Source organism: Somniosus microcephalus, chromosome 4 (assembly GCF_052327205.1).
Source record: "Somniosus microcephalus isolate GS21.2 chromosome 4, FLI_Smic_1.0, whole genome shotgun sequence".
NCBI lineage: Eukaryota > Metazoa > Chordata > Chondrichthyes > Squaliformes > Somniosidae > Somniosus > Somniosus microcephalus.
The window spans coordinates 73,304,604-73,429,139 of NC_140990.1; the positions used below are offsets into that span (position 1 = coordinate 73,304,604).

Here is a 124,536-nt window from a genome sequence, read left to right on the forward strand (position 1 = left end):
CCGTTCAGCTTTCATCTCTGCGGGAAGAGGTTCAGGAGATTATCTCACCTGCTGACACACCAGCGAGTTCACACCGGGGAGAGGCCGTTTACCTGCTCCGAGTGTGGGAAGGGATTCACTCAGTCATCCCACCTTCTGACACACCAGCGAGTTCACATGTGACTGCAGGGGTTGGATTCTGTTGTTATTGCTGCTGTTAATCAGATCCAGGACTGAACCATGCTCATTCTGACAGTTGGGGTTTGTTTCTGCTGGTGTTAATAACCCCTATAACTGGGCTGGTGTTCAATATTCTGGATGCCTGTCAAATAAATCAGCTTTGTTTTAAACACATTGTTGTAGATTTTCTCTTTCCCACCTGAGTGTTTAGCATCACCTGGCTGGAGCTCAGAAAGGACAATCTGGGGGAGGATCGTACGGGGGGAACAGAACTTCAGCCTGGACACAGTCCTTCAGGGCCACACTGAGAGGGGCAAACGGCACTTTGGTCTTTCTCGTCTCTCTTCACTGACAGCAAAGTGTGGGTTAATCTTGAGGCCTGTAAGAAATATGTCCCAGCCGCTCTCTTCCATGGTTCAGAGCTCCTAGGCACGGAACAGAAGGCTCCTTTACAACTGTGTTTAGAGTCAGGAAGAATAACGGTGAATGCTGGAAACGTGCTGTCAAATCAGAGATTGGTGTCAAATGGCGATCTGTTCCTGACTGAAAGTGAAACAGGTTTAAGTTTCCAGTCTAAAAATGACTGGTAATTATTCCACGAAGATTTAACGTGTTTGTGGGACAGTCCTGAGTCTACCATTTTAAGGCAGGCATTAACTCATTTAAAATAAACACATTTAAAATAAATTGGTTAAAGTCTGCATTAAAATAGCAGATGGAGGAGATCACACCTATTAACTGCTGGTACAATTATACAACAGACATTTGATCTCCAGATAAAGAAGGACCTGCAGCGTGTTTCCAGGAATTCCCTGTTTTATTGACATACCCATAACATCCACGGGGGAGTGATCCCGACAGTTACTCTGGGATCACTCCTGCTGTGGAACTCCACCACTGACCCTGCTGAAGGTTGTAGGCTCAGTGAGTGGGGCCTCCAGGAGTGGACTTTAAGAAAGCTGGGTTTCGGTATCCTGACAAATATATGCCAAAGAACCAGAGGAATCCTTATTAAGGAACCATCTGGGCTCTTACCTGACTGCGTAGGTCTCGGGGTGAATGATGCCTGACTTGCCGAAATTTGAACCCAGCTTGTAACAAGACGAATTCAGTTTACAGAAGAATAGGAACAAATATCACCCACAATTGAGGGAGACAAAAGCAGCCATTAGAGAAGCTCAGAGGCCTTTGGAAAAGAAAATGGTGCAGAATTGTGGTAAGAATAGCAAAAGCTTTTCTGAAGACATAGTTACACAGAGTTAGAGTCTACAGAGAGTCTACAGCACAGGAACAGGCCACTCGGCCCAACTGGTCTCTGGTGGTGTATGCTCCACACGAGTCTCCTCCCACCCTCTTCATCTAAACCTATTAGCATAACCTTCTATTCCTTGCATCTGTGCTATTCACCTCAACTACTCCTTGTGGTTGCACGTTCCACATTCTTACCTCTCTTTGGGTAAAGAAGTTTCCCCTGAATTCCTTATTGGATTTATTAGTGACTATCTTATAATTATGACTTCTAGTTTTGGACTCCTGCAGTGGAAACATTTTCTCCAGGTCCACCCTATATAACCTTTTCATAACTTTAAAGACCTCTATCAGGTCACCCATTGGCCTTCTCTTTATTCTGGAGAAAAGAGCTGCAGCCTGTTCAGCCTTTCCTGATAAATATATCCTCTCAGTTCTAGGATCATCCTTGCAAATACTTTTTGTACTTTCTCCAGTGCCTCTGTATCCTTTTTATAATATGGAGACCAGAACTGTTCACAGTACTCCAAGTGTAGTCCAAGCAAGGTTCTATACAAGTTTAACATAACTTTTCTGCTTTTCAATTCTATCCCTCTAGAAATGAACCCCAGTGCTTGGATTGCTTCTTTTATGGCCTTAATCTGCGTCCCTACTTTTAGTGATTTGTGTATCTGTACCCCTACTGCCCTTTCCTGCTCTACCCCATTGAGTCCAAATAATTTCCAAGTAGTGTGTGGCCTCCTTATTCTTCCTACCAAAATGCACTACCTCACACTTATCTACATTGAAATTCATTTGCTAATTACACATCCATTCTGCAAATTTATTCATGTCTTCTTGCATTTTCTCAGTCTTCCTCAGTATTATCTACACATCCCAATTTGGTGTCATCGACAAATTTTGAAATTGTACTTCCGATTCCCGAGTCCAAATCATTTATGTAAATGTGAACAACAATGGTCCCAGCACCAATCCCTGTGGAACACCACTTTTCACCTTTTGCCAGTCTGAGCAGCTACTCCTGACCCCTACTCTCTGTTTCCTGTTTTGTAACCAGCTTGCTATCCATCCATCCATAACAATATCTAAGATCTAGAAGATGAGTAAGGTGCGAAGTGAAGGGCCAGGCAGCAGAATGGATTGAAAGACAGCTACAAGATAGAAATCAGAGGGTTGGAGTTCAGGGAAGTTTGCAGCCATCTTTCCATCGTATTTGTGTGTGTCGCTGTACACTACATAGTTATTATTGTTTGTTTCATATTTGTGGTGCACTAGGGCTCTTGCCTAAATGGTTTTTGTTCCCGTCCGGTGACACTGAGACTACTTAGTGTCGCCCCTACCGGTAGTCAAATAAGGCCCACTCTCAATCGGATGAGAAAAAATAAATGTTTGTTCAATTGGGGATTTCAATGGCAGTGCAGTAACCCAGAATCCACCGCGCCCTATCAATGACGACAGGAGCCCAGTGCGCCGGCGCGGGGGGGCCCCCCCACATGTACAATGCGCATGCGCAGTCCGGGAGCCGGCGATGGATTGAGCGGAACAAGCGGATCAGAAGCGGGAGGAGATTGTGGACGCAGGGGATGGATTCAACCCGCGGGTGGGTTTAAAAACTTTATAAACACCTGGTGTAGGCCTGAGGCCCCAGTAAGAGCCACAGGCCCCGTGTTTCCCCGGTTACAGGCCCGGTCAGTGACCGCCCGGGTGATCCGGGTCACTGGCCGCCATCTTGGACAGGGCGGGTCTCACGGCGCATGCGCGGTACTTTGAACCGGAACAAAGAGTGGGCGGGGCTTCAGGGTCTCTGTCAGTTTGATTGGTCCACATGTTTCTCCCATATTAGTGGCCCCTGAAAGGGAGCCTTGTTGGGCTGATTCTTGTTTGGTGATCCTGGGGCAACCCAGTCTCACCCTATTGGTCCATCCAAAAAGGCCCAGTGACCAGCAGAGAAAATCAGCAGCTCATTGATTTAATTCTCACTCTGCACAGAACGGGTGTGGAACTGAACCCAACCAGAGTAGAGGGAGGGGGAAAACTGGGAGTGGAGGAAAGAAATGTTGGAGATGGTGCGATGGGTTTGGATTTCAGCACAGGGAGGAGGGAGAGTGTGTGGGACGGGGATTTACAGCTTTGGGGAACAAGAGAGGAAAGAATGTTCCATAGAAACTAGAATTTTCTCTGCTGGTCACTGGGCCTTTTTGGATGGACCAATAGGGTGAGACTGGGTTGCCCCAGGATCACCAAACAAGAATCAGCCCAACAAGGCTCCCTTTCAGGGGCCACTAATATGGGAGAAACATGTGGACCAATCAAACTGACAGACAGATAGATTATGAAAGTAAATTAGCAAAAAATATAAAAACAAATAGTAAGAGTTTTTATAGTTATATAAAAAGAAAAAGGGTGGCTAAAGTAAATGTTGGTCCCTTAGAGGATGGGACTGGGAAATTAATGGTGGGAAATATGGAGATGGCAAAAACACTGAATGAATATTTTACATCAGTCTTTACAGTAGAAGACACTAAGAATATCCCAACACTGGACAAACAGGGGGCTAAAGGGGGGGAGGAGCTAAACACGATCAAAATCACTAAGGAAGTGGTACTCAGTAAAATAATGGGACTCAAGGCGGATAAATCACCTGGACCTGATGGCTTACCCACAGAAACCCCACAGTGCAGATAGAGGCCATTTCGGCCCATCGAGCCTGCACCGACACATATCCCACCCGATCCCCGTAACCCCACGTATTTAATCCCCCTAACACTAAGGGTCAATTTATCATAGCAAATCATCCTAACCTGCACATCTTTGGACTTACATCCTAGGGTCTTGAGGGAAGTGGCGGTAGGGATTGTGGATGCATTGGTAATAATTTTCCAAAACTCCCTGGACTCGGCAAAGGTCCCGGCAGACTGGAAAACTGCTAATGTAACACCCTTATTTAAAAAGGGCAGTAGACAGAAGGCTGGAAACTATAGGCCGGTTAGCCTAACATCTGTGGTAGGTAAAATTTTGGAGTCCATTATTAAGGAGACAGTAACAGGACATTTGGATAATCATAATTTAATAGGACAAAGTCAGCATGGTTTTATGAAGGGGAAGTCATGTTTGACAAATTTGCTGGAGTTCTTTGAGGAAGTAACGTATAGGGTGGATAAAGGGGAACCAGTGGACGTAGTGTATTTGGACTTCCAAAAGGCATTTGACAAGGTGCCACACAAAAGATTATTGCTTAAGATAAAAAATCACGGGATTGGGGGTAATATTCTGGCATGGATAGAGGATTGGCTATCTAACAGAAGGCAGAGAGTTGGGATAAATGGTTCATTCTCAGACTGGCAATCAGTAACTAGTGGTGTTCCGCAGGGGTCAGTGCTGGGTCCCCAACTCTTTACAATCTATATTAACGATTTGGAGGAGGGGACCGAGTGTAACATATCAAAGTTTGCAGATGATACTAAGATGGGAGGGAAAGTAGTGAGTGAGGAGGACATAAAAAACCTGCAAGGGGACATAGACAGGCTAAGTAAGTGGGCAGAGATTTGGCAGATGGAATACAATCCTGGAAAGTGTGAGGTTATGCACTTTGGCAGGAAAAGTCGTAGAGCAAGTTATTATCTTAATGGCAAGAAACTGGAAAGTACTGAAGTACAGAGGGATCTGGGGGACCTGGTGCACGAAACTCAAAAGGTTAGTATGCAGGTGCAGCAAGTGATTAAGAAGGCCAATGGAATGTTGGCTTTCATTGCTAGGGGGATAGAATATAAAAACAGGGAGGTATTGCTTCAGTTGTACAAGGTATTGGTGAGACCGCACCTGGAATACTGCATACAGTTTTGGTGTCCATACTTAAGAAAAGACATACTTGCTCTCGAGTCAGTACAAAGAAGGTTCACTCGGTTAATCCCGGGGATGAGGGGATGGACATATGAGGAGAGGTTGAGTAGATTGGGACTCTACTCATTGGAGTTCAGAAGAATGAGAGGCGATCTTATTGAAACATATAAGATTGTGAAGGGGTTGGATCGGGTGGATGCGGGGAGGATGTTCCCGATGATGGGTGAAACTAGAACTAGGGGGCATAGTCTTAGAATAAGGGGCTGCTCTTTCAAAACTGAGATGAGGAGGAACTACTTCACTCAGAGGGTGGTAGGTCCATGGAATATGCTGCCCCAAAAAGCTGTAGAAGCTACATCATTACATACATTTAAAACAGAAATAGACAGTTTCTTAGAAGCAAAGGGAATTAAGGGTTACGGGGAGCGGGCAGGAATTTGGACATGAGTCCAGGTTCGGATCGGACATGGCCCTGTGGGTAGCGGAGTGGGCCCAGGGGCCGTGTAGCCTGATCCTGCTGCTATTTCGTGTGTCTAATTCTGTTAGATTCAGGAGATGGTTCTGTGATAGTAGATTGGCGGTTAGGATCAGATCAGCCATGATCTTATTGAATGGCGGAGCAGGCTCGAGGGGCCGATTGGCCTACTCCTGCTCCTATTTCGTATGTTCGTATGTCTGTTCTGAATTTCTATCCTGTACTTACAGTGATGACTTTTGTAAACTCCTTTTACAGGGTATTAGAAGGGGAGGATTTACAGACAGGAAGCTCAAACCAAACATCATGTCAAGTTCTGACAGAGTCACTCGATTCATCAGAACCTGAATATCACTGGCCTTTGAATGTGGAAGGAGGAATGAGCGTCTGTTCTATCTGTGGGAAAAGATTTCAAACATCAGTGTGACTTGGAAAGCAGCGAGACAGACACACCCGAGTGAGAGTGTTCCAGTGCACTGACTGTGGAAAGAGCTTTAACCAGTTACACAGCCTGAAAAAACATCGCACCGTTCACTGCGGGGAGAAACTGTACACGTGTTGTGTGTGTGTGTATGGCCGAGGCTTCAACTAATTATCCAACCTGGAGAGACACAAGGACACCTGCAGCACGGAGAAACCGTGTAAATGTGGGGACTGTGGGAAGGGATTCAGTTACCCTTTCTAGCTGAAAATTAATCGACGCAGTCACACTGGGGAGAGGCCGTTCATTTGCTCTCACTGCCTGAAGACTTTCAAAGAATCATCCAACCTGTTGAAACACCAGCGAGTTCACACTGGGGAGAGGCCGTTCACCTGCTCTGTGTGTGGGAAGGGATTCTCTCAGTCCTTCCATCTACTGTCACACCATCGAATTCACAAGTGACTGCAGGGGTTGGATTCTGCTGTTGTTGCTGTTAATGACATCCAGGACTGAACCATGTTCATTCTGACAGTTGGGGTTTGTTTCTGCTGATGTTAATAACCCTATAACTGGGCTGGAGTTTAATATTCTGGATAAATGATAAATAAACCAGCTTTATTTGTCCACTCAGGAAGTGTATTTAACAGAAGCTGAACAAGGAAACACATCACGGCCCAATAATTCAGCTCTGTATTCACAAGAGAAAGACTGTTATCTAACTCCTCGAGTGGACAAGATCAAGAAAGATCCCAAATGTAAGAATTCCATTACTCTATTCTAAATACCTTTCAAATCCTGACCAGTTCCTTATTCTAGAATTCCCCATCCCTGTGGGAGTCGATATTGGTCAAAAACTACAAATTGGAAATTTTTAAATGATTTTTCTCTTTCAGGTGTTTCAAGCTGACCAGGTCCTTCACTCAGAGAATCTCCAAGGAGACTCTTTGATTTAAACACAGCTCTCCCCACTTTTATATCTGGGATTAGTTACCGGGAATTTGAATACCTGCCCACTCAAATTTAGAAGGGCCCGTCAGTGATATACAGACTGAACCAATCACACATCTCTGGGTCAGATTGAATTATTCCTCTCTCCAGCCTGTAACCGATGAAACTTGTAACACTGAGGCTGAAATTCCACTGCCGTGCGCCGGGGGTGCAGGCAGTGCTGGGCACAGAGGGAGCAGCAAACCGGGTTCAGAGTGGGCACGCTGCGTTTGCCCTTGCCCTGGGTTTTCCGATGAGCTTGTCCTGGGGCCCAGTGGGCTTTCACTGCTCTGGGGTATTTCTGGTCATGTCCTCGCTGCCCCTGGAATTCCCACACATTGCCCCCTGGGTGTGAGCCAGCGCTCTGTGCCTTTAAACACTGGAGTGAAGCCGAGTCCTGCAGGCACACAGTCACCAGGAGGAGTTTCTAACTGTCCGCACCGACCTCTTGGGGAGATTATCCCACTTTTGGGCCGGTTGTGGTTTCTTCCCATTGTCCCATTGCTTGTTCCCTTGGATTTGGATCTTTATTTGTTCCCTTTGGTTTGGGTTCAGTTTCACTGCTGGACCCACCACTCAAAGCACTTTGTCTTTGAAGGCGGCAGGACATGATTATAAGGCTGTTATAAAAAGCATTCGGGATCCTGGGCTTTATAAACAGAGGCACAGAAAGCAAGGAAGTTATGCTCAACATTAATGAATCACTGGTTAGGCCTCAGCTGGAGTATTGTGTCCAATTCTGGGCACCAGGCTTTCGAAAGGATATCCAGGCCTTGGAGAGGGTGCAGAGGAGATTTAGGGGAATGGTGACACTGCCAGGAGGGCCGGTAACAAAAGTGCACAGATTTCAGATAATTGTTGAAAGAATGAGGGGGGAGATGACAATGTTTTAATGCACAGAATGATTCTGATCTGGAAGGTGGTGGGAGCAGATTCAATAGTAACATTCAAAAGGGAATTGGAGAAATACTTGAAAAGGAGAAAATGACCAGGCTGTGGGGAGAGCGCGGGGGAGTGGGACTGATTGGAGAGCTCGGCCAAAGAGCCGGCACAGGCACGATAGGCCGAATGGCCGCCTTCTGCTCTTGATGATTCTATGAGCAAAATATTTTCTGATTATGTTTCACAGCCGGAATTCAGCCTCTGATTCTGCGGTGAATTCCAGGCCGCATTCTTCAAACAACCAAACTTTGTTTTGTTATTCATTCTCGCTGGCAAGGTCATCATTTATTGTCCATCCCTCGTTGTGAAACGTTATCATTAGAAATACAGTCAGTAACACAGGGCGCTGAGGGAGAGGTTACTGAGTGACAGTGTGAGGGAGCTGGATTAACATCAGTAGGGATACAGTCAGTAACACAGGGTGCAGGGGGAGGGGTTACTGAGTGACAGTGTGAGGGAGCTGGATCCCAGTTTGGCATAAAAATAAAACAAAAAAGGTGACTCAACCATGGCTAACAAGGGAAATTAGGGATAGCATAAGATCCAAGGAGAGGACATATAAATTGGCTAGAAAAAGCAATAATCCTGAGGATTGGGAGCAGTTTAGGAGTCAACAAAGGAGGACAAAGGGATTAATTAAGAAAGGGAAAATAGAATATGAGAGTAAGCTGGCAGGGAACATAAAAACTGACTGTAAAAGCTTTTATAGATATGTGAAGAGAAAAAGATTGGTGAAGTCAAGCGTACGTCCCTTACAGTCAGAATCAGGGGAATTTATAATGGGAAACAAGGAAATGGCAGACCAACTAAATACATACTTTGGTTCTGTCTTCACAAAGGAGGACACAATTAACCTCCCAGAGATGCCGGGGAACATAGGGTCTGATGAAAGGGTGGAACTGAAAGAAATCAGTATTTGTAGGGAAATGGTGTTAGGAAAATTGATGGGACTGAAGGCCGATAAATCCCTAGGGCCTGATGGTCTACATCCCAGGGTACTTAAAGAAGTGGCCCTAGAGATAGTAGATGCATTGCTGGTCATCTTCCAGAACTCGATAGACTCTGGAACGGTACCCATGGATTGGAGGGTAGCTAATGTTACCCCACTATTCAAAAAAGGTGGTAGAGAAAAAGCGGGGAATTATAGACCGGTAAGCCTGACATCGGTGGTGGGGAAAATGCTAGAGTCTATTATAAAAGATGTAATAGCAGAGCACTTGGAAAGCAGTGACAGGATCGGACAAAGTCAACATGGATTTACAAAAGGTAAATCATGCTTGACTAATCTACTGGAATTTTTTGAGGATGTAACTGGTAAAATAGATAAGGGAGAACCAGTGGATGTGGTGTATTTGGACTTTCAGAAGGCTTTCGATAAGGTCCCACATAAGAGATTAGTGTGCAAAATTAAGGCACATGGGATTGGGGGCAAGGTATTGACTTGGATAGAGAACTGGTTGGCCGACAGAAAGCAAAGAGTTGGAATAAACGGGTCGTTTTCCGAGTGGCAGGCAGTGACTAGTGGGGTTCAGCAAGGATCGGTCCTTGGACCCCAGCTGTTCACAATATATATTAATGATCTGGACGAGGGAATTGGATGTAATATCTCCAAATTTGCAGACGACACAAAGCTGGGTGGGAGGGTAAGCTGTGAGGAGGATGTCGTGAAACTCCAGTACGATTTGGACAGGTTGGGTGATTGGGCAGAAACATGGCAAATGCACTATAATGTGGATAAATGTGAGGTTATCCACTTTGGTGGCAAAAACAGGAAGGCAGATTATTATTTGAATGGCAATAGATTGATGGAAGGGGAAGTGCAAAGTGACCTGGATGTTCTTGTGCACTAGTCGCTGAAGGTAAGCATGCAGGTGCAGCAGGCGGTTAAGAAGGCAAATTGTATGTTGGCCTTCGTAGCAAGAGGGTTCGAGTACAGGAACAAGGATGTCTTGCTGCAGTTGTACAGGGCCTTGGTGAGACCGCACCTTGAGTATTGTGTGCAGTTTTGGTCACCTTACCTGAGGAAGGACGTTCTTGCCATGGAGGGAGTGCAGCGAAGATTCACCAGGCTGATACCTGGGATGGCAGGAATGACGTATGAGAAGAGATTGTGTCGATTGGGCTTATACTCACTGGAGTTCAGAAGATTGAGAGGGGATCTCATCGAAACCTATAAAATTCTGTCAGGTCTGGACAGACTAGATGCAGGAAGGATGTTTCTGATGGCTGGGGAGTCCAGAACCAGGGGTCATAGTCTAAGGATAAGGGGTAAGCCATTTAGGACTGAAATGAGGAGGAATTTCTTCACCCAGAAAGTGGTGAACCTGTGGAATTCTCTGCCACAGAGGGTGGTGGAGGCCAGTTCATTAAATATATTCAAGAAAGAGTTGGATATATTTCTTGAGGCTAAAGGGATCAAGGGATATGGGGAGAAGGCAGGGACAGGGTACTGAATTTGGATGATCAGCCATGATCGCCTTGAATGGCGGAGCAGGTTCGAGGGGCTGAATGGCCTACTCCTGCTCCTATCTTCTATGTTACTGTTTTCTATGTTAACATCAGTAGAGATACAGTCAGTAACACAGGGTGCTGGGGGAGGGGTTACTGAGTAACAGTGTGAGGGAGCTGGATTAACATCAGTAGAGATACAGTTAGTAACGCGGCGCTGGGGGAGGGGTTACTGAGTGACAGTGTGAGGGAGCTGGATTAACATCAGTAGAGATACAGTCAGTAACACAGTGCTGGGGGAGTGGTTACTGAGTGACAGTGTGAGGGAGCTGGATTAACATCAGTAGAGATACAGTCAATAACACAGGGTGCTGGGGGAGGGGTTACTGAGTGACAGTGTGAGGGAGCTGGATTAACATCAGTAGAGATACAGTCAGTAACACAGGGTGCTGGGGGAGTGGTTACTGAGTGACAGTGTGAGGGAGCTGGATTAACATCAGTAGAGATACAGTCAGTAACACGGTGTTGGGGGAGGGGTTACTGAGTGACAGTGTGAGGGAGCTGGATTAACATCAGTAGAGATACAGTCAGTAACACGGTGCTGGGGGAGGGGTTACTGAGGGACAGTGTGAGGGAGCTGGATTAACATCAGTAGAGATACAGTCAGTAACACGGTGCTGGGGGAGGGGTTACTGAGTGACAGTGTGAGGGAGCTGGATTAACATCAGTAGAGATACAGTCAGCAACACAGGGTGCTGGGGGAGGGGTTACTGAGTGACAGGGTGAGGGAGCTGGATTAACATCAGTAGAGATACAGTCAGTAACACGGTGCTGGGGGAGGGGTTACTGAGGGACAGTGTGAGGGAGCTGGATTAACATCCGTAGAGATACAGTCAGTAACACAGGGTGCTGGGGGAGGAGTTACTGAGTGACAGTGTGAGGGAGCTGGATTAACATCAGTAGAGATACAGTCAGTAACACAGGGTGCTGGGGGAGGGGTTACTGAGTGACCGTGTGAGGGAGCTGGATTAACATCAGTAGAGATACAGTCAGTAACACAGGGTGCTGGGGGAGGGTTACTGAGTGACAGTGTGAGGGAGCTGGATTAACATCAGTCGAGATACAGTCAGTAACAGGGTGCTGGGGGAGGGGTTACTGAGTGACAGTGTGAGGGAGCTGGATTAACATCAGTAGAGATACAGTCAGTAACACAGGGTGCTGGGGGGAGGGGTTACTGAGTGACAGTGTGAGGGAGCTGGATTAACATCAGTAGAGATACAGTCAGTAACACAGGGTGCTGGGGGAGGGGTTACTGAGGGACAGTGTGAGGGAGCTGGATTAACATCAGTAGAGATACAGTCAGTAACACAGGGAGCTGGGGGAGGGGTTACTGAGTGACAGTGTGAGGGAGCTGGATTAACATCAGGAGAGATACAGTCAGTAACACAGGGCACGGGGGGAGGGGTTACTGAGTGACTGTGAGGGAGCTGGATTAACATCAGTAGAGATACAGTCAGTAACACAGGGTGCTGGGGGAGGCGTTACTGAGTGACAGTGTGAGGGAGCTGGATTAACATCAGTAGAGATACAGTCAGTAACACAGGGTGCTGGGGGAGGGGTTACTGAGTGACAGTGTGAGGGAGCTGGATTAACATCAGTAGAGATACAGTCAGTAACACGGTGCTGGGGGAGGGGTTACTGAGTGACAGTGTGAGGGAGCTGGATTAACATCAGTAGAGATACAGTCAGTAACACAGGGTGCTGGGGGAGGGGTTACTGAGTGACAGGGTGAGGGAGCTGGATTAACATCAGTAGAGATACAGTCAGTAACACAGGGTGCTGGGGGAGGGTTACTGAGTGACAGTGTGAGGGAGCTGGATTAACATCAGTCGAGATACAGTCAGTAACAGGGTGCTGGGGGAGGGGTTACTGAGTGACAGTGTGAGGGAGCTGGATTAACATCAGTGGAGATACAGTCAGTAACACGGTGCTGGGGGAGTGGTTACTGAGTGATAGTGTGAGGGAGCTGGATTAACATCAGTAGAGATACAGTCAGTAACACAGGGTGCTGGGGGAGGGGTTAGTGAGTGACAGGGTGAGGGAGCTGGATTAACATCAGTCGAGATACAGTCAGTAACACAGTGTTGGGGGAGGGGTTACTGAGTGACAGTGTGAGGGAGCTGGATTAACATCAGTAGAGATACAGTCAGTAACACGGTGCTGGGGGAGGGGTTACTGAGTGACTGTGTGAGGGAGCTGGATTAACATCAGCAGAGATACAGTCAGTAACACAGGGTGCTGGGGGAGGGGTTACTGAGTGACAGTGTGAGGGAGCTGGATTAACATCAGTAGAGATACAGTCAGTAACACAGGGTGCTGGGGGAGTGGTTACTGAGTGACAGTGTGAGGGAGCTGGATTAACATCAGTAGAGATACAGTCAGTAACACAGGGTGTTGGGGGAGGGGTTACTGAGTGACAGTGTGAGGGAGCTGGATTAACATCAGTAGAGATACAGTCAGTAACACGGTGCTGGGGGAGGGGTTACTGAGGGACAGTGTGAGGGAGCTGGATTAACATCAGTAGAGATACAGTCAGTAACACGGTGCTGGGGGAGGGGTTACTGAGTGACAGTGTGAGGGAGCTGGATTAACATCAGTAGAGATACAGTCAGTAACACAGGGTGCTGGGGGAGGGGTTACTGAGTGACAGGGTGAGGGAGCTGGATTAACATCAGTAGAGATACAGTCAGTAACACGGTGCTGGGGGAGGGGTTACTGAGGGACAGTGTGAGGGAGCTGGATTAACATCCGTAGAGATACAGTCAGTAACACAGGGTGCTGGGGGAGGAGTTACTGAGTGACAGTGTGAGGGAGCTGGATTAACATCAGTAGAGATACAGTCAGTAACACACGGTGCTGGGGGAGGGGTTACTGAGTGACAGTGTGAGGGAGCTGGATTAACATCAGTAGAGATACAGTCAGTAACACAGGGTGCTGGGGGAGGGGTTACTGAGTGACAGTGTGAGGGAGCTGGGTTAACATCCGTAGAGACACAGTCAGTAACACAGGGTGCTGGGGGAGGGGTTACTGAGTGACAGGGTGAGGGAGCTGGATTAACATCAGTAGAGATACAGTCAGTAACACGGTGCTGGGGGAGGGGTTACTGAGTGACAGTGTGAGGGAGCTGGATTAACATCAGTAGAGATACAGTCAGTAACACAGGGTGCTGGGGGAGGGGTTACTGAGTGACCGTGTGAGGGAGCTGGATTAACATCAGTAGAGATACAGTCAGTAACACAGGGTGCTGGGGGAGGGTTACTGAGTGACAGTGTGAGGGAGCTGGATTAACATCAGTCGAGATACAATCAGTAACAGGGTGCTGGGGGAGGGGTTACTGAGTGACAGTGTGAGGGAGCTGGATTAACATCAGTAGAGATACAGTCAGTAACACAGGGTGCTGGGGGGAGGGGTTACTGAGTGACAGTGTGAGGGAGCTGGATTAACATCAGTAGAGATACAGTCAGTAACACAGGGTGCTGGGGGAGGGGTTACTGAGGGACAGTGTGAGGGAGCTGGATTAACATCAGTAGAGATACAGTCAGTAACACAGGGAGCTGGGGGAGGGGTTACTGAGTGACAGTGTGAGGGAGCTGGATTAACATCAGTAGAGATACAGTCAGTAACACAGGGCACGGGGGGAGGGGTTACTGAGTGACTGTGAGGGAGCTGGATTAACATCAGTAGAGATACAGTCAGTAACACAGGGTGCTGGGGGAGGCGTTACTGAGTGACAGTGTGAGGGAGCTGGATTAACATCAGTAGAGATACAGTCAGTAACACAGGGTGCTGGGGGAGGGGTTACTGAGTGACAGTGTGAGGGAGCTGGATTAACATCAGTAGAAATACAGTCAGTAACACGGTGCTGGGGGAGGGGTTACTGAGTGACAGTGTGAGGGAGCTGGATTAACATCAGTAGAGATACAGTCAGTAACACAGGGTGCTGGGGGAGGGGTTACTGAGTGACAGGGTGAGGGAGCTGGATTAACATCAGTAGAGATACAGTCAGTAACACAGGGTGCTGGGGGAGGGTTACTGAGTGACAGTGTGAGGGAGCTGGATTAACATCAGTCGAGATACAGTCAGTAACAGGGTGCTGGGGGAGGGGTTACTGAGTGACAGTGTGAGGGAGCTGGATTAACATCAGTAGAGATACAGTCAGTAACACGGTGCTGGGGGAGTGGTTACTGAGTGATAGTGTGAGGGAGCTGGATTAACATCAGTAGAGATACAGTCAGTAACACAGGGCGCTGGGGGAGGGGTTAGTGAGTGACAGGGTGAGGGAGCTGGATTAACATCAGTCGAGATACAGTCAGTAACACAGTGTTGGGGGAGGGGTTACTGAGTGACAGTGTGAGGGAGCTGGATTAACATCAGTAGAGATACAGTCAGTAACACAGGGTGCTGGGGGAGGGGTTACTGAGTGACAGGGTGAGGGAGCTGGATTAACATCAGTCGAGATACAGTCAGTAACACAGGGTGCTGGGGGAGGGGTTACTGAGTGACAGGGTGAGGGAGCTGGATTGACATCAGTCGAGATACAGTCAGTAACGGTGCTGGGGGAGAGGTTACTGAGTGACAGTGTGAGGGAGCTGGATTAACATCAGCAGAGATGCAGTCAGTAACACGGTGCTGGGGGAGGGGTTACTGAGTGACAGCGTGAGGGAGCTGGATTAACATCAGTAGAGATACAGTCAGTAACACAGGGTGCTGGGGGAGGGATTACTGAGTGACGGGGTGAGGGAGCTGGATTAACATCAGTAGAGATACAGTCAGTAACACAGGGCACTGGGGGGAGGGGTTACTGAGTGACAGGGTGAGGGAGCTGGATTAACATCAGTGGAGATACAGTCAGTAACACAGGGTGCTGGGGGAGGGGTTACTGAGTGACAGTGTGAGGGAGCTGGATTAACATCAGTAGAGATACAGTCAGTAACACAGGGTGCTGGGGGAGGGGTTACTGAGTGACAGTGTGAGGGAGCTGGATTAACATCAGTCGAGATACAGTCAGTAACACAGGGTGCTGGGGGAGGGGTTACTGAGTGACAGGGTGAGGGAGCTGGATTAACATCAGTAGAGATACAGTCAGTAACACAGGGAGCTGGGGGAGTGTTACTGAGTGACAATGTGAGGGAGCTGGATTAACATCAGCAGAGATACAGTCAGTAACACAGGGTGCTGGGGGAGGAGTTACTGAGTGACAGTGCGAGGGAGCTGGATTAACATCAGTAGAGATACAGTCAGTAACACAGGGTGGTGGGGGAGGGGTTACTGAGTGACAGTGTGAGGGAGCTGGATTAACATCAGTAGAGATACAGTCAGTAACACGGTGCTGGGGGAGGGGTTACTGAGTGACTGTGTGAGGGAGCTGGATTAACATCAGCAGAGATACAGTCAGTAACACAGGGTGCTGGGGGAGGGGTTACTGAGTGACAGTGTGAGGGAGCTGGATTAACATCAGCAGAGATACAGTCAGTAACACAGGGCACGGGGGGAGGGGTTACTGAGTGACAGTGTGAGGGAGCTGGATTAACATCAGTAGAGATACAGTCAGTAACACAGGGCGCTGGGGGAGGGTTACTGAGTGACAGTGCGAGGGAGCTGGATTAACATCAGTAGAGATACAGTCAGTAACACAGGGTGCTGGGGGAGGGGTTACTGAGTGACAGTGTGAGGGAGCTGGATTAACATCAGTAGAGATACAGTCAGTAACACAGGGTGCTGGGGGAGGGGTTACTGAGTGACAGTGTGAGGGAGCTGGATTAACATCAGTAGAGATACAGTCAGTAACACAGGGTGCTGGGGGAGGGGTTACTGAGTGACAGTGTGAGGGAGCTGGATTAACATCAGTAGAGATACAGTCAGTAACAGAGGGTGCTGGGGGAGGGGTTACTGAGTGACAGTGTGAGGGAGCTGGATTAACATCAGTAGAGATACAGTCAGTAACACAGGGAGCTGGGGGAGGGGTTACTGAGTGACAGTGTGAGGGAGCTGGATTAACATCAGTCGAGATACAGTCAGTAACACAGGGTGCTGGGGGAGGGGTTACTGAGTGACAGGGTGAGGGAACTGGATTAACATCAGCAGAGATACAGTCAGTAACAGGGTGCTGGGGGAGGGGTTACTGAGTGACAGTGTGAGGGAGCTGGATTAACATCAGTAGAGATACAGTCAGTAACACAGGGTGCTGGGGGAGGGGTTACTGAGTGACAGTGTGAGGGAGCTGGATTAACATCAGTAGAGATACAGTCAGTAACAGAGGGTGCTGGGGGAGGGGTTACTGAGTGACAGTGTGAGGGAGCTGGATTAACATCAGTAGAGATACAGTCAGTAACACAGGGAGCTGGGGGAGGGGTTACTGAGTGACAGTGTGAGGGAGCTGGATTAACATCAGTAGAGATACAGTCAGTAACACAGGGAGCTGGGGGAGGGGTTACTGAGTGACAATGTGAGGGAGCTGGATTAACATCAGCAGAGATACAGTCAGTAACACAGGGTGCTGGGGGAGGAGTTACTGAGTGACAGTGCGAGGGAGCTGGATTAACATCAGTAGAGATACAGTCAGTAACACAGGGTGCTGGGGGAGGGGTTACTGAGTGACAGTGTGGGGGAGCTGGATTAACATCAGTAGAGATACAGTCAGTAACACAGGGTGCTGGGGGAGGGGTTACTGAGTGACAGTGTGAGGGAGCTGGATTAACATCAGTCGAGATACAGTCAGTAACACAGGGTGCTGGGGGAGGGGTTACTGAGTGACAGGGTGAGGGAGCTGGATTAACATCTGTACAGATACAGCCAGTATTCTGGACATAATCCAGCCTGAACTGCCTCAGCCTGGTCTGATGGTCTGTCTCAGTATTTTGTGGCTGTTGGTTTGTGTGAACAAATATATCAGTGATTTGAATGAGACTCTTTCTGTGTCCCAGCTCCTGTAAACACTGGCTGTAAAGGGGCCGGACTCTCAGGAGGCTCCACACCGCTGGCTGCTCGTGTGTAAGTGATCTCCCATCAGATTAATGTGATTCTTTTTTCAATTGATTTAGTCATTCCAGGGACATGGGCATCGCCAGCATTTATTGCCCATCCCTAATTGCCCTTGAGAAGGTGGTGGTGAGCTACCTTATTGAGCTGCTGCAGTCCGTGTGGTGAAGATACTCTCTCAGTGCTGTTAAGTAGGGAGTTCCAGGATTATAACGCAGCGATGATGAAGGATCGGCGATATATTTCTAAGAATGGTGTGTGACTTGGAGGGGAGCTTGGAGGTGGTGGTGTTCCCATGCGCCCGCTGCCCTTGTCCTTCTAGGTGGTGGAGGTCGTGGGTTTGGGAGATGCTGTCGAAGAAGCCTTGGCGAGTTGCCGCAGTGCATCTTGTAGATGGTACACACTGCAGCCACAGTACGCCGGTGGTGGAGGGAGTGAATGTTGAAGGTGGTGGATGGCGTCGAGCTTCTTGAGTGTTGTTGGAGCTGCACTCATCCAGGCAAGTGGAGCGTATTCCATCACACTCCTGACTTGTGCCTTGTAGATGGTGGAAAGGCTTTGGGGAGTCAGGAGGTGAGACACTCACCGCAGAATACCTAGCTTCTGACCTGCTCTTGTAGCCACAGTATTTATGTGGCTGGTCCAGTTAAGTTTTTGGTCAATGGTGACCCTCCAGCTTGTTGATGATAAGGGATTCAACAATGGTGATGCCATTGAATGTCAAGGGTCAGTGGTTAGACTTTCTCTTGTTGGGGATGGTCATTGCCTGGCACTTGTGTGGCACAAATGTTCCTTGCCACTTATCAGACTAAGTCTGAATGTCGTTCAGGTCTCTGCATGTAGGCATGGACTGGTTCATTATCTGAGGAGTTGTGAATGGCGCTGAACACTGTGCAGTCATCAGTGAACATCCCCACTTCTGACCTTCTGATGGAGGGAAGGTCATTGATGAAGCAGCTGAAGATGGTTGGGCCGAGGACACTGCCCTGAGGAACTCCAGCAGCGATGTCCTGGGGCTCAGATGATTGGCCTTTGTGTTCGGTATGACTCCAGCCAGTGGAGAGTTTCCCCCCCGATTCCCATTGACTTCAACTGTACTCGGATTCCTTGGTGCCACACATGGTCAAAAACTGCCTTGATGTCAAGGGCAGTCACTCTCACCTGGGTTTTAAAGGAAGAAGGTGAGCACATTGCCGATGCCTTAACTATAATCTCCCAAAGTTCTCCCGATTCAGGAACCGTTCCTTTAGATTGGAAAATTACGCATGTCACTCCGCTGTTTACGAATGGCGAGAGAGGGAAACCAGGGAATTATAGACCAGTTATCCTAACATCTGTTGTTGGGAAATTCCTGGAGTCTATAATTAAGGAGAGGGTGACTGAACACCTCGGAAATTTTCAGTTGATCAGAGAGAGCCAGCATGGATTTGTGAAAGGTCGGTCATGCCTGACAAACCTGATTGATTTTTTTGAGGTGGTGACTAAAGTAGTGGACAGGGGAATGTCGATGGATGTTATTTATATGGACATCCAGAAGGCATTTGATCAAGTCCCACGTAAGAGACTGTTATCTAAGGTAGAAGCCCATGGAATTGAAGGCAAATTATTGACCTGGTTAGGAAATTGGCTGAGTGGCAGGAGACAGAGAGTGGGGGTAATGGGCAGGGACTCGAATTACATAAGAACATAAGAATTAGGAGCAGGAGTCGGCCATACAGCCCTTGGAGCCTGCTTCACAATTCAATAACAGCATGGCTGATCTTCGACCTCAACTCCACTGTCCTGCCCGATCTCCATATCCCTCGATTCCCCTAGAGTCCAAAAATCTATCTGTCTCAGCCTAGAATATACTCAACGACTCAGCTTCCACAGCCCTTGTCAATGTGATATTGTCAATGATAATAAGGAAATGGCGGACATGTTGAATAATTACTTTGCATCAGTATTTACAGTAGAGGAATTGAGGGCAAATTATTGACCTGGTTAGGAAATTGGCTGAGCGGCAGGAGACAGGCAGTGGGGATAATGGGCAGGTACTGAAATGGGCAGGAGGTGACTAGTGCTGTCCCGCAGGGATCTGTGTTGGGGCCTCAACTATTCACAGTATTTATTAACGACTTAGATGAAGGTAAAGAAAGTCATATATCCAGATTTGCCAATGACACAATGACAGGGGCATTGTAGGCAGTGTAGATGGAAGCATAAAATTACAAAGAGATATTGACAGATAAAGTGAATGGGCAAAACTGTGGCAAATGGATTTCAATGTAGGCAAATGTGAGGTCATCCACTTTGGACCTAAAAGGATAGAACAGAGTACTTTCTAAATGGTGAAAAGCTGGAAACAGTGGAGGTCCAACGAGACTTGGGGATCCAGGTACATAGATCATTAAAATGTCATAGACAGGTACAGGAAATAATCAAAAAGGCTAATGGAATGCTGGCCTTTATATCTCGAGGACTAGAATACAAGTGGGTAGAAGTTACACTACAGCTGTACAAAGCCCTGGTTAGACCACACCTGGGGTACTGAGAGCAGTTCTGGGCACCACACCTTGGGAAGGATATATTGGCCTTGGAGGGAGTGCAGCGTAGGTTTACCAGAATGATACCCGGACTTCAAGGGTTAAGTTACGGGGAGAGATTAAACACATTAGGGTTGTATTCCCTGGAATTTAGAAGGTTAAGGGGTGATCTGATCGAAGTTTTCAGGATATTAAGGGGAACAGATAGGGTAGATAGAGAGAAACTATTTCCGCTGGTTGGGGATTCTTGGACTGGGGACATAGTCTAAAAATTAGAGCCAGACCTTTCAGGAGTGAAATTAGGAAACACTTCTGCACACAAAGGGTGGTAGAAGTTTGGAACTCTCTTCCACAAACGGCAATTGATGTTAGATCAATTGTTAATTTTAAATCTGAGATTGATAAGTTTTAGTTACCCAAAGACGGGTGTATGGAGTTAGATCGCAGATCAGCCATGATTGCACTGAATGGCGGAACAGGCTCGAGGGGCTGAATGGCCTACTCCTCTTCCTATAGACTAGTCAGCTTAACATCGGTGGTAGGAAAAATAATGGAATACCTACTATAGGAGAAAATAGAAAAATATCTAGAATAATGAATAGTCAACATGGATTTCAGAAAGGAAAGTCTTGCTTGACCAACCTCATTGAATTATTTGAAGAAGTAACAGAGAGAGTAGACAAGGGTAATGCAGTAGATATAATTTATCTCGATTTCCAAAAGGCCTTCGATAAGGTCCTACATAATAGGCTAATGAATAAGGTCAGAGCCCGTGGAGTCAGGGGACAGAGGGCAGAATGGAGAGCTCCTTGGCTGTAAGGTCCCACATAATAGGCTAATGAATAAGGTCAGAGCCTGTGGAGTCAGGGGACAGATGGCAGAATGGAGAGCTCCTTGGCTGTAAGGTCCTACATAATAGGCTAATGAATAAGGTCAGAGCCTGTGGAGTCAGGGGACAGATGGCAGAATGGAGAGCTCCTTGGCTGTAAGGTCCCACATAATAGGCTAATGAATAAGGTCAGAGCCTGTGGAGTCAGGGGACAGAGGGCAGAATGGAGAGCTCCTTGGCTGTAAGGTCCCACATAATAGGCTAATGAATAAGGTCAGAGCCTGTGGAGTCAGGGGACAGAGGGCAGAATGGAGAGCTCCTTGGCTGTAAGGCCCCACATAATAGGCTAATGAATAAGGTCAGAGCCTGTGGAGTCAGGGGACAAATGGCAGAATGGAGAGCTCCTTGGCTGTAAGACAGAAAGTATTGTTGCTGTCAGCTTCAAGCACTCGGCCTGGCAGTGAGCTCCACACTCTCAACACCCTCTGAGTAAAGAAATCCCTCCTAAATTCTTTATTTGATCTGTTAGTGACGATCTTATATTGCTGCCCTCTTGTCCTGACTCACCCAGAAGTGGAAACAGTTTCTCCAGATCTACCCTATAAACCCCCTCGTATCAATCAGGACTCCTCTCAGTCTTCTCTTTTCCAGAGAAAAGAGCCCAAGCCTGCTCAATCGTGCCCGAGAGTTGCATCCTCTCAATTCAGGTAACGTTCTTGTCAATCTTTTCAGCATTTTCTCCAGTGCTTCAATATCCTTTTGTAGTGTTGAGACCGGAACTGCTCACAGTGCTCCAACTGTGGTCTCACCAAGGTTCAATATAAATTGATCATTACCTCCCTGCTCTTGCATTATATTCCTCTAGAAATGAACCGCTCACAGTGCTCCAACTGTGGTCTAACCAAGGTTCAATGGCCCAGTAATTCCTCTCTGAATGCGTGAGTACGGTCGGTGTACTCACGCGTCTGGCCGGAGGAAATGCCCGTGTTCAGCATGCACAGCGCATGCGGAGAAAACCGGCATTTCCAGTCCTCTGAACGAAGGGGTTCAGAGGCACAGCGCGTGCGACTGCACAGGCAGCGCTTGCGCAGTGAACTTCGTCGATTTCATTCATGGATTCAGTGAGGGTAAGTCCTTACAAGTTACACTTGAAAAAAGCATGTGTAAAGTTGTTCCAAGGCTGCGGAGGAAGATATATTTTATCGTGGAGCTTCTGAAAGGCAATATTTTTGTTTGGGAAAGGGAGGAAAGTTATTTTAAGAAATGCTGAGGTAAGTTTTAAAGTTTAAATTTTTTTTTTTAAGCGGGTTTTCAGTACGGTAGGTAGAAGGAGCAATTGTGGCTGTGTGAATTGAGTGTGAAAATGAGTGTTCTAAAATGAGTAATGTAACATTTCCAACACTTTTAAGAAAGAAACTTTTCATCAGTAATAAGTAATTATGTATGTATGTCCGCATATATTCCTTTACGTATATGTATGTATGTTTTATATTCCTTTACTTATGTGTATGAATGTATAATTTTAATTATGATTTTCCAATAAGTTACTTTCTCTGAAAGTCATAATTAAATACATACATTCATACACATAAGTAAAGGAATATATACATACACGCAAAGGAATATATACAGACATACATACATAATTACTTAAAAGAATATATTACTGATGAAAAGTTTCTTTCTTAAAAATGTTGGAGTCATTTTTACATTTAATAAACACAGCAAATCCAATTCACATAGCCACAATTGATCCTTCTACCTACAGTACTGAAAACCCGTTTTAAAAAACAAAAATAAACTTTAAAACTTACCTCAGCATTTCTTAAAATAACTTTCCTCCCTTTCCCAAACAAAAATATTGCCTTTCAGAAGCTCCACGATAAGAAATATCTTCCTCCGCAGCCTCTGGAGCAACTGTACTCATGCTTTTTTCATGTGTAAGTTGTAAGGACTTGACCTCACTGAAAGCATGAATGAAAGCGGCGAATTTTACTGCGCACGCGCTGCCTGTACAGTCGCACGCGTTCTGCCTCTGAACCCCTTCGTTCAGAGGACAGGAAATGCCGGTTTTCCCCGCATTCGCTGTGCATGCTGAAAACCGGCATTTCCTCTGGCCAGACGCGTAAGTACCCCGACCGTACTCGCGCGTTTGGAAGGGAATTACTGGGCCAACATTTTACATGTCAATAAAATGAAAAATTTAACAATTGCACGATTTGCCCCCTCGCATCTGCGACTGAGGGTCCAAGGAGGTGCATTGCGCAAGAGGTCATCGTCGTACGTATCCTCACACTGTTCCCTTTCGGGAACTGTATGAAGTGGTGGAAGGATTTCTGGCCACGTTAACACTCCTTCCGTGACCATAACCATCTTCATACCAGCCATTATGGTGGTTAGTCCTATGGCGTGAGGGTTTTACGGGCTCCCACAACCCATCTGAGGGGGGGGGGCCACCCACACCCGTGGACGCAAGTATCCCGCTGGATGTCCACCCAGAATTTATAGTTGGAGCTCCGACTCCACTTGCCGGGACTGTCTGGAGCGGGGTTCGAAACCCTACTCCTTCTGGCCCAGCGGCGGGGATGCTTACCGCTAGGCAAAAGGCCCACTCCGCGCAAAAGGTGACACCCATACGTTTCCTGCGCCTTTTCCCTCCCCGTGACTGGAGCCCTATGCTGCCACTTGAAAGACCAAGCTATCATCTGTCCTTTTTGCGGCGCCTTGGACTTCTCATTACCAATGATGAGCAGGCGCTGCGCCTCCACCTCGTTGAGGAGATTGCTGAGGTCATCATCAGTTCAATTGTGAGTTCTTTTAATGCCGTGAATTGTGCTCATTCCAGCCATTTCACGTTGCTAATCGGATTGGGCCTTTGGCGTAGCGGTAGGATCCCCGCCGCTGGGCCAGACGGGGTAGGGTTTCGAACCCCGCTCCACACAGTCCCGGCAAGTGGAGTCGGAGCTCCGGCTCTAAATTCTGGGTTGACATCCAGCGGGATATTTGCGTCCGTGGGTGTGGGTGGCCCCCCCTCCTTGTATAGCTTGTGGGAGCCCGTAAAACCCTCCCGCCATAGGACTAACCACCCTAATGGCTGGTTCAAAGATGGTTACGGTCACGGAATGAGCGTTAATCACGGCCATAAATCCTTCCACCACTTCATACAGTTCCCCAAAGGGAACAGTGTGAAGACACGTATGACGACGACATTGCTAAATAAATAAATGGAATAAAAAAAATTCTTTTAGGGCTTTTAAAAGTCTTTAAATTGCTTTAATTCTGTTTAAAACTACTTCAGATTCTTCAAAATAATGTAAACGTTTTTAAAATTTTATAAAAGTTCACAAAACATCCATAAAATAGCAGATAACTTACTTTCCCTGCAGCTGTGTAACTACAAAGTCCTCTGCAGCTGCTTGGAGAGATTGGGGGCGTGTCCTACTACAATGAGACCTTAAGGGGCGTGTCTCACTTGCACAGCGCGCTCCAGGCTTCGCGCTGGCTGCACTCCTGGGCGGTGTGACGTCAAACGTTGCCCGGGATTCTTCTGTTTCAAAATGGAATTCCAGGCGTCCCTGGAGGTGAACGGCAGGCGCGTCGGGTAAGTGCATATCGGGGGCTTGCACGCGCGGCAAGCCACTGACCCGAATTACTGCCCCAATATAAATTGATCATTACCTCCCTGCTCTTGTATTATATTCCTCTAGAAATGAACCGCTCACAGTGCTCCAACTGTGGTCTCACCAAGGTTCAATATAAATTGATCATTACCTCCCTGCTCTTGTATTATATTCCTCTAGAAATGAACCCCAGGCCTTTCTTTGCAATCTTTATGGCCTCATCAACTTGTGTTGCTACTTTTAGTGATTTATGTGTCTGTATTCCCAGATCGCTTTGCTCCTCTGCCCCATTTATTTTCTTACTTTCGAAGGTGTAAGTGGCTTCCTTATTCCTCCTACTAAAATGAACCAGCTGACCTTTCACTACATTGAATTTTGTTGCCCATTTACCTGCCCAGTTTCTGTCTTCCTGTATTATGGTGCAGTCCCCACATTATTAGTTACACCACCCAGTTTGGTGCCATCTTCAAATTCTGAGTCCAAATCATCACAAACAGAATTGGTCCCAGCAGCACAGACCGCTGTGGGACACCACATCTCACTCTCTGCCAGCCCGAGAAACGTTCTTCAACTTCGAGCCTCTGATTTCTGTTTTGTAGCCATCTTTCCATCCATTCTGCTACCTCGCCCTCGACTCCACCTTGGGCATCTTGTAGACCGCACATACTGCAGACACTGCACCAGTGGTGGAGAGGGAGGATATTGAGTCCTGTGGCAGGGGCACTGATGAAGTGGACTTCGCTGTCCCGTGTGGTTCGAGGCATCGCTAGTGGCTTTTTTCACATCTTTGCACCTTTAAAAAAAATGTTACCAGCTTATTTAACCCTTTAACATGTCGGACACATAAAACATGAAGCCTCATCAGTTTTTCTCAGAATAACAGGACTGAATTTGAATTAGAAAACAGTTAGGAAACATTCAGCAATTAAACCAGACTGGGCGGGGCCTGAGGTGCAAGTTAGTGTAAAGGAAAAGTGGCGGCCAGTTTACTTTGCATGATGGCGGAGAGCCCGGGCATTTGCGTTATTGAATAATTTAAAGATTAATTTTGTTTATTGCCTCTGAGGCCCCAATCTCGATGGGATGACGTTTATCCAGAATCCTCCGCGCGGCAGAATGTGCCCTATCAATGACCACTGGAGCCCAGTGCGCAGGTGCGGGACCGGGCTGTGCTCTGAGCAGTCTGTGGCGGAAGAGACGCTCCCGGGAGGCGGTAGGAGATTGTGGTCTCGGGGAGGAATTGGACCCGCGGGTGGGCTGGGAAGCTTCATAAACACCCGGTGTAGGCCTCAGGCCCCGAATAAGAGCCCACAGGCCCCGTGTTTGTCCCGCGGTGATAGGCCCAGCCGCCCGGGTCAGCGGGGTCACTGGCCGCCATCTTGGACAGGGCGGGGTCACGGCGCATGCGCAGCCATCAGCCTGGAACAAAGAGTGGGCGGGGCTTCAGGGTCCCAGTGACCAGGAGAGACAATCATTGACTCATTGATTTTATTCTCACTCTGCACACAGCAGCTGTCTCACCATTCTCAAAAAGATTTCAAACATCAGTGTGACTGGAAAAGCACCGAGACACACACACCCGAGTGAGAGTGTTCCAGTGCACTGACTGTGGAATGAGCTTTAACCAGTTACACAGCCTGAAAAAACATTGCACCATTCACAGCGGGGAGAAACCATACACGTGTTCTGTGTGTGGACGAGGCTTCAACTGATCGTCCAACCTGGAGAGACACAAGGACACCCGCACCATGGAGAAACCGTGGAAATGTGAGGACTGTGGGAAGGGATTTAATTACCCATCTGAGCTGGAAACTCATCAACGCAGTCACACTGGAGAGAAGCCATGTAAATGTGGGGACTGTGGGAAGGGATTCAATTACCCATCCCAGCTGAAAATTCATCGGCGAATTCACACCGGAGAGCGGCCGTTCTCCTGCTCCATGTGTGGCAAGGGATTCACAGAGTTATCCAAGCTTCATATGCACATGCGAATTCACACCGGGGAGAGGCCATTCCACTGCTCCGTCTGTGGGAAGGGATTCGCTCAGTTATCCACCCTACTGACACACCAGCGAGTTCATACTGAGGAGAGACCTTTTAAATGTTCTGAGTGTGAGAAGAGTTTTAAAAGCAGAAGTGAAGTTCTGACACATCAACGCACTCACACTGGGGAGAGGCCGTTCACCTGCTCCGAGTGTGGGAAGGGATTCACTCAGACATCCACCCTGCGGAAACACCAGAGAGTTCACACTGGGGAGAGGCCGTTCACCTGCTCAGTGTGTGAGAAAAGATTCACTCAGTCATCCAGCCTGGTGGAACACCAGCGAGTTCACACTGGGGAGAAGCCGTTCACCTGCTCAGTGTGTGGAAAGGGATTCACCCATTCATCCCACCTGTTGACACACCAGCGAGTTCACACCGGGGAGAGGCCATTCACCTGCTCTGTGTGTGGGAAGGGATTCACTCAAAGATCCAGCCTGCTGGCACACCAACGACTTCACACTGGGGAGAGGCCATTCACCTGCTCCGTGTGTGAGAAAGGATTCACACGTTCATCTAACCTGGTGACTCACCAGCGAGTTCACAAGTGACTGTAGGGGTTGGATTCTGCTGTTATTGCTGCTGTTAATCACATCCAAGACTGAACCATGTTCATTTCAACAGTTGGAATTTGTTTCTGCTGATGTTAATAACCCCAATAACTGGGCTGCAGTTTAAGATTCTGGATATTATCTCTTCTATATATATAAAAGGATACTTCTGTCTGTCATTCTGTCTGTCTGTCTTGAATTAACTTGAAAGTTATAGAGCGTACCTACACGTGCGTTACGTCGAAAGAAAGCTGACGATTCCAGAACCATCCTAAGTGTATTTACGTTTCGGCCGGACAAAAATTGCGCTCGCGGTATCCAAAAAACGTTCAACATTCCGCACATTATCCGCTCATTAGCATCAAGTGACATCGAGGTCGACCAATCATACGGCGGGTTCCTGGTGCGTGCGGCCGGGCCCTCCTACGGTCGAGTGACGGGACGATTGACCAATCCTACGCTTCGGTGACCTGACGGTCCACCAATCGGTGCCTGTGTGGGCGGGCCTTATCGTTCTGAACCGAGGTGAGTCGCCGCCATCTTGATTCCAAACTTTTCCTTTTTCCCGCTTTCTGCATGTTTCTTTTCAAATCGACAATTCCAGCAAAAAAAAAGTTGCTTTTAAAGGACAAATTGTTTTAAAAAAAAATTAATTAATTTGTAAATCTTTTGTCTAACCTCTATAATTTTCCTACCTTTCACCGTTTTTCCAGGCCTCAAAGCCTGGGCGTCTGTTGACCAGCCACGCCCGAGCTAGGCGCCTCCCGTCGCGATCGACAAAAGGCCAGCGATCGCCGCCATCTTTGAGAAGGCTGGAGGGGGCCGGCCTGAGCCGAGCGTCGCCACTGCCGCCATCTTAGTAAAGGCGGGCGGGGCGGGAGTCAGCGTCCGCGTCATCTTCTGCCCGGAGCGCGACTTGAGTCCGGCCGGGCCTCACGCGGTAGGTTGCGCGGCAGCGTCTCTCTGGTCTTGAAGCCGGCTCGGGCGGGGACATCGGGGGGCGGGACATCGGGAGATCGTGGGGCGGGCCATCGGGAGAGCGGGGGACGGGAGATCGGGGGGCGGGAGATCGGGGGGCGGCACATCGAGAGATCGCGGGGCGGGACATCGGGAGATCGGGGGCGGGACATTGGGAGATCGGGGGCGGGACATTTGGGAGATTGGGGGCAGGACATCAGGGGGCGGGAGATCGGGGGGCGGGGCTCGGGGACTCCTCTCCCCCCTCCCCTCCCCTTCCTCCCCCCCACCCCTTCCTCCCCCTCCCCCTCCCCCCCCTCCCCCCTCCCCTTCCTCCCCCCCTCCCCCCTCCCCTTCCTCCCCCCTCCCCTTCCTTCCCCCTCCCCTTCCCCCCCTCCCCTCCCCTCCCCCTCCCTCCCCCCCTTCCCCCCTCCCCTTCCTCCCCCCCTTCCCCCCTCCCCTTCCTCCCCCCTTCCCTCCCCCTCCCCTCCCCCCTCCCCTCCCCCCCACCCCCCTCCCCTTCTCCTCCTCCCCCCCACCCCCCCTCTCCTCCCCCTACCCTCCCCTCCCCCCTCCCCTACCCTCCCCTCCCCCCTCCCTCCCTCCCCCCCTTCCCCCCAGTCGCTGTCTCTCTTCCCCCCAGTCGCTCTCTCTCTTCCCCCCAGTCGCGCGCTCTCTCTCTCTTCCAACAACAACATGCCCTCGAAAAAGCCTCGGCACCGCCGGGCACTCCAGCTAGTGTCAAATAAATCAGCTTTGTGTTAAACACATTGTTGTAGATTTTTGTCTTTCCCACCTGAGTGTTTAGCATCACCTGGCTGGAGCTCAGAAAGGACAATCTGGGGGAGGATCGTACGGCGGGAACAGAACTTCAGCCTGGACACAGTCCTTCAGGGCCACACTGAGAGGGGCAAACGGCACTTTAGTCTTTCTCGTCTTTCTTCACTGACAGCAAAGTCCCTGTGAGGGTTAATCTTGAAGCGTGTGAGAAATGTGCCCCAGCCGCTCTCTTCCATGGTTCAGAGCTCCTAGGCACGGAACAGAAGGCTCCTTTACAACTGTGTTTAGAGTCAGGAAGAACAACGGTGAATGCTGGAAACGTGCTGTCAAATCAGAGATTGGTGTCAAACGGCGATCTGTTCCTGACTGAAAGTGAAACAGCAGGTTTAAGATTCCAGTCTAAAAATTACTGGTAATTATTTTATAAAGATTTAACATGTTTGTGGGACAGTCCTGAATCTACCATTTTAAGGCAGGTTAAAATAAATTGGTTAAAGTCTGCACTAAAATAGCAGAGGGAGGAGTTCACAGGAGCCTGTTAACTGCTGGTACAATTATACAACAGACATTTGATCTCCAGATAAAGAAGGACCTGCAGCGTGTTTCCAGGAATTCCCTGTTTTATTGATGTGAGTGTGTTAGTCACCAGGATAACTAAAAATACACGACCCGGAACATCCATGGGGGTGCGATCCTGACAGTTACTCTGGGATCACTCCCGCTGTGGAACTCCACCACTGACCCTGCTGAAGGTTGTAGGCTCAGGGAGTGGGGCCTCCAGGAGTGGACGGTAAGGAAGCTGGGTTTCGGTATCCTGACAAATATATGGCGAGGAACCAGAGGAATCCTTACTGAGGAACCGTCTGGGGTTTTACCGGCCAGCGTAGGTCTAGGGGTGAATGATGCCTGACTCCCCGAACTGTCTTACATTGAACCCAGTTCAGGTCAAGGTGAGTTCAGTTTATAGGAGAATAGGGACAAATATCACCTACAATTGAGGGAGTCAAAAGCAGCCATTAGAGAGGCTAAGAGATATTTGGAAATGAAGATGGTGTACAATTGTGGTAATAATAGTAAAAGCTTTTCCAGCTATGTCAGAAGGCAGAAGACATAGTTACATAGATTCCCAAATCCGTGCCCATCGTTCCTGCAATTCCAGGTTTGAATCCCTCCAATCAGGTTTCCGCCCTTGCCACAGTACCGAAACGGCTCTCATCAAAGTCACAAGTGACATCCTTTGTGACTGTGACAAAAGTAAACTATCCCTCCTCGTCCTTCTTGACTTGTCTGCAGCCTTTGACATGGTTGACCACTCCATCCTTCTCCAACGCCTCTCCACCGTCGTCCAGCGGGGTGGGACTGCACTCGCCTGGTTCCATTCTTATCTATATAATCGTAGCCAGAGAATCACCTGCAACGGCTTCTCTTCCCGCTCCCGCATCGTTACCTCTGGTGTCCCCCAAGGATCTATGTTTGGCCCCCTCCTATTTCTCATCTACATGTTGCCCCTTGGCGACATCATCCAAAAACACAGCGTCAGTTTCCACGTGTACGCTGATGACACCCAGCTCTGCCTCACCACCTCTTCTCTCGACCCCTCCACGGTCTCTAAATTGTCAGACTGATTGTCCGACATACAGTTCTGGATGAGCAAAACTTTTCTCCAATTAAATATTGGGAAGACCGAAGCCATTGTTTTCTGTCCCCGCCACAAACTCCGTTCCCTAGCCTCCATCCCTCTCCCTAACATCTGTCTGAGGCTGAACCACGCTGTTTGCAACCTTGGTGTCATATTTGACCCTGAAATGAGCTTCCGACCACATATCCACAGCATAACTAAGACTGCCTACTTCTACCTCCGTAACATCGCCCGTCTCGGCCCTTGCCTCAGCTCATCTGCTGCTGAAACCCTCATCCATGCCTTTGTTACCTCTAAACTTCACTATTCTAATGCAATCCTCATTCCCTCATTCTACCCTACATAAGCTTGAGGTAATCCAAAACTCGGCTGCCCGTGTCCTAACTTGCACCAAGTCCTGTTTGCCCATCACCCCTGTGCTCGCTGACCTACATTGGCTTCTGGTTAAGCAGGGCTTCAATTTCAAAATTCTCATCCTTGTTTTCAAATCCCTCCATGGCCTCGCCCCTCCCTATCTTTGTAATCTCCTTCAGCCCCACACCCTCCCCCGCCCCCGAGATATCTGCGCTCCTCTAATTCTGCCCTCTTGAGCATCCCTGATTATAATCACTCAACCATTGGTGGCCGTACCTTCTGTTGCCTAGGCTCCAAGCTCTGGAACTCCCTGCCTAAACCTGTCTGCCTCGCTACATCTCCTCCTTTAAGACGCTCCTTAAAACCTACCTCTTTGTCCAAGCTTTTGGTCACCTGCCCTAATTTATCCTTATGTGGCTCAGTGTCAAATTTTTTGTCTTATAACACTGCTGTGAAGCACCTTGGGAAGTTTTACTACGTCAAAGGTGCTATATAAATAAAACTTGTTGTTGTAGAATTACAGAGTCTACAGCACAGGAACAGGCCATTCGGCCCAACTGGTCAATGCCGGTGTTTCTGCTCCACACGAGTCTCCTCCCAGCACTCTTCATCTAACCCTATTAGCATATCCTTCTATTCCTTTCTCCCTCATGTGCTTATCTACCTTCCCCATGAATGTATCTGTGCTATTCACCTCAACTACTCCTTGTGGTAGCACGTTCCACATTCTGACCTCTCTTTGGGTAAAGAAGTTTCTCCTGAATTCCCCATTGGATTTATTAGAGACTGTGTTATATTTATGACCTGTAGTTTTGGACTCCCCCACAAGTGGAAACATTTTCTCCAGGTCCACCTTATTGTGGTAAACCACTGTTGTTCACTTCACTGTTGTTCACTGTTGTTCACTTCACTGTTGTTCACTCTTGCCCATTGTTGTACCTGTCTGTGCATGCCTCAGCTGGCTCCGCCCCTGGCTCCACCCATATGCCCTGGTATAAAGGCGGCTGCTCGGCAGTTCCCCAGGCATTCAGGACCGGTCGACCACTAGAGGCATGCCTTCGTTCTTTAGCTAATAAAAGCCTGTTTGTTACTCTCTTAACTTCCAGTCTTTCTCAGTAATTGATAGCGCATCAATTTTATTAGCTAAACTTTTTTTTCGATGGAGCAAATCCTCAAACCAGCACGCCTGGAACTAGACCCTCAAGAGGCGGATTCATCTACCAAGTTTGCACACTGGCTGCGATGCTTTGAATTTTTCCTGGAAGCCTCCGTCGAAACTGTTCAAAACGATGGCGACAAACTAAGGGTTCTGACCTCCAAGGTGAACCACCAAGCTTATTCGCTCATCCAAGATGCGACTACCTACAAGGGTGCTCTCGACCTCCTTAAAGAACAGTACGCACGCCCGGTAAATGAGGTTTACGCCAGACACCTCCTGGGGTCCCGCAAACAGCAACCCGGGGAATCGATGGAGGTATACCTACGGGTGCTGAAGGTGCTCGGCCAGGCCTGCAAATGTAAAGAGGTGTCGGCCGCGGTGTACACGGAGGAACTTGTCCGGGACGCCTTCGTCGCGGGCCTCAGGTCCAACTACACCCGGCAGAGACTGTTGGAGCAGGGCGAACTCGACCTGAAGAAGGCCACGGCCCTCGCACTCTCGCTCGACGTGGCCCACCGGAATATGGACGCCTACTCCCCTGACCGCGCGGCCGCATCGTGGATGGCGCGGGCGCCGCCATTCTGGGACACGGTAGGACCGCCACCCTGCGCCGCGCCACCCCCGTCACATCCCGCCAACGGCCCAACTTCTGCAGCGATGTCCCGGGGCCCGAAGTGTTACTTCTTTGGCCAAGCCAAACACCCCAGAGCGCGCTGCCCGACGAAAAACGCTACTTGCTCTGGTTGTGGGAAGAAAGGGCACTACGCCAGCGTCTGCAAGGCTAAACCTACCCCAAATTCCAGCAGTGCCGCGTGTGGGCCGAGCGGGCCGCCATCTTGGACGCCGCCATCTTGGACGCCATCTTGTACGACTCCAGCCGCGTGTGGATCATGGGCGCCGCCATCTTGGACACCATCTTGGACGCCTTCGACCATGGGTGATCCGTTCCGGCCGCCATTTTTGCAACGGGCCCCCGACTCACCCACCGCCTCACCTGATGACTGCAGCGACACGCCTGACCCTACGCTGGCCTCCGTTACACTGGACCAATCTAGACCTCACCAACTAGCCAGGTCCATGATGGACATTAAGGTAAACGGCCGCGCCACGACCTGCCTTTTCGACTGCGGGAGCACGGAGAGCTTTATCCACCCCGACACGGTGCGGCGTTACTCTCTCCCGGTCCTGCCAGCACGCCACCGGGTCTCTATGGCCTCCAAGTCCCATTCAGCGGACGTCGGCGGCTACTGCGTGGTGACCCTTTCGGTGAGGGGCACAGAGTACAGAAACTTTAAACTGCTTGTCCTGCCCCATCTCTGCGCTGCCGTCCTACTGGGGTTGGATTTTCAGTGCCACCTTAAGAGTGTCACGATGGCGTACGGTGGACCCCTTCCCCCACTCACAGTCTGCAACCAGCAGTTTTCAAATTGCCCGCCGCGCACCTTTTGCAGCCTCTCCACGCTTAAAGTCACCCCCCCACCCCCGTTGTTCGCTAACCTCGCCCACGACTGTAAGCCCATCGCCACCAAAAGCAGGCGATACAGCGCTGGTGACAGAGTTTTTATTAAATCTGAGGTGGAGCGGCTCCTGAAGGAGGGGATTATTGAAGCTAGCACCAGCCCCTGGCGAGCCCAGGTTGTGGTCGTCAAGACCGGCGAGAAGCAGCGCCTGGTCATTGACTACAGCCAAACAATTAATCGATATACCCAACTGGACGCATACCCCCTCCCCCGCATATCTGATATGGTCAATCAGATCGCACAATACCGCATATTCTCCACCATTGACCTTAAGTCAGCATATCACCAACTCCCTATCCGCTATGAGGACCGCCAGTATACTGCCTTCGAGGCAAACGGCCGCCTCTACCACTTCCTTCGGGTTCCCTTCGGCGTCACCAACGGGGTCTCCGTTTTCCAAAGGGAGATGGACCGGATGGTCGACCAGGATGCATTGCAGGCCACTTTTCCCTACCTGGACAATGTGACCATCTGCGGCCATGACCTGCAGGACCATGACGCCAACCTCGACAAATTCCTCCGCACTGCCCAACTCCTAAACCTTACATATAACAAGGAGAAGTGCATATTCCGCACAACCCGCCTCGCTATCCTTGGCTGTGTTGTGGAACACGGAGTCATCGGCCCCGACCCCGACCGGATGCGTCCCCTTATGGACCTTCCCCTGCCCCACTGCCTCAAGGCCCTGAAGAGATGCCTGGGGTTTTTCTCCTACTACGCCCAGTGGGTCCCTAATTATGCGGACTAAGCCCGTCCACTTATCAAGTCCACCTCTTTTCCCCTGGCGGCAGAGGCCGGCTTAGCCTTCCACCGTATCAAAGAGGACATTGCTCAAGCCACCATGCACGCGGTGGACGAGTCCATCCCTTTCCAGGTGGAGAGCGATGCGTCCGACTTTGCCCTGGCCGCTACCCTTAACCAGGCGGGAAGGCCCGTGGCCTTCTTTTCACGAAGCCTCCAAGGCTCCGAAATCAGACACTCCTCTGTCGAATAGGAGGCCCAGGCCATTGTGGAAGCTGTGCGACATTGGAGGCATTACCTGGCTGGAAAACGATTCACCCTACTCACTGACCAGCGTTCAGTTGCTTTTATGTTTAATAACAAGCAGAGGGGCAAAATCAAAAATGACAAGATTTTGAGGTGGAGAATTGAACTTTCCACCTACAATTATGATATCTTGTACCGGCCCGGGAAACTCAATGAGCCCCCGGATGCTCTATCGCGAGGTACATGTGCCAACGCACAGGTTGATAGACTGCGGGCCCTCCACAATGACCTCTGCCACCCGGGGGTCACCAGGTTCTTCCATTTCATCAAGGCCCGCAACCTGCCTTACTCCATTGAGGAGGTCAGGACCATGACCAGGAACTGCCAAGTCTGCGCTGAGTGCAAACCGCACTTTTATAGACCAGACAGGGCTCACCTGATAAAAGCCACTCGCCCCTTCGAGCGCCTGAGCGTTGATTTTAAAGGGCCTCTCCCCTCCTCCGACCGCAATGTGTACTTCCTCAACATTATTGATGTGTACTCCCGTTTCCCGTTCGCCATCCCCTGCCCGGACATGACCAGTGCCACGGTCATTAAATGTCTGAACGACCTCTTCACCCTGTTCGGTTTCCCCAGCTATATCCATAGCGACCGGGGCTCATCGTTTATGAGCGACGAACTCCGCCAGTACCTGCTCGCTAGGGGTATTGCCACAAGCAGGACCACCAGTTACAACCCCCGGGGGAACGGACAGGTGGAAAGAGAGAATGCGACAGTTTGGAAGGCCGCCCTGCTAGCCTTAAAGTCTAGGGGCCTTCCGACCTCCCACTGGCAGGATGTGCTCCCCGATGCGCTCCACTCTATTCGGTCACTGCTCTGCACTGCCACTAACGCCACCCCTCATGAGAAAATGTTTGTCTTCCCAAGGAAGTCCACATCGGGGACATTGCTACCGCCATGGCTGACATCCCCAGGGCCGGTCCTACTGAGAAGACACGTGAGGACCCATAAAACGGACCCCCTGGTCGAGAGGGTCGACCTCCTCCACGCCAACCCCCAGTATGCTTACATTGCGTACCCGGACGGGCGGGAGGACACAGTCTCCATACGAGACCTCGCACCCTCGGGGGCCCCTGAAACCAACATCACCGCTACCCACAATGCACCGGCGGCAACGGACCCATACCTAACCCCTGTAGACGGCACGCCGTGGCCCCGTGACCCGCCACTGATCACCAAACAACTCAACACCCATGAGGACGACACGCCAGTGCTCCGGCCTACGCGGGACTCGGCGTCGGAAGCTGCACCACCTCAGCCGTCGCCACGACGATCACGACGGCATACAAGACCCCCAGAAAGACTTAATTATACGAACTTTTAATACACTTCACCCCGTCGGACTCATTTTTAAGCAAGGGGTGAATGTGGTAAACCACTGTTGTTCACTGTTGTTCACTTCACTGTTGTTCACTGTTGTTCACTTCACTGTTCACTCTTGCCCATTGTTGTACCTGTCTGTGCATGCCTCAGCTGGCTCCGCCCCTGGCTCCACCCATATGCCCTGGTATAAAGGTGGCTGCTCGGCAGTTCCCCAGGCATTCAGGACCGGTCGACCACTAGAGGCATGCCTTCGTTCTTTAGCTAATAAAAGCCTGTTTGTTACTCTCTTAACTTCCAGTCTTTCTCAGTAATTGATAGCGCATCACCTATATAACCTTTTCATAATCTTAAAGACCTCGATCAGGTCACCCATCGGCCTCTTTATTCTAGAGAAAAGAGCCCCAGCCTGTTCAGCCTTTCCTGATAAGTATATCCTCTCAGTTCTAGGATCATCCTTGCAAAGCCTTTTTCCACCGTCTCCAGTGCCTCCATATCCTTTTTATAATATGGAGACCAGAACTGTTCATTGTACTCCAAGTGTGGTCCAACCAATGTCCTATACAAGTTTAACATAACTTTTCTGCTTTTCAATTCTATCCCTATAGAAATGAGCCCCAGTCCATTGTTTGCTCCTGTTATGGCCTCATTAACCTGCGTCGCTACTTTTAGTGATTTGTGTATCTGGACCCCGAGATCCCTTTGCTCCTCTACCCCATTTAGACTCTTATTTTCCAAGTAGTGTGTGGCCTCATTATTCCTACCAAAATGCACCACCTTTCTTAAAATTAATTTGCTAATTGCCCTCCCATTCTGGAAGTTTATTAATGTCTTCTTGCATGTTGTCGCAGTCTTCCTCAGTATTAACTCTACCTCCCAATTTGGTGTCATCGATAAATTTTGGAATTGTACCTCTGATTCCCAAGTCCAAATAGTTTCTGTAAATGGCGAACAACAGTGGTCCCAGCACCGATCCCTGTGGAACACCACTTCCCACCTTTTGCCAGTCTGAGTAGCTACTCCCAACCCCTACTCTCTGTTTTCTGTAACCAGCTTGCTATCCATAACAGTTTGTAAGATCGACAAGATGACCAAGGTCAGGCCGTGTGGAGTGAAGGGCCAGGCAGCAGAATGGATGGAAAGATGGCTACAAAACAGAAATCAGAGGGTTGGAGTTAAGGGAAGTTTGTTGCAATCTTTCCATCCATTCTGCTGCCTGACCTTTGACTCCACACGGCCTGACCGTGGTCATCTTGTAGACCGTACATACTGCAGACACAGTGCACCAGTGGTGGAGGGGGTGGATATTGAGTCCTGTGGCAGGGGCGCTGATGAAGTGGATTTCTCTGTCCATGAGTTTTGAGGCATCGCTAGTGGCGTTTTTCACCACTTTCCACCTTTTAAAAAAAACCTTGCTGCCAGTTTATTAAAGCCATTAACAGCCGCTCGGGTGGGACACACCAATAACTGAGGCCTTGTTTACCTCACAATGACAGGCCTGAACCCGAGTTAGAAAACATTTAGTAATTAAACCAGACTGGGCGGGGCCTGAGGTGCGAGTCAGTAACGGAAAATTGGTGGCCAGCGTACTTCACACCAGGACTGAGGACCCGGGGACTCGGGTTTCTGTATCATTTATTGATTCATTTCGTTTATTGCCCAATCTCAATCAGACTGGTGGGTCATCTTGCTGTCCGGCGGAGGCGAGGTTCCCCAATGGAGGGCTCTCTACGTGGGGGTCCTTCCCTGCACCATTGGGGATCTGGGGTGGAGACTGTTACAAGGAGCTGTCGTGTGCAACAGTTTTTAAGCTACTTTCCGGACTCCAAGCCCAGATATGTTTTTTGCGGCCCAGAGGAGTCCATGGGCCGTGTATATATTCAGTGTGAGAGGTTGCAGCCCCTGTATAGTTACCTGAAGGGGCTGCTCCTCAACTCTTGGTTACACTTTAGCCCCACGCTCCTAATCTTTGCCCGCCCGGTGCGGAGGGGGGTGGGTAAGTTGGAGGATCTTCTCCTGGACCTGCTCTTGGGCCTGGTGAAAACAGCAATTTGTAGGCCCAGGATGGGCGGGGCCCATGGGGGGTCACTCTGGCTGCCTGCCTCTCTCCCGTGGTCTTGTCCCTGCCTGGGTGACCCTGGAGAGGGAGCAGGCGGTGTCCACCGGTTCACTTGATACCTTCCTCGATCGGTGGGCACGGAAGGTTAAAGAGGCGATAATCGATCCTCACAATCACATTGTGATGTAATTATTAATTGTGTGTGTGTCACAAATACATTTCTTCAATTTTAATACAAAAGCTCGACTAGGCATGTTAAACTACTAGTTATTTAATCAGGGCTGCAGCTGCTGAAAGGTTGACTGCTGAGGTTTGTGGCCAGAGCTGGCACACGTGTTGTTCTGAAGTCTGATGTCTCACACCTGAAGAGTCTGTTTATGTTGTGTTGTAATGACCTTTTTCTGTTGCCTGGTGTCAGAAATAGAAATCAAAGGGAGATGATGCCCCACTCTGTTAATCAACTCTTTGACACATTTCCATGCATTTCCTTTCTTAATTTACAAAGATCACAACTCCATTAGTGAACAATGGATTGCCAGTCTGCCACTTTTCAGTGAGGCTTGAAAGGATTCGCTGTGAAGCTACACCTGGCCATCTGTCTGTGTGTCACTGTGTTTGGATTGTGTCAGACAACAGACCTAATATCTTGCCTACATCCATTACAATTTTTGAAATGTTAGATTGTACTTGGAAGAAGTTGAGTTTGAATCTGACAATTCTGAAATTGGAAGCTGTTAATGATTTCTGTTTTTCACGTAACTATATAGTGATGTGATCAATCAAAGCAAATTAACAGATGCTGCTATTTACTGAACACAACTGAATAATTCTACAAGGATGTTATCGCAGTCTTCCTCAGTATTAACTACATCCCCCAATTTAGTGTCATCTGCAAATTTTGAAATTGTACTTCTGATTCCCAAGTCCAAATCATTCATGTAAATGGTGAACAACAGTGGTCCCAGCACCGATCCCCGTGGAACACCACTTCCCACCTTCCGCCCGTCTGAGTAAATGCATTTAACTCATCCCGTTACTATAACTGGACTTATCTCCATTCCCGTGCCGAGGGGATTGCTGTACCAGACGAGAGGGGCAACATTTGGGGACTCTCGATTCTCCACCAATTCCTATTCCCCTTCTTTCTGGTGGATAATGGAGGTGCCACTGTGTGTAATGTGCAAGTCAGTAAGAATTGTCAGCGAGGATTAATCAGCACTTTCTAATTGGAGATGTTAATCAGTGGAACCTTTCAGACACTGAATTGTAGATTTTGTACCAAAGATCAATTTAGGATTGAAGTAAAAGTTCATAATTTTATTGTAAAATAATTCAGGGACTCTCATCAGAAATTAAGGGGAAAGATCAGACAGCGGTTCTTAAACAAACAGTGCAGCCCCGACAACTCAATCAGCTTTATATCCAGAATATTAAACTCCAGCCCAGTTATAGGGGTTATTAACATCAGCAGAAACAAACCCCAACTGTCAGAATGAACATTGTTCAGTCCCGGATGTGATTAACAGCAGCATCCAAACCCTGCAGTCACATGTGAACTCGCTGGTGTCTCAGCAAGTTGCATGAACGATTAAATCCCTTCTCACACACGGAGCAGGTGTACGACCTCTCCCCAGCGTGAACTCGCTGGTGTGTCAGCATGTTGGATGACTGAGTGAATCCCTTCCCACACACGGATCCAGTGTGACTGCGTTGATGAGTTTCCAGCTAAGCCGGGTAATGGAATCCCTTCCCACAGTCCCCACATTTTCACGGTTTCCCCGTGGTGCGGGTGTCCTTGTGTCTCTTCAGGTTGGACAATCGGTTGAAGCCTCGTCCACACACAGAACACGTGTACGGTTTCTCTCCGCTGTGAACGGTGCGATGTTTTTTCAGGCTCTGTAACTGTTTAAAGCTCTTTCCAGAGTCAGTGCACTGGAACACTCTCACTCGGGTGTGTGTGTCTCGGTGCTTTTCCAGTCACACTGATGTTTGAAATCTTTTCCCACAGACAGAACAGACAAACATTTCTCCTTCCACATTCAACGGCTGATGATATTCAGGTCCTGATGAATGGAGTGACTCTGTCAGATCTTGACGTGATGTTTGGATTGAGTTTGCGGTCTGTAAATGCTGCCCTTCTCACAGCCTGTAAAAGGAGTTTACAAAAGCCATCACTGTGAGTCCAGGATAGAAATTGACAAGATTCTCTCCTCCTGGTTCCTGGCCAAGGGGGCCGCGCATGCGCCCTGCTGCCCCCTGAGACTCTCAAGATGGCGGCCGTTAACCAGGGCCTGTCACCGGGAGAAAGCCCCGCAGCTGCCGCCCCGCTTGGGGCAAACGCCCGGCCTGGAGGCTCTTGTTCGGGGACTGAGGCCCACCCCGGGTATTTGTGAAGCGGATAATGTTGAGTGTTTTAATAATGGGGCCTAGGGCCGCACTCGGGGTGTGAGCAGCTCGCGTCCCCCCGGGGTTTATTTTTTTAAATTTAACATATTTATTTAAATATGGCAGTACTTGTTACAACTCATCAATTACATAATAAATCCATTACATTCATTAGCCGCAATAAAATAAAGCCTTAAAAACAGCTTTAGGGTTAACCGTATAAATGCAGTGATAAATTTTACAGACAAATCAACAATATTAACAGTACAGGTACCCATAGTGAAAAACAATTTTACACCAGTCCTATTGGCAATCTAGTAACTCTTTGTTTTTGCTTGGTATTACCTGTTGTCTTTTTTAAACATTCAAGTATAACAGTACTTATACAACTCATCAATTACATAGTAAATCCATTACATTCATTGACCACAATAAAAAGGATAAAGCCTCAAAAACAGCTTCATGGTCAACAATATAAATACAATAATAAATTTTTACAGGTAAATCAATCATGTTTACAGTACAAACTGCCACTATTTAATAAACCAAGAAAAGAAAGAACCCGTATACGCCAGTCCTACTGGCATCGCTCAATCATTCAGTCATTCATTCCTCCGTTTGTTCGTTCGCTCAAGCGTAAGTTCCATTGTGCATGTCTGCGTGCGTGCGTGTCATTTGTCTACCTGCGTGCATACGTGCGTTCGTTCATCCGTCCAGACAGGCCTCATGCTCACCCAATAGGATGCCGGCCTTCCTCCTGGGGAGCGAGGGCCCTTCATTCGGTCGAACGTAAGTTCCATTGTGTATGTGTGTGTGCGTGCGTATTATTTGTGTCCGCATGCGTGCGTTCACTTGAGCGTTCGTTCATTCGAATGTTCATACATTGAGGAAGGCTTTAACACTAAATAACACCACAATATACAAAGTCCCATAACCATATCAGAAATCAATTAAAACTTCAAGTAAACTACTTTTAACCAGAAACCCAAAACTTCTTCAACAAAACAAGTAAATACCAGTTCTACGCCAGTCCTAGTGGCACTCTAATAACTCCTCGTTTTCACTTGATGTTATCTAACCATATAATGTCATGATCCTTGTCCACAGTCTTCAACTTTTCCACAGAAAAAAAGCCGACCACTTTCTCAAATCCCGTAAAAGAAGAAAACAACTACTCAAATTTCCTTCTTCTTGCTGTTATCACTCACAGGACCCAGCCATCAAGACATTCATTATTCCTTGCCGATATTACTTTGTTTTGCCTTTTATTTTCCTTTTTCACTTTTATTCCGTTCTCTTTTCCCATCTTATGGCCGCTCAAGCACCATACTATAGATAGGAACAGTCTGTCTTTCCTCCACCAAAATGGCGGCGCACAAACCGGCCCCCGTCACCGAGAAAAAGCCTCACAGCTGCCACCAAACGGAGCACAGGCGGGGCCGCTGGAACTCATTCAGGCCGGAGACCGTTCTTCAACTTTAGAAACCGTGCAGCATGAGAGGTTGCAGCCCCTGTTTACACGCTCCTAATCTTTGGCCGCCCGGTGCGGAGGGGGGTGGGTAAATCAGAGGATCTTCTCCTGGACCTGCTCTTGGGCCTGGCGAAAACAGCAATTTGTAGGCCCAGGATGGGCGGGGTCCATGGGGGGGACACTCTGGCTGCCTGCCTCTCTCCCGTGGTCTTGTCCCTGCCCGGGTGGCCCTGGAGAAGGGGCAGGCGGTGTCCACTGGTTCACTTGATACCTTCCCCGACCGGTGGGCACGGCGCAGGTAAATGGCCTCTCCCCCGTGTGACTGCGTTCATGATTTTTCAGCTCAGATGGGTAATTGAATCCCTTTCCACACACGGAGCTGATGAATCGAGTGACTCTGTCAGATTTTGAAGTGATGTTTAGTTTGAGTTCCCCGTCTGCAAATCCTATTCTTCTAATACCCTGTAAAATGAGTTTAAAACAGGAAAAATGGAGCGTGAGAGAGAACCCACAAAAACACAAAGGCAGGTTGTGAAATTGAGCTCAATGAATCTGGTCATTGTGGGGCCGGCAGTAGAATTTTTTTTTTTTTTTTAATTTTTTAAAATTCATTGATGGGATGTGGGCGTCACTGGCTGGCTAGGCCTGCATTTAATGCCAATCCCTAATTGCCCTTGAGAAGATGGTGGTGAGCCGCCTTCTTGAACCACTGCAGTCCATATGGTGTAGGAACACCCACAATGCTGTTAGGAAGGGAGTTCCAGGATTTTGGCCCAGCGACAGTGAAGGAACGGCGATACAGGTCCAAGTCAGGATGGTGTGTGGCTTGGAGGGGAACTTGTAGGTGGTGATGTTCCCATGCGTCTGCTGCCCTTGTCCTTCTAAGTGGTAGAGGTCGCGGGTTTGGAAGGTGCTGTTGAAGGAGCTTTGGCGAGTTGCTGCAGTACATCTTGTAGATGTACACACTGCAGCCACAGTGCGCCGGTGGTGGAGGGAGTGAATGTTGAAGGTGGTGGATGGAGTGCCAATCAAGCGGGCTGCTTTATCCTGAATGGTGTCAAGCTTCTTGAGTGTTGTTGGAGCTGCACTCATCCACGCAAGTGGAGAGTATTCCATCACACTCCTGACTTGTGCCTTGTAGATGGTGGAAAGGCTTTGGGGAGTCAGGAGGTGAGACACTCGCCGCAGAATTCCCAGCCTCTGGCCTGCTCTTGTAGCCACAGTATTTATATGGCTGGTCCAGTTCAGTTTCTGATCAATGGTAACCCCCAGGATGTTGATAGTGGGGGATTCAGCGATGGTAATGCCATTGAATGTCAAGGGGAGATGGTTAGAGTCTCGCTTGTTGGAGATGGTCGTTGCCTGGCACTTGTGTGGTGCGAATGTTACTTGCCACTTGTCAGCCCAAGTCTGAATGTTGTCCAGGTCTTGCTGCATATGGACACGGACTGCGTCAGTATCTGACGAGTCTCGAATGGTGCTGAACAGTGTGCAATCATCAGCGAACATCCCCACTTCTGACCTTATGATGGAGGGAAGGTCATTGATGAAACAGCTGAAGATGGTTGGGCCTAGGACACTGCCCTGAGGAACTCCTGCAGTGATGTCATGTGATTGAGATGAATGACCTCCAACAACCACAGCCAACTTCCTTTGTGCTAGGTATGATTCCAACCAATGGAGAGTTTTCCCCTTGATTCCCATTGAATTCAGTTTTGCTCGGGCTCCTTGATGCCACACTCGATCAAATGCTGCCTTGATGTCAAGGGCAGTCACTCTCACCTCACCTCTTGAGTTCAGCTCTTTTGTCCATGTTTGGACCAAGGCTGTAATGAGGTCAGGAGCTGAGTGGCCCTGGCGGAACCCAAACTGGGCGTCAGTTAGCAGGTTATTGCTGAGTAAGTGCCGCTTGATAGCACTGTCGATGACACCTTCCATCACTTTGCTGATGATTGAGAGTAGACTGATGGGACGGTAATTGGCCAGGTCGGATTTGTCCTGCTTTTTGTAGACAGGACATACTTGGGCAATTTTCCACATTGCCGGGTAGATGCCAGTGTTGTAGCTGTACTGGAACAGCTTGGCTAGGGGCGCAGCTAGTTCTGGGGCACAAGTCTTCAGTACTATTGCTGGAATGTTGTCAGGGCCCATAGCCTTTGCAGTATCCAGTGTCTTCAGCCATTTCTTGACATCACGTGGAGTGAATTGAATGGGCTGAAGACTGGCATCTGTGATGCTGGGGACCTCAGGAGGAGGCCGAGATGGATCATCCACTCGGCACTTCTGGCTGAAGATAGTTGCAAATGCTTCAACCTTGTCTTTTGCACTCACGTGCTGGGCTCCACCATCATTGAGGAGAAAAATGTCAGCATGAAAGGTGCCAAATAAAAGCAGAGACACTCAATGTTTTCAAGGGGAGACTGGATAGGCACTTGGGGGAAATAAACTTGCAGGGCTACGGGGATAGAGCAGGGGAATGGGACTGACTGAATTGCTCTACAGAGAGCTGGCATGGACTCGATGGGCTGAATGGCCTCTTTCTGTGCCGTTATGACTCAATGGGATTGTCACAAAAACCCAACTGGTTCACTAAATGTCCTTCAGTAGCCTCTATGGGAGGAGAGAGAGGTGGGCGGGGGTGAAGGTGAGGGCTTTTATACATCTGCAACTCGACCAGAACTTTGACAGAACCTCCCAAACCCGCGACCTCTACCACCTTGAAGGACAAGGTGCATGGGAACAGCATCACCTCTAAGTTCCCCTCCAAGTCACACACCACCCTGACTTGGACATATATCGCCATTCCTACGTCGTCGCTGGGTGAAAATCCTGGAATTCCTTACCTGGCAGCACTGTGGGAGCACCTTCGCCACACAGACTACAGCAGTTCATGAACAAGGATCACCATCACCTTCTCACCGGGGATTTTGACAACATATGCTGGCCTTACTCGCGACGCCCACACCCCACGAATGAATTCAAAAAATCTGCATATGTAAAATGGATTAAAAGCCTCTACAGAAATACTTGTTCCTAAAACAATACTTTTTTACATTGTAGGGACAGTGTCTGTTTAACAACCTAATCTCCCCCAGAATCCACCTCCCTTGACAGTCTCACATTGGAAATTGTTGGGTCCTCCTGGGCTCAGAAGTACTGGGGGTTAAACCCAGCAGCTTCTCCTCCATCTCCACTCCAGCTCAAACTGAAGCAACAAAAAGACCTACACAGGCGGCCAGGGACCGACTTCCACATTCAGCGCCCACCCTGATACAAGCCAGCTCTGGATTGGCGGCTCTGCTGTGTCGATCCAGTTGTGGTTTCTCCTGGCTGGTCACTTCCGCGAATGCTCAGCTCACACTGCCCGGGTGATTGACGGGAGCTCCGGACCAATAGGAAGAGGGGGCGGGGCTGGAGGACCGAGCGGGTGGCAGGTCCTCCAACCAATCGGAGTGTGTGAGGGGAGGGGCTTGACCTTTGAACCTGAACAACTGAAAGCGAGCTGAGCATGCGCGGACCTTGGCAGCAGCCGTTGACACATCAGGTGAGAGAGCTCAGGGAGCGGGTTCATGAACCCCGGGGGGACGCGGGCCGCTCACACCCCGAGCTCAGGGAGCGGGTTCATGAACCCCGGGGGGACGCGGGCTGCTCACACCCCGAGTGCGGCCCCAGGCCCCATTATTAAAACACTCAACATTATCCGCCTCCCCAAAACTATCCGCCGAAAAATCCAAATTTCTATCCTGACATTTGTAAACTCCTTTTACAGGGTATTAGAAGGGGAGGATTTACAGATGAGAAAATCAAACCAAACATCACGTCAAGATCTGACAGAGTCACTCCATTTTTCAGATTTCAAACATCAGTGTGACTGGAAAAGCACCGCGACACACACACCCCAGTGAGAGTGTTCCAGTGTACTGACTGTGGAAAGAGCTTTAACCAGTTACACAGCCTGAAAAAACATCGCACCGTTCACAGCGGGGAGAAACCGTACACGTGTTCTGTGTGTGGACGAGGCTTCAGCTGATCATCCAACCTGGAGAGACACAAGGACACCTGCACCATGGAGAAACTGTGGAAATGTGAAGACTGTGGGAAGGGATTCCATTACCAGCACCAGCTGGAAGTTCATCGACGCAGTCACACCGGGGAGAGGCCATTCACCTGCTCCGTATATGGGAAAGGATTCACTCAGTCATCTCACTTGCTGACACACCAGTGAGTTCACACTGGGGAGAGGCCGTTCACCTGCCCCGTATGTGGGAAGGGATTCACTCACTCATCCCCGCTCCGAACACACCAGCTCATTCACACTGGGGAGAAACCTTTTAAATGCTCTGACTGTGAGGACAGCTTTAAAAGTTCTGCAGAGCTGGTGAGACACCAGCGAGTTCACACTGGGGAGAGGTCGTTCACCTGCTCCGTGTGTGGGAAGGGATTCACTCTGGTAGGCAACCTGCTGAGACATCAACGAGCTCACACTGGGGTGAGGCCGTTCATCTGCTCTGTGTGTGGGAAGGGATTCACTCAGCACTCCAGCCTGCTGACACACCAGCGACTTCACACTGGGGAGCGGCCGTTCATCTGCTCCATGTGTGGGAAGGGATTCACTCAGTCATCCAACCTGCTGGCACACCGAGTTCACAAGTAATGGCAGGGGTTGGATTCTGCTGTTATTGCTGCTGTTAATCACATCCAGGACTGAACCATGTTCATTCTGACAGTTGTTTCTGCTGATGTCAGTAATTCCTGTAACTGGGCTGGAGTTTAATATTCTGGATATATGTCAAATAAATCAGCTTTGTTTTAAATACATTGTTGTAGATTTTCGTCTTTCCCACCTGAGTGTTTAGCATCACCTGGCTGAAGCTCAGAAAGGACAATCTGGGGGAGGATCGTACGGCGGGAACAGAACTTCAGCCTGGACACAGCCCTTCAGGGCCACACTGAGAGGGGTAAACGGCACTTTGGTCTCTATCATCTTCTCGGGTGAATTTCTCACGTGTCCAGAATCATTTTCTGCAACAATATGTTCTAGAACCAACAAGGGGGCAGGCCATATTAGATTTAGTAATGAGCCAGATTTAGTCAACAGCCTCACGGTGCATGAACATTTATCTAACAATGATCATAACATGATCGAGTTTCACGTTATGTTTGAAAGGGAGAAACGCTAAACAGCTACTAAGATTCTAGTGTTAGATAAAAGCAATTTCAATGGGATGAGACAGAGACTGTCCACAGTAAACTGGGGAAATCTGTTAATGGGTAAAGCGACAGAAGATCAGTGGGAGGTGTTCAAAAACATAGAAACATAGAAGATAGGAGCAGGAGTAGGCCATTCGGCCCCTCGAGCCTGCTCCGCCATTCAATGTGATCATGGCTGATCGTCCAAATTCAGTACCCTGTCCCTGCCTTCTCTCCATATCCCTTGATCCCTTTAGCCTTAAGAAATATATCCAACTCCTTCTTGAATATATTTAATGAATTGGCCTCTACTGCCTTCTTTGGTAGAGAATTCCACAGGTTCACCACTCTCTGGGTGAAGAAATTCCTCCTCATCTCTGTCCTAAATGGCTTACCCCTTACCCTTAGACTGTGACCCCTGGTTCTGACTCCCCGACCATCGGGAACATCCTTCCAGCATCTAGTCTGTCTAGTCCTGTTAGAATTTTATAAGTTTCGATGAGATCCCCTCTCATTCTTCTAAACTCCAGCGAGTACAAGCCCAATCGAACCAATCTCTCCTCATACGTCATTCCTGCCAACCCAGGTATCAGCCTGGTGAATCTTCGCTGCACTCCTTCCATGGCAAGAATATCCTTCCTCAGATAAGGCAACCAAAACTGCACACAATACTCAAGATGTGGTTTCACCAAGGGCCTGTACAACTGCAGCAATACATCTTTGTTCCTGTACTCAAACCCTCTCGCTACGAAGGCCAACATACCATTTGCCTTCTTAACCGCCTGCTGCACCTGCATGCTTACCTTCAGCGACTGGTGCACAAGGACACCCAGGTCTCGTTGCACTTCCCCTTCTCCCAATCTATTGCTATTCAGATAATAATCTGCCTTCCTGTTTTTGACACCGAAGTGGATAACCTCACATTTATACACGTTATATTGCATCTGCCATGCTTCTGCCCAATCACCCAACCTGTCCAAATCATACTGGAGTTTCTCGGCATTCTCCTCACAGCACACACGCCCACCCAGCTTTGTGTCGTCTGCAAACTTGGAGATATTACATCTAGTTCCCTCATCCAGATCATTAATATATATTGTGAATAGCTGGGGTCCAAGGACCGATCCTTGCGGTACCCCACTAGTCACTGCCTGCCACTCGGAAAAAGAGCCGTTTATTCCAACTCTTTGCTTTCTGTCTGCCAACCAGTTCTCTATCCAAGTCAATACCTTGCCCCCAATCCCATGTGCCTTAATTTTACACGCTAATCTCTTATGCAGGACCTTATCGAAAGCCTTTTGAAAATCCAAATACACCACATCCACTGGTTCTCCCTTATCTATTTTACCAGATACATCCTCAAAAAATTCCAGTAGATTAGTCATGCACGATTTACCTTTTGTAAATCCATGTTGACTTTGTCCGATCCGGTCACTTTTTTCCAAGTGCTCTGCTATTACATCCTTTATAATGGACTCTAGCATTTTCCCCACTACCGATGTCAGGCTTACCGGTCTGTAATTCCCCGCTTTCTCTCTACCACCCTTTTTGAACAGTGGGGTAACATTAGCTACCCGCCAATCCGTGGATACTGTTCCAGGGTCTATTGAATTTTGGAAGATGACCAGCAATGCATCTACTATTTCTAGGGCCACTTCCTTAAGTACCCTAGGATGTAGATTATCAGGCCCTGGGGATTTATCGGCCCTCAATCCCATCAATTTCCCTAACACTATTTCCCTACAAATACTGACTTCTATCAGTTCCTCCCTTTCATTAGACCCTATGTTCCCCGACATCTTTGGGAGGTTATTTGTGTCGTCCTTTGTGAAGACAGAACCAAAGTATGTATTTAATTGGTCAGCCATTTCTTTGTTCCCCATTATTAATTCCCTGATTCTGACTGCAAGGGACCTACGCTTGACTTCAGCAATCTTTTTCTCTTCACATATCTATAAAAGCTTTTACAGTCAGTTTTTATGTTCCCTACAAGCTTACTCTCATATTCTATTTTCCCCCTCTTAATTAATCCCTTTGTCCTCCTTTGTTGAATCCTAAACTGCTCCCAATCCTCAGGTTTACTGCTTTTTCTGGCCAATTTATATGTCCTCTCCTTGGATCTTATGCTATCATTAATTTCCCTTGTTAGCCACGGTTGAGTCACCTTTTTTGTTTTATTTTTATGCCAAACTGGGATGAACAAATTCTGTAGTTCATCCATGCGATCTTTGAATGTTTGCCATTGCCCATCCACCGTCAACCCTTTGAGTGACATTCCCCAATCAATCCTACCCAACTCGCTCCTCATACCATCGTAGTCTCCTTTATTTAAATTCAGGACCCTAGTCTCTGAGTCAACTTTTTCACTCTCCATCTTAATGAAGAATTCTATCATATTATGATCGCTCTGACCCAAGGGGCCTCGCACAACAAGATTGCTAATTAATCTTTTCTCATTACATAATACCCAGTCTAAGATGGCCTGATCTCTAGTTGGTTCCTCGACATATTGGTCCAGGAAACCATCCCGTATACACTCCAGGAATTCCTCCTCCACAGTATTGTTACTAATTTGGTTAGCCCAATCTATATGTAGATTAAAGTCACCCATGATAACTGCTGTGCCCTTATTGCACGTTTCTCTAATTTCCCGTTTACTGCCATCCCCGACCTCTGCATTACTGTTTGGAGGTCTATATACAACTCCCACTAACGTTTTCTGCCCTTTGGTATTTCTCAGTTCTACCCATACAGATTCCACATCATCAGAGCTAATATCCTTCCTTTCAATTGTGTTAATCCCCTCTTTAACCAGCAATGCTACCCCACCTCCTTTTCCTTTTTGCCTGTCGTTCCTGAATATTGAATACCCCTGGATGTTGAGTTCCCAGCCTTGGTCACCCTGGAGGCATGTTTCCGTAATCCCAATCATCTCATATCCATTTACCTCTATCTGCACAGCGAATTCATCCACCTTATTACAAATGCTCTTCGCATTAAGACACAAAGCCTGCAGGCTTGTTTTTTTAACGCTCTTAGATCTTTTAGAATTATTATTTACTGTGGCCATGTTTGATTTAAACCCTTGATTTCTCTGCCTGCCACTTTTGTTTTTCTCCTTCCTGTCTTTTGCTTTTATCCTTGATTCCCTTTCCTCTGTCTCCCTGCAAAGGTTCCCAACCCCCTGCCATTTTAGTTTAAACCCTCCCCCAGAGCATTAGCAAACACTCCCCCTAGGACTTCGGTCCCGGCCCTGCCCAGGTGCAAACCATCCGTTTTGTACTGGTCCCACCTCTCCCAGAACCGGTTCCAATGTCCCAGGAATTTGAATCCCTCCCCCTTGTACCATTCCTCAAGTCACGTATTCATCAGAAATATCTTTCTATTTCTACTCTGACTAGCATGTGACACTGGTAGCAATCCTGAGATTACTACCTTTGAGGTCCTATTTTTTAATTTACGTCCTAACTCCCTATATTCAGCTTTTAGGACCTCATCCCGGTATTTACCTATATCGTTGGTACCTATATGCACCACGACAACTGGCTGTTCACCCTCCCCTTCCAAAATGTTCTGCAGCCGCTCTGAGACATCCTTGACCCTTGCACCAGGGAGGCAACACACCATCCTGGAGTCTTGTTTGCGGCCGCAGAAACGCCTATCTATTCCCCTTACAGTAGAATCCCCTATTACTATAGCTCTCCCCCTCTTTTTCCTCCCGTCCTGTGCAGCAGAACCACCCCTGGTGCCAAAAGTTGGCTGCTGCTGCCTTCCCCTGGTAAGCTATCCCCCCCATCAGTATCCAAAGCGGTACATCTGTTTGAGAGGGGGATGGCCACAGGGAACCCCTGCACTACCTGACTGCGCCTACTACTCTGCCTGTTGGTCACCCATTCCCTTTCTGCCTGTGCCACCTTTACCTGCGGTGTGACCAACTGCTTAAACGTGATATCCACGACATCCTCAGCATCGCGAATGGTCCAGTATGTATCCATTCGCAGCTCCAGTGCCAAAATGCGGTCTGTCAGTAGCTGCAGCTGGACACACTTCCTGCACACATGGTTGTCAGGGACAGAAGAAGTGTCCCTGAGTTCCCACATAGCGCAGGAGCATACCACTGCACCAGGCTGTCCTGCCATGACTTACCCTTTAATTAATTCAAATTAAATTAAACAAATCAATCCCACCAATTCAATTCAATTCAATTTTTATTTGTCATATATGCAGCAGACGTGTGTACTGCACAATGAAATGCTGATTTTTACGAGTCCTCCCAACATTGGAATAAATATGGCATAACAATGATAAAAATACTAATAGAAATACTAATAGAAAGACAGTAATAATAAATAAAACAACAGTAATAAATAATAATAAATTAATCGTTCATGAGTCTTATGGCCTGGGGGTAGAAGCTGTTTCGAAACCTGTTGGTACGAGACCGTATGCTTCGGTATCACTGGACGGGAGCAGGGCGAAGAGGTTGTGGCTGGGGTGACTCGCGTCTTTAATGATTCTCAGGGCCTTCCCCCGGCACCTCTCGGGGTAGATATCCTGCACAGCAGGTAGTTTAATTCCTATAGTGTGTTGTGCAGCTTTCACTACCATCTGTAGAGCCTTGCGGTCTGTGGCGGTGCAGTTGCCATACCAGGTAGCGATGCAGCCGGACAGGATACACTCGATGGTGCACCGGTAGAAGTTGGTGAGAATCTGGGGCTCCATTCCAAATTTCTTCAGTCTCCTGAGGAAGATCAGGCATTGGCATGCCTTCTTGGTTACAACGTCAATGTGATGGGACCACGTTAAGTCCTCCGTAATGAATACACCCAGGAATTTGAAGCTGCTGACCCTCTCCACCTCAGCCCCTTCGATGTAGATTGGGGTGTGTCCCTCCCCCTGCCGCTTCCTGTAATCCACGATCATCTCCTTTGTTTTGCTGATGTTGAGGGAGAGGTTGTTGTACTTGCACCATTCTCCTAGGGCTCTTACCTCCTCCCTGTAGCCTGTCTCGTCGCCATCTGTGATCAGGCCTACAACGGTAGTGTCATCAGCAAACTTGATGATGGAGTTGAAGTTGTGCGTGGCCACGCAGTCGTGAGTAAACAGGGAGTACAGAAGGGGGCTGAACACACAACCCTGGGGAGCTCCCTTGTTCAGGGTCAGTGTGGAGGAGGTGTTTCTGCCTATTTTCACCACCTGGGGTCTTCCCGTCAGGAAGTCCAGGATCCAGTTGCATAGGGAGGTGGTAAGTCCTAGCTCACTGAGCTTGTTGACAAGCTTGGAGGGGATAATGGTATTGAATGCTGAACTATAATCAATGAACAACATTCTCACATAGGTGTTCCTCTTATCCAGGTGTGATAAGGCAGTGTGCAGTACAGTGGCGATGGCATCATCCCTAGATCTGTTTGGGCGGTAGGCAAATTGGAGTGGGTCCAGTGTGTCAGTTAGTAAGGAGTTGATGTGGGTTTTGACCAGCCTCTCAAAGCACTTCATGATGACAGAAGTGAGTGCTATGGGGCGGTAGTCGTTTAAACAGGTTAATTTTGTTTTTTTGGGGACTGGAATAACCGATGTCATCTTGAAGCGGGTGGGGACTACAGACTGGTACAGTGAACGGTTTAATATACCCGTAAACACGGCTGCCAGCTGGTCAGCGCATGCTCTAAGGACACGCCCAGGGATTCCATCTGGACCGGGTGCTTTGTGGGTGTTCACTCTCTTAAAGGTCTTGCTCACGTCAGCCACGGAGATTGAGAAGACCCGGTCGTCCTGAGCCGCGGGCGCCCTTGTAACAGGCCAGTTGTTGTTGGCCTCAAACTGGGCGTAAAAAGTGTTAAAGCTCATCCGGGAGAGAGGCATTGCTGGGCATGACACAGTTGGGTTTCCCTTTGTAGTCTGTAATAGATTGTAGTCCACTCCACATCCTTCGCGAATCTGAGCTATGATAGTATGACTCCACTTTGTCCGTGTATTGTCTTTTTGCATTTTTGATGGTTTTTCTGAGGTCGTACCTTGATTTCTTGTACTCATCCATGTCCCCAGAGTTGAATGCGATGGACCGTGCTTTTAGCATAGCACGGATATCGCCATTTACCCATGGTTTCTGGTTGGGAAATGTTCGTACAACAATCCTCGGAACAAAGTCGTCTATGAAACTAATGACTGAATCTGTATATGTGTTGATGTCATTGTCCGAGGCTTTCCGAAACATATCCCAGTCAGTGGAATCAAAACAGTCTTGTAACATAGCGTCTGATTGATCCGACCAGCGTTGTAGAGATCTCATCACAGGCTTTTCCTGTTTCAGTTTCTGCCTATAGGTGGGTAGCAGCAGGATGGAGTCGTGATCTGATTTGCCGAAGGGAGGGCGGGGGAGGGCCTTGTATCCATCCCGGAATGTAGTGTAAACGTGATCTAGTGTGTTCTTGGCTCGCGTTGGGCAGGTGATATGCTGATGGTATTTAGGCAGTACTTTCTTCAGATTGGCTTTGTTGAAATCGCCAGCCACGATGAATGCAGCCTCTGGATGGGAAGTTTCAAGCCTGCTAATGATCCCATACAGCTCGTTTAGTGCCCTATTTGCGCCGGCCTGTGGTGGAATATACACCGCTGTAATGATCACGGATGAGAACTCTCTCGGGAGGTAGAAGGGTCGGCATTTGATCATCAGGTGTTCAAGATCAGGTGAACAAGAAGATGTAAGTAGTTCCACGTCGGAACACCAAGAATTGTTGATCATAAAGCATACTCCACCCCCTCTATTTTTCCCCGAGTCCTTTGTTCGGTCTAGCCGGTGAATGTTGAATCCCTCTGGTTGAATGGCCGAAGCTGATGTCGATGGATCAAGCCAAGTCTCAGTAAAAATCAAGACATTGCAGTTCTTAATGTCTCGCTGGAAGGTGAGCCTCCCTCTGAGTTCGTCCAGCTTATTGTCCATTGACTGCATATTCGCCAGGAGAATACTCGGAAGGGGGGCGGTGTTCACGTCGCCTCAGCTTCACTAATGCACCTCCTCGTCTGCCCCGCTTGCGCCATCGTCGCTTCCTGATCACAGGAATGAAGTCAGGTAAGCAGGTGGGAGGGTAGATGGTAGTAGCAGCAGAATCCCAGTTCGAAAAATCGGGGGTAGGTCCTATATCTCCGGACGATCTTATGTCCAGAAGTGATTGACGGTCGTAGCGGATAAGTGAAGAAACAGTACTTACAAAATTGTTTAATAATAACAATAAAATAATAAATAAAGTGGAAAGTTGTGGACGAGCTCGTAAAACAGCGGCTACCCTCATAAGCCATACAGGTCGGTTAAACAGTAGAATATTTTTTTAAAAACAACTAAACTACTAATACTAAAACTAGAATGCTAAATACTAAACAGTAGAATACTAAAAAACTAACAGTACGATATATTAAAATACAACATTAAATACATTAAATACAACATTAAAATACCAGTTGGGGAGCTCATAAAACAGCAGCCATACAGGTCGGTTAAACAGTAGAATATTTTTTTAAAAAACAACTAAATTACTAATACTAAAACTAGAGTGCTAAATACTAAACAGTAGAATACTAAAAACTAACAGTACGATATATTAAAATACAATATTAAATACATTAATACATTAAATACAAATAAATACATTAAATACAACATTAAAATACCAGTTGGGGAGGAGCTCGTAAAACAGCAGCCATACAGGTCGGCGCTGATGTCACAATTTCACTACAGTTAAATGATATAAGGGCCCTGTTTTACAAACAGTTCCCGCTACACCACAGAGAGCTTAGAAACTATAAACCACAGAGTTGAAGTTTAAAAAGAGAGAAATACTCACCAACCAATCACTTACCTGCTTTCTGGTGACGTCACACTTCGATTACTTTTTACTTCTCTCCCTCTGAGATTGGAGATCAGTACACTCTGGGGCCTACCTGCACCTCGGGCTCATCTTAAATACTTGCCGCCGCTCGGATTCCCGCCGCTGCTGCACTGAGGCCTACCCGCGCCTCGGGCTCACCTTAAATACTCACCGCCGCTGGGATTACCGCCGCTGCCGCACTGAGGCCTACCCGCACCTCGGGCTCACCTTAAATACTTGCTGCCACTCGGATTCCCACCGCTGCCGCACTGAGGCCTACCCGTGCCTCGGGCTCACCTTTTATAGCTCACCGTCACCGAGATTCCCGCCGCTGCCGCTCTGAGGCCTACCCGTGCCTCGGGCTCACCTTTTATAGCTCACCGTCACCGAGATTCCCGCCGCTGCCGCTCTGAGGCCTACCCGTGCCTCGGGCTCACCTTTTATAGCTCACCGCCACCGAGATTCCCGCCGCTGCCGCTCTGAGGCCTACCCGTACCTCGGGCTCACCTTTTATAGCTCACCGCCGCTGAGATTCCCGCCGCTGCCGCTCTGAGGCCTACCCGCGCCTCGGGCTCACCTTTTATAGCTCACCGCCGCTGAGATTCCCGCCGCTGCCGCTCTGAGGCCTACCCGCGCCTCGGGCTCACCTTTTATAGCTCACCGCCGCTGAGATTCCCGCCGCTGCCGCTCTGAGGCCTACCCGTACCTCGGGCTCACCTTTTATAGCTCACCGCCGCTGAGATTCCCGCCGCTGCCGCTCTGAAGCCTACCCGCGCCTCGGGCTCACCTTTTATAGCTCACCGCCGCCGAGATTCCCGCCGCTGCCGCTCTGAGGCCTACCCACGCCTCGGGCTCACCTTTTATACTGCCGCCGCCGCTGAGACAATCATTGGCTCATTGATTTTATTCTCACTCTGCACACAACGGGTGTGGAACTGAACCCAACCAGAGTAGAGGGAGGGGGGAAACTGGGAGTGGAGGAAAGAAATGTTGGAGATGGTGCAATGGGTTTGGATTTCAGCACAGGGAGGAGGGAGAGTGTGTGGGACGGGGATTTACAGCTTTGGGGGAACAAGAGAGGAAAGAATGTTCCATAGAAACTAGAATTGTCTGTTCTGAATTTCTATCCTGTACTTACAGTGATGACTTTTGTAAACTCCTTTTACAGGGTATTAGAAGGGGAGGATTTACAGACGGGGAACTCAAACCAAACATCATGTCAAGATCTGACACAGTCACTTCATTCATCAGGACCCGAATATCATCGGCCTTTAAATGTGGAAGGAGAAATGTTTATCTGTTCTGTCTGTGGGAAAAGATTTCAAACATCAGTTTGACTGGAAAAGCACCAAGACACACACACCCGACTGAGAGTGTTCCAGTGCACTGACTGCGGAAAGAGTTTAACCTGTTACACAGCCTGAAGAAACATTGCGCCGTTCACAGCGGGGAGAAACTGTACACGTGTTCTGTGTGTGGACGAGGCTTCAACCGATTGTCCAACCTGGAGAGACACAAGGACACTCGCACCATGGAGAAACCGTGGAAATGTGGGGACTGTGGGAAGGGATTCAATTACCCATCTGAGCTGGAAACTCATCGACGCAGTCACACTGGGGAGAGACCTTTCACCTGCTCCGAGTGTGGGAAGGGATTCAGTCAGTCATCCAACCTTCTGACACACCAGCGAATTCACACTGGGGAGAGGCCATTCACCTGTTCCGTGTGTGAGAAGACTTTCACTCACTTGTCCACCTTGCTGACACACCAGCAAGTTCACACCGATGATAGACCTTTTGAATGTACTAACTGTGGGAAGAGCTTTAAAAGCACAAAGCAACTGGTGACCCATCAACGCACTCACACTGGGGAGAGGCCTTTCACTTGCTCCATGTGTGGGAAGGGATTCAATTACCTATCTGAGCTGGAAACTCATCGACGCAGTCACACTGGGGAGAGACCATTCACCTGCTCCGAGTGTGGGAAGGGATTCAGTCAGTCATCCAACCTTCTGACACACCAGCGAATTCACACTTGGGAGAGGCCATTCACTTGTTCCGTGTGTGAGAAGACTTTCACTCACTTGTCCACCTTGCTGACACACCAGCAAGTTCACACCGATGATAGACCTTTTGAATGTACTAACTGTGGGAAGAGCTTTAAAAGCACAAAGCAACTGGTGACCCATCAACGCACTCACACTGGGGAGAGGCCTTTCACTTGCTCCGAGTGTGGGAAGGGATTCAATTGTTCGTCCACCCTGCTGACACACCAGCGAGTTCACACTGGGGAGAGGCCATTCACCTGCTCCCTGTGTGGGAAGGGATTCAATCAGTCATCCCAAATCATTGTACACCAGCGTGTTCACACTGGGGACAGACCTTTCACCTGCACTGTGTGTGGTAAGGAATTGATTGATTCATCCAACCTGCTGACACACCAGCGAGTTCACACTGGGGAGAGGCCATTCACCTGCTCCCTGTGTGGGAAGGGATTCAATCAGTCATCCCAAATCATTGTACACCAGCGTGTTCACACTGGGGACAGACCTTTCACCTGCACTGTGTGTGGTAAGGGATTCATTGATTCATCCAACCTGCTGACACACCAGCGAATTCACAAGTGACTACAGTGGTTGGATTCCACTGTTATTGCTGCTGTTAATTACATCCAGGGCTGAACCATGTTCACTCTGACAGCTGGAGTTTGTTTCTGCTGACGTTAATAATCCCTATAACTAGGCTGTAGTTTAATATTCTGAAAACTGTTGAATAAATCTACTTTGTTTCCAGCACACAGTGTGTTGAGTCCTTGATTTCTCCAAGATAAGAGGAGACTAATTGATGTCCTGTTACTGACGGCTGCATTTTTTTTGGTGCCTTTTCTCTTCTCTAACTCGAGATTATTTCAGTTCTCATACCTTCGGTTACTCTCATGGACAAGTCCCAGCTCCCCATACATTCCAGAGTGCCTCTCCTAGCCTTGGTATCCAGGGAAGGTCTCGGTAACACGCCCGGGATCACTAAATACAAACCCAGTCTGTTAATCACTTTCAGCTACTGGACTTAGCGTGTGACCCACAGCACCTCTCACCTTCGATGTGTGAATGGAGAATCATGCCTGCAAACCTCATCTTGAATTAAAATCCACTCAGCAAATGTATTTAACAAATTACGAACAAGTAAACACATCACGGCCCAAGAATCCAGCTCTATATTCACAGGAGAAAGTCTGGTATCTAAACCTCGAGTGGACAAAATAAGGAAAGATCCCAAATGGAAGATGCCCTTGAATTCTTTATTAATACCTTTCAAATCGTGATCGGTTCCTTCCTTATTCTAGAATTCCCCATCCCTGTGGGAATCGATATTGGGCAATAACTGCGAATTGGAAATTTCTAACTAGAGTTTCAAGCTGACCAGTTCCTTCCCTCAGAGAATCTCCAAGGAGACTCTTTGATTTAAACACAGCTCTCCCCTCTTTTATATCCAGGATTAGAGTTACTGGGAATTTAAAAAGGGCTCGTCAGTCTTCTACAGACTGAACCAATCACACAGCTCTGGGTCAGTTTGAATTATTCCTCTCTCCAGCCTGTAACTGATGAAACTTGTAACACTGAGACTGAAATTCACTTCTGTGCTCCAGGGGTGCAGGGAGTGCTGGGCACAGAAAGAGCAGCAAACCGGCTTCAGAGAGGGCACTCTGGGTGAAACTTACCCTGGGTTTTCCAATTAACTTGCGCAGGGGATTCTAACCCTGGGACTGTACATGGGGATTCTAACCCTGGGACTGTACATGGGGATTCTAACCCTGGGACTGTACATGGGGTTTCTAACCCTGGGACTGTAAATGGGGATTCTAACCCTGGGGCTTTACATGGGAATTCTAACCCTGGGAATGTACATGGGGATTCTAACCCTGGAATGTACATGGGGTTTCTAACCCTGGGACTGTACATGGGGATTCTAATCCTGGGTCTGTACATGGGGATTGTAACCCTGGGACTGTACATGGGGATTCTAACCCTGGGACTGTACATGGGGATTCTAACCCTGGGACACTACATGGGGATTCTAACCCTGGGACTGTACATGGGGATTCTAACCCTGGGACTGTACATGGGGATTCTAACCCTGGGACTGTACATGGGGATTCTAACCCTGGGACACTACATGGGGATTCTAACCCTGGGACTGTACATGGGGATTCTAACCCTGGGACTGTACATGGGGATTCTAACCCTGGGACTGAACATGGGGATTCTAACCCTGGGACTGTACATGGGGATTCTAACCCTGGGACAGTACATGGGGATTTTAACCCTGGGACTGTACATGGTGATTCTAACCCTGGGACTGTACATGGGGATTCTAACCCTGGGACTGCACATGGGGATTCTAACCCTGGGACTGTACATGGGGATTCTAACCCTGGGACAGTACATGGGGATTTTAACCCTGGGACTGTACATGGTGATTCTAACCCTGGGACTGTACATGGGGATTCTAACCCTGGGACAGTACATGGGGATTTTAACCCTGGGACTGTACGTGGGGATTCTAACCCTGGGACTGTACATGGGGATTCTAACCCTGGGACTGTACATGGGGATTCTAACCCTGGGACTGCACATGGGGATTCTAACCCTGGGACTGTACATGGGGATTCTAACCCTGGGACTGTACATGGGGATTCTAACCCTGGGACTGTACATGGGGATTCTAACCCTGGGACTGTACATGGGGATTCTAACCCTTGGACTGTACATGGGGATTCTAACCCTGGGACTGTACATGGGGATTCTAACCCTTGGACTGTACATGGGGTTTCTAACCCTGGGACTGTACCTGGGGATTCTGATTCCATCCCTGTGACTGTACATGATCATTCTAACCCTGGGACTGTATATGGGGATTCTAACCCTAGGTCTGTACATGGGAATTCTAACCCTGGGGCTGTAAATGGGGATTCTAACCCTGGGACAGTACATGGGGATTCTAACCCTGGGACTGTACATGGGGATTCTAACCCTGGGACTGTAAATGGGGATTCTAACCCTGGGACTGTACATGGGGATTCTAAACCTGGGACTGTAAATGGGGATTCTAACCCTGGGACTATACATGGGGATTCTAAACCTGGGTCTGTACATGGGGATTCTAACCCTGGGAATGTACATGGGGATTCTAACCCTGGGACTGTACATGGGGATTCTAACCCTGGGACTGCACATGGGGATTCTAACCCTGGGACTCCACATGGGGATTCTAACCCTGGGACTGTACATGGGGATTCTAACCCTGGGACTCTACATGGGGATTCTAACCCTGGGACTGTACATGGGGATTCTAAACCTGGGACTGTACATGGGGATTCTAACCCTGGGAATGTACATGGGGATTCTAACCCTGGGACTGTACATGGGGATTCTAACCCTGGGACAGTACATGGGGTTTCTAACCCTGGGACTGTACATGGGGATTCCAACCCTGGGACTGTACATGGGGATTCTAACCCTGAGACTGCACATGGGGATTCTAACACTGGGACTGTACAGGGGGTTTCGAACCCTGGGACTGTACATGGGGATTCTAACCCTGGGGCTGTACATGGGGATTCTAACCCTGGGGCTGTACATGGGAATTCTAACCCTGGGACTGTACATGGGGATTCTAACCCTGGGACTGTACATGGGGATTCTAACCCTGGGACTGTACATGGGGATTCTAACTTTGGGACTGTACATGGGGTATCTAACCCTGTGACTGTACATGGGGATTCTAACCCTGGGACTTATCATGGGGATTCTAACCCTGGGACTGTACATGGGGTTTCTAAACCTGGGGCTGTACATGGAGATTCTAACCCTGGGACGGTACATGGGGATCCTAATACTGGGACTGTACATGGGGATTCTAACACTGGGACTGTACATGGGGATTCTAACCCTGGGACTGTACATGGGGATTCTAACCCTGGGACTGTACATGGGGATTCTAACTTTGGGACTGTACATGGGGTATCTAACCCTGTGACTGTACATGGGGATTCTAACCCTGGGACTTATCATGGGGATTCTAACCCTGGGACTGTACATGGGGTTTCTAAACCTGGGGCTGTACATGGAGATTCTAACCCTGGGACGGTACATGGGGATCCTAATACTGGGACTGTACATGGGGATTCTAACCCTGGGGCTGTACATGGGGATTCTAACCCTGGGGCTGTACATGGGAATTCTAACCCTGGGACTGTACATGGGGATTCTAACCCTGGGACTGTACATGGGGATTCTAACCCTGGGACTGTACATGGGGATTCTAACTTTGGGACTGTACATGGGGTATCTAACCCTGTGACTGTACATGGGGATTCTAACCCTGGGACTTATCATGGGGATTCTAACCCTGGGACTGTACATGGGGTTTCTAAACCTGGGGCTGTACATGGAGATTCTAACCCTGGGACGGTACATGGGGATCCTAATACTGGGACTGTACATGGGGATTCTAACACTGGGACTGTCCATGGGGATTCTAACCCTGGGACTGTACATGGGTATTCTAAACCTGGGACTGTACATGGGGATTCTAACCCTGGGGCTGTTAATGGGGATTCTAACCCTGGGACTGTACATGGGGATTCTAACCCTGGGACTGTACATGGGGATTCTAACCCTGGGACTGTACATGGGGATTCCAACCCTGGGACTGTACATGGGTATTCTAATCCTGGGACTGGACATGGGGATTCTATCCCTGGGACTGTACATGGGGTTTCTAGCCCTGGGATTGTACACGGGTTTTCCCACCCTGGGACAGTACATGGGGATTCTAACCCTGGGACTGTACATGGGGATTTTAACACTGGGACTGTGCATGGGGATTCTAAACCTTTGACTGTACATGGGGAATCTAACCCTGGGACTGTACATGGGGATTCTAACCCTTGGACTGTACATGGGGATTCCATCCCTGGGACTGTACACGAGGATTCTAACCCTGGGACTGTACATGGGGTTTCTAACCCTGGGACTGCACATGGGGACTCTAACCCTGGGGCTGCACATGGGGATTCTAACCCTCGGACTTTACATGGGGATTCTAACCCTGGGACTGTACATGGGGATTCTAAACCTGGGACTTTACATGGGGTTTCTAACCCTGGGACTGTACATGGGAACTCTAACCCTGGGACTGTACATGGGGATTCTAACCCTGGGGCTGTACATGGGGATTCTAACCCTGGGGCTGTACATGGGGATTCTAACCCTGGGACTTTAAATGGGGATTCTAACACTGGGACTGTACATGGGGTTTCTAACCCTGGGACTGTACATGGGGATTCTAACCCTGGCGCTTTACATGGGGATTCTAACCCTTTGGCTGTACATGGGAATTCTAACCCTGGGACTGTACATGGGCATTCTAACCCTGGGAATGTACATGAGGATTCTAACCCTGGACTGTACATGGGGTTTCTAACCCTGGGACTGTACATGGGGATTCTAACCCTGGGTCTGTACATGGGGATTCTAACCCTGGGACTGTACATGGGGTTTCTAACCCTGGGACTGTACAAGGCGATTATAACCCTGGGACTGTACATGGGGATTCTAACCCTGGGACACTACATGGGGTTTCTAACGCTGGGACTGTACATGGGGTTTCTAACCCTGGGACTGAACATGGGGATTCTAACCCTGGGACTGGACATGGGGAGTCTAACCCTGGGACTGCATATGGGGATTTTAACCCTGGGACTGTACATGGTGATTCTAACCCTGGGACTGTACATGGGGATTCTAACCCTGGGACAGTACATGGGGATTCTAACCCTGGGACTGTACATGGGAATTCTAACCCTGGGACAGTACATGGGGATTCTAATCCTTGGACTGTACATGGGGATTCTAACCCTGGGACATCAGATGGGGATTCTAAACCTGGGACAGTACATGGGGATTCTAACCTGGGACTGTACATGGGGTTTCTAACCCTGGGACTGTACATGGGGATTCTAACCCTGGGACTGTACATGGGGATTCTGATTCTAACCCTGTGACTGTACATGATCATTCTAACCCTGGGACTGTATATGGGGATTCTAACCCTTGGACTGTGCATGGGGATTCTAACCCTAGGTCTGTACGTGGGGATTCTAACCCTGGGACTGTAAATGGGGATTCTAACCCTGGTGCTGTAAATGGGGATTCTAACCCTGGGACTGTACATGGGGATTCTAACCCTGGGACTGTAAATGGGGATTCTAAACCTGGGGCTGTAAATGGGGATTCTAACCCTGGGACTGTACATCGGGATTCTAACACTGGGACTGTACATGGGGATTCTAACCCTGGGACTGTACATGGGTATTCTAAACCTGGGACTGTACACGGGGATTCTAACCCTGGTGCTGTAAATGGGGATTCTAACCCTGGGACTGTACATGGGGAATCTAACCGTGGGAATGTACATGGGGATTCCAACCCTGGGACTGTACATGGGGATTCTAACACTGGGACTGTACATGGGGATTCTAACACTGGGACTGTCCATGGGGATTCTAACCCTGGGACTGTACATGGGTATTCTAAACCTGGGACTGTACACGGGGATTCTAACCCTGGGACTGTACATGGGGATTCTAACCCTGGGACTGTACATGGGGATTCTAACCCTGGGACTGTACATGGGGATTCTAACCCTGGGACTGGACATGGGGATTCCAACCCTGGGACTGTACATGGGGATTCTAACCCTGGGACTGTACATGGGGATTCTATCCCTTGGACTGTACATGGGGTTTCTAGCCCTGGGACTGTACACGAGTTTTCCAACCCTGGGACAGTGCATGGGGATTCTAACCCTGGGACTGTACATGGGGATTCTATCCCTTGGACTGTACATGGGGTTTCTAGCCCTGGGACTGTACACGAGTTTTCCAACCCTGGGACAGTGCATGGGGATTCTAACCCTGGGACTGTACATGGGGATTTTAACACTGGGACTGTGCATGGGGATTCTAAACCTTTGACTGTACATGGGGATTCTAACCCTGGGCCTTTACATGGGGATTCTAAACCTAGGACTGTACATGGGAATTCTAATTCTGGGGCTGTACATGGGGATTCCAGCCCTGGGACTGTACATGGGGATCCAACCCTGGGACTGTGCATGAGGATTCTAACCCTGGGACTGTACATGGGGATTCTAACCCTGGGACTGTACATGGCGATTCTAACCCTGGGACAGTACATGGGGATTCTAACCCTGGGACTGTACATGGGGATTCTAACCTTGGGACTCTACATGGGGATTCTAACACTGGGACTCTGCTTGGGTATTCTAACCAATTGCCTGTACATGGGGATTCTAACCCTGGGACTGTACATGGGGATTCTAACACTGGGACTGTACATGGCGATTCCGACCCTGAGACTGTACATGGGGATTCTAACCCTGGGACTGTAGATGGGGATTCTAATCCTGGGACTGTACATGGGGATTCTAACCCTGGGACTGTACATGGGAATTCTAACTCTGGGACTGCACACGGGGATTCTGACCCTGGGACTGTACATGGGGATTCCAACCCTGGGACAGTACCTGGCGATTCTCACCCTGGGACTGTACATGGGGATTCTAACCGTGGGACTGTACATGGGGATTCTAACCCTGGGACTGTACATGGGGATTCTAACCCTGGGACTGTACATGGGGTTTCTAACCCTGGGACTGAACATGGGGATTCTAACCCTGGGACAATACATGGGGATTCTAACCCTGGGACTGCAAATGGGGATTTTAACCCTGGGACTGTACATGGTGATTCTAACCCTGAGACTGTACATGGGGATTCAACCCCTGGGAATGTACATGGGGATTCTAACCCTGGGATTGTATATGGGGATTCCAGACCTGGGACTGTATATGGGGATTCTAAACCTGGGACTGTACATGGGGTTTCTAACCCTGGGACTGCACATGTGGATTCTAACCCTGGGACTGCATATGGGGATTCGAACCCTGGGTCTGTACATGGGGATTCTAACCCTGGGACTGTACATGAGAATTCTAAACCTGGGACTGTATATGGGGATTCTAACCCTTGGACTGTACATGGGGATTCTAACCCTGGGACTGTACATGGGGATTCTAACCCTGGGACTGTACATGGGGATTCTAACCCTGGGTCTGTACATGGGGATTCTAACCCTGGGACAGTACATGGGGATTCTAACCCTGGGACTGTACAAGTGGATTCTAACCCTGGGACAGTACATGGGGATTCTAACTCTTGGACTGTATATGGGGATTCTAACCCTGGGAGTGTACATGGGGATTCTAACCCTGGGACTGTACATGGGGATTCTAACCCTGGGACTGTACATGGGGATTCTAATCCTGGGACTGGAAATGGGGATTCTAACCCTGGGACAGTACATGGGGATTCTAACCCTGGGAGTGTACATGGGGATTGTAACACTGGGACCGTACATCGGGTTTCTAACCCTGGGACTGTACATGGGGATTCTAATCCTGGGACTGTATATGGGGATTCTAACCCTGGGACAGTACATGGGGATACTAACCCTGGGAGTGTACATGGGGATTGTAACACTGGGACCGTACATCGGGTTTCTAACCCTGGGACTGTACATGGGGATTCCAGCCCTGAGACTGTACATGGAATTCTAACCCTGGGACTGTAGATGGGGATTCTAACCCTGGGACTGTACATGGGGAATCTAACCCTGGGACTGTATATGGGGATTCTAACCCTGGGACTGTACATGGGGATTCTAACCCTGGGACTGTACATGAGGATTCTAACCCTGGAACTGTATATGGGGATTCTAACCCTGGGGCTGTACATGGGAATTCTAACCCTGGGACTGTACATGGGGTATCTAACCCTGTGACTGTACATGGGGATTCTAACCCTGGGACTTATCATGGGGATTCTAACCCTGGGACTGTACATGGGATTTCTAAACCTGGTGCTGTACATGGAGATTCTAACCCTGGGACTGTACATGGGGATTCTAACACTGGGACTGTACATGGGGATTCTAACCCTGGGACAGTTCATGGGGATTCTGACACTGGGACTGTACATGGCGATTCCGACCCTGAGACTGTACATGGGGATTCTAACCCTGGGACTGTACATGGGGATTCTAACCCTGGGACTGTACATGGCGATTCTAACCCTGGGACAGTACATGGGGATTCTAACCCTGGGACTGTACATGGGGATTCTAACCTTGGGACTCTACATGGGGATTCTAACACTGGGACTCTGCTTGGGTATTCTAACCAATTGCCTGTACATGGGGATTCTAACCCTGGGACTGTACATGGGGATTCTAACACTGGGACTGTACATGGCGATTCCGACCCTGAGACTGTACATGGGGATTCTAACCCTGGGACTGTAGATGGGGATTCTAATCCTGGGAGTGTACATGGGGATTCTAACCCTGGGACTGTACATGGGAATTCTAACTCTGGGACTGTACACGGGGATTCTGACCCTGGGACTCTACATGGGGATTCCAACCCTGGGACAGTACCTGGCGATTCTCACCCTGGGACTGTACATGGGGATTCTAACCGTGGGACTGCACATGGGGATTCTAACCCTGGGACTGTACATGGGGATTCTAACCCTGGGACTGTACATGGGGTTTCTAACCCTGGGACTGAACATGGGGATTCTAACCCTGGGACAATACATGGGGATTCTAGCCCTGGGACTGCATATGGGGATTTTAACCCTGGGACTGTACATGGTGATTCTAACCCTGAGACTGTACATGGGGATTCAACCCCTGGGAATGTACATGGGGATTCTAACCCTGGGATTGTATATGGGGATTCCAGACCTGGGACTGTAAATGGGGATTCTAACCCTGGGACTGTAAATGGGGATTCTAAACCTGGGACTGTACATGGGGTTTCTAACCCTGGGACTGTACATGTGGATTCTAACCCTGGGACTGCATATGGGGATTCGAACCCTGGGTCTGTACATGGGGATTCTAACCCTGGGACTGTACATGAGAATTCTAAACCTGGGACTGTATATGGGGATTCTAACCCTTGGACTGTACATGGGGATTCTAACCCTGGGACTGTACATGGGGATTCTAACCCTGGGACTGTACATGGGGATTCTAACCCTGGGTCTGTACATGGGGATTCTAACCCTGGGACAGTACATGGGGATTCTAACCCTGGGACTGTACAAGTGGATTCTAACCCTGGGACAGTACATGGGGATTCTAACTCTTGGACTGTACATGGGGATTCTAACCCTGGGACTGTACATGGGGATTCTAACCCTGGGACTGTACATGGGGATTCTAATCCTGGGACTGTATATGGGGATTCTAACCCTGGGACAGTACATGGGGATTCCAACCCTGGGAGTGTACATGGGGATTGTAACACTGGGACCGTACATCGGGTTTCTAACCCTGGGACTGTACATGGGGATTCCAGCCCTGAGACTGTACATGGGAATTCTAACCCTGGGACTGTAGATGGGGATTCTAACCCTGGGACTGTACATGGGGAATCTAACCCTGGGACTGTATATGGGGATTCTAACCCTGGGACTGTACATGGGGATTCTAACCCTGGGACTGTACATGAGGATTCTAACCCTGGAACTGTATATGGGGATTCTAACCCTGGGGCTGTACATGGGAATTCTAACCCTGGGACTGTACATGGGGTATCTAACCCTGTGACTGTACATGGGGATTCTAACCCTGGGACTTATCATGGGGATTCTAACCCTGGGACTGTACATGGGATTTCTAAACCTGGTGCTGTACATGGAGATTCTAACCCTGGGACTGTACATGGGGATTCTAACACTGGGACTGTACATGGGGATTCTAACCCTGGGACTGTACATGGGGATTTTAACCCTGGGACTGCACATGGGGATTCTAACCCTGGGACTGTACATGGTGATTCTAAACCTGTGACTGTACATGGGCATTCTAACCCTGGGACTGTACATGGGGATTCTAACCCTGGGACTGTACATGCGGATTCCAGCCCTGGGACTGGACATGGGGATTCTAACCCTGGGAATGTACATGGGGATTCTAACCCTGGGACTGTACATGGGGATTCTAACCTTGGGACTCTACATGGGGATTCTAACACTGGGACTCTGCTTGGGTATTCTAACCAATTGCCTGTACATGGGGATTCTAACCCTGGGACTGTACATGGGGATGCTAACACTGGGACTGTACATGGCGATTCCGACCCTGAGACTGTACATGGGGATTCTAACCCTGGGACTGTAGATGGGGATTCTAATCCTGGGACTGTACATGGGGATTCTAACCCTGGGACTGTCCATGGGAATTCTAACTCTGGGACTGTACACGGGGATTCTGACCCTGGGACTGTACATGGGGATTCCAACCCTGGGACAGTACCTGGCGATTCTCACCCTGGGACTGTACATGGGGATTCTATCCGTGGGACTGTACATGGGGATTCTAACCCTGGGACTGTACATGGGGATTCTAACCCTGGGACTGTACATGGGGTTTCTAACCCTGGGACTGAACATGGGGATTCTAACCCTGGGACAATACATGGGGATTCTTACCCTGGGACTGCATATGGGGATTTTAACCCTGGGACTGTACATGGTGATTCTAACCCTGAGACTGTACATGGGGATTCAACCCCTGGGAATGTACATGGGGATTCTAACCCTGGGATTGTATATGGGGATTCCAGACCTGGGACTGTATTTGGGGATTCTAACCCTGGGACTGTAAATGGGGATTCTAAACCTGGGACTGTACATGGGGTTTCTAACCCTGGGACTGTACATGGGGATTCTAACCCTGGGACTGCAGATGGGGATTCTAACCCTGGGACTGTACATGGGGAATCTAACCCTGGGACTGTATATGGGGATTCTAACCCTGGGACTGTACATGGGGATTCTAACCCTGGGACTGTAGATGGGGATTCTAACCCTGGGACTGTACATGGGGAATCTAACCCTGTGACTGTATATGGGGATTCTAACCCTGGGACTGTACATGGGGATTCTAACCGTGGGACTGTACATGAGTATTCTAACCCTGGAACTGTATATGGAGATTCTAACCCTGGGGCTGTAAATGGGAATTTTAACCCTGGGACTTATCATGGGGATTCTAACCCTGGGACTGTACATGGGATTTCTAAACCTGGTGCTGTACATGGAGATTCTAACCCTGGGACTGTCCATGGGGATTCTAACACTGGGACTGTACATGGGGATTCTAACCCTGGGACTGTACATGGGGATTTTAACCCTGGGACTGCACATGGGGATTCTAACCCTGGGACTGTACATGGTGATTCTTACCCTGGGACTGTACATGCGGTTTCCAGCCCTGGGACTGGACATGGGGATTCTAACCCTGGGAATGTACATGGGGATTCTAACCCTGGGACTGTACATGGGGATTCTAACCCTGGGACTGTACATGGTGATTCTAAACCTGGGACTGTGTATGGGGATTCTAACCTTGGGACTTTACATGGGGATTCGAACCCTTGGACTGTACATGGGGATTCCAACCCTGGAACTGTACATGGCGATTCCAACCCTGAGTCTGTAAATGGGGATTCTTATCCTGGGACTTTACAGGGGGATTCGAACACTGGGTCTGTACATGGGGATTCGAACCCTGGGACTGTACATGGGGATTCTATCCCTGGGACTGTACATGGGGATTCTAACCCTGGGACTGTACATGGGGATTCCAACCCTGGGACTGTACACGGGGATTCTAACCCTGGGACTGTACATGGGGATTCTAACCCTGGGACTGTACATGGGGATTCTAACCCTGGGACTGTGCACGGGGATTCTGACCCTGGGAATGTCGATGGGAATTCTAACCCTGGGACTGTACATGGGGATTCTGACCCTGTGATTGTACATGGAGATTCTAACCCTGGGACTGTGCATGGGGATTCTAACCCTGGGACTGTACATGGGGATTCTAACCGTGGGACTGTACATGGGGATTCCAACCCTGGGACTGTACATGGGGATTCTAACACTGGGACTGTACATGGGGATTCTAACACTGGGACTGTCCATGGGGATTCTAACCCTGGGACTGTACATGGGAATTCTAACCCTGGGAATGTAGATGGGAATTCTAACCCTGGGACTGTACATGGGGATTCTGACCCTGTGATTGTACATGGAGATTCTAACCCTGGGACTGTACATGGGGATTCTAACCCTGGGACTGCAGATGGGGATTCTAACCCTGGGACTGTACATGGGGAATCTAACCCTGGGACTGTATATGGGGATTCTAACCCTGGGACTGTACATGGGGATTCTAACCCTGGGACTGTAGATGGGGATTCTAACCCTGGGACTGTACATGGGGAATCTAACCCTGGGACTGTATATGGGGATTCTAACCCTGGGACTGTACATGGGGATTCTAACCGTGGGACTGTACATGAGGATTCTAACCCTGGAACTGTATATGGAGATTCTAACCCTGGGGCTGTAAATGGGAATTCTAACCCTGGGACTGTACATGGGGTATCTAACCCTGTGACTGTACATGGGGATTCTAACCCTGGGACTTATCATGGGGATTCCAAGCCTGGGACTGTACATGGGATTTCTAAACCTGGTGCTGTACATGGAGATTCTAACCCTGGGACTGTACATGGGGATTCTAACACTGGGACTGTACATGGGGATTCTAACCCTGGGACTGTACATGGGGATTTTAACCCTGGGACTGCACATGGGGATTCTAACCCTGGGACTGTACATGGTGATTCTAAACCTGTGACTGTACATGGGCATTCTAACCCTGGGACTGTACATGGGGATTCTAACCCTGGGACTGTACATGCGGATTCCAGCCCTGGGACTGGACATGGGGATTCTAACCCTGGGAATGTACATGGGGATTCTAACCCTGGGACTGTACATGGGGATTCTAACCCTGGGACTGTACATGGTGATTCTAAACCTGGGACTGTGTATGGGGATTCTAACCTTGGGACTTTACATGGGGATTCGAACCCTTGGACTGTACATGGGGATTCCAACCCTGGAACTGTACATGGCGATTCCAACCCTAGTCTGTAAATGGGGATTCTTACCCTGGGACTTTACAGGGGGATTCGAACACTGGGTCTGTACATGGGGATTCGAACCCTGGGACTGTACATGGGGATTCTATCCCTGGGACTGTACATGGGGATTCTAACCCTGGGACTGTACATGGGGATTCCAACCCTGGGACTGTACACGGGGATTCTAACCCTGGGACTGTACATGGGGATTCTAACCCTGGGACTGTACATGGGGATTCTAACCCTGGGACTGTACATGGGGATTCTAACCCTGGGGCTGTACATGGGGATTCTGACCCTGTGATTGTACATGGAGATTCTAACCCTGGGACTGTGCATGGGGATTCTAACCCTGGGACTGTACATGGGGATTCTAACCGTGGGACTGTACATGGAGATTCCAACCCTGGGACTGTACATGGGGATTCTAACACTGGGACTGTACATGGGGATTCTAACACTGGGACTGTCCATGGGGATTCTAACCCTGGAACTGTACATGGGTATTCTAACCCTGGGAATGTAGATGGGAATTCTAACCCTGGGACTGTACATGGGGATTCTGACCCTGTGATTGTACATGGAGATTCTAACCCTGGGACTGTACATGGGGATTCTAACCCTGGGACTGTACATGGGGATTCTAACCCTGGGACGGTACATGGGGATTCCAACCCTGGGACTGTACATGGGGATTCTAACACTGGGACTGTACATGGGGATTCTAACACTGGGACTGTCCATGGGGATTCTAACCCTGGGACTGTACATGGGTATTCTAACCCTGGGACTGTACATGGGGATTCTAACCCTGGGACTGTACATGGGGATTCTAACCCTGGGACTGTACATGGGGATTTTAACCCTGGGACTGCACATGGGGATTCTAACCCTGGGACTGTACATGGTGATTCTAAACCTGTGACTGTACATGGGCATTCTAACCCTGGGACTGTACATGGGGATTCTAACCCTGGGACTGTACATGCGGATTCCAGCCCTGGGACTGGACATGGGGATTCTAACCCTGGGAATGTACATGGGGATTCTAACCCTGGGACTGTACATGGGGATTCTAACCTTGGGACTCTACATGGGGATTCTAACACTGGGACTCTGCTTGGGTATTCTAACCAATTGCCTGTACATGGGGATTCTAACCCTGGGACTGTACATGGGGATGCTAACACTGGGACTGTACATGGCGATTCCGACCCTGAGACTGTACATGGGGATTCTAACCCTGGGACTGTAGATGGGGATTCTAATCCTGGGACTGTACATGGGGATTCTAACCCTGGGACTGTCCATGGGAATTCTAACTCTGGGACTGTACACGGGGATTCTGACCCTGGGACTGTACATGGGGATTCCAACCCTGGGACAGTACCTGGCGATTCTCACCCTGGGACTGTACATGGGGATTCTATCCGTGGGACTGTACATGGGGATTCTAACCCTGGGACTGTACATGGGGATTCTAACCCTGGGACTGTACATGGGGTTTCTAACCCTGGGACTGAACATGGGGATTCTAACCCTGGGACAATACATGGGGATTCTTACCCTGGGACTGCATATGGGGATTTTAACCCTGGGACTGTACATGGTGATTCTAACCCTGAGACTGTACATGGGGATTCAACCCCTGGGAATGTACATGGGGATTCTAACCCTGGGATTGTATATGGGGATTCCAGACCTGGGACTGTATTTGGGGATTCTAACCCTGGGACTGTAAATGGGGATTCTAAACCTGGGACTGTACATGGGGTTTCTAACCCTGGGACTGGACATGGGGATTCTAACCCTGGGACTGCAGATGGGGATTCTAACCCTGGGACTGTACATGGGGAATCTAACCCTGGGACTGTATATGGGGATTCTAACCCTGGGACTGTACATGGGGATTCTAACCCTGGGACTGTAGATGGGGATTCTAACCCTGGGACTGTACATGGGGAATCTAACCCTGTGACTGTATATGGGGATTCTAACCCTGGGACTGTACATGGGGATTCTAACCGTGGGACTGTACATGAGGATTCTAACCCTGGAACTGTATATGGAGATTCTAACCCTGGGGCTGTAAATGGGAATTTTAACCCTGGGACTTATCATGGGGATTCTAACCCTGGGACTGTACATGGGATTTCTAAACCTGGTGCTGTACATGGAGATTCTAACCCTGGGACTGTCCATGGGGATTCTAACACTGGGACTGTACATGGGGATTCTAACCCTGGGACTGTACATGGGGATTTTAACCCTGGGACTGCACATGGGGATTCTAACCCTGGGACTGTACATGGTGATTCTTACCCTGGGACTGTACATGCGGTTTCCAGCCCTGGGACTGGACATGGGGATTCTAACCCTGGGAATGTACATGGGGATTCTAACCCTGGGACTGTACATGGGGATTCTAACCCTGGGACTGTACATGGTGATTCTAAACCTGGGACTGTGTATGGGGATTCTAACCTTGGGACTTTACATGGGGATTCGAACCCTTGGACTGTACATGGGGATTCCAACCCTGGAACTGTACATGGCGATTCCAACCCTGAGTCTGTAAATGGGGATTCTTATCCTGGGACTTTACAGGGGGATTCGAACACTGGGTCTGTACATGGGGATTCGAACCCTGGGACTGTACATGGGGATTCTATCCCTGGGACTGTACATGGGGATTCTAACCCTGGGACTGTACATGGGGATTCCAACCCTGGGACTGTACACGGGGATTCTAACCCTGGGACTGTACATGGGGATTCTAACCCTGGGACTGTACATGGGGATTCTAACCCTGGGACTGTGCACGGGGATTCTGACCCTGGGAATGTCGATGGGAATTCTAACCCTGGGACTGTACATGGGGATTCTGACCCTGTGATTGTACATGGAGATTCTAACCCTGGGACTGTGCATGGGGATTCTAACCCTGGGACTGTACATGGGGATTCTAACCGTGGGACTGTACATGGGGATTCCAACCCTGGGACTGTACATGGGGATTCTAACACTGGGACTGTACATGGGGATTCTAACACTGGGACTGTCCATGGGGATTCTAACCCTGGGACTGTACATGGGAATTCTAACCCTGGGAATGTAGATGGGAATTCTAACCCTGGGACTGTACATGGGGATTCTGACCCTGTGATTGTACATGGAGATTCTAACCCTGGGACTGTACATGGGGATTCTAACCCTGGGACTGCAGATGGGGATTCTAACCCTGGGACTGTACATGGGGAATCTAACCCTGGGACTGTATATGGGGATTCTAACCCTGGGACTGTACATGGGGATTCTAACCCTGGGACTGTAGATGGGGATTCTAACCCTGGGACTGTACATGGGGAATCTAACCCTGGGACTGTATATGGGGATTCTAACCCTGGGACTGTACATGGGGATTCTAACCGTGGGACTGTACATGAGGATTCTAACCCTGGAACTGTATATGGAGATTCTAACCCTGGGGCTGTAAATGGGAATTCTAACCCTGGGACTGTACATGGGGTATCTAACCCTGTGACTGTACATGGGGATTCTAACCCTGGGACTTATCATGGGGATTCCAAGCCTGGGACTGTACATGGGATTTCTAAACCTGGTGCTGTACATGGAGATTCTAACCCTGGGACTGTACATGGGGATTCTAACACTGGGACTGTACATGGGGATTCTAACCCTGGGACTGTACATGGGGATTTTAACCCTGGGACTGCACATGGGGATTCTAACCCTGGGACTGTACATGGTGATTCTAAACCTGTGACTGTACATGGGCATTCTAACCCTGGGACTGTACATGGGGATTCTAACCCTGGGACTGTACATGCGGATTCCAGCCCTGGGACTGGACATGGGGATTCTAACCCTGGGAATGTACATGGGGATTCTAACCCTGGGACTGTACATGGGGATTCTAACCCTGGGACTGTACATGGTGATTCTAAACCTGGGACTGTGTATGGGGATTCTAACCTTGGGACTTTACATGGGGATTCGAACCCTTGGACTGTACATGGGGATTCCAACCCTGGAACTGTACATGGCGATTCCAACCCTAGTCTGTAAATGGGGATTCTTACCCTGGGACTTTACAGGGGGATTCGAACACTGGGTCTGTACATGGGGATTCGAACCCTGGGACTGTACATGGGGATTCTATCCCTGGGACTGTACATGGGGATTCTAACCCTGGGACTGTACATGGGGATTCCAACCCTGGGACTGTACACGGGGATTCTAACCCTGGGACTGTACATGGGGATTCTAACCCTGGGACTGTACATGGGGATTCTAACCCTGGGACTGTACATGGGGATTCTAACCCTGGGGCTGTACATGGGGATTCTGACCCTGTGATTGTACATGGAGATTCTAACCCTGGGACTGTGCATGGGGATTCTAACCCTGGGACTGTACATGGGGATTCTAACCGTGGGACTGTACATGGAGATTCCAACCCTGGGACTGTACATGGGGATTCTAACACTGGGACTGTACATGGGGATTCTAACACTGGGACTGTCCATGGGGATTCTAACCCTGGAACTGTACATGGGTATTCTAACCCTGGGAATGTAGATGGGAATTCTAACCCTGGGACTGTACATGGGGATTCTGACCCTGTGATTGTACATGGAGATTCTAACCCTGGGACTGTACATGGGGATTCTAACCCTGGGACTGTACATGGGGATTCTAACCCTGGGACGGTACATGGGGATTCCAACCCTGGGACTGTACATGGGGATTCTAACACTGGGACTGTACATGGGGATTCTAACACTGGGACTGTCCATGGGGATTCTAACCCTGGGACTGTACATGGGTATTCTAACCCTGGGACTGTACATGGGGATTCTAACCCTGGGACTGTACATGGGGATTCTAACCCTGGGACTGTACATGGGGATTCTAACCCTGGGACTGTACATGGGTATTCTAACCCTGGGACTGTACATGGGGATTCTAACCCTGGGACTGTACATGGGGATTCTAACCCTGGGACTGTACATGGGGATTCTAACCCTGGGACTGTACATGGGGATTCTAACCCTGGGACTGTACATGGGGATTCTAACCCTGGGAATGTACATGGGGATTCCAACCCTGGGACTGTACATGGGGATTCTAACCCTGGGACTGTACATGGGGATTCTAACCCTGGGACTGTACATGGGGTTTCTAACCCTAGGACTGTACACGGGTTTTCCAACCCTGGGACAGTACATGGGGATTCTAACCCTGGGACTGTACATGGGGATTTTAACACTGGGACTGTGCATGGGGATTCTAAACCTTTGACTGTACATGGGGATTCTAACCCTGGGACTGTACATGGGGATTCTAACCCTTGGACTGTGCATGGGGATTCTAACCCTGGGCCTTTACATGGGTATTCTAAACCTGGGACTGTACATTGGAATTCTAATTCTGGGACTGTACATGGGGATTCCAGCCCTGGGACTGTACATGGGGATTCTAACCCTGGGACTGTGCATGGGGATTCTAACCCTGGGACTGTGCATGGGGTTTCTAACCCTGGGACTGTACATGGGGATTCCAACCCTGGGACTGTACATGGGGATTCTAACACTGGGACTGTACATCGGGATTCTAACCCTGGGGCTGTACATGGGGATTCTAACCCTGGGGCTGTACATGGGGATTCTAACCCTGGGACTGTGATATACCTATCAATTCGTCCAATAAAAAGCGATGAGTTAGGAACGTAACTAAAGGTTTTTATTGACTAAATAACAGAGCCCACCCTCGTGGGTGATCGGGTCCAACAAGGAGGAATACCAGCCAGTCGACTACCTTTATACCTGGGCAGGTAGGTGGAGCCATGGGCGGAGTCGGAGGTGGTCAGCCCAGGTATAACAGCGCGACAAGAGGCGACCTCGTATAGTGATACAACAGTGAGAACAGTGATAACAATACAACAGTGATAACTATAGTGTCACGATAGTGAACGATAAAAGTGGTTTACCACATTCACCCCTTGTTTAGATTTGAGTCCGGCGGGGTGAAGTGTACTACCAGTTCTGGTATGTCAGTCTGTCCGGAGGCCTCGTAATCTTCTCCGATCGTCGCAGCGGCGGTGCTGCATTATCCAGTGTTAATGCTGGTGTCTGCGTGGTCGGCGAAGGCTCGTGGGGTTCCGGCATGCCGTCTACCTGGGCTGGAATTGGGGGGGTGGTTGGGGGGGGTAAAGGTGGTGTCTCCGGAGTGCCCGAGGGTGCGAGGTCTCGTAAGGAGACAGTGTCCTCCCGCCCATCTGGGTAAGCCACGTAGGCGTACTGGGGGTTGGCGTGCAGGAGGTTCACCCTCTCGACCAGGGGGTCCGTTTTATGGGCCCTCACGTGCTTTCGCAGCAAGACGGGCCCCGGGGAGGTCAGCCAGGTTGGTAGAGTGGTTCCCATAGTCGACTTCCTGGGGAAAACAAACATTCGTTCATGGGGGGTGGCGTTAACGGCAGTGCAAAGTAGTGACCGGATGGAGTGCAGCGCTGTCGGGAGGACTTCCTGCCAGCGGGAGGTTGGGAGGCCCTTAGACTTTAAGGCTAAGAGGACGGCCTTCCATACCGTTGCGTTCTCTCTTTCCACCTGGCCGTTCCCTCGGGGGTTGTAGCTGGTGGTCCTACTTGCTGCAATACCTCTCGCTAGTAGGAACTGACGGAGTTCCTCGCTCATGAAGGAGGAGCCCTGGTCACTATGTATATAGTTCGGGAACCCGAACAAGACGAAGAGGTCGTTCAGGCACTTGATGACCGTGGTACTGGTCATGTCTGGGCAGGGGAAGGCAAAAGGGAAACGGGAGTACTCATCAACGATGTTGAGGAAGTACACATTGCGGTCAGATGATGGTAGAGGCCCCTTAAAGTCGATGCTCAGGCGCTCGAAGGGGCGGGTGGCCTTGATCAGGCTTGCTCTGTCCGGCCTATAGAAGTGCGGTTTGCACTCGGCGCAGGTCTGGCAGTTCCTGGTCATGGTCCTGACCTCCTCGATGGAATAGGTCAGGTTGCGGGCCTTAATGAAATGGTAAAGTCTGGTGACCCCGGGGTGGCAGAGGCCGTTGTGGAGGGTCTGAAGTCTATCAATATGCGCGCTGGCGCATGTAATTCGTGAAAGAGCATCAGGGGGTTCGTTCAGCTTACCTGGCCGGTACAAGATATCATAATCGTAGGTGGATAGCTCGATTCTCCACCTCAAGATCTTGTCATTCTTGATTTTGCCCCTCAGCTTGTTATTAAACATGAAAGCAACCGAACGTTGGTCGGTGAGGAGGGTAAATCGTTTGCCTGCCAGGTAATGCCTCCAGCGCCGTACCGCCTCCACAATTGCCTGGGCTTCCTTCTCGACCGACGGGTGTCGGATCTCGGGGCCCTGTAGGGTCCTTGAGAAGAAGGCCACCGGCCTCCCCTCCTGGTTAAGGGTAGCGGCTAGGGCGAAGTCGGATGCATCGCTCTCCACTTGGAAGGGGATGGACTCATCCACTGCGTGCATTGTGGCCTTGGCTATGTCTCCCTTGATGAGGGAGAAGGCCGCGCACGCTTCCTCCGTGAGGGGGAAGGATGTGGACTTCATGAGGGGTCTGGCTTTGTCCGCATAATTGGGCACCCATTGGGCATAGTAGGCGAAGAGCCCCAGGGTTCTCTTAAGTGCCTTAGGGCAGTGGGGGAGGGGTAGCTCCATGAGGGGACGCATTCTTTCGGGGTCGGGGCCGATGACTCCGTTCTCTACTACACAGCCAAGGATGGCAAGGCGCGAGGTGTTAAACACACATTTCTCCTTATTGTAGGTGAGGTTCAGCCGTTGGGCCGTACGGAGGAATTTCTCCAGATTCACGTCATGGTCCTGCCGGTCGCGGCCGCAGATGGTGACGTTATCTAGATAGGGGAATGTGGCCTGCAGTCCGTTCTGGTCAACCATCCGGTCCATCTCCCTTTGGAAGACCGAGACCCCGTTGGTGACACCGAAGGGGACCCAAAGGAAGTGGTATAGGCGCCCATTTGCCTCGAAGGCGGTGTACTGGCGGTCCTCGGGGTGGATAGGGAGTTGGTGGTAGGCCGACTTAAGGTCGATGGTCGAGAATACGCGGTATTGTGCAATCTGATTGACCATGTCAGATATGCGGGGAAGTGGGTATGCGTCCAGCTGGGTGTATCTGTTTATGGTCTGGCTGTAGTCGATGACCAGGCGATTTTTATCGCCGGTCTTAACGACCACGACCTGGGCACGCCAGGGGCTGTTGCTCCCCTCGATAATGCCCTCTTTCAGGAGGCGCCGCACCGCAGAGCTAATGAAGGCTCTGTCCCCAGCGCTGTACCGCCTGCTCTTGGTAGCGACGGGTTTGCAGTCGGGGGTGAGGTTAGCGAACAGGGAAGGTGGCGGCACCTTGAGGGTGGATAGGCTGCAGGTGTTACGCGGTGGGCGGTTTAACATTCGCTGGTTGTCGACTGTGAGTGGGGGGAGGGGTCCACCGTATGCTAGGGTTACACTTTGGAGGTGGGATTGGAAGTCCAGCCCTAGTAGGACGGCAGCGCAGAGCTGGGGGAGGACAAGGAGTTTAAAATTTTTATACTCCGTACCCTTAACCGACAAGGTCACAACACAGTAGCCGCTGATGTCCGTGGCGTGGGACCTCGATGCCATCGAGATTCGGTTGCGCGTTGGCAGGACAGGGAGGGAGTAGTGGCTCACCGTGTCTGGGTGGATGAAGCTCTCCGTGCTTCCGCTGTCGAACAGGCAGGTCGTGGCGTGGCCGTTTACTTTGATGTCCATCATCGACTTGGACAGGTGGTGCGGGCGGGCTTGATCCAGAGTGACGGAGGCTAGTGTGTAGGTAAGCGAGTCGTTGTCGTCTGCGGGCGAGGCGGTCGTCGGGTCCGGAGGCCCGGTGGCAGTCGGGCGTGGTGGGTAAAATGGCGTCTCCCACGGGGTAGGACAAAATGGCGGAGAAGATGGCTGCTCCCATAACTCACATGAGGCACTATTGGGGTCGGTTGCCTTGATCAAAGATGGCCGCCCCATGACTCACGTGTGGGGATGCTGGCCTCAGTTGCCTTGAAAGAAGATGGTTCGCATGAGGCACTGCTGGCCTCTGAAGATCCGCTCCTGCAGGCCTTAGAGAAGTGGCCTTTCTTCCTGCAGGTTGAGCAGGTAGAGTTCCTGGCTGGGCAGCGCGACCTCGGGTGCTTCTCCTGGCCGCAAAAGAAGCAGCCGGTGGCCCGATCGCGGGTGCCCGATGTCGGAGCCGATACCGGGGGTGGCGGTCCCGGTCGGGTCCGGGACGCCGACGCTGAGGTAGGTCCCGAGGGCGGCGCTGCGAAGGGTATTGCGGTAGGGGTCGGGCCCGAGTCCCAGGGTCGCGAGCAGTACCTGGAAAACGCCTCCTGGTCCTGATGGGCCACCTCTAGGGAGAGAGCGAGGGCTTCAGCTTTGTCCAGGTCGAGGTCTTTAGCTTCAAGCAGTCTTTGCCGTGAGTAGTCGGACCGTAGGCCTTTCACAAAGGCATCGCGGATATTATCTTCCGTATTTTCAACAGCCGTCACCGCTTTAAAGTCACAGTTCCTGCCGAGTGCTTTTAGCGCCCGTAAAAATTCAGCTACAGACTCTCCTGGCTGTTGCGGGCGGGATCTTAGGAGGTGCCTAGTGTACATGTAATTTACCGGGCTCCGGTACTGCTGTTTCAGTAGGTTGATAGCGGCCTCGTATGTAGTCATGTCCTGGATGAGTGCGTATACTCTCGGGCTCGCTTGGGCATTCAGAACTCTTAGTTTGGATCTCTGAGGGTCGCCAGATTCTTCCAGGTAGGATTCGAAGCAGTCCAGCCAGTGTTTGAAGTCGAGGGCTGAGTTTGCTGCCTGTGGGTTTAGATCCAGGTACGGTGGTTTGAGGGCTTGCAGCCAAGCCGGCTGGTGTGGCTGGTGTAGCCCGGTGTCTGAAAGCTGCTGTGGCTGTGCTTCTGGGAGGGCTTCTGGCTGGCCAGTAGTAGACATCTTTAAAATTTAGTCAATAAAATTGATATACCTATCAATTCGTCCAATAAAAAGCGACGAGTTAGGAACGTAACTAAAGGTTTTTATTGACTAAATAACAGAGCCCACCCTCGTGGGTGATCGGGTCCAACAAGGAGGAATACCAGCCAGTCGACTACCTTTATACCTGGGCAGGTAGGTGGAGCCATGGGCGGAGTCGGAGGTGGTCAGCCCAGGTATAACAGCGCAACAAGAGGCGACCTCGTATAGTGATACAACAGTGAGAACAGTGATAACAATACAACAGTGATAACTATAGTGTAACGATAGTGAACGATAAAAGTGGTTTACCACAGACTGTACATGGGGATTCTAACACTGGGACTGTACATGGGGTTTCGAACCCTGGGACTGTACATGGGGATTCTAACCCTGGGGCTTTACATGGGGATTCTAACCCTGGGGCTGTACATGGGAATTCTAACCCTGGGACTGTACATGGGGTTTCTAACCCTGGGAGTGTACATGGGGATTCTAACCCTGGGTCTGTACATGGGGATTCTAACCCTGGGGCTTTACATGGGTATTCTAACCCTGGGAATGTACATGGGGATTCTAACCCTGGACTGTACATGGGGTTTCTAACCCTGGGAGTGTACATGGGGATTCTAACCCTGGGTCTGTACATGGGGATTCTAAACCTGGGACTGTACATGGGGATTCTAACCCTGGGATTGTACATGGGGTTTCTAACCCTGGGACTGTACATGGGGATTATAACCCTGGGACTGTACATGGGGACTCTAACCCTGGGACACTACATGGGGTTTCTAACCCTGGGACTGTACATGGCGTTTCTAACCCTGGGACTGAACATGGGGATTCTAACCCTGGGACTGTACATGGGAATTCTAACCTTGGACTGCATATGGGGATTTTAACCCTGGGACTGTACATGGTGATTCTAACCCTGGGACTGTACATGGGGATTCTAACCCTGGGAATGTACATGGGGATTCTAACCCTGGGATTGTATATGGGGATTCTAACCCTGGGACTGTACATGGGGATTCTAACCCTAGGAATGTACATGGGGATTCTCACCCTGGGACTGCATATGGGGATTCGAACCCTGGGTCTGTACATGGGGTTTCTAACTCTGGGACTGTACATGAGAATTCTAACCCTGGGACTGTATATGGGGATTCTAACCCTTGGACTGTACATGGGGATTCTAACCCTGGGACTGTACATGGGGATTCTAACCCTGGGACTGTACATGGGGATTCTAACCCTGGGTCTGTACATGGGGATTCTAACCCTGGGACAGTACATGGGGATTCTAACCCTGGGACTGTACATGGGGATTCTAACCCTGGGACAGTACATGGGGATTCTAACCCTGGGACTGTACATGGGGATTCTAACCCTGGGTCTGTACATGGGGATTCTAACCCTGGGACAGTACATGGGGATTCTAACCCTGGGACTGTACATGGGGATTCTAACCCTGGGACAGTACATGGGGATTCTAACCCTGGGACAGTACATGGGGATTCTAACCCTGGGACTGTACATGGGGATTCTAACCCTTGGACTGTACATGGGGATTCTAACCCTGGGACTGTACATGGGGATTCTAACCCTGGGACTGTACATGGGGATTCTAATCCTGGGACTGTATATGGGCATTCTAACCCTGCGACTGTACATGGGTTTTCTAACCCTGGGACTGTACATGGGTATTCTAACACTGGGACTGTACATGGTGATTCTAACCATGGGACTGTACATGGGGATTCTAACCCTGGGACTGTACATGGGGATTCGAACCGTGGGACTGTACATGGGGATTCCAACCCTGGGACTGTACATGGGGATTCTAACCCTGGAACTGTACATGAGGATTCTAACCCTGGGACTGTATATGGGGATTCGAACCGTGGAACTGTACATGGGGATTCCAACCCTGGGACTGCACATGGGGATTCAAACCCTGGGACTGTACATGGGGATTCTAACCCTGGGACTGTACATGGGGATTCTAACCCTGTGACTCTACATGGGGATTCTAACCCTGGGACTGTACATGGGGATTCTAACCCTGGGACTGTACACGGGGATTCTAACCCTGGGACTGTACATGGGAATTCTAACCCTGGGACTGTACATGGGGATTCTAACCCAGGGACTGTACATGGGGAATCTAACCCTGGGTCTGTACATGGGGATTCTAACCCCGGGACTGCACATGGGGATTCTAACCCTGGGACTGTACGTGGGGTTTCTAACCCTGGGACTGTACATGGGAATTCTAACCCTGGGACTGTGCATGGGGATTCTAACCCTGGGACTGTACATGGGAATTCTAACCCTCGGACTGTACATGGGGATTCGAACCCTGGGACTGTACATGGCAATTCCAACACAGGGACTGTACATGGGGATTCTAACCCTGGGTCTGTACATGGGGATTCGAACCCCGGGACTGTACATGGGGATTTGAACCCTGGGACTGTACATGGGGATTCTAACCCTGGGACTGTACATGGGGTTTCCAACCCTGGGACTGTACATGGGGATTCTAATCCTGGGTCTGTACATGGGGATTCGAACACTGGGTCTGTACATGTGGATTCGAACGCTGGGACTGTACATGGGGATTCTAACCCTGGGACTGTACATGGGGATTCTAATCACAGAAATCACAGAAATCACAGAAACCCCACAGTGCAGATAGAGGCCATTTCGGCCCATCGAGCCTGCACCGACACATATCCCACCCGATCCCCGTAACCCCTACACCAACACATATCCCACCCTATCCCCGTAACCCCACGTATTTAATCCCCCCTAACACTAAGGGTCAATTTATCATAGCCAATCAACCTAACCCGCACACCTTTGGACTGTGGGAGGAAACCGGAGCGCCCGGAGAAAACCCACGCAAACACGGGGAGAATGTGCAAACTCCACACAGACAGTCACCCGAGGCCAGATTCGAACCCGGGTCCCTGGCGCTGTGAGGCAACAGTGCTAACCACTATGCCACCGCGCTGTACATGGGGATTCGAACCCTGTGTCTGTACATGGTGATTCGATCCCTGGGACTGTACATGGGGATTCCAAAGCTTGGACTGTACATGGGGATTCGAACACTGGGTCTGTACATGGGGATTCTAACCCTGGGACTGTACATGGGGATTCCAACCCTGGGACTGTAAATGGGGATTCCAACTCTGGGACTGTACATGGGGATTCTAACCCTGAGACTGTATATAGGGATTCTAACCCTGGGACTGTACATGGGGATTCTAACCCTGGGACTGTACATGGGGATTCTAACCCTGGGACTGTACATGGGGATTCTAACCCTGGGACTGCATATGGGTATTCTAACGCTGGGACTGTACATGGGGGTTCTAACCCTGGGACTGTACATGGGGATTCTAACCCTGGGACTGTACATGGGGATTCTAACCCTGGGACTGTACATGGGGATTCTAACCCTGGGACTGTACATGGGGATTCTAACCCTGGGACAGTACATGGGGATTCTAACCCTGGGACTGTACATGGGGATTCTAACCCTGGGACTGTACATGGGGATTCTAAACCTGGGACTGTACATGGGGATTCTAACCCTGGGACTGTACATGGGGATTCTAACCCTGGGACTGTACATGGGAATTCTAACCCTCGGACTGTACATGGGGATTCGAACCCTGGGACTGTACATGGCAATTCCAACACAGGGACTGTACATGGGGATTCTAACCCTGGGTCTGTACATGGGGATTCGAACCCCGGGACTGTACATGGGGATTTGAACCATGGGACTGTACATGGGGATTCTAACCCTGGGACTGTACATGGGGTTTCCAACCCTGGGACTGTACATGGGGATTCTAATCCTGGGTCTGTACATGGGGATTCAAACACTGGGTCTGTACATGGGGATTCGAACGCTGGGACTGTACATGGGGATTCTAACCCTGGGACTGTACATGGGGATTCTAATCCTGGGTCTGTACATGGGGATTCGAACCCTGTGTCTGTACATGGTGATTCGATCCCTGGGACTGTACATGGGGATTCCAAAGCTTGGACTGTACATGGGGATTCGAACACTGGGTCTGTACATGGGGATTCTAACCCTGGGACTGTACATGGGGATTCCAACCCTGGGACTGTACATGGGGATTCCAACTCTGGGACTGTACATGGGGATTCTAACCCTGAGACTGTATATGGGGATTCTAACCCTGGGACTGTACATGGGGATTCTAACCCTGGGACTGTACATGGGGATTCTAACCCTGGGACTGTACATGGGGATTCTAACCCTGGGACTGCATATGGGTATTCTAACGCTGGGACTGTACATGGGGATTCTAACCCTGGGACTGTACATGGGGATTCTAACCCTGGGACTGTACATGGGGATTCTAACCCTGGGACTGTACATGGGGATTCTAACCCTGGGACTGTACATGGGGATTCTAACCCTGGGACAGTACATGGGGATTCTAACCCTGGGACTGTACATGGGTATTCTAACCCTGGGACAGTACATGGGGATTCTAACCCTTGGACTGTACATGGGGATTCTAACCCTGGGACTGTACATGGGGATTCTAACCCTGGGACTGTACATGGGTTTTCTAACCCTGGGACTGTACATGGGGATTCTAACACTGGGACTGTACATGGGGATTCTAACCCTGGGACTGTACATGTGGATTGTAACCCTGGGACTGTACATGGGGATTCTAACCCTGGGACAGTACATGGGGATTCTAAACCAGGGACTGTACATGGGGATTCTAACCCTGGGACTGTATATGGGGATTCCAACCCTGGGACTGTACATGTGGATTGTAACCCTGGGACTGTACATGGGGATTCTAACCCTGGGACAGTACATGGGGATTCTAACCCTGGGACTGTACATGGGGATTCTAACCCTGGGACTGTCCATGGGGATTCTGACCCTGCGACTCTACATGGGGATTCCAGCACTGGGACTGTACATGGGGATTCTAACCCTGGGACTGTACATGGGGATTCTAACCCTGGGACTGTACATGGGAATTCTAACCCTTGGACTGTACATGGGGATTCTAACCCAGGGACTGTACATGGGGAATCTAACCCTGGGTCTGTACATGGGGATTCTAACCCTGGGACTGTACATGGGGATTCTAACCCTGGGACTGTACGTGGGGATTCTAACCCTGGGACTGTACATGGGAATTCTAACCCTGGGACTGTACATGGGGATTCTAACCCTGGGACTGTACAAGGGGATTCCGACCCTGAGACTGTACATGGGGATTCTAACCCTGGGACTGTACATGGGGATTGTAAACCTGGGACTGTACATGGGGATTTTAACCCTGGGACTGTACACTGGGATTCTAACCCTGGGACTGTAGATGGGGATTCTAACCCTGGGACTGTACATGGGAATTCTAACCCTGGGACTGTACATGGGGATTCTAACCCTGGGTCTGTACATGGGGATTCAAAACCTGGGACTGTGATGTGCTATCAATTACACATTAAAGACGGAGAGTTAGGAGAGTAACTAAAAGCCTTTTATTAACAAAGAACAGAGCATGCCTCTCGTGGTTGGCTGGTTTCCAAGAAGGCAGTGGGCTGCAGAGCAGTCACCTTTATACCTGGGCCTGTGTGGGTGGAGCCAAGGGCGGAGCCAGCTGAGGCATGCATAGATACAACAGTGTGCAACAACAGCAACAACGGTGAACAACAATAACAGTTGTTTACCACATTCACCCCTTGTTTAAAATTGAGTCCGGCAGGGTGAAGTGTACTAAAGGTTCGTGTAAGTAAGTCTATCCGGTGGCCTTGTATGCCGTCCTGATCGTCGTGGTGGCGGCGGTGATGGTGCAGCATGCAACATTGAATCTGGCGTCTCAATGAGTGGTTGGGTGGTCAATGACGGGTCCTGGGGCTGCGGCATGCCGTCTACAGGGGTTGGGTTGTGGGTAGTGGTGGATGGCAATGGTAGTGTTTCAGGGGCACCCGAAGGTGCGAGGTCTCGTATGGAGACTGTGTCCTCCTGCCCGTCCGGGTACGCCACGTAAGCATACTGGGGGTTGGCATGTAGGAGGCTCACCCTCTCGACCAGGGGGTCCATTTTATGGGACCTCACATGCTTCCGCAGTAGGACGGGTCCTGGAGACGTCAGCCATGTCGGTAGCGAGGTCCCCGATGTGGACTTCCTGGGGAAAGTGAACATTTTTTCATGGGGGGTGGCATTGGTGGCCGTACAAACCAGTGACCGAATGGAGTGGAGCGCCGCAGGGAGGACCTCCTGCCAGCGAGAGGTCGGAAGGCCCTTAGATTTTAAGTTTATGAGGACGGCCTTCCAAGCCGTCGTGTTCTCTTTTTCCACCTGGCCGTTCCCCCGGTGGTTGTAGCTGGTGGTTCTGCTTGTAGCAATACCTCTCGTGAGCAGGTACTGACGGAGTTCGTCGCTCATAAAGGATGAGCCCCGGTCGCTATGGATATAGCTAGGGAAGCTGAACAAGGCGAAAAGGTCATTCAGACCTTTAATGACCGTGGTACTGGTCATGTCTGGGCAAGGGATGGCAAACGGGAAACGGGAGTACTCATCAATTATGTTGAGGAAGTACACGTTGCGGTCAGAGGAGGGGAGGGGCCCTTTAAAATCGACGCTCAGGCGCTCGAAGGGGCGAGTGGCCTTGATCAGGCTTGCTCTGTCTGGCCTATAAAAATGCGGTTTGCACTCGGCACAGATTTGGCAGTTCCTGGTCATGGTCCTGACCTCCTCGATGGAGTAGGGCAGGTTACGGGATTTGATGAAATGGAAGAACCTGGTGACCCCCGGGTGGCAGAGGTCATTGTGGAGGGTCTGCAGTCTATCAGCCTGCGCGTTGGCGCATGTACCACGTGATAGGGCATCTGGGGGCTCATTGAGTTTCCCGGGCCGGTACAAGATATCGTAATTGTAGGTGGAGAGTTCAATTCTCCACCTCAAGATCTTGTCGTTCTTGATTTTGCCCCTCTGCTTATTGTTAAACATGAAAGCAACTGAACGCTGGACAGTGAGCAGGGTAAATCGTTTTCCGGCCAGGTAATGCCTCCAATGTCGCACCGCTTCCACAATGGCCTGGGCCTCCTTTTCGACAGAGGAGTGTCAAATCTCGGGGCCCTGGAGGGTCCTTGAGAAAATGGCCACGGGTCTCCCCACCTGGTTAAGGGTTGCAGCTAGGGCGAAGTCGGATGCGTCGCTCTCCACTTGGAAAGGGATGGACTCATCCACTGCGTGCATTGTGGCCTTTGCAATATCTCTTTTTATGAGAGTGAAGGCTGCACATGCCTCTGTTGTCAGGTGGAAGGAGGTGGACTTGATGAGGGGCCTGGCTTTGTCCGCATAGTTGGGCACCCACTGAGCATAGTAAGAGAAAAACCCCAGGCATCTCTTCAGTGCTTTTTGGCAGTGGGGGAGGGGGAGCTCCATAAGGGGGCGCATTCTGTCGGGGTCGTGGCCGATGACTCCGTTCTCCACTACGCAGCCAAGAATGGCGAGGCGCGTGGTGCGAAACATACATTTGTCCTTGTTGTATGTTAGATTCAGCCGCTGGGCCGTACGGAGGAATTTCTCTAGGTTAACGTCATGGTCCTGCTGGTCGTGGCCGCAGATGGTGATGTTGTCTAGATAGGGGAAGGTGGCCTGCAGCACGTTCTGGTCAACCATTCGGTCCATCTCCCTTTGGAAGACCGAAACCCCGTTGGTGACGCCGAAGGGGACTCGGAGGAAGTGGTAGAGACGACCGTCAGCTTCAAAAGCTGTGTACTGGCGGTCCTCAGCCCTGATGGGGAGCTGGTGGTATGCCGACTTCAGATCAATCGTCGAGAACACCCGGTATTGTGCTATCTGATTGACCATGTCAGATATGCGGGGGAGTGGGTATGCATCTAACTGGGTGTAGCGATTGATCGTCTGGCTGTAGTCAATAACTAGGCGCTGTTTTTCGCCAGTCTTCACTACCACCACTTGTGCTCGCCATGGGCTAGTGCTACCCTCAATAATCCCTTCCTTCAGAAGTCTTGCTACTTCGGATTTAATGAAGCTCCTATGCCCGGCACTGTACCGCCTGCTTTTGGTAGCGATGGGCTTACAGTCGCGGGTGAGGTTAGCGAACAAGGTGGGGGGGGAGACTTTAAGCGTGGAGAGGCTGCAAATGGTGTGCGGCGGGCGATTTAAAAGCTGCTGGCTGCAGACTGTGAGTGGGGGGAGGGGTCCGCCGTACGCTAATGTGACACTTTTAAGGTGGCACTGAAAATCCAACCCCAGTAGAACGGCAGCGCAGAGATGGGGCAGGACAAGAAGTTTAAAATTTTTGTATTCTGTGCCCCTTACTGAAAGGGTCACTACACAGTAGCCACCGACGTCTGCTGAATGGGATTTGGAAGCCACAGAGATCCGATGGCGCGTTGGCAGGACCGGGAGAGAGTAACTGCGCACCGTGTCGGGGTGGATAAAGCTCTCCGTGCTCCCGCTGTCGAAAAGGCAGGTAGTGGCGCGGCCGTTTACCGTAATGTCCATCATGGACCTGGACAGTTGGTGAGGGAGAGATTGGTCCAGCGTCACGGAGGCCAGTGTATGGTCGAGCGAGTCGCTGTGGTCGTCAGACGAGGCGGTGGTTGAGTCCGGGTCACCCGCGATTGGAGTTGGAGGCATCCAAGATGGCGGACAAAATGGCTGCGCCCATGATCCCGATCCCCACGCGGCTGGAGGTGTCCAAGATGGCGGACAAGATGGCTGCCCCCACGGTTCACACGCGGTGCTGCTGGCATTAGCAGTTTTACCTTTGCAGGCACTGACGTAGTGTCCTTTCTTCCCGCAGCCAGAGCAGGTAGCGTTTTTCGCCGGGCAGCGTGCTCTGGGGTGTTTTGCCTGGCCACAAAAGTAACATTTCGGGCCCTTGGACATCGCTGCAGCAGTTGGTGCCGGGGGTGGCGATCTCATGACCCAAGGTTGCGGCGTCCACGGTGCGGAGCGGTTAGGGGAGAATGCGTCCATATTCCGGTGGGCAGCGTCTAGCGAGAGCGCGAGGGACACTGCCTTCTTCAGGTCGATTTCACCCTCCTCCAGCAGTCTCTGCCGGGAGTAGTCGGACTTGAGGCCCGCAACGAAAGCATCTCAGATAAGTCCCTCCGTGTGTGTCGCGGCCGATACCTCTTTACAATCGCAGGCTCGGCCGAGTATCTGTAGTGCCCGTAGGAATGCCTCCACCAATTCCCCGGACTGCTGTTTGCGGGATCTCAGGAGGTGTCTGGCATAAACCGTATTTACCGGGCGTGTGTATTGTCCTTTTAGCAGATCGATAGCCGCTGCGTAGGTAGTCGCGTCCTGGATGAGCGTGTAGACTTGGTGGCCCACCTTGGAGGCCAGGATTTTTAGTTTGTTTCCATCTAGTGTCACGGCTGAGGTTTCCAGGTAAGCTTCGAAGCAACGCAGCCATTGTGTGAACTTGGTAGACGAACCCGCCTCTTGAGGGTCTAGGTCCAGGCATGTTGGTCTGAGGGCATGCAGCAGCGCCTGCTGCTCAGCATTTGGTGCCGTCATTTGCTGCAGCGCCGGCTGCTCAGCGTTTTGTGCCGACATTTTGTTTTTGTTAATAAAATTGATGCGCTATCAATTACTCATAAAAGACGGAGAGTTAGGAGAGTAACTAAAAGGCTTTTATTAACAAAGAACAGAGCATGCCTCTCGTGGTTGACTGGTTTCCAAGAAGGCAGGGGGCTGCAGAGCAGTCACCTTTATACCTGGGCATGTGGGTGGAGCCAGGGGCGGAGCCAGCTGAGGCATGCATAGATACAACAGTGTGCAACAACAGCAACAACGGTGAACAACAATAACAGTGGTTTACCACAGACTGTACATGGGGATTCCACCCCTGGGACTGTACATGGGGATTCCAACCATGGGACTTGTCGTGTATGTGCCTTTAGGAGCCCCCTGTGTACTGTAATGCCGGTAATGGCCACTCGGGCTATATAAGCCTGTATATTGTGTTGTATCAGTTAGTTCCCCTCCAGACTTTGTTCAGTAAACACCTGTGAAACCAACTCCTGTCTTCAGTGTCTCAATTAACACACGGACACAATAATGGCGACGAATTGGAAACAGACTTACCTGCAATTCGGCAGCACCTCAAGGACATCGATTCCTCTGACGTCCAATGTTGAAGAAAAGCAAGAAAAAGAAAAAGCTGTGGTTTCACCAGCTAGCCGAGCTGGTGGCAGGTACTGCAATAATCCTTCCTGGGTGTCGGGCTGGGGCTCCAGCGGCTGGCTCTGCAGCGAGGCCAAGCAGCGAAGGCAGAGGCAAACAGTAACAAATGGGGAGGGAGCACTCGGGATACGGCCGGCGCTGCAAGCAGGTCGGCGTTCAGACCTAGCAGAGAGAGTTCGGTGGGAACGAGTCTCCACCTGTAAATAAATAAAAAAATTTAAAAAAACGCGAAAACAGCGTTGTCATCGGCAGCAGCGGCGGGGAAGCGCAGGAAGCACCATATCTTTTCTGCAGAAAAGAAAGCAAAGCGCGGGAAGCGCCATTTTTTTTGCAGGATGCCTAAGGCTGACAATATTGATGCTTTTGATAACAATATGGAGGATTGGACCACATATGTGGAAAGAGTGGAGGTATATTGCAACGCAAATGGAATAGAAAATGATAAAAAAGCATCAGTACTTCTAAATCTAATAGGCGCAAAGACTTACGGGCTGTTGCGAAACTTAATCACTCCAGCCAAACCAAAGGACAAGAATTTTAAAGAAATTGTTGATACCCTACAGGAGCATTTAAACCCAACACCGCTGCTGATAGCGGAACGATTCAAATTCTTCAAGAGGAATCAACACAAGAATGAAAGTAACGCTGATTACCTCACCGAATTAAGAAAGCTATCAAAGCACTGCCAATTCGGGGCAGGACTAGCAGATTATCTTCGAGACAAATTCGTCTGCGGTCTCCTAAGTGAAGGAACACAGAAAAGGCTGCTTTCTGAGAAAGATTTAACACTGGACAAGGCTTTCAGTATGGCTGTATCATACGAAGCAGCCGCTTGAGGAGCTGCAGAGATGCAACAAAAGACACAGGACTTCGGCACCCATGAAATGACACAGGGTTTCGAGAGATGTTATCGCTACGGCAGATCCACCCATGACCAGAGGGACTGCTGGTTCAAGGACAAAGCATGCAGGCAATGTGGGAAGATCGGACACATTGCATGGGTATGCCGATCTCGACAAAAAAAATCCACGGACAGGAAAAAAAAAATCAATAAAGAAAAGTACAGAAAGGTACAAATGATGACGGACAGTAGCTCCGAAGACCAGAAGAGCGATAGCGACTCCGAAAACAAGAGTCTAAGCTGTCTCAAATTACATAATGTAATTGCCAAAGAAGATTACCAGACCATTTGGGTTACCCTCACGATAGCAGGGTCCCCAGTTAAAATGGAGCTAGATTCGGGATCAGCTCTGACCGTCATAAATCGATGGGATTACGAGTGGCTATTTCCGCATATACCTTTAAAAGACACATCCATTATCTTGAAAACATATACGGGGCAGAAACTATACCCCAAAGGAAAAATAAGGGTGCCTGTTGTATACAATGGCAAGGAAATACAAAAGTTGTATTTATACGTTCTACAAGATGGTGGTCCACCGCTGTTGGGACGTGAATGGATCAGGAAAATACGTTTAGACTGGCACTCCATTCAGGCACTGACGGTGACCAGTAAGGAAAAAAATGATGATGACGTCATACCTGAACGATTAAAAGACATCTTCGCCAACACCAAAGAAGTGTTTCAAGAGAAACTAGGAACCTTGAAAGGCATCACCGCCTCAATAAAAGTGGAAGATGCGGCAATTCCCAAGTTTTTTAAGGCAAGACCGGTGCCAAACGCAATTCGTCCAGCAGTCGAGGCAGAGCTGGAGGATTTGGAAAAGGCAGGCGTATTATCCAAAATAGATTGGAGCGAGTGGGCAACACCCATCGTCCCAGTCATGAAGAAAACGTTGAATAATGATAAATCTGAAGAACAGAGAAAAATTCGCATCTGTGGAGACTTCAAGGTGACTGTAAAGCCGGTCCTTCACACGGTACAGTATCCTCTTCCGAGGATAGAAGATATTTTCGCCTCACTATCCGGAGGGAAACGTTTCACCAAAATTGACTTGGCACAGGCATATCTACAGATGGAGGTTGAAGAGGCCTCTAAAAAGTATCTCACGATAAATACACACAAAGGACTGTACCAGTACAATCGACTGGTTTTCGGAGTGGCATCCGCTCCAGCTATCTGGCAAAGAGCTATGGAGCAAGTCCTCCAAGGGATTCCGGGGACTCAATGCTACCTAGACGACATCCTTGTAACAGGAGAAAACAACAACGAGCACCTTGCCAATTTGGAGCAGGTACTCACTAGGCTGAGAGAACGGGGCCTACGAGCAAATCGCCCCAAGTGCGAATTTTTCCAGAATCAAATATCATATTGTGGCCACATAATTAACAAGGAAGGGTTGCATAAGTCACCTGAAAAAATTGAAGCGGTCATAAAAGCCCCAGCACCTGAAAATGTTTCACAATTAAGGTCGTTCCTGGGATTAATAAATTACTATCATAAATTTTTACCGAACTTATCAACTCTTCTGCACCCTCTTAATGAACTGCTACAAACAGGAGTAATTTGGAAATGGAGCGAAGACTGTAAACGTGCCTTCCATAAATGCAAAGACTTAATCACGTCCAAAGAAGTTTTGGCTCATTACAACCCATCACTGCCAATCAGACTGGCGTGCGATGCATCCCCTTACGGCGTAGAAGCGGTATTATCGCATAAATTCCCTGATGGCTCGGAACGGCCGGCAGCTTTTGCGTCACGCTCATTGAACTCAGCTGAGCGTAACTATGCCCAAATCGACAGGGAAGCACTCAGCCTGGTATGGGGAGTGAAGAAATTCAACCATTACCTACACGGACAAAAATTTACCTTGTTGACTGACCATCAACCCCTCATCTCCATATTCAACCCTAAAAAGGGTGTTCCCATTATGACAGCGCAAAGGCTACAGAGGTGGTCCCTTTTTGTAGGGGCACAACAATATAACATAGAATACAAAGGATCAAAACAGCATGGGAATGCTGATGGTTTATCGCACCTACCGTTGCCAACGGTAGAAGAGGCACCTACCGTAGACCCAGTGGAGATTTTCCACTCTACCATAGTCGAATGTCTACCAGTAACAAATTCTGCCATTGAAAGGGAAACTAGAAATGACCCGACTCTCTCACGAGTCTACGATTTAACAGTGAAGGGATGGCCAGCACATGGCGAACCACTGTTGCCAGCATTCTCGCAAAGAAGAGAACAGCTGTCAGTGTGCCGAGGAACCTTGATGTGTGGATCCAGAGTGGTGATTCCACCCAAACTCCAGGATAAAGTTCTAAAGGAGCTCCACGAGGGACATCTGGGTGGAGTGAAAATGAAGAAGCTAGCCAGGGCGTTTGTATGGTGGCCAGGTATCGATGGAGACATCGAAGAAATGACCAAGAGCTGCCTAGGATGCCAGAAGGTCCAAAACGCTCCACCACAAGCCCCTCTACATCCATGGGAGTGGCCCTCATCTCCATGGCAAAGGGTACACATCGACTTTGCTGGTCCATTTATGGACTCAATGTTCTTAATCGCAGTTGATGCACACTCCAAGTGGCCGGAGGTAATAAAGATGTCCTCCACCACCACGGAAAAAACCATCACAGTATTAAGGACCATATTTGCCAGGAATGGGCTGCCTGAACAGATCTGTTCTGATAATGGACCGCAATTTGTGTCCGAAGAATTCAGGAAGTTCTTAAAAAACAATGGGGTTAAGCACTACACGTCCGCCCCATACCATCCCGCCACCAATGGATTGGCTGAAAGGTTTGTCCAGACCTTCAAGAAGGCCATAAAGGCCATGGGTAATGAAGACATAAAACTTCAGCATAAGGTGGAAAACTTCTTGTTTGCATACAGGAATGCAACATATATGGTTACAAACCAAACTCCCGCCATGATTTTCTTCAATAGAAGCCTAAGATGCCGGCTGGATTTGATCAAGCCAAACATCAGAAGGGACGTGGAGAACCGACAATTTCAAGGCATGAATGAAAGGCCAACTAGAACCTTCCAGATAGGTCAACAAGTTTTGGCCCGGGACTACCGTACCGAGAAATGGCAGCCTGGAACTATCTGCACACGACTAGGACCGCTGATGTATACCGTGGACATTGGAGAAAGCATAATAAGGCGCCATGCTGACCAAATCATAGAGTCATCCAAAAAGGGACAACCTACACCACAACTCTATATGCCTAATGATGAAGTAGAGATACCCATAGTATCTACCTCCGATCCGGTGATACTGGAACCCGATGAACCCGACACTGACATTCCAGCCGAATCAGCCTTGCCAAAAGAACCTACTACACCACCAGAATCTACTACACCACCGAGGCGTTATCCGGACCGAGTCAGGAAGCCTCCAGAGATACTGACTTATAATTGATTAACTGCAGCAATGTGTAGATTATTTTTCTTGTAACATGTAATTAATGATTACTTAAAATATTATGTACTTGTTGGCTAAAAGGGGAGGAATTGTAGTGTATGTGCCTTTAAGAGCCCCCTGTGTACTGTAATGCCGGTAATGGCCACTCGGGCTATATAAGACTGCATATTGTGTTGTATCAGTTAGTTCCCCTCCAGACTTTGTTCAGTAAACACCTGTGAAACCAACTCCTGTCTTCAGTGTCTCTATTAACACACGGGCACAACAGGACTGTACATGGGGATTCTAACCCTGGGACTGTACATGGTGATTCTAACCCTGAGACTGTACATGGGGATTCTAACCCTGGGACTGTACATGGGGATTCTAACCCTGGGACTGTACATGGGGATTCTAACCCTGGGATTGCACATGGGGATTCTAACCCTGGGACTGTACACATGGGGATTCTAACCCTGGGTCTGTACATGGGGATTCCAGCCCTGGGACTGTACATGGGGATTCTAACCCTGGGACTGTACATGGGGATTCTAACCCTGGGACTGTACATGGGGATTCTAACCCTGGGACTGTACATGGGGATTCTAACCCTGGGACTGTACATGGGGATTCTAACCCTGGGACTGTACATGGGGATTCTAACCCTGGGACTGTACATGGGGATTCTAACCCTGGGACTGTACATGGGGATTCTAACCCTGGGACTGTATATGGGGATTCTAACCCTGGGACTGTACATGGGGATTCTAACCCTGGGACGGTAGATGGGGATTCTAACCCTGGGACTGTACATGGGGATTCTGACCCTGGGACTGTACATAGGGATTCTAACCCTGGGACTGTACATGGGGATTCTAACACTGGGACTGTACATGGGGATTCTAACCCTGGGACTGTACATGGGGATTCTAACCCTGGTACTGTTCATGGGGATTCTAACCCTGGGACTGTACACGGGGATTCTAACCCGGGGACTGTACACGCGGATTCTAACCCTGGGACTGTACATGGGGATTCTAAACCTGGGACTGTACATGGGGATTCTAACCCTGGGACTGTACATGGGGATTCTAACCCTGGGACAGTACATGGGGATTCCCACCCTGGGACTGTACATGGGGTTTCTAACCCTGGGACTGTACATGGGGATTCTAACCCTGGGACTGTACATGGGGATTCTAACCCTGGGACTGTACATGGGGATTCTAACCCTTTAGACTGTACATGGGAATTCCAACCCTGGGACTGTACATGGGGATTCTAACCCTGGGACTGTACATGGGGATTCCAACCCTGGGACTGTACATGAGGATTCTAACCCTGGGACTGTATATGGGGATTCTAACCCTGGGACTGTACATGGGGATTCCAACCCTGGGAATGTACATGGGGATTCTAACCCTGGGACTGTACATGGGGATTCTAACCCTGGGACTGTACATGGGGATTCTAACCCTGGGACTTTACATGGGGATTCTAACCCTGGGACTGTACATGGGGATTCTAACCCTGGGACTGTACATGGGGTTTCTAAACCTGGGGCTGTACATGGAGATTCTAACCCTGGGACGGTACATGGGGATCCTAATACTGGGACTGTACATGGGGATTCTAACACTGGGACTGTACATGGGGATTCTAACCCTGGGACTGTACATGGGGATTCTAACCCTGGGACTGTACATGGGGATTCTAACTTTGGGACTGTACATGGGGTATCTAACCCTGTGACTGTACATGGGGATTCTAACCCTGGGACTTATCATGGGGATTCTAACCCTGGGACTGTACATGGGGTTTCTAAACCTGGGGCTGTACATGGAGATTCTAACCCTGGGACGGTACATGGGGATCCTAATACTGGGACTGTACATGGGGATTCTAACCCTGGGGCTGTACATGGGGATTCTAACCCTGGGGCTGTACATGGGAATTCTAACCCTGGGACTGTACATGGGGATTCTAACCCTGGGACTGTACATGGGGATTCTAACCCTGGGACTGTACATGGGGATTCTAACTTTGGGACTGTACATGGGGTATCTAACCCTGTGACTGTACATGGGGATTCTAACCCTGGGACTTATCATGGGGATTCTAACCCTGGGACTGTACATGGGGTTTCTAAACCTGGGGCTGTACATGGAGATTCTAACCCTGGGACGGTACATGGGGATCCTAATACTGGGACTGTACATGGGGATTCTAACACTGGGACTGTCCATGGGGATTCTAACCCTGGGACTGTACATGGGTATTCTAAACCTGGGACTGTACATGGGGATTCTAACCCTGGGGCTGTTAATGGGGATTCTAACCCTGGGACTGTACATGGGGATTCTAACCCTGGGACTGTACATGGGGATTCTAACCCTGGGACTGTACATGGGGATTCCAACCCTGGGACTGTACATGGGTATTCTAATCCTGGGACTGGACATGGGGATTCTATCCCTGGGACTGTACATGGGGTTTCTAGCCCTGGGATTGTACACGGGTTTTCCCACCCTGGGACAGTACATGGGGATTCTAACCCTGGGACTGTACATGGGGATTTTAACACTGGGACTGTGCATGGGGATTCTAAACCTTTGACTGTACATGGGGATTCTAACCCTGGGACTGTACATGGGGATTCTAACCCTTGGACTGTACATGGGGATTCCATCCCTGGGACTGTACACGAGGATTCTAACCCTGGGACTGTACATGGGGTTTCTAACCCTGGGACTGCACATGGGGACTCTAACCCTGGGGCTGCACATGGGGATTCTAACCCTCGGACTTTACATGGGGATTCTAACCCTGGGACTGTACATGGGGATTCTAAACCTGGGACTTTACATGGGGTTTCTAACCCTGGGACTGTACATGGGAACTCTAACCCTGGGACTGTACATGGGGATTCTAACCCTGGGGCTGTACATGGGGATTCTAACCCTGGGGCTGTACATGGGGATTCTAACCCTGGGACTTTAAATGGGGATTCTAACACTGGGACTGTACATGGGGTTTCTAACCCTGGGACTGTACATGGGGATTCTAACCCTGGCGCTTTACATGGGGATTCTAACCCTTTGGCTGTACATGGGAATTCTAACCCTGGGACTGTACATGGGCATTCTAACCCTGGGAATGTACATGAGGATTCTAACCCTGGACTGTACATGGGGTTTCTAACCCTGGGACTGTACATGGGGATTCTAACCCTGGGTCTGTACATGGGGATTCTAACCCTGGGACTGTACATGGGGTTTCTAACCCTGGGACTGTACAAGGCGATTATAACCCTGGGACTGTACATGGGGATTCTAACCCTGGGACACTACATGGGGTTTCTAACGCTGGGACTGTACATGGGGTTTCTAACCCTGGGACTGAACATGGGGATTCTAACCCTGGGACTGGACATGGGGAGTCTAACCCTGGGACTGCATATGGGGATTTTAACCCTGGGACTGTACATGGTGATTCTAACCCTGGGACTGTACATGGGGATTCTAACCCTGGGACAATACATGGGGATTCTAACCCTGGGACTGTACATGGGAATTCTAACCCTGGGACAGTACATGGGGATTCTAATCCTTGGACTGTACATGGGGATTCTAACCCTGGGACATCAGATGGGGATTCTAAACCTGGGACAGTACATGGGGATTCTAACCTGGGACTGTACATGGGGATTCTAACCCTGGGACATCAGATGGGGATTCTAAACCTGGGACAGTACATGGGGTTTCTAACCCTGGGACTGTACATGGGGATTCTAACCCTGGGACTGTACATGGGGATTCTGATTCTAACCCTGTGACTGTACATGATCATTCTAACCCTGGGACTGTATATGGGGATTCTAACCCTTGGACTGTGCATGGGGATTCTAACCCTAGGTCTGTACGTGGGGATTCTAACCCTGGGACTGTAAATGGGGATTCTAACCCTGGTGCTGTAAATGGGGATTCTAACCCTGGGACTGTACATGGGGATTCTAACCCTGGGACTGTAAATGGGGATTCTAAACCTGGGGCTGTAAATGGGGATTCTAACCCTGGGACTGTACATCGGGATTCTAAACCTGGGACTGTACATGGGGATTCTGACCCTGTGACTGTACATGGAGATTCTAACCCTGGGACTGTACATGGGGATTCTAACCCTGCGACTGTACATGGGGAATCTAACCGTGGGAATGTACATGGGGATTCCAACCCTGGGACTGTACATGGGGATTCTAACACTGGGACTGTACATGGGGATTCTAACACTGGGACTGTCCATGGGGATTCTAACCCTGGGACTGTACATGGGTATTCTAAACCTGGGACTGTACACGGGGACTCTAACCCTGGGACTGTACATGGGGATTCTAACCCTGGGACTGTACATGGGGATTCTAACCCTGGGACTGTACATGGGGATTCTAACCCTGGGACTGGACATGGGGATTCCAACCCTGGGACTGTACATGGGGATTCTAACCCTGGGACTGTACATGGGGATTCTATCCCTTGGACTGTACATGGGGTTTCTAGCCCTGGGACTGTACACGGGTTTTCCAACCCTGGGACAGTGCATGGGGATTCTAACCCTGGGACTGTACATGGGGATTCTATCCCTTGGACTGTACATGGGGTTTCTAGCCCTGGGACTGTACACGAGTTTTCCAACCCTGGGACAGTGCATGGGGATTCTAACCCTGGGACTGTACATGGGGATTTTAACACTGGGACTGTGCATGGGGATTCTAAACCTTTGACTGTACATGGGGATTCTAACCCTGGGCCTTTACATGGGGATTCTAAACCTAGGACTGTACATGGGAATTCTAATTCTGGGGCTGTACATGGGGATTCCAGCCCTGGGACTGTACATGGGGATCCAACCCTGGGACTGTGCATGAGGATTCTAACCCTGGGACTGTACATGGGGATTCTAACCCTGGGACTGTACATGGCGATTCTAACCCTGGGACAGTACATGGGGATTCTAACCCTGGGACTGTACATGGGGATTCTAACCTTGGGACTCTACATGGGGATTCTAACACTGGGACTCTGCTTGGGTATTCTAACCAATTGCCTGTACATGGGGATTCTAACCCTGGGACTGTACATGGGGATTCTAACACTGGGACTGTACATGGCGATTCCGACCCTGAGACTGTACATGGGGATTCTAACCCTGGGACTGTAGATGGGGATTCTAATCCTGGGACTGTACATGGGGATTCTAACCCTGGGACTGTACATGGGAATTCTAACTCTGGGACTGCACACGGGGATTCTGACCCTGGGACTGTACATGGGGATTCCAACCCTGGGACAGTACCTGGCGATTCTCACCCTGGGACTGTACATGGGGATTCTAACCGTGGGACTGTACATGGGGATTCTAACCCTGGGACTGTACATGGGGATTCTAACCCTGGGACTGTACATGGGGTTTCTAACCCTGGGACTGAACATGGGGATTCTAACCCTGGGACAATACATGGGGATTCTAACCCTGGGACTGCAAATGGGGATTTTAACCCTGGGACTGTACATGGTGATTCTAACCCTGAGACTGTACATGGGGATTCAACCCCTGGGAATGTACATGGGGATTCTAACCCTGGGATTGTATATGGGGATTCCAGACCTGGGACTGTATATGGGGATTCTAAACCTGGGACTGTACATGGGGTTTCTAACCCTGGGACTGCACATGTGGATTCTAACCCTGGGACTGCATATGGGGATTCGAACCCTGGGTCTGTACATGGGGATTCTAACCCTGGGACTGTACATGAGAATTCTAAACCTGGGACTGTATATGGGGATTCTAACCCTTGGACTGTACATGGGGATTCTAACCCTGGGACTGTACATGGGGATTCTAACCCTGGGACTGTACATGGGGATTCTAACCCTGGGTCTGTACATGGGGATTCTAACCCTGGGACAGTACATGGGGATTCTAACCCTGGGACTGTACAAGTGGATTCTAACCCTGGGACAGTACATGGGGATTCTAACTCTTGGACTGTATATGGGGATTCTAACCCTGGGAGTGTACATGGGGATTCTAACCCTGGGACTGTACATGGGGATTCTAACCCTGGGACTGTACATGGGGATTCTAATCCTGGGACTGGAAATGGGGATTCTAACCCTGGGACAGTACATGGGGATTCTAACCCTGGGAGTGTACATGGGGATTGTAACACTGGGACCGTACATCGGGTTTCTAACCCTGGGACTGTACATGGGGATTCTAATCCTGGGACTGTATATGGGGATTCTAACCCTGGGACAGTACATGGGGATACTAACCCTGGGAGTGTACATGGGGATTGTAACACTGGGACCGTACATCGGGTTTCTAACCCTGGGACTGTACATGGGGATTCCAGCCCTGAGACTGTACATGGAATTCTAACCCTGGGACTGTAGATGGGGATTCTAACCCTGGGACTGTACATGGGGAATCTAACCCTGGGACTGTATATGGGGATTCTAACCCTGGGACTGTACATGGGGATTCTAACCCTGGGACTGTACATGAGGATTCTAACCCTGGAACTGTATATGGGGATTCTAACCCTGGGGCTGTACATGGGAATTCTAACCCTGGGACTGTACATGGGGTATCTAACCCTGTGACTGTACATGGGGATTCTAACCCTGGGACTTATCATGGGGATTCTAACCCTGGGACTGTACATGGGATTTCTAAACCTGGTGCTGTACATGGAGATTCTAACCCTGGGACTGTACATGGGGATTCTAACACTGGGACTGTACATGGGGATTCTAACCCTGGGACAGTACATGGGGATTCTGACACTGGGACTGTACATGGCGATTCCGACCCTGAGACTGTACATGGGGATTCTAACCCTGGGACTGTACATGGGGATTCTAACCCTGGGACTGTACATGGCGATTCTAACCCTGGGACAGTACATGGGGATTCTAACCCTGGGACTGTACATGGGGATTCTAACCTTGGGACTCTACATGGGGATTCTAACACTGGGACTCTGCTTGGGTATTCTAACCAATTGCCTGTACATGGGGATTCTAACCCTGGGACTGTACATGGGGATTCTAACACTGGGACTGTACATGGCGATTCCGACCCTGAGACTGTACATGGGAATTCTAACCCTGGGACTGTAGATGGGGATTCTAATCCTGGGAGTGTACATGGGGATTCTAACCCTGGGACTGTACATGGGAATTCTAACTCTGGGACTGTACACGGGGATTCTGACCCTGGGACTCTACATGGGGATTCCAACCCTGGGACAGTACCTGGCGATTCTCACCCTGGGACTGTACATGGGGATTCTAACCGTGGGACTGCACATGGGGATTCTAACCCTGGGACTGTACATGGGGATTCTAACCCTGGGACTGTACATGGGGTTTCTAACCCTGGGACTGAACATGGGGATTCTAACCCTGGGACAATACATGGGGATTCTAGCCCTGGGACTGCATATGGGGATTTTAACCCTGGGACTGTACATGGTGATTCTAACCCTGAGACTGTACATGGGGATTCAACCCCTGGGAATGTACATGGGGATTCTAACCCTGGGATTGTATATGGGGATTCCAGACCTGGGACTGTAAATGGGGATTCTAACCCTGGGACTGTAAATGGGGATTCTAAACCTGGGACTGTACATGGGGTTTCTAACCCTGGGACTGTACATGTGGATTCTAACCCTGGGACTGCATATGGGGATTCGAACCCTGGGTCTGTACATGGGGATTCTAACCCTGGGACTGTACATGAGAATTCTAAACCTGGGACTGTATATGGGGATTCTAACCCTTGGACTGTACATGGGGATTCTAACCCTGGGACTGTACATGGGGATTCTAACCCTGGGACTGTACATGGGGATTCTAACCCTGGGTCTGTACATGGGGATTCTAACCCTGGGACAGTACATGGGGATTCTAACCCTGGGACTGTACAAGTGGATTCTAACCCTGGGACAGTACATGGGGATTCTAACTCTTGGACTGTACATGGGGATTCTAACCCTGGGACTGTACATGGGGATTCTAACCCTGGGACTGTACATGGGGATTCTAATCCTGGGACTGTATATGGGGATTCTAACCCTGGGACAGTACATGGGGATTCCAACCCTGGGAGTGTACATGGGGATTGTAACACTGGGACCGTACATCGGGTTTCTAACCCTGGGACTGTACATGGGGATTCCAGCCCTGAGACTGTACATGGGAATTCTAACCCTGGGACTGTAGATGGGGATTCTAACCCTGGGACTGTACATGGGGAATCTAACCCTGGGACTGTATATGGGGATTCTAACCCTGGGACTGTACATGGGGATTCTAACCCTGGGACTGTACATGAGGATTCTAACCCTGGAACTGTATATGGGGATTCTAACCCTGGGGCTGTACATGGGAATTCTAACCCTGGGACTGTACATGGGGTATCTAACCCTGTGACTGTACATGGGGATTCTAACCCTGGGACTTATCATGGGGATTCTAACCCTGGGACTGTACATGGGATTTCTAAACCTGGTGCTGTACATGGAGATTCTAACCCTGGGACTGTACATGGGGATTCTAACACTGGGACTGTACATGGGGATTCTAACCCTGGGACTGTACATGGGGATTTTAACCCTGGGACTGCACATGGGGATTCTAACCCTGGGACTGTACATGGTGATTCTAAACCTGTGACTGTACATGGGCATTCTAACCCTGGGACTGTACATGGGGATTCTAACCCTGGGTCTGTACATGCGGATTCCAGCCCTGGGACTGGACATGGGGATTCTAACCCTGGGAATGTACATGGGGATTCTAACCCTGGGACTGTACATGGGGATTCTAACCTTGGGACTCTACATGGGGATTCTAACACTGGGACTCTGCTTGGGTATTCTAACCAATTGCCTGTACATGGGGATTCTAACCCTGGGACTGTACATGGGGATGCTAACACTGGGACTGTACATGGCGATTCCGACCCTGAGACTGTACATGGGGATTCTAACCCTGGGACTGTAGATGGGGATTCTAATCCTGGGACTGTACATGGGGATTCTAACCCTGGGACTGTCCATGGGAATTCTAACTCTGGGACTGTACACGGGGATTCTGACCCTGGGACTGTACATGGGGATTCCAACCCTGGGACAGTACCTGGCGATTCTCACCCTGGGACTGTACATGGGGATTCTATCCGTGGGACTGTACATGGGGATTCTAACCCTGGGACTGTACATGGGGATTCTAACCCTGGGACTGTACATGGGGTTTCTAACCCTGGGACTGAACATGGGGATTCTAACCCTGGGACAATACATGGGGATTCTTACCCTGGGACTGCATATGGGGATTTTAACCCTGGGACTGTACATGGTGATTCTAACCCTGAGACTGTACATGGGGATTCAACCCCTGGGAATGTACATGGGGATTCTAACCCTGGGATTGTATATGGGGATTCCAGACCTGGGACTGTATTTGGGGATTCTAACCCTGGGACTGTAAATGGGGATTCTAAACCTGGGACTGTACATGGGGTTTCTAACCCTGGGACTGTACATGGGGATTCTAACCCTGGGACTGCAGATGGGGATTCTAACCCTGGGACTGTACATGGGGAATCTAACCCTGGGACTGTATATGGGGATTCTAACCCTGGGACTGTACATGGGGATTCTAACCCTGGGACTGTAGATGGGGATTCTAACCCTGGGACTGTACATGGGGAATCTAACCCTGTGACTGTATATGGGGATTCTAACCCTGGGACTGTACATGGGGATTCTAACCGTGGGACTGTACATGAGGATTCTAACCCTGGAACTGTATATGGAGATTCTAACCCTGGGGCTGTAAATGGGAATTTTAACCCTGGGACTTATCATGGGGATTCTAACCCTGGGACTGTACATGGGATTTCTAAACCTGGTGCTGTACATGGAGATTCTAACCCTGGGACTGTCCATGGGGATTCTAACACTGGGACTGTACATGGGGATTCTAACCCTGGGACTGTACATGGGGATTTTAACCCTGGGACTGCACATGGGGATTCTAACCCTGGGACTGTACATGGTGATTCTTACCCTGGGACTGTACATGCGGTTTCCAGCCCTGGGACTGGACATCGGGATTCTAACCCTGGGAATGTACATGGGGATTCTAACCCTGGGACTGTACATGGGGATTCTAACCCTGGGACTGTACATGGTGATTCTAAACCTGGGACTGTGTATGGGGATTCTAACCTTGGGACTTTACATGGGGATTCGAACCCTTGGACTGTACATGGGGATTCCAACCCTGGAACTGTACATGGCGATTCCAACCCTGAGTCTGTAAATGGGGATTCTTATCCTGGGACTTTACAGGGGGATTCGAACACTGGGTCTGTACATGGGGATTCGAACCCTGGGACTGTACATGGGGATTCTATCCCTGGGACTGTACATGGGGATTCTAACCCTGGGACTGTACATGGGGATTCCAACCCTGGGACTGTACACGGGGATTCTAACCCTGGGACTGTACATGGGGATTCTAACCCTGGGACTGTACATGGGGATTCTAACCCTGGGACTGTGCACGGGGATTCTGACCCTGGGAATGTCGATGGGAATTCTAACCCTGGGACTGTACATGGGGATTCTGACCCTGTGATTGTACATGGAGATTCTAACCCTGGGACTGTGCATGGGGATTCTAACCCTGGGACTGTACATGGGGATTCTAACCGTGGGACTGTACATGGGGATTCCAACCCTGGGACTGTACATGGGGATTCTAACACTGGGACTGTACATGGGGATTCTAACACTGGGACTGTCCATGGGGATTCTAACCCTGGGACTGTACATGGGAATTCTAACCCTGGGAATGTAGATGGGAATTCTAACCCTGGGACTGTACATGGGGATTCTGACCCTGTGATTGTACATGGAGATTCTAACCCTGGGACTGTACATGGGGATTCTAACCCTGGGACTGCAGATGGGGATTCTAACCCTGGGACTGTAAATGGGGAATCTAACCCTGGGACTGTATATGGGGATTCTAACCCTGGGACTGTACATGGGGATTCTAACCCTGGGACTGTAGATGGGGATTCTAACCCTGGGACTGTACATGGGGAATCTAACCCTGGGACTGTATATGGGGATTCTAACCCTGGGACTGTACATGGGGATTCTAACCGTGGGACTGTACATGAGGATTCTAACCCTGGAACTGTATATGGAGATTCTAACCCTGGGGCTGTAAATGGGAATTCTAACCCTGGGACTGTACATGGGGTATCTAACCCTGTGACTGTACATGGGGATTCTAACCCTGGGACTTATCATGGGGATTCCAAGCCTGGGACTGTACATGGGATTTCTAAACCTGGTGCTGTACATGGAGATTCTAACCCTGGGACTGTACATGGGGATTCTAACACTGGGACTGTACATGGGGATTCTAACCCTGGGACTGTACATGGGGATTTTAACCCTGGGACTGCACATGGGGATTCTAACCCTGGGACTGTACATGGTGATTCTAAACCTGTGACTGTACATGGGCATTCTAACCCTGGGACTGTACATGGGGATTCTAACCCTGGGACTGTACATGCGGATTCCAGCCCTGGGACTGGACATGGGGATTCTAACCCTGGGAATGTACATGGGGATTCTAACCCTGGGACTGTACATGGGGATTCTAACCCTGGGACTGTACATGGTGATTCTAAACCTGGGACTGTGTATGGGGATTCTAACCTTGGGACTTTACATGGGGATTCGAACCCTTGGACTGTACATGGGGATTCCAACCCTGGAACTGTACATGGCGATTCCAACCCTAGTCTGTAAATGGGGATTCTTACCCTGGGACTTTACAGGGGGATTCGAACACTGGGTCTGTACATGGGGATTCGAACCCTGGGACTGTACATGGGGATTCTATCCCTGGGACTGTACATGGGGATTCTAACCCTGGGACTGTACATGGGGATTCCAACCCTGGGACTGTACACGGGGATTCTAACCCTGGGACTGTACATGGGGATTCTAACCCTGGGACTGTACATGGGGATTCTAACCCTGGGACTGTACATGGGGATTCTAACCCTGGGGCTGTACATGGGGATTCTGACCCTGTGATTGTACATGGAGATTCTAACCCTGGGACTGTGCATGGGGATTCTAACCCTGGGACTGTACATGGGGATTCTAACCGTGGGACTGTACATGGAGATTCCAACCCTGGGACTGTACATGGGGATTCTAACACTGGGACTGTACATGGGGATTCTAACACTGGGACTGTCCATGGGGATTCTAACCCTGGAACTGTACATGGGTATTCTAACCCTGGGAATGTAGATGGGAATTCTAACCCTGGGACTGTACATGGGGATTCTGACCCTGTGATTGTACATGGAGATTCTAACCCTGGGACTGTACATGGGGATTCTAACCCTGGGACTGTACATGGGGATTCTAACCCTGGGACGGTACATGGGGATTCCAACCCTGGGACTGTACATGGGGATTCTAACACTGGGACTGTACATGGGGATTCTAACACTGGGACTGTCCATGGGGATTCTAACCCTGGGACTGTACATGGGTATTCTAACCCTGGGACTGTACATGGGGATTCTAACCCTGGGACTGTACATGGGGATTCTAACCCTGGGACTGTACATGGGGATTCTAACCCTGGGACTGTACATGGGTATTCTAACCCTGGGACTGTACATGGGGATTCTAACCCTGGGACTGTACATGGGGATTCTAACCCTGGGACTGTACATGGGGATTCTAACCCTGGGACTGTACATGGGGATTCTAACCCTGGGACTGTACATGGGGATTCTAACCCTGGGAATGTACATGGGGATTCCAACCCTGGGACTGTACATGGGGATTCTAACCCTGGGACTGTACATGGGGATTCTAACCCTGGGACTGTACATGGGGTTTCTAACCCTAGGACTGTACACGGGTTTTCCAACCCTGGGACAGTACATGGGGATTCTAACCCTGGGACTGTACATGGGGATTTTAACACTGGGACTGTGCATGGGGATTCTAAACCTTTGACTGTACATGGGGATTCTAACCCTGGGACTGTACATGGGGATTCTAACCCTTGGACTGTGCATGGGGATTCTAACCCTGGGCCTTTACATGGGTATTCTAAACCTGGGACTGTACATTGGAATTCTAATTCTGGGACTGTACATGGGGATTCCAGCCCTGGGACTGTACATGGGGATTCTAACCCTGGGACTGTGCATGGGGATTCTAACCCTGGGACTGTGCATGGGGTTTCTAACCCTGGGACTGTACATGGGGATTCCAACCCTGGGACTGTACATGGGGATTCTAACACTGGGACTGTACATCGGGATTCTAACCCTGGGGCTGTACATGGGGATTCTAACCCTGGGGCTGTACATGGGGATTCTAACCCTGGGACTGTGATATACCTATCAATTCGTCCAATAAAAAGCGATGAGTTAGGAACGTAACTAAAGGTTTTTATTGACTAAATAACAGAGCCCACCCTCGTGGGTGATCGGGTCCAACAAGGAGGAATACCAGCCAGTCGACTACCTTTATACCTGGGCAGGTAGGTGGAGCCATGGGCGGAGTCGGAGGTGGTCAGCCCAGGTATAACAGCGCGACAAGAGGCGACCTCGTATAGTGATACAACAGTGAGAACAGTGATAACAATACAACAGTGATAACTATAGTGTCACGATAGTGAACGATAAAAGTGGTTTACCACATTCACCCCTTGTTTAGATTTGAGTCCGGCGGGGTGAAGTGTACTACCAGTTCTGGTATGTCAGTCTGTCCGGAGGCCTCGTAATCTTCTCCGATCGTCGCAGCGGCGGTGCTGCATTATCCAGTGTTAATGCTGGTGTCTGCGTGGTCGGCGAAGGCTCGTGGGGTTCCGGCATGCCGTCTACCTGGGCTGGAATTGGGGGGGTGGTTGGGGGGGGTAAAGGTGGTGTCTCCGGAGTGCCCGAGGGTGCGAGGTCTCGTAAGGAGACAGTGTCCTCCCGCCCATCTGGGTAAGCCACGTAGGCGTACTGGGGGTTGGCGTGCAGGAGGTTCACCCTCTCGACCAGGGGGTCCGTTTTATGGGCCCTCACGTGCTTTCGCAGCAAGACGGGCCCCGGGGAGGTCAGCCAGGTTGGTAGAGTGGTTCCCATAGTCGACTTCCTGGGGAAAACAAACATTCGTTCATGGGGGGTGGCGTTAACGGCAGTGCAAAGTAGTGACCGGATGGAGTGCAGCGCTGTCGGGAGGACTTCCTGCCAGCGGGAGGTTGGGAGGCCCTTAGACTTTAAGGCTAAGAGGACGGCCTTCCATACCGTTGCGTTCTCTCTTTCCACCTGGCCGTTCCCTCGGGGGTTGTAGCTGGTGGTCCTACTTGCTGCAATACCTCTCGCTAGTAGGAACTGACGGAGTTCCTCGCTCATGAAGGAGGAGCCCTGGTCACTATGTATATAGTTCGGGAACCCGAACAAGACGAAGAGGTCGTTCAGGCACTTGATGACCGTGGTACTGGTCATGTCTGGGCAGGGGAAGGCAAAAGGGAAACGGGAGTACTCATCAACGATGTTGAGGAAGTACACATTGCGGTCAGATGATGGTAGAGGCCCCTTAAAGTCGATGCTCAGGCGCTCGAAGGGGCGGGTGGCCTTGATCAGGCTTGCTCTGTCCGGCCTATAGAAGTGCGGTTTGCACTCGGCGCAGGTCTGGCAGTTCCTGGTCATGGTCCTGACCTCCTCGATGGAATAGGTCAGGTTGCGGGCCTTAATGAAATGGTAAAGTCTGGTGACCCCGGGGTGGCAGAGGCCGTTGTGGAGGGTCTGAAGTCTATCAATATGCGCGCTGGCGCATGTAATTCGTGAAAGAGCATCAGGGGGTTCGTTCAGCTTACCTGGCCGGTACAAGATATCATAATCGTAGGTGGATAGCTCGATTCTCCACCTCAAGATCTTGTCATTCTTGATTTTGCCCCTCAGCTTGTTATTAAACATGAAAGCAACCGAACGTTGGTCGGTGAGGAGGGTAAATCGTTTGCCTGCCAGGTAATGCCTCCAGCGCCGTACCGCCTCCACAATTGCCTGGGCTTCCTTCTCGACCGACGGGTGTCGGATCTCGGGGCCCTGTAGGGTCCTTGAGAAGAAGGCCACCGGCCTCCCCTCCTGGTTAAGGGTAGCGGCTAGGGCGAAGTCGGATGCATCGCTCTCCACTTGGAAGGGGATGGACTCATCCACTGCGTGCATTGTGGCCTTGGCTATGTCTCCCTTGATGAGGGAGAAGGCCGCGCACGCTTCCTCCGTGAGGGGGAAGGATGTGGACTTCATGAGGGGTCTGGCTTTGTCCGCATAATTGGGCACCCATTGGGCATAGTAGGCGAAGAGCCCCAGGGTTCTCTTAAGTGCCTTAGGGCAGTGGGGGAGGGGTAGCTCCATGAGGGGACGCATTCTTTCGGGGTCGGGGCCGATGACTCCGTTCTCTACTACACAGCCAAGGATGGCAAGGCGCGAGGTGTTAAACACACATTTCTCCTTATTGTAGGTGAGGTTCAGCCGTTGGGCCGTACGGAGGAATTTCTCCAGATTCACGTCATGGTCCTGCCGGTCGCGGCCGCAGATGGTGACGTTATCTAGATAGGGGAATGTGGCCTGCAGTCCGTTCTGGTCAACCATCCGGTCCATCTCCCTTTGGAAGACCGAGACCCCGTTGGTGACACCGAAGGGGACCCAAAGGAAGTGGTATAGGCGCCCATTTGCCTCGAAGGCGGTGTACTGGCGGTCCTCGGGGTGGATAGGGAGTTGGTGGTAGGCCGACTTAAGGTCGATGGTCGAGAATACGCGGTATTGTGCAATCTGATTGACCATGTCAGATATGCGGGGAAGGGGGTATGCGTCCAGCTGGGTGTATCTGTTTATGGTCTGGCTGTAGTCGATGACCAGGCGATTTTTATCGCCGGTCTTAACGACCACGACCTGGGCACGCCAGGGGCTGTTGCTCCCCTCGATAATGCCCTCTTTCAGGAGGCGCCGCACCGCAGAGCTAATGAAGGCTCTGTCCCCAGCGCTGTACCGCCTGCTCTTGGTAGCGACGGGTTTGCAGTCGGGGGTGAGGTTAGCGAACAGGGAAGGTGGCGGCACCTTGAGGGTGGATAGGCTGCAGGTGTTACGCGGTGGGCGGTTTAACATTCGCTGGTTGTCGACTGTGAGTGGGGGGAGGGGTCCACCGTATGCTAGGGTTACACTTTGGAGGTGGGATTGGAAGTCCAGCCCTAGTAGGACGGCAGCGCAGAGCTGGGGGAGGACAAGGAGTTTAAAATTTTTATACTCCGTACCCTTAACCGACAAGGTCACAACACAGTAGCCGCTGATGTCCGTGGCGTGGGACCTCGATGCCATCGAGATTCGGTTGCGCGTTGGCAGGACAGGGAGGGAGTAGTGGCTCACCGTGTCTGGGTGGATGAAGCTCTCCGTGCTTCCGCTGTCGAACAGGCAGGTCGTGGCGTGGCCGTTTACTTTGATGTCCATCATCGACTTGGACAGGTGGTGCGGGCGGGCTTGATCCAGAGTGACGGAGGCTAGTGTGTAGGTAAGCGAGTCGTTGTCGTCTGCGGGCGAGGCGGTCGTCGGGTCCGGAGGCCCGGTGGCAGTCGGGCGTGGTGGGTAAAATGGCGTCTCCCACGGGGTAGGACAAAATGGCGGAGAAGATGGCTGCTCCCATAACTCACATGAGGCACTATTGGGGTCGGTTGCCTTGATCAAAGATGGCCGCCCCATGACTCACGTGTGGGGATGCTGGCCTCAGTTGCCTTGAAAGAAGATGGTTCGCATGAGGCACTGCTGGCCTCTGAAGATCCGCTCCTGCAGGCCTTAGAGAAGTGGCCTTTCTTCCTGCAGGTTGAGCAGGTAGAGTTCCTGGCTGGGCAGCGCGACCTCGGGTGCTTCTCCTGGCCGCAAAAGAAGCAGCCGGTGGCCCGATCGCGGGTGCCCGATGTCGGAGCCGATACCGGGGGTGGCGGTCCCGGTCGGGTCCGGGACGCCGACGCTGAGGTAGGTCCCGAGGGCGGCGCTGCGAAGGGTATTGCGGTAGGGGTCGGGCCCGAGTCCCAGGGTCGCGAGCAGTACCTGGAAAACGCCTCCTGGTCCTGATGGGCCACCTCTAGGGAGAGAGCGAGGGCTTCAGCTTTGTCCAGGTCGAGGTCTTTAGCTTCAAGCAGTCTTTGCCGTGAGTAGTCGGACCGTAGGCCTTTCACAAAGGCATCGCGGATATTATCTTCCGTATTTTCAACAGCCGTCACCGCTTTAAAGTCACAGTTCCTGCCGAGTGCTTTTAGCGCCCGTAAAAATTCAGCTACAGACTCTCCTGGCTGTTGCGGGCGGGATCTTAGGAGGTGCCTAGTGTACATGTAATTTACCGGGCTCCGGTACTGCTGTTTCAGTAGGTTGATAGCGGCCTCGTATGTAGTCATGTCCTGGATGAGTGCGTATACTCTCGGGCTCGCTTGGGCATTCAGAACTCTTAGTTTGGATCTCTGAGGGTCGCCAGATTCTTCCAGGTAGGATTCGAAGCAGTCCAGCCAGTGTTTGAAGTCGAGGGCTGAGTTTGCTGCCTGTGGGTTTAGATCCAGGTACGGTGGTTTGAGGGCTTGCAGCCAAGCCGGCTGGTGTGGCTGGTGTAGCCCGGTGTCTGAAAGCTGCTGTGGCTGTGCTTCTGGGAGGGCTTCTGGCTGGCCAGTAGTAGACATCTTTAAAATTTAGTCAATAAAATTGATATACCTATCAATTCGTCCAATAAAAAGCGACGAGTTAGGAACGTAACTAAAGGTTTTTATTGACTAAATAACAGAGCCCACCCTCGTGGGTGATCGGGTCCAACAAGGAGGAATACCAGCCAGTCGACTACCTTTATACCTGGGCAGGTAGGTGGAGCCATGGGCGGAGTCGGAGGTGGTCAGCCCAGGTATAACAGCGCAACAAGAGGCGACCTCGTATAGTGATACAACAGTGAGAACAGTGATAACAATACAACAGTGATAACTATAGTGTAACGATAGTGAACGATAAAAGTGGTTTACCACAGACTGTACATGGGGATTCTAACACTGGGACTGTACATGGGGTTTCGAACCCTGGGACTGTACATGGGGATTCTAACCCTGGGGCTTTACATGGGGATTCTAACCCTGGGGCTGTACATGGGAATTCTAACCCTGGGACTGTACATGGGGTTTCTAACCCTGGGAGTGTACATGGGGATTCTAACCCTGGGTCTGTACATGGGGATTCTAACCCTGGGGCTTTACATGGGTATTCTAACCCTGGGAATGTACATGGGGATTCTAACCCTGGACTGTACATGGGGTTTCTAACCCTGGGAGTGTACATGGGGATTCTAACCCTGGGTCTGTACATGGGGATTCTAAACCTGGGACTGTACATGGGGATTCTAACCCTGGGATTGTACATGGGGTTTCTAACCCTGGGACTGTACATGGGGATTATAACCCTGGGACTGTACATGGGGACTCTAACCCTGGGACACTACATGGGGTTTCTAACCCTGGGACTGTACATGGCGTTTCTAACCCTGGGACTGAACATGGGGATTCTAACCCTGGGACTGTACATGGGAATTCTAACCTTGGACTGCATATGGGGATTTTAACCCTGGGACTGTACATGGTGATTCTAACCCTGGGACTGTACATGGGGATTCTAACCCTGGGAATGTACATGGGGATTCTAACCCTGGGATTGTATATGGGGATTCTAACCCTGGGACTGTACATGGGGATTCTAACCCTAGGAATGTACATGGGGATTCTCACCCTGGGACTGCATATGGGGATTCGAACCCTGGGTCTGTACATGGGGTTTCTAACTCTGGGACTGTACATGAGAATTCTAACCCTGGGACTGTATATGGGGATTCTAACCCTTGGACTGTACATGGGGATTCTAACCCTGGGACTGTACATGGGGATTCTAACCCTGGGACTGTACATGGGGATTCTAACCCTGGGTCTGTACATGGGGATTCTAACCCTGGGACAGTACATGGGGATTCTAACCCTGGGACTGTACATGGGGATTCTAACCCTGGGACAGTACATGGGGATTCTAACCCTGGGACTGTACATGGGGATTCTAACCCTGGGTCTGTACATGGGGATTCTAACCCTGGGACAGTACATGGGGATTCTAACCCTGGGACTGTACATGGGGATTCTAACCCTGGGACAGTACATGGGGATTCTAACCCTGGGACAGTACATGGGGATTCTAACCCTGGGACTGTACATGGGGATTCTAACCCTTGGACTGTACATGGGGATTCTAACCCTGGGACTGTACATGGGGATTCTAACCCTGGGACTGTACATGGGGATTCTAATCCTGGGACTGTATATGGGCATTCTAACCCTGCGACTGTACATGGGTTTTCTAACCCTGGGACTGTACATGGGTATTCTAACACTGGGACTGTACATGGTGATTCTAACCATGGGACTGTACATGGGGATTCTAACCCTGGGACTGTACATGGGGATTCGAACCGTGGGACTGTACATGGGGATTCCAACCCTGGGACTGTACATGGGGATTCTAACCCTGGAACTGTACATGAGGATTCTAACCCTGGGACTGTATAAGGGGATTCGAACCGTGGAACTGTACATGGGGATTCCAACCCTGGGACTGCACATGGGGATTCAAACCCTGGGACTGTACATGGGGATTCTAACCCTGGGACTGTACATGGGGATTCTAACCCTGTGACTCTACATGGGGATTCTAACCCTGGGACTGTACATGGGGATTCTAACCCTGGGACTGTACACGGGGATTCTAACCCTGGGACTGTACATGGGAATTCTAACCCTGGGACTGTACATGGGGATTCTAACCCAGGGACTGTACATGGGGAATCTAACCCTGGGTCTGTACATGGGGATTCTAACCCCGGGACTGCACATGGGGATTCTAACCCTGGGACTGTACGTGGGGTTTCTAACCCTGGGACTGTACATGGGAATTCTAACCCTGGGACTGTGCATGGGGATTCTAACCCTGGGACTGTACATGGGAATTCTAACCCTCGGACTGTACATGGGGATTCGAACCCTGGGACTGTACATGGCAATTCCAACACAGGGACTGTACATGGGGATTCTAACCCTGGGTCTGTACATGGGGATTCGAACCCCGGGACTGTACATGGGGATTTGAACCCTGGGACTGTACATGGGGATTCTAACCCTGGGACTGTACATGGGGTTTCCAACCCTGGGACTGTACATGGGGATTCTAATCCTGGGTCTGTACATGGGGATTCGAACACTGGGTCTGTACATGTGGATTCGAACGCTGGGACTGTACATGGGGATTCTAACCCTGGGACTGTACATGGGGATTCTAATCACAGAAATCACAGAAATCACAGAAACCCCACAGTGCAGATAGAGGCCATTTCGGCCCATCGAGCCTGCACCGACACATATCCCACCCGATCCCCGTAACCCCTACACCAACACATATCCCACCCTATCCCCGTAACCCCACGTATTTAATCCCCCCTAACACTAAGGGTCAATTTATCATAGCCAATCAACCTAACCCGCACACCTTTGGACTGTGGGAGGAAACCGGAGCGCCCGGAGAAAACCCACGCAAACACGGGGAGAATGTGCAAACTCCACACAGACAGTCACCCGAGGCCAGATTCGAACCCGGGTCCCTGGCGCTGTGAGGCAACAGTGCTAACCACTATGCCACCGCGCTGTACATGGGGATTCGAACCCTGTGTCTGTACATGGTGATTCGATCCCTGGGACTGTACATGGGGATTCCAAAGCTTGGACTGTACATGGGGATTCGAACACTGGGTCTGTACATGGGGATTCTAACCCTGGGACTGTACATGGGGATTCCAACCCTGGGACTGTAAATGGGGATTCCAACTCTGGGACTGTACATGGGGATTCTAACCCTGAGACTGTATATAGGGATTCTAACCCTGGGACTGTACATGGGGATTCTAACCCTGGGACTGTACATGGGGATTCTAACCCTGGGACTGTACATGGGGATTCTAACCCTGGGACTGCATATGGGTATTCTAACGCTGGGACTGTACATGGGGGTTCTAACCCTGGGACTGTACATGGGGATTCTAACCCTGGGACTGTACATGGGGATTCTAACCCTGGGACTGTACATGGGGATTCTAACCCTGGGACTGTACATGGGGATTCTAACCCTGGGACAGTACATGGGGATTCTAACCCTGGGACTGTACATGGGGATTCTAACCCTGGGACTGTACATGGGGATTCTAAACCTGGGACTGTACATGGGGATTCTAACCCTGGGACTGTACATGGGGATTCTAACCCTGGGACTGTACATGGGAATTCTAACCCTCGGACTGTACATGGGGATTCGAACCCTGGGACTGTACATGGCAATTCCAACACAGGGACTGTACATGGGGATTCTAACCCTGGGTCTGTACATGGGGATTCGAACCCCGGGACTGTACATGGGGATTTGAACCATGGGACTGTACATGGGGATTCTAACCCTGGGACTGTACATGGGGTTTCCAACCCTGGGACTGTACATGGGGATTCTAATCCTGGGTCTGTACATGGGGATTCAAACACTGGGTCTGTACATGGGGATTCGAACGCTGGGACTGTACATGGGGATTCTAACCCTGGGACTGTACATGGGGATTCTAATCCTGGGTCTGTACATGGGGATTCGAACCCTGTGTCTGTACATGGTGATTCGATCCCTGGGACTGTACATGGGGATTCCAAAGCTTGGACTGTACATGGGGATTCGAACACTGGGTCTGTACATGGGGATTCTAACCCTGGGACTGTACATGGGGATTCCAACCCTGGGACTGTACATGGGGATTCCAACTCTGGGACTGTACATGGGGATTCTAACCCTGAGACTGTATATGGGGATTCTAACCCTGGGACTGTACATGGGGATTCTAACCCTGGGACTGTACATGGGGATTCTAACCCTGGGACTGTACATGGGGATTCTAACCCTGGGACTGCATATGGGTATTCTAACGCTGGGACTGTACATGGGGATTCTAACCCTGGGACTGTACATGGGGATTCTAACCCTGGGACTGTACATGGGGATTCTAACCCTGGGACTGTACATGGGGATTCTAACCCTGGGACTGTACATGGGGATTCTAACCCTGGGACAGTACATGGGGATTCTAACCCTGGGACTGTACATGGGTATTCTAACCCTGGGACAGTACATGGGGATTCTAACCCTTGGACTGTACATGGGGATTCTAACCCTGGGACTGTACATGGGGATTCTAACCCTGGGACTGTACATGGGTTTTCTAACCCTGGGACTGTACATGGGGATTCTAACACTGGGACTGTACATGGGGATTCTAACCCTGGGACTGTACATGTGGATTGTAACCCTGGGACTGTACATGGGGATTCTAACCCTGGGACAGTACATGGGGATTCTAAACCAGGGACTGTACATGGGGATTCTAACCCTGGGACTGTATATGGGGATTCCAACCCTGGGACTGTACATGAGGATTGTACCACTGGGACTGTACATGGGGATTCTAACCCTGGGACTGTACATGGGGATTCTAACCCTGGGACTGTCCATGGGGATTCTGACCCTGCGACTCTACATGGGGATTCCAGCACTGGGACTGTACATGGGGATTCTAACCCTGGGACTGTACATGGGGATTCTAACCCTGGGACTGTACATGGGAATTCTAACCCTTGGACTGTACATGGGGATTCTAACCCAGGGACTGTACATGGGGAATCTAACCCTGGGTCTGTACATGGGGATTCTAACCCTGGGACTGTACATGGGGATTCTAACCCTGGGACTGTACGTGGGGATTCTAACCCTGGGACTGTACATGGGAATTCTAACCCTGGGACTGTACATGGGGATTCTAACCCTGGGACTGTACAAGGGGATTCCGACCCTGAGACTGTACATGGGGATTCTAACCCTGGGACTGTACATGGGGATTGTAAACCTGGGACTGTACATGGGGATTTTAACCCTGGGACTGTACACTGGGATTCTAACCCTGGGACTGTAGATGGGGATTCTAACCCTGGGACTGTACATGGGAATTCTAACCCTGGGACTGTACATGGGGATTCTAACCCTGGGTCTGTACATGGGGATTCAAAACCTGGGACTGTGATGTGCTATCAATTACACATTAAAGACGGAGAGTTAGGAGAGTAACTAAAAGCCTTTTATTAACAAAGAACAGAGCATGCCTCTCGTGGTTGGCTGGTTTCCAAGAAGGCAGTGGGCTGCAGAGCAGTCACCTTTATACCTGGGCCTGTGTGGGTGGAGCCAAGGGCGGAGCCAGCTGAGGCATGCATAGATACAACAGTGTGCAACAACAGCAACAACGGTGAACAACAATAACAGTTGTTTACCACATTCACCCCTTGTTTAAAATTGAGTCCGGCAGGGTGAAGTGTACTAAAGGTTCGTGTAAGTAAGTCTATCCGGTGGCCTTGTATGCCGTCCTGATCGTCGTGGTGGCGGCGGTGATGGTGCAGCATGCAACATTGAATCTGGCGTCTCAATGAGTGGTTGGGTGGTCAATGACGGGTCCTGGGGCTGCGGCATGCCGTCTACAGGGGTTGGGTTGTGGGTAGTGGTGGATGGCAATGGTAGTGTTTCAGGGGCACCCGAAGGTGCGAGGTCTCGTATGGAGACTGTGTCCTCCTGCCCGTCCGGGTACGCCACGTAAGCATACTGGGGGTTGGCATGTAGGAGGCTCACCCTCTCGACCAGGGGGTCCGTTTTATGGGACCTCACATGCTTCCGCAGTAGGACGGGTCCTGGAGACGTCAGCCATGTCGGTAGCGAGGTCCCCGATGTGGACTTCCTGGGGAAAGTGAACATTTTTTCATGGGGGGTGGCATTGGTGGCCGTACAAACCAGTGACCGAATGGAGTGGAGCGCCGCAGGGAGGACCTCCTGCCAGCGAGAGGTCGGAAGGCCCTTAGATTTTAAGTTTATGAGGACGGCCTTCCAAGCCGTCGTGTTCTCTTTTTCCACCTGGCCGTTCCCCCGGTGGTTGTAGCTGGTGGTTCTGCTTGTAGCAATACCTCTCGTGAGCAGGTACTGACGGAGTTCGTCGCTCATAAAGGATGAGCCCCGGTCGCTATGGATATAGCTAGGGAAGCTGAACAAGGCGAAAAGGTCATTCAGACCTTTAATGACCGTGGTACTGGTCATGTCTGGGCAAGGGATGGCAAACGGGAAACGGGAGTACTCATCAATTATGTTGAGGAAGTACACGTTGCGGTCAGAGGAGGGGAGGGGCCCTTTAAAATCGACGCTCAGGCGCTCGAAGGGGCGAGTGGCCTTGATCAGGCTTGCTCTGTCTGGCCTATAAAAATGCGGTTTGCACTCGGCACAGATTTGGCAGTTCCTGGTCATGGTCCTGACCTCCTCGATGGAGTAGGGCAGGTTACGGGATTTGATGAAATGGAAGAACCTGGTGACCCCCGGGTGGCAGAGGTCATTGTGGAGGGTCTGCAGTCTATCAGCCTGCGCGTTGGCGCATGTACCACGTGATAGGGCATCTGGGGGCTCATTGAGTTTCCCGGGCCGGTACAAGATATCGTAATTGTAGGTGGAGAGTTCAATTCTCCACCTCAAGATCTTGTCGTTCTTGATTTTGCCCCTCTGCTTATTGTTAAACATGAAAGCAACTGAACGCTGGACAGTGAGCAGGGTAAATCGTTTTCCGGCCAGGTAATGCCTCCAATGTCGCACCGCTTCCACAATGGCCTGGGCCTCCTTTTCGACAGAGGAGTGTCAAATCTCGGGGCCCTGGAGGGTCCTTGAGAAAATGGCCACGGGTCTCCCCACCTGGTTAAGGGTTGCAGCTAGGGCGAAGTCGGATGCGTCGCTCTCCACTTGGAAAGGGATGGACTCATCCACTGCGTGCATTGTGGCCTTTGCAATATCTCTTTTTATGAGAGTGAAGGCTGCACATGCCTCTGTTGTCAGGTGGAAGGAGGTGGACTTGATGAGGGGCCTGGCTTTGTCCGCATAGTTGGGCACCCACTGAGCATAGTAAGAGAAAAACCCCAGGCATCTCTTCAGTGCTTTTTGGCAGTGGGGGAGGGGGAGCTCCATAAGGGGGCGCATTCTGTCGGGGTCGTGGCCGATGACTCCGTTCTCCACTACGCAGCCAAGAATGGCGAGGCGCGTGGTGCGAAACATACATTTGTCCTTGTTGTATGTTAGATTCAGCCGCTGGGCCGTACGGAGGAATTTCTCTAGGTTAACGTCATGGTCCTGCTGGTCGTGGCCGCAGATGGTGATGTTGTCTAGATAGGGGAAGGTGGCCTGCAGCACGTTCTGGTCAACCATTCGGTCCATCTCCCTTTGGAAGACCGAAACCCCGTTGGTGACGCCGAAGGGGACTCGGAGGAAGTGGTAGAGACGACCGTCAGCTTCAAAAGCTGTGTACTGGCGGTCCTCAGCCCTGATGGGGAGCTGGTGGTATGCCGACTTCAGATCAATCGTCGAGAACACCCGGTATTGTGCTATCTGATTGACCATGTCAGATATGCGGGGGAGTGGGTATGCATCTAACTGGGTGTAGCGATTGATCGTCTGGCTGTAGTCAATAACTAGGCGCTGTTTTTCGCCAGTCTTCACTACCACCACTTGTGCTCGCCATGGGCTAGTGCTACCCTCAATAATCCCTTCCTTCAGAAGTCTTGCTACTTCGGATTTAATGAAGCTCCTATGCCCGGCACTGTACCGCCTGCTTTTGGTAGCGATGGGCTTACAGTCGCGGGTGAGGTTAGCGAACAAGGTGGGGGGGGAGACTTTAAGCGTGGAGAGGCTGCAAATGGTGTGCGGCGGGCGATTTAAAAGCTGCTGGCTGCAGACTGTGAGTGGGGGGAGGGGTCCGCCGTACGCTAATGTGACACTTTTAAGGTGGCACTGAAAATCCAACCCCAGTAGAACGGCAGCGCAGAGATGGGGCAGGACAAGAAGTTTAAAATTTTTGTATTCTGTGCCCCTTACTGAAAGGGTCACTACACAGTAGCCACCGACGTCTGCTGAATGGGATTTGGAAGCCACAGAGATCCGATGGCGCGTTGGCAGGACCGGGAGAGAGTAACTGCGCACCGTGTCGGGGTGGATAAAGCTCTCCGTGCTCCCGCTGTCGAAAAGGCAGGTAGTGGCGCGGCCGTTTACCGTAATGTCCATCATGGACCTGGACAGTTGGTGAGGGAGAGATTGGTCCAGCGTCACGGAGGCCAGTGTATGGTCGAGCGAGTCGCTGTGGTCGTCAGACGAGGCGGTGGTTGAGTCCGGGTCACCCGCGATTGGAGTTGGAGGCATCCAAGATGGCGGACAAAATGGCTGCGCCCATGATCCCGATCCCCACGCGGCTGGAGGTGTCCAAGATGGCGGACAAGATGGCTGCCCCCACGGTTCACACGCGGTGCTGCTGGCATTAGCAGTTTTACCTTTGCAGGCACTGACGTAGTGTCCTTTCTTCCCGCAGCCAGAGCAGGTAGCGTTTTTCGCCGGGCAGCGTGCTCTGGGGTGTTTTGCCTGGCCACAAAAGTAACATTTCGGGCCCTTGGACATCGCTGCAGCAGTTGGTGCCGGGGGTGGCGATCTCATGACCCAAGGTTGCGGCGTCCACGGTGCGGAGCGGTTAGGGGAGAATGCGTCCATATTCCGGTGGGCAGCGTCTAGCGAGAGCGCGAGGGACACTGCCTTCTTCAGGTCGATTTCACCCTCCTCCAGCAGTCTCTGCCGGGAGTAGTCGGACTTGAGGCCCGCAACGAAAGCATCTCAGATAAGTCCCTCCGTGTGTGTCGCGGCCGATACCTCTTTACAATCGCAGGCTTGGCCGAGTATCTGTAGTGCCCGTAGGAATGCCTCCACCAATTCCCCGGACTGCTGTTTGCGGGATCTCAGGAGGTGTCTGGCATAAACCGTATTTACCGGGCGTGTGTATTGTCCTTTTAGCAGATCGATAGCCGCTGCGTAGGTAGTCGCGTCCTGGATGAGCGTGTAGACTTGGTGGCCCACCTTGGAGGCCAGGATTTTTAGTTTGTTTCCATCTAGTGTCACGGCTGAGGTTTCCAGGTAAGCTTCGAAGCAACGCAGCCATTGTGTGAACTTGGTAGACGAACCCGCCTCTTGAGGGTCTAGGTCCAGGCATGTTGGTCTGAGGGCATGCAGCAGCGCCTGCTGCTCAGCATTTGGTGCCGTCATTTGCTGCAGCGCCGGCTGCTCAGCGTTTTGTGCCGACATTTTGTTTTTGTTAATAAAATTGATGCGCTATCAATTACTCATAAAAGACGGAGAGTTAGGAGAGTAACTAAAAGGCTTTTATTAACAAAGAACAGAGCATGCCTCTCGTGGTTGACTGGTTTCCAAGAAGGCAGGGGGCTGCAGAGCAGTCACCTTTATACCTGGGCATGTGGGTGGAGCCAGGGGCGGAGCCAGCTGAGGCATGCATAGATACAACAGTGTGCAACAACAGCAACAACGGTGAACAACAATAACAGTGGTTTACCACAGACTGTACATGGGGATTCCACCCCTGGGACTGTACATGGGGATTCCAACCATGGGACTTGTCGTGTATGTGCCTTTAGGAGCCCCCTGTGTACTGTAATGCCGGTAATGGCCACTCGGGCTATATAAGCCTGTATATTGTGTTGTATCAGTTAGTTCCCCTCCAGACTTTGTTCAGTAAACACCTGTGAAACCAACTCCTGTCTTCAGTGTCTCAATTAACACACGGACACAATAATGGCGACGAATTGGAAACAGACTTACCTGCAATTCGGCAGCACCTCAAGGACATCGATTCCTCTGACGTCCAATGTTGAAGAAAAGCAAGAAAAAGAAAAAGCTGTGGTTTCACCAGCTAGCCGAGCTGGTGGCAGGTACTGCAATAATCCTTCCTGGGTGTCGGGCTGGGGCTCCAGCGGCTGGCTCTGCAGCGAGGCCAAGCAGCGAAGGCAGAGGCAAACAGTAACAAATGGGGAGGGAGCACTCGGGATACGGCCGGCGCTGCAAGCAGGTCGGCGTTCAGACCTAGCAGAGAGAGTTCGGTGGGAACGAGTCTCCACCTGTAAATAAATAAAAAAATTTAAAAAAACGCGAAAACAGCGTTGTCATCGGCAGCAGCGGCGGGGAAGCGCAGGAAGCACCATATCTTTTCTGCAGAAAAGAAAGCAAAGCGCGGGAAGCGCCATTTTTTTTGCAGGATGCCTAAGGCTGACAATATTGATGCTTTTGATAACAATATGGAGGATTGGACCACATATGTGGAAAGAGTGGAGGTATATTGCAACGCAAATGGAATAGAAAATGATAAAAAAGCATCAGTACTTCTAAATCTAATAGGCGCAAAGACTTACGGGCTGTTGCGAAACTTAATCACTCCAGCCAAACCAAAGGACAAGAATTTTAAAGAAATTGTTGATACCCTACAGGAGCATTTAAACCCAACACCGCTGCTGATAGCGGAACGATTCAAATTCTTCAAGAGGAATCAACACAAGAATGAAAGTAACGCTGATTACCTCACCGAATTAAGAAAGCTATCAAAGCACTGCCAATTCGGGGCAGGACTAGCAGATTATCTTCGAGACAAATTCGTCTGCGGTCTCCTAAGTGAAGGAACACAGAAAAGGCTGCTTTCTGAGAAAGATTTAACACTGGACAAGGCTTTCAGTATGGCTGTATCATACGA

The 124,536-nt window shown here is 50.2% G+C and overlaps 2 protein-coding genes and 1 pseudogene across 3 annotated transcripts in view; all 3 read left to right on the top strand.

Moving 5' to 3' along the window:
- The window catches only part of LOC147119220 (uncharacterized), a gene marked incomplete at its 5' end in the record, with an annotated part of 39,742 nt that extends 39,413 nt beyond the window's left edge, over positions 1-329 (top strand). Inside the window, one exon of the mRNA XM_085984917.1 lies at positions 1-329. This exon is cut by the window's left edge and continues 348 nt beyond it.
- Positions 330-2,855: 2,526 nt separating this feature from the next.
- Positions 2,856-56,346, top strand: LOC147119221 (uncharacterized; annotated as a pseudogene). Its single transcript, XR_015077877.1, has 4 exons — positions 2,856-3,007; positions 6,332-6,898; positions 17,504-17,570; positions 56,035-56,346. The product of XR_015077877.1 is annotated as an uncharacterized LOC147119221 (transcript).
- LOC147119222 (uncharacterized) lies at positions 26,245-57,660 on the top strand. The gene is made up of 4 exons (XM_085984922.1): positions 26,245-27,096; positions 45,973-45,988; positions 46,041-46,456; positions 56,386-57,660. Exons 1-4 carry the CDS (start codon positions 26,281-26,283, stop codon positions 57,490-57,492), a joined length of 2,355 nt encoding a protein of 784 aa, XP_085841048.1. The 5' UTR covers positions 26,245-26,280; the 3' UTR covers positions 57,493-57,660.
- Positions 57,661-124,536: the final 66,876 nt, after the last annotated feature.

Excerpts from the sequence above, each read along its gene's own strand:
- LOC147119222 (XM_085984922.1), top strand. The coding sequence starts at position 26,281 with ATGGAGAAACCGTGGAAATGTGAGGACTGTGGGAAGGGATTTAATTAC. Across the intron at positions 46,457-56,385 it reads CCAACCTGCTGGCACACCGA|GACACTCGCACCATGGAGAA; the intron begins GTTCACAAGTAA and ends GAGAGACACAAG.